Source organism: Ranitomeya imitator, chromosome 2 (assembly GCF_032444005.1).
Source record: "Ranitomeya imitator isolate aRanImi1 chromosome 2, aRanImi1.pri, whole genome shotgun sequence".
NCBI lineage: Eukaryota > Metazoa > Chordata > Amphibia > Anura > Dendrobatidae > Ranitomeya > Ranitomeya imitator.
This window is the reverse complement of record NC_091283.1, coordinates 376,861,542-377,005,720: the sequence shown is the minus strand read 5'-3', so window position 1 is coordinate 377,005,720 and position 144,179 is coordinate 376,861,542. Positions and strand designations below refer to the sequence as shown.

General features: G+C 46.7%; 1 protein-coding gene across 3 annotated transcripts; it reads left to right on the top strand.

The window, feature by feature from the left end:
- Positions 1-36,949: 36,949 nt before the first annotated feature.
- LOC138664027 (zinc finger protein 585A-like) lies at positions 36,950-98,033 on the top strand. 3 transcript variants are annotated; one of them, XM_069750434.1, is made up of 12 exons: positions 36,950-37,013; positions 78,063-78,348; positions 78,661-78,810; positions 78,940-79,119; positions 79,202-79,325; positions 79,409-79,506; positions 80,238-80,387; positions 80,517-80,696; positions 80,779-80,902; positions 80,986-81,083; positions 81,282-81,372; positions 95,719-98,033. In XM_069750434.1, the coding sequence occupies exons 3-12, from the start codon at positions 78,733-78,735 to the stop codon at positions 97,902-97,904; spliced, it is 3,309 nt and encodes a 1,102-aa protein (XP_069606535.1). In that variant the 5' UTR covers positions 36,950-37,013; positions 78,063-78,348; positions 78,661-78,732; the 3' UTR covers positions 97,905-98,033. The 3 variants fall into 3 exon arrangements, with proteins under 3 accessions (XP_069606535.1, XP_069606534.1, XP_069606536.1); XM_069750433.1 differs by having other exon boundaries at positions 95,716-98,033; XM_069750435.1 differs by lacking the exons at positions 36,950-37,013; positions 78,063-78,348; positions 78,661-78,810; ... (1 more) ...; positions 79,202-79,325; positions 79,409-79,506 and adding an exon at positions 79,743-79,923 and having other exon boundaries at positions 95,716-98,033.
- The last annotated feature ends 46,146 nt before the right edge of the window (positions 98,034-144,179 follow it).

Below are 144,179 nucleotides of genomic sequence, written 5' to 3'. Positions count from 1 at the left end.
ATTGGTAGGCAATGAGGAGGAGGAAGAACAGGAGCTACTTTCATGTGCTATAGATGGTACTACAAACACATCTGTATTAGCTTCCGTTCACCGGGGATGACCTGAGGACAGGGAGGAGGAGGACAGCATAGTCAGTCATCCTGTTGGTGAGGACACGGAAGTCTTGCCTGTTAGCAGTCTGGCACGCATGGCTGACTTTATGTTGCGCTGCTTTTCACGTGACCCTCGGATTATCAAAATTTTGGGTGACACTCATTACTGGTTGGTGACACTTCTAGACCCACGCTGCAAAAATACCTTTCAATCTCTTCTGCCTGAGGCAGAGAGGTGTACTAAAATTTTGCAGTACCACAGGGCCCTTGTAGCGGAATTACTTAGAAAATTCCCATGTGAGAACGCTGGCAGCAGACGTCAGAGTTTGTTGTACAACCAAGGACTCCAAGCAAGAAAGAGACAGAAGTACAATCCAGCTCAGGCAGGGGACCAATGGCCAAGTTGTGGGACAGTTTTCTCAGACACTCCCATCGTTGCGGCACAGAGGCAAGGGGTGCTGTCACAAGAAGTGCAATGTTTGGGAAGATGGTGAGGGAGTACCTTGCAGATCGTACAAACGTCCTCCGTGATTATTCTGTGCCTTTGAATTATTGGGTATCCAAGCTGGACACATGGCATGAACTGGCTCTCTACGCCTTGGTGGTCCTGGCCTGCCCTGCTGCTAGCATTCTGTCAGAGAGGGTTTTTCAGTGCCGCTGGTGGAATTATAACAGATAAGCTCATCCGCCTGTCAATTGAAAATGCTGACAGGCTGACTGTTATAAACATGAACAAGGCCTGGATTGGGAAAGACTTCTGTACACCACCAAGTGAAAACAGCGAAACATAACTTCAAATACATTCTCTCTTTTGGAGAGGCGTATTCTCATGCACCTCTTCACAACCCCACATGGGTATACGCTTCCAGATTGGGTCTGTTTGTTCTTATCTTCCTCCTTATCCTCATCCTCCTCATCCAGAACCAATATATCACCAGGGTGAAAGTGATCTGTACGGTGCATTTTGGCCAAGGGTGCTGTGATGGCACTCTTTTATTTTTTAAAAAAAGGACAACACATTGGGGAACTGGGCATGACATTACATTGGGCCTACTTCTTAACTCGGTCGCCTGCAATCTGTCCTGTACCTGCCAGTAGATCACCAGGGTGAACGTGCTCTGTACGGTGCATTTTGGCCAAGGGGCTGTGATGGCACACTTTTATTTTTTTTAAAAAGGATCCCACATTGGGGAAATGGGCATACCATTCCATTGGGCCGACTTCTTAACTCGGTCTCCTGCAATCTAAAATGTTCCTGCCACTAGATCACCAGGGTAAACGTGCTCATTACTGTTATAGGCCGTTGATATTTGGGCTAGGGGCATGCGATGGCACTAGTGTATTTTTAAAAAAGGTATCCCCATTGGGGAATTGTTTGGCAGATCATGCACTGCATTACAAGTCTCAGGGACCCACACCACTACATTGGCCCTAATTCTTAACTCTGTCTCCTGCAATATCTCTTCCTTATCTATGACGACATGACTTGGGTGAACATGCTTTGTATTGTTATAGGCCCGTGAAGTTTGGGCAAGGGTGGCTGTGATGGCAATAGTATATTTTTTTAAATCGGTACCCCCCATTGGTGAAGCCACATCCTTGATGGCAAACACTTCACATTTGTGTACCTTAAAGAGCTCACTGGAAAAGCTCCTTTTTGTGTTGCTTGGTTGCTCAAATTGGACACAATACACTTCATATAAATTTGATAATGCAATGATGTTAGTTTGGCTCAGTAGTTTATTGCAAATATTTATTTGTCCACTATATTAGATTCTCTCCTTGAGAGCCATAACTTTGGCTGCCTCAAATGTACAAATGGCGAATATACAAATGGCGATTGATATACTGTACACCGAATGCATTCAGACAATCACATAGCTGCATGTCTTGTAAAACATTTACAGATGTTACAGACAATGCTCATAGTGACACAATCTTGATAAATGTTTGTTTTCTCACTTCAGAAACAGTTTGAAGCCTCTATATGTTTGCTGTTTGTCATTGTAAAACATTAAGGTTTACTGAACTTCTGCCTCTGGTGGTTTGATCTAAATCCTTGTGGCTTTTGTTTTCTAGTGGTTTATGGCCCCTCGTCTGATGACTCCATGATATCTCAGTTTCATCCAACCTTGAAAGCTGGCTACTTGAAGGTCTGGGTGAAACTAGAGTTACTACATAGTGTAAATCACTATATAAGACCAGAGAAACATGACTAAGACAGATGCCAAAACTGGGGTACCTGTACATGTACAGTGTGCTCATACCTGCATAATTGGGGAGGCCCATGCAGTGTAGGTAATCTCCCAGGGGCTCTCTGTCTTGGTGTTGCTTCTCGGATATTCCAGACGGATGATATTTAAAAGCCTCTTGGTGATGATCTAAGTAGACTGTATGAAGTTAATCTTCATATATACATAATCAGTATATTTATGTAATCCTTATATGTAATTATTAACCTTTGTATGTTATTGTTAACATATACAAAAATGTACGCACTCACACTATTCAATCTTAATATTCCTTGAATTTTGTAGTTTGCAATGAAATTGCTTGGTATTGCAAGGATTAGACTTTTTTAAAGCCGTATCTGAACCTTAGTGTTAAAAACATGGCAAACACAATTGCCAAATTCTCCTGTAAATAATTCTGCAAAGAGGGAACCATCATACCATAAAAAATACGAGTGGATTTTCATGGGCCCATCCAGTATGTGGGTTCCAAGGCCTAATGGGGTGCATATGACTGACTATGCAGCAGGGCTGGCCTTGCCGCCAATGTGTAAAACAAAGGAGTACGGAGCACAAAATGCATATTGTGAAGTGGATTTCCCTAGGCCCATTCGGTATGTGGGGTCTAAGGCTTATTGGGGTGCATATGAATTGGTAGCAGGGCAGGCCTTGAATTCAATGCAACACTTTTTCAGGAGTCCCCCCTGGACATCTTATGACAGGGGTATAGTGGTGCGTCGTAATTCTTGGCAGCCCATCCACTCACAGCATAGGCTACAACAGCTTAGGAGACCCACTGTTTCACAATGGCCCTTTAAGAAGATTAATGCCGCCTGATGCACCAGTAAAAATAGGCTCTGTGACTTTAAGAGTCCCTCCTTCCTAAATGAAACAAGATGGGTCTGCTTATGTGTCACACACCACATGGCCAGCTAGGGGTGTTACATGTTACAATGACATTTTCCAGTGAATGCATTTGTAGTGGTTGATAGCAATGTTAAAGTTGAAAAACGCTTCAAAAACGCTGCGTCTGAACTAGGCCTAAGTGGGGGAGGAAATTTTCGGTTTGGGGTTTTAATATTTGGCCTTACAGGCAAGTCATTAACCTGCAAAGGATGTACCTTGACATATTTCCCAGCAAAACCCGTTTTGGTTTCGCTTTAATGTGTCTTTTGTGGCAGCGGGAAAAATAGCATGAATCTCGGAAAATATGATTAAAGCTGTGAACTAGGAGTCAGGAATGCTTCCAGGGGCGATCCCCATGATGTTCCTGTGTCATTTGAGCAGTATTTCCATCATTTTCAGATGTTTTTAGACCATAAAAGGACCCCCGGGGGATCGCGGTAAAAATACTCAGGTCTCCCATAGACTTACATTGGGTTCGTTGTTCTGGCCGAGTACCCGAGTATTCCAATCTGCTCGACCCGAGCAACGAGCACCCGAGCATTTTAGTGCTCACCCATCACTATTCAGAAATTATTATTTTGTGGAATAACCATGATTTTTAATCACAGCTTTCATGCATCTTGGCAGCTTTCCAGCAGCACTGCTTCTGGCGCAAAAATGTAAGCAGTTCTTGTTTGATGGCTTGTGATTATCCATCATCCTCTTGATTACATTCCAGAGGTTTTCCAATGGGGTTCAGGTCTGGAGAGTGGGCTGCCCATGTCAGGGTTTTGATGTGGTGGTTTCTGAATTTTTGCCAGAGCTGTATATATTACAATTGCCACTGCACAAAAGCAATCAGCAAGAGTCGATGTTCAAGAATTAGCGCTTCTAATAGATGCTGCATTTCTCGTGCAGCTGAGGACTAGTCTTATTAGTGTTGGTAGGAGCCAATTTCCATGGACCTTCACAGCTTTTTAATATCAGCCATTAGCTGTCTGTTTTGCCTTAGCTGGTTATTAAAAATGGAGGGGGCCCCAATTAATTTTTTGGGTGTCCACCCATTTTTTAATAACCAGCAAAGAAAAAGCAGACAGCTGTTCACTGATTAATAGGCTGAAAAGGTTAATGTTTATTGGGCCCTTCCCAGCATAATGAGACCAGTTCACAGCCAATGTGGTCTCGAACTTTCATGCTGTAAAATGGGGGTAGTAACAAAAAGGGGGTAAGCAGGACAATAGCCCTGAAAACAAATGTGGATAGTAAGATCAATTAAAATAACAGAGCATAAAAAGCAATAATAATAATCTTGAAAAAAGAGGCATAGGTCCAAAACGTAGGAGGAGGTGTAGTAGGTGGATGAGCTTGAGGCGAATGTGGCGATGAAGGTGGAAGAGGCAGGGGATGAGGTATCCAACAGGTTTTTTTTTTTTGGGGGGGGGGGGGTTGGTTCTTATTAATTTTTTTTTTTAGGGACAGCACTTAAAAGAACATAGTATAAAATAAAAAAGAACAACGTAGATACAGTAGTCGGATGTCCTAGTGGAGGAGGAGGTGGTGTAGGTGGACCAGCAGTAGGTGGACATTGCAGTGTAAGTGGAAGAGGCAGGGCTGATGGTATCCAACATTATTTTTGTGGATTTTATTTCTCTTCCTTTTTGGTAAGGCCCCAAAGTAAAACAAATGGCAAATAAAATATATCAATGTCTGGGTGCAGATGGTACATTTGTCTGGTCAGCCAAAGGTACAGACAAGTCCTGTGGACTCCAGTCCTGGTTTCTTTTAACCCCTTCCCGACCTTTGACGCAGCGTATGCGTCATGAAAACCTGTGCCATTCCGACCTGTGACGCAGCATATGCGTCATGGCCGGATTGGGCTCCTCCAGGCCGGGTGAAAGGGTTAACTGTAATTTCACCCGGCCTGCAGGGACAGGAGGAGTTGTACTTTAGCCCAGGGGGGTGGCTTCACCCCTCCCCCCCCCCCCCCCGTGGCTACGATCGCTCTGATTGGCTGTTGAAAGTGACATTTCACTTTCAATCAGAGCGATAGTAATATTTCACCAATGAAAATTGGTGAAATATTACAATCCAGTCATGGCCGATGCTGCAATAGCATCAGCCATAGCTGTAGATCGTGATCTGACCCCCCCACCGCCACAGATCGCCCCCCCCTCCAGTCCTCCGTCCTGTCATTTCATGTCCTCCGCTCCCCTCCGTCCTCCTGACCTGTTATGGTTAGGGGTGTGTTGGGATTAGGGTTAGGGGTGTGTTGGGGTTGGGGCTGTGGTTAGGGGTGTGTTGTGGTTAGGGGTGTGTTGGGGTTAGGGTTGTGATTAGGGTTATGGCTAGAGTTGAGATTAGGGTTAGGGGTGTGTTGGGGTTAGGGTTGTGGTTAGGGGTGTGTTGGGGTTAGGGTTCTGATTAGGGTTATGGCTACAGTTGGGATTAGGGTTAGGGGTGTGTTGGGGTTAGTGTTGGAGTTAGAATTGAGGGGTTTCCACTGTTTAGGCACATCAGGGGTCTCCAAACGCAACATGGCGCCACCATTGATTCCAGTCAATCTTGCATTCAAAAAGTCAAATGGTGCTCCCTCCCTTCCGAGCCCCAACGTGCACCCAAACAGTGGTTTACCCCAACATATGGGGTACCAGCATACTCAGGACAAACTGGGCAACAATTATTGGGGTCCAAATTCTCCTGTTAACCTTGTGAAAATAAAAAATTGCTTGCTAAAACATAATTTTTGAGGAAAGAAAAATAATTTTTTATTTTCACGGCTCTGCGTTGTAAACTTCTGTGAAGCACTTGGGGGTTCAAAGTGCTCACCACATAACTAGATAAGTTCCTTGGGGGGTCTAGTTTCCCAAATGTGGTCACTTGTGGGGGTTTCAACTGTTTAGGTACATCAGGGGCTCTGCAAATGCAACGTGACGCCCGCAAACCATTCCATCAAAGTCTGCATTTCAAAAGTCACTACTTCCCTTCCGAGCCCCGACGTGTGCCCAAACAGTGGTTTACCCCCACATATTGGATATCAGTGTACTCAGGAAAAACTCAGCAACAACTATTGGGGTCCAATTTCTCCTGTTACCCTTGTGAAAATAAAAAAATGCTTGCTAAAACATAATTTTTGAGAAAAGTAACATGATTTTTTATTTTCTTGGCTGTGAGTTGTAAACTTCTGTGAAGCACTTGGGGGTTCAAAGTGCTCACCACATATCTAGATAAGTTCCTTGGGGGGTCTAGTTTCCAAAGAGGGGTCACTTGTGGGGGGTTTCTACTGTTTAGGCCCATCAGGGGCTCTGCAAACGCAACGTGACGCCCGCAAACCTTTCCATCAAAGTTTGCATTTCAAAAGTCACTACTTCCCTTCCGAGCCCCGACGTGTGCCCAAACAGTGGTTTACCCCCACATATTGGATATCAGTGTACTCAGGACAAACTCAGCAACAACTATTGGGGTCCAATTTCTCCATTTACCCTTGTGAAAATAAAAAATTGCTTGCTAAAGCATCATTTTTGAGAAAAGAAACATGATTTTTTATTTTCACGGCTGTGCGTTGTGAACTTCTGTGAAGTACTTGGGGGTTCAAAGTGGTCACCACATATCTAGATAAGTTCCTTGGGGGTCTAGTTTCCAAAGAGGGGTCACTTGTGGGGGGTTTCTACTGTTTAGGCCCATCAGGGGCTCTGCAAACGCAACGTGACGCCCGCAAACCTTTCCATCAAAGTTTGCATTTCAAAAGTCACTACTTCCCTTCCGAGCCCCGACGTGTGCCCAACCAGTGGTTTATCCCCACATATTGGGTATCAGTGTACTCAGGACAAACTCAGCAACAACTATTTGGGTCCAATTTCTCCATTTACTCTTGTGAAAATAAAAAATTGCTTGCTAAAGCATCATTTTTGAGAAAAGAAACATGATTTTTTATTTTCACGGCTGTGCGTTGTAAACTTCTGTGAAGTACTTGGGGGTTCAAAGTGCTCACCACATATCTACATAAGTTCCTTGGGGGTCTAGTTTCCAAAGAGGGGTCACTTGTGAGGGGTTTCTTCTGTTTAGGCCCATCAGGGGCTCTGCAAGCGCAACATGACGCCCGCAGACCATTCCATCAAAGTCTGCATTTCAAAAGTCACTACTTCACTTCCAAGCCCCGACGTGTGCCCAAACAGTGGTTCCCCCCCACATATGGGGTATCAGCGTACTCAGGACAAACTGGACAACAACTTTTCGGGTCCAATTTCTCCTCTTACTCTTGTGAAAATAAAAAATTGAGGGCTAAAAAATAATTTTTGAGGAAAGAAAAATGATTTTTTATTTTCACGGCTCTGCGTGAAGCACTTGAGGGTTTAAAGTGGTCACCACACATCTAGATTAGTTCCTTGGGAGGTCTAGTTTCCAAAATAGGGTCACATGTGGGGAAGCTTCAATGTTTAGGCACACAGGGGCTCTCCAAACGCGACATGGTGTCAGCAAACGATTGGAGCTAATTTTTCATTCAAAAAGTCAAATGGCGCTCCTTCCCTTCTGAGCCCTACCGTGTGCCCAAACAGTGGTTTACCCCCACATGTGAGGTATCAGTGTACTCAGGAGAAATTGCCCAATACATTTTAGGATCCATTTTATCCTGTTTCCCATGTGGAAATGAACAAATTGAGGCTAAAAGAAATTTTTTGTGAAAAAAAAAGTACTTTTTCATTTTTACGGATCAATTTGTAAAGCACCTGGGAGTTTAAAGTGCTCACTATGCATCTAGATAAGTTCCTTGGGGGGTCTAGTTTCCAAAATGGGGTCACATGTGGGGAAGATCCAATGTTTAGGCACACAGGGGCTCTCCAAACGCGACATGGTGTCCGCTAATGATTGGAGCTAATTTTTCATTCAAAAGTCAAATGGCGCTCCTTCCCTTCCGAGCCTTGCCGTATGCACAAACAGTGGTTTGTGACCACATATGAGGTATCGGTGTACTCAGGAGAAATTGCCCAACACATTTTAGTATCCATTTTATCCGGTTACCCATTTGAAAACGAAAAAATTGAGGCTAAAAGAAATTTTTTGTGAAAAAAAAGTACTTGTGGGGGAGCTCTGTTGTGAATTCTGTGGCTGAATTCACTCCTGTGGTCACAAGTGGTACTGCAGCTTCTGAGCTTCCTCCCTCAGGTGTTCTGGTGAGCTCATTAACTGATTCATTACTTAACTCCGCCTGATGCTGCTATACTTGCTCCTTGTCAGTGTTTCAGTGTTGGATCTGAGCTTCTCCTGATTGTTCCTGTGACCTGCTGCTCTGTATAGCTAAGTGCTTTTTGCTTTTTTGTTGCTTTTTTTCTGTCCAGCTTGTCTTTTGTTTTGCTGGAAGCTCTGAGACGCAAAGGGTGTACCGCCGTGCCGTTAGTTCGGCACGGTGGGTTTTTTTTTGCCCCCTTTGCGTGGTTTTGCTTTAGGGTTTTTTGTAGACTGCAAAGTTCGCTTTACTGTCCTCGCTCTGTCCTAGAATATCGGGCCCCACTTTGCTGAATCTATTTCATCCCTACGCTTTGTCTTTTCATCTTACTCACAGTCATTATATGTGGGGGGCTGCCTTTTCCTTTGGGGAATTTCTCTGGGGCAAGTCAGGCCTATTTTTCTATCTTCAGGCTAGCTAGTTTCTTAGGCTGTGCCGAGTTGCCTAGGTAGTTGTTAGGCGCAATCCACAGCCGCTTTTAGTTGTGTTTAGGATAGGATCAGGTGTGCAGTCTACAGAGTTTCCACGTCTCAGAGCTCGTTCTTGTATTTTTGGGTATTTGTCAGATCACTGTGTGCGCTCTGATCGCTAAGCACACTGTGTTTCTGGATTGCCTTCATAACACCTGTCATTAGCAAACATAACAGTACAAGGAGCCTAACTAATGATTCTCAATAGAGGGAAAGAAAAAGTTCTGACATCATTTTTTTTTTTTTCTGCTCTGTGTTTACTTTTTTTCTTTTTCCCCTAGACATTTGGGTGATTCTGGACACAGGTGTAGACATGGATATTCAGGGTCTGTGCTCTTCAATGGATAATCTCGTTATAAATGTACAAAAAATTCAAGATACTATTGATCAGAAATCTATGTTAGAACCAAGAATTCCTATTCCTGATTTGTTTTTTGGAGATAGAACTAAGTTTCTAAGTTTCAAAAATAATGGTAAGCTATTTCTGGCCTTGAAACCTCATTCTTCTGGTAATCCTATTCAACAGGTTTTGATTATTATTTCTTTTTTGCGCGGCGACCCTCAAGACTGGGCATTTTCTCTTGCGCCAGGAGACCCTGCATTGAGTAGTGTCGATGCGTTTTTCCTGGCGCTCGGATTGCTGTACGATGAGCCTAATTCAGTGGATCAGGCTGAGAAAAATTTGCTGGCTTTGTGCCAGGGTCAGGATGATATAGAAGTATATTGTCAGAAATTTAGGAAATGGTCAGTACTCACTCAGTGGAATGAATCTGCGCTGGCAGCTTTGTTCAGAAAGGGTCTCTCTGAGGCTCTTAAGGATGTCATGGTGGGATTTCCTATGCCTGCTGGTTTGAATGAGTCTTTGTCTTTGGCCATTCAGATCGGTCGACGCTTGCGCGAGCGTAAATCTGTGCACCATTTGGCGGTACTGCCTGAGGTTAAACCTGAGCCTATGCAGTGCGATAGGACTATGACTAGAGTTGAACGGCAGGAATACAGACGTCTGAATGGTCTGTGTTTCTACTGTGGTGATTCCACTCATGCTATTTCTGATTGTCCTAAGCGCACTAAGCGGTCCGCTAGGTCTGCCGTCATTGGTACTGTACAGTCCAAATTCCTTCTGTCCATTACCTTGATATGCTCTTTGTCGTCGTTTTCTGTCATGGCGTTTGTGGATTCGGGCGCTGCCCTGAATCTGATGGATTTGGATTATGCTAAACGTTGTGGGTTTTTCTTGGAGCCTTTGCGGTGTCCTATTCCATTGAGAGGAATTGATGCTACACCTTTGGCCAAGAATAAACCTCAATACTGGGCCCAGCTGACCATGTGCATGGCTCCTGCACATCAGGAAGTTATTCGCTTTCTGGTGTTGCATAATCTGCATGATGTGGTCGTGTTGGGGTTGCCATGGCTACAAACCCATAATCCAGTATTGGATTGGAATTCCATGTCGGTATCCAGCTGGGGTTGTCAGGGGGTACATGGTGATGTTCCATTTTTGTCGATTTCGTCATCCACCCCTTCTGAGGTCCCAGAGTTCTTGTCTGATTATCAGGATGTATTTGAAGAGCCCAAGTCCGATGCTCTACCTCCGCATAGGGATTGTGATTGTGCTATCAATTTGATTCCTGGTAGTAAATTCCCTAAAGGTCGATTATTTAATTTATCCGTGCCCGAACACGCCGCTATGCGCAGTTATGTGAAGGAATCCCTGGAGAAGGGACATATTCGCCCATCGTCATCACCACTGGGAGCAGGGTTCTTCTTTGTAGCCAAGAAGGATGGTTCGCTGAGACCGTGTATTGATTACCGCCTTCTTAATAAGATCACTGTTAAATTTCAGTATCCCTTGCCATTGTTATCTGACTTGTTTGCTCGGATTAAGGGGGCTAGTTGGTTCACTAAGATAGATCTTCGTGGTGCGTATAATCTGGTGAGAATCAGGCAAGGAGATGAATGGAAAACTGCATTCAATACGCCCGAGGGTCATTTTGAGTATCTAGTGATGCCGTTCGGACTTGCCAATGCTCCATCTGTGTTTCAGTCTTTAATGCATGACATCTTCCGTGAGTATCTGGATAAATTCCTGATTGTTTACTTGGATGACATTTTGATCTTCTCAGATGATTGGGAGTCTCATGTGAAGCAGGTCAGAATGGTTTTTCAGGTCCTGCGTGCTAACTCTTTGTTTGTGAAGGGATCAAAGTGTCTCTTCGGTGTGCAGAAAGTTTCATTTTTGGGGTTCATCTTTACCCCTTCTACTATCGAGATGGATCCAGTTAAGGTCCAAGCCATCCAGGATTGGATTCAGCCGACATCTCTGAAAAGTCTGCAAAAGTTCCTGGGCTTTGCTAATTTTTATCGTCGCTTCATCTGTAATTTTTCTAGCATTGCCAAACCATTGACCGATTTGACCAAGAAGGGTGCTGATTTGGTTAATTGGTCTTCTGCTGCTGTGGAAGCTTTTCAGGAGTTGAAGCGTCGTTTTTGTTCTGCCCCTGTGTTGTGTCAGCCAGATGTTTCTCTTCCGTTCCAGGTCGAGGTTGATGCTTCTGAGATTGGAGCAGGGGCGGTTTTGTCACAGAGAGGTTCTGATTGCTCAGTGATGAAACCATGTGCTTTCTTTTCCAGGAAGTTTTCGCCCGCTGAGCGTAATTATGATGTGGGCAATCGAGAGTTGCTGGCCATGAAGTGGGCATTCGAGGAGTGGCGTCATTGGCTTGAAGGAGCTAAGCATCACGTGGTGGTATTGACTGATCATAAGAACTTGACTTATCTCGAGTCTGCCAAGCGCTTGAATCCTAGACAGGCCCGTTGGTCGTTATTTTTTGCCCGCTTCGACTTTGTGATTTCGTACCTTCCGGGCTCTAAAAATGTGAAGGCGGATGCTCTGTCTAGGAGTTTTGTGCCCGACTCTCCGGGTTTATCTGAGCCAGCAGGTATCCTCAAGGAAGGAGTCATTGTGTCTGCCATCTCCCCTGATTTGCGGCGGGTGCTGCAAAAATTTCAGGCGAATAAACCTGATCGTTGTCCAGCAGAGAAACTGTTCGTCCCTGATAGGTGGACTAATAAACTTATCTCTGAACTTCATTGTTCGGTGTTGGCTGGTCATCCTGGAATCTTTGGTACCAGAGAGTTAGTGGCTAGATCCTTCTGGTGGCCATCTCTGTCACGGGATGTACGTACTTTTGTGCAGTCCTGTGGGATTTGTGCTAGGGCTAAGCCCTGCTGTTCTCGTGCCAGTGGGTTGCTTTTGCCCTTGCCGGTCCCAAAGAGGCCTTGGACACATATTTCGATGGATTTCATTTCTGACCTTCCCGTTTCTCAAAAGATGTCAGTCATTTGGGTGGTCTGTGATCGCTTTTCTAAAATGGTCCATCTGGTGCCCTTGGCTAAATTGCCTTCCTCCTCTGAATTGGTACCTTTGTTCTTTCAGCATGTGGTTCGGTTGCATGGCATTCCTGAGAATATTGTTTCTGACAGAGGTTCCCAGTTTGTTTCAAGGTTTTGGCGAGCCTTTTGTGGTAGGATGGGCATTGACCTATCCTTTTCCTCGGCTTTCCATCCTCAGACTAATGGCCAGACCGAACGAACCAATCAGACCTTGGAAACATATCTGAGATGTTTTGTTTCTGCAGACCAGGATGATTGGGTGTCCTTTTTGCCGTTGGCTGAGTTCGCCCTTAATAATCGGGCCAGCTCGGCTACCTTGGTTTCTCCATTTTTTTGCAATTCTGGGTTCCATCCTCGTTTCTCTTCAGGACAGGTTGAGTCTTCTGACTGTCCTGGTGTGGATTCTGTGGTGGATAGGTTGCAGCAGATCTGGACTCAGGTAGTGGACAATTTGATCTTGTCCCAGGAGAAAGCTCAACTTTTCGCTAATCGCAGACGCCGTGTGGGTCCCCGACTTCGTGTTGGGGATCTGGTTTGGTTATCTTCTCGTCATATTCCTATGAAGGTTTCCTCTCCTAAATTTAAACCTCGTTTTATTGGTCCGTATAGGATTTCTGAGGTTCTCAATCCTGTGTCTTTTCGTTTGACCCTCCCAGACTCCTTTTCCATACATAATGTATTCCATAGGTCGTTGTTGCGGAGATACGTGGCACCTATGGTTCCATCTGTTGAGCCTCCTGCCCCGGTTTTGGTGGAGGGGGAATTGGAGTATATTGTGGTGAAGATTTTGGATTCTCGTGTTTCTAGACGGAAACTCCAGTATCTGGTTAAATGGAAGGGTTATGCTCAGGAAGATAATTCCTGGGTTTTTGCCTCTGATGTTCATGCTTCCGATCTTGTTCGTGCCTTTCATGCGGCTCATCCTGGTCGGCCTGGGGGCTCTGGTGAGGGTTCGGTGACCCCTCCTCAAGGGGGGGGGGTACTGTTGTGAATTCTGTGGCTGAATTCACTCCTGTGGTCACAAGTGGTACTGCAGCTTCTGAGCTTCCTCCCTCAGGTGTTCTGGTGAGCTCGTTAACTGATTCATTACTTAACTCCGCCTGATGCTGCTATCCTTGCTCCTTGTCAATGTTTCAGTGTTGGATCTGAGCTTCTCCTGATTGTTCCTGTGACCTGCTGCTCTGTATAGCTAAGTGCTTTTTGCTTTTTTGTTGCTTTTTTTCTGTCCAGCTTGTCTTTTGTTTTGCTGGAAGCTCTGAGACGCAAAGGGTGTACCGCCGTGCCGTTAGTTCGGCACGGTGGGTTTTTTTTTGCCCCCTTTGCGTGGTTTTGCTTTAGGGTTTTTTGTAGACTGCAAAGTTCGCTTTACTGTCCTCGCTCTGTCCTAGAATATCGGGCCCCACTTTGCTGAATCTATTTCATCCCTACGTTTTGTCTTTTCATCTTACTCACAGTCATTATATGTGGGGGGCTGCCTTTTCCTTTGGGGAATTTCTCTGGGGCAAGTCAGGCCTATTTTTCTATCTTCAGGCTAGCTAGTTTCTTAGGCTGTGCCGAGTTGCCTAGGTAGTTGTTAGGCGCAATCCACAGCCGCTTTTAGTTGTGTTTAGGATAGGATCAGGTGTGCAGTCTACAGAGTTTCCACGTCTCAGAGCTCGTTCTTGTATTTTTGGGTATTTGTCAGATCACTGTGTGCGCTCTGATCGCTAAGCACACTGTGTTTCTGGATTGCCTTCATAACACCTGTCATTAGCAAACATAACAGAGCTCTAATGTTTAGGCACACAGGGGCTCTCCAAACGCGACATGGTGTCCGCTAAAGATTGGAGCCAATTTTTAATTGAAAAAGTCAAATGGCGCTCCTTCCCTTCCGAGCCCTGTCATGCGCCCAAACAGTAGTTCCCTGTTATGACCTGGTGGTCAGGACAATAATGGACCTGGTGGTTAAGAGCACATGGAATGACCTGATAGTTACTGATAATAAGTACGAGCTCTGGGACGTGGGAACTCTGCTGACCGCAATCCCTAAACCTATCAAACACACTAGAAATAGCCGTGGATTGCGCCTAACGCTCCCTATGCAACTCGGCACAGCCTAAGAAACTAGCTAGCCCTGAAGATAGAAAAATAAAGCCTACCTTGCCTCAGAGAAATTCCCCAAAGGAAAAGGCAGCCCCCCACATATAATGACTGTGAGTAAAGATGAAAATACAAATACAGAGATGAAAGAGATTTAGCAAAGTGAGGCCCGACTTACAGAACAGACCGAGGATAGGAAAGGTTACTTTGCGGCCAGCACAAAAACCTACAAAAAGACCACGCAGAGGGCGCAAAAAGACCATCCGCACCGACTCACGGTGCGGAGGCGCTCCCTCTGCGTCCCAGAGCTTCCAGCAAGCAAGACAACAAATTAAATAGCAAGCTGGACAGAAAAATAGCAAACCAAAGAAATACAAGCTGGAACTTAGCTTCTGATAGGAAGACAGGTCACAAGAACGATCCAGGAGTGAACTAGACCAATACTGGAACATTGACAGGTGGCATGGAGCAAAGATCTAAGTGGAGTTAAATAGAGCAGCAGCTAACGAATTAACCTCGTCACCTGTGAAACTCAGAAACACCCACCAGAGGAAGTCCATGGACAGAACCAGCCGAAGTACCATTCATGACCACAGGAGGGAGCCCGACAACAGAATTCACAACAGTACCCCCCCCTTGAGGAGGGGTCATCGAACCCTCACCAGAGCCCCCAGGCCGGCCAGGATGAGCCAAATGAAAGGCACGAACCAGATCGGCAGCATGAACATCAGAGGCAAAAACCCAGGAATTATCTTCCTGACCATAACCCTTCCACTTGACCAGGTACTGGAGTTTCCGTCTCGAAACACGAGAATCCAAAATCTTCTCCATCACATACTCCAACTCCCCCTCAACTAACACCGGGGCAGGAGGATCAAGGGATGGAACCACAGGCGCCACGTATCTCCGCAATAACGACCTATGGAACACATTATGGATGGCAAAAGAAGCAGGAAGGGCCAAACGAAATGACACAGGATTGATAACCTCAGAAATCTTATACGGACCAATGAAACGAGGCTTAAACTTAGGAGAGGAAACCTTCATAGGAACATAACGAGACGACAACCAAACCAAATCCCCAACACGAAGTCGGGGACCCACACAGCGCCGGCGGTTAGCGAAACGTTGAGCCTTCTCCTGGGACAATGTCAAATTGTCCAACACATGAGTCCAAATCTGCTGCAACCTATCCACCACAGTATCTACACCAGGACAGTCTGAAGACTCAACCTGCCCTGAAGAGAAACGAGGATGGAAACCAGAATTGCAGAAAAACGGCGAAACCAAAGTAGCCGAGCTGGCCCGATTATTAAGGGCGAACTCAGCCAACGGCAAAAAGGACACCCAATCATCCTGATCAGCAGAAACAAAGCATCTCAGATATGTTTCCAAAGTTTGATTAGTTCGTTCGGTTTGGCCATTTGTCTGAGGATGGAAAGCCGAGGAAAAAGACAAATCAATGCCCATCCTAGCACAAAAGGATCGCCAAAACCTTGAAACAAACTGGGAACCTCTGTCAGAAACGATGTTCTCCGGGATACCATGTAAACGAACCACATGCTGGAAAAATAATGGCACCAAATCAGAGGAGGAAGGCAATTTAGACAAAGGTACCAAATGGACCATCTTAGAACCACAGGGATGGAACCACAGGCGCCACGTATCTCCGCAATAACGACCTATGGAACACATTATGGATGGCAAAAGAAGCAGGAAGGGCCAAACGAAATGACACAGGATTGATAACCTCAGAAATCTTATACGGACCAATGAAACGAGGCTTAAACTTAGGAGAGGAAACCTTCATAGGAACATAACGAGACGACAACCAAACCAAATCCCCAACACGAAGTCGGGGACCCACACAGCGCCGGCGGTTAGCGAAACGTTGAGCCTTCTCCTGGGACAATGTCAAATTGTCCAACACATGAGTCCAAATCTGCTGCAACCTATCCACCACAGTATCTACACCAGGACAGTCTGAAGACTCAACCTGCCCTGAAGAGAAACGAGGATGGAAACCAGAATTGCAGAAAAACGGCGAAACCAAAGTAGCCGAGCTGGCCCGATTATTAAGGGCGAACTCAGCCAACGGCAAAAAGGACACCCAATCATCCTGATCAGCAGAAACAAAGCATCTCAGATATGTTTCCAAAGTTTGATTAGTTCGTTCGGTTTGGCCATTTGTCTGAGGATGGAAAGCCGAGGAAAAAGACAAATCAATGCCCATCCTAGCACAAAAGGATCGCCAAAACCTTGAAACAAACTGGGAACCTCTGTCAGAAACGATGTTCTCCGGGATACCATGTAAACGAACCACATGCTGGAAAAATAATGGCACCAAATCAGAGGAGGAAGGCAATTTAGACAAAGGTACCAAATGGACCATCTTAGAAAAGCGATCACAAACCACCCAAATGACCGACATCTTTTGAGAGACAGGGAGATCCGAAATAAAATCCATAGAAATATGCGTTCAGGGCCTCTTCGGGACCGGCAAGGGCAAAAGCAACCCACTGGCACGAGAACAGCAGGGCTTAGCCCGAGCACAAGTCCCACAGGACTGCACAAAAGAACGCACATCCCGCGACAAAGACGGCCACCAGAAGGATCTAGCCACCAAATCTCTGGTACCAAATATTCCAGGATGCCCAGCCAACACTGAACAATGAATCTCAGAGATAACTCTACTAGTCCATCTATCAGGGACAAACAGTTTCTCCGCTGGGCAACGGTCAGGTCTATCAGCCTGAAATTTTTGCAGCACCCGCCGCAAATCAGGGGAGATGGCAGACAAAATTACCCCCTCTTTGAGAATACCCGCCGGCTCAGGAACACCTGGAGAGTCAGGCACAAAACTCCTTGACAGGGCATCAGCCTTCACATTCTTAGAGCCCGGAAGGTACGAAACCACAAAATCAAAACGGGAGAAAAATAACGACCATTGAGCTTGTCTCGGATTCAACCGTTTGGCAGACTCAAGATAAGTCAAATTCTTGTGATCTGTCAAGACCACCACGCGATGCTTGGCTCCTTCCAGCCAATGACGCCACTCCTCGAATGCCCACTTCATGGCCAACAATTCACGATTACCAACATCATAGTTACGCTCAGCAGGCGAAAACTTTCTAGAAAAGAAAGCACATGGCTTCATCACCGAGCCATCAGAACTTCTCTGCGACAAAACAGCCCCTGCTCCAATCTCAGAAGCATCAACCTCAACCTGAAACGGAAGCGAAACATCTGGCTGGCACAACACAGGGGCAGAAGAAAAACAACGCTTCAACTCCTGAAAAGCCTCTACAGCCGCAGAAGACCAATTGACCACATCAGCACCCTTCTTGGTCAAATCAGTCAACGGTTTAGCAACAGTAGAAAAATTAGCGATGAAGCGCCGATAAAAATTAGCAAAGCCCAGGAACTTTTGCAGGCTCTTCACAGATGTCGGCTGAGTCCAATCGTAAATGGCCTGGACTTTAACAGGGTCCATCTCGATAGTAGAAGGGGAAAAAATGAACCCCAAAAATGAAACCATCTGAACTCCAAAGAGACACTTTGACCCCTTCACAAACAAGGAATTCGCACGAAGGATCTGGAACACCATTCTGACCTGCTTCACATGAGACTCCCAATCATCCGAAAAGACCAAAATATCATCCAAATACACAATCAGGAATTTATCCAGGTACTCTCGGAAGATGTCATGCATAAAGGACTGAAATACTGATGGAGCATTGGAAAGCCCGAATGGCATAACCAGGTACTCAAAATGGCCCTCGGGCGTATTAAATGCTGTTTTCCATTCATCGCCTTGTTTAATACGCACAAGATTATACGCCCCTTGAAGATCTATCTTGGTGAACCAACTAGCCCCTTTAATACGAGCAAACAAATCAGACAGCAACGGCAAAGGATACTGAAATTTGACTGTAATTTTATTAAGAAGGCGGTAATCAATACAAGGTCTCAAAGGACCATCCTTCTTGGCCACAAAAAAGAACCCTGCTCCTAACGGTGATGACGACGGGCGAATATGGCCGTTCTCCAAGGATTCCTTTATATAACTCCGCATAGCGGCGTGTTCTGGCACAGATAAATTGAACAATCGGCCCTTAGGAAACTTACTACCAGGAATCAAATTAATTGCACAATCGCAATCCCTATGAGGAGGTAGGGCACTGGCTTTGGGCTCATCAAATACATCCCGATAATCCGACAAAAACTCTGGAACTTCAGAAGGAGTGGAAGACGAAATAGACAAAAATGGAACATCACCATGTACCCCCTGGCAACCCCAGCTGGACACAGACATAGATTTCCAGTCCAATACTGGATTATGAACCTGTAGCCATGGCAACCCCAAAACGACCACATCATGCAGATTATGCAACACCAGAAAGCGGATATCCTCCTGATGTGCAGGAGCCATGCAGATGGTCAATTGGGTCCAATACTGAGGCTTATTCTTGGCCAAAGGCGTAGCATCAATTCCTCTCAATGGAATAGGATACTGCAAGGGCTCCAAGAAAAAACCACAGCGCCTAGCATACTCCAAGTCCATCAAATTCAGGGCAGTGCCTGAATCCACAAATGCCATAACAGAATAGGATGACAAAGAGCAAATCAGAGTAACAGGCAAAAGAAATTTAGACCGTAACGTACCAATGGTGGCAGACCTAGCGAACCGCTTAATGTTCTTAGGACAATCGGAGATAGCATGAGTGGAATCACCACAGTAAAAACATAGCCCATTCCGACGTCTGTGTTCTTGCCGTTCAGCTCTGGTCAAAGTCCTATCACATTGCATAGGCTCAGGCCCATGCTCAGATAGTACCGCCAAATGGTGCACAGCTTTACGCTCACGCAAGCGTCGATCGATCTGAATGGCCAAGGACATAGACTCATTCAGACCAGCAGGCATGGGAAACCCCACCATGACATCCTTAAGGGCTTCAGAGAGACCCTTTCTGAAGATTGCTGCCAGGGCACATTCATTCCACTGAGTGAGCACAGACCACTTTCTAAACTTCTGACAATATATCTCCGCTTCATCCTGACCCTGACACAGAGCCAGCAAGATTTTCTCTGCCTGATCCACTGAATTAGGTTCGTTATAAAGCAATCCAAGCGCCAGGAAAAACGCATCAACATCACGCAATGCCGGATCTCCTGGCGCAAGGGAAAATGCCCAGTCTTGAGGGTCACCACGTAACAAAGAAATAATGATCTTTACTTGTTGAACAGGGTCACCTGAGGAGCGAGGTTTCAAGGCAAGAGCACACGGAATGACCTGATAGTTACTGATAATAAGGACGAGCTCTGGGACGTGGGAACTCTGCTGACCGCAATCCCTAAACCTATCAAACACACTAGAAATAGCCGTGGATTGCGCCTAACGCTCCCTATGCAACTCGGCACAGCCTAAGAAACTAGCTAGCCCTGAAGATAGAAAAATAAAGCCTACCTTGCCTCAGAGAAATTCCCCAAAGGAAAAGGCAGCCCCCCACATATAATGACTGTGAGTAAAGATGAAAATACAAACACAGAGATGAAAGAGATTTAGCAAAGTGAGGCCTGACTTACTGAACAGACCGAGGATAGGAAAGGTTACTTTGCGGCCAGCACAAAAACCTACAAAAAGACCACGCAGAGGGCGCAAAAAGACCATCCGCACCGACTCACGGTGCGGAGGCGCTCCCTCTGCGTCCCAGAGCCTCCAGCAAGCAAGACAACAAATTAAATAGCAAGCTGGACAGAAAAATAGCAAACCAAAGAAATACAAGCTGAAACTTAGCTTCTGATAGGAAGACAGGTCACACGAACGATCCAGGAGCGAACTAGACCAATACTGGAACATTGACAGGTGGCATGGAGCAAAGATCTAAGTGGAGTTAAATAGAGCAGCAGCTAACGAATTAACCTCGTCACCTGTGAAACTCAGAAACACCCACCAGAGGAAGTCCATGGACAGAACCAGCCGAAGTACCATTCATGACTACAGGAGGGAGCCCGACAACAGAATTCACAACAGTTCCCCCTCATATATGGGGTATCGGCGTACTCAGGACAAATTGTACAATAACTTTTAGTGTCCAGTTTCTCTTTTTACCCTTGGGAAAATAAAAAAAATTGTTGCTAAAACATCATTTTTGTGACTAAAAAGTTAAATGTTCATTTTTTCCTTCCATGTTGCTTCTGCTGCTGTGAAGCACCTGAAGGGTTAATAAACTTCTTGAATGTGGTTTTGAGCACCTTGAGGGGTGCAGTTTTTAGAATGGTGTCACTTTTGGGTATTTTCAGCCATATAGACCCCTCAAATTGACTTCAAATGTGAGGTGGTCCCTAAAAAAAATGGTTTTGTAAATTTTGCTGTAAAAATGAGAAATCGCTGGTCAAATTTTAACCCTTATAACTTCCTAGGAAAAAAGAATTTTGGTTCCAAAATTGTGCTGATGTAAAGTAGACATGTGGGTAGTGTTATTTATTAACTATTTTGTGTCACATAACTCTCTCGTTTAACAGAATAAAAATTCAAAATTTGAAAATTGCCAAATTTTCAAAATTCTAGCCAAATTTCCATTTTTTTCACAAATAAACGCAAAAATTATCGACCTAAATTTACCACTAGCATGGAGCCCAATATGTCACGAAAAAACAATCTCAGAACCGCTAGGATTCGTTGAAGCCTTCCTGAGTTATTACCTCATAAAGCGACACTGGTCAGAATTATAAAGAACGGCCAGGTCTTTAAGGTCAAAATAGGCTGGGTCATGAAGGGGTTAATGAATATGAGAGTGCCCATGTTGGCTTTGGACAGGTGGATGCGCCTATGTGTGATAATATCCCCTGCAGTGATAAACACACACTCCAACATTACACTTGCCACGGGGTATGCCAGCACTTCCAAGTCAAAAAGTACAAGCCTAGGCCATGTGTCCAGTTTGGAAACCAAGAAGTTAAATGGGCAGAGCCATCACTTATGAGACGTATGAACATGGACTCTTCCACCATGTTGTTATAACGCTGGCACCTGGTTGTATAGACCGTATCAGATGGTGGTGCTGGATGCTGTGTCATGCTGATGAATATTTTTTCACATTTTAGCCAACCTAACCTTCCCTTCCGAGGTGCTGCCCCAGCTGCGTTGGCGACTTCCTCCTCCTCTGCCTTGTGTTTCTTCTGGCAGGTGGGAATGCCGTCAGTAGTGCCCCTACCAGCATGTGCTTGTATTCACACATTTTGCCATGCCACCACAGTGACGGAAGTAATAATGGTACTTTGTCTTTGCAGCAGGGTGGCCACCCAGTAATCAGTAGGGGTATGATCTGGGCAACCCTGTGTGATCGTTGCGCAGGCACAGCAGACTGTATTGGATCATCCTGCCCTCTGTCTGTTGGAGTCCCTCAAGGCTCTGTCCTGGGGCCCCTACTTTTTTCCATCTATACCCTTGGCCTAGGACAACTCAAAGTCCCATGGCTTCCAGTATCACCTGTGTGCTGATGACACTCAGATCTACCTCTCTCGCCCAGATGTCACCTCTCTGCTGTCCAGAATCCTGAAGTGTCTAGTAGCCATATCCTTCTTCACCTCTCGCTTCCTAAAACTCAATGTAGACAATACCGAACTCATCATCTTTCCTCCATCTCGCGTATCCCCCCTACCTGATCTATCTATTTTGGTAAGCGGCATCACGCTCTCTCGTACACCTGAAATCCGCTGCGTCGCGGTAACTCTCGACTCTGCCCTGTCCATCAAACCGCACGTCCAAACTCTTGCCAACTCCTGTCGCCTCCAACTCAAACATATTGCCAGAATCCGTCCCTTCCTCTGCCCTCAATCTACTAAAACGCTTGTGCATGCCCTCATCATCTCTCGCCTCGACTACTGCAACATCCTCCTCTGTGGCCTCCCCACTAACTCTCTTGCACCACTCCAGTCTGTCCTCAACTCTGCTGCCCGGCAAATCCACCTCTCTCCTCCCCTCCGCAAACCCCTCCACTGGCTCCCAATTCCCCAACGAATCCAGTTCAAACTACTAACACTAATCTACAAAGCCATCCACAACCCGTCCCCTCCCTATATCTCTGAACTAATCTCCCAATATCTTCCCTCACTTAATCTTTGATCCTACCAAGACCTCCTACTCTCCTCCACACTTATTCATTCCTCACACAACCGCCTCCAAGATTTCTCCCGAATATCCCCCATCCTCTGGAATTCAACGCCTCAACACATCCGATTATCCACTACCCTCGGATCCTTCAGACGGAACCTGAAAACCCATCTCTTCAGGAAAGCCTACAGCCTGCAATAACCATTCTGCCGCCTCACCACCACCAGAGCTGCTGCACCCCCGACCTTCTCTCCCTTCCCCATTATCCCATAGAATGTAAATCCGCAAGGACAGGGTCCTCTCCCCTCTGCACCGGTCTGTCATTGTAAATGATATCTATAACCCGGTATGTAACCCCTTTCTCATGTACAGCACCATGGAATTAATGATGCTATATAAATAATAATAATTCATGCCAGGCTGCCCAGAGGCAAAGACAAACTGTCCTCTGTGGGAGGTGTATGGTCTATGTCCTCCCTGCCATGCTCCAGTGATGCCCGTGAGCTACTTTCAGTGCCACCCTGTTGTGTTCACGACATGGTGCAGTGTTGTTCCACTGAGCAATTCGCCCGTGCGTGCTGCAGCTGAAACTCCAGTATTGCTTCTGCTCACACAGCCTCTACAGCGTATTCAACTTTTGAGTTCCACCTTGTTGATATGTCACAAATGAGGCGCTGAGCGAGAAGGCAGAAGTGACGCTGCAGCGCAGAACGTCGAGCAGCTGCAGGGTGTGAACGCCATAATCGTGCACAGACGACCTCTCACATATGGGTAATTTTTAAGAAAGATTTGCACCACTAAACTTGACACATGTGCCAGGCAAGGGATGTGGTCAAACCAGCTAGGCCTAGAGCTGCTACAAGATTTCGCCCGTTATCGCACACCACCAGGCCTGGATTTAGGTCCAGCGGCACCAACCACTCATCAGTCTTGTTTTTGCCTTGTCCACAGCTCTTGTGCAGTATGGAACTTGTCCCCCAAAATGATGAGTTTGAGAACAGCCTACTGTCTTTTCCCCCTGGCTGTGTTGAAGTTGCTGGTGCAAGTCTTACTGCTAGGTGATGGAGTAAGCGGAGTAGGAGGCCACATGGGCAGAGGAATGACCAACCATAGATGTAGGACATGTGCTAGAACGCCTTCCTCCTGTCCCAGCCTCCTCATTTACCCAGTGTGCAGATAGGGAGAAGTGACGTCCCTGCCCATGCTTACTGGTCTACGTATCGGTACTTATCTGGACCTTGCCACTGATGGCGTTGCACAGTGCACACCTGATTTTGGTTGCATCATGTGTGTGCTGGGCAGGGATGGCCAACTTGAAACATTAGTGTTGGATGGGAACCACATACTTCGCAACAGCCACCACCATCATTTTTTTTTTAAATTGCTTTTCTCCATCAGCTGGAATGGCAGCGATCCAAAGGCCAGGAATTGGTAAATGCTTTTATTCAGGACCAGGGCCTGTGGGCAGGTAGTGGGGTATTTCCTCTTTATGGGGTTTGGGTGATGGAGAGATGAACACTTCCATGGGACAGGGTGGAGATGCTTGGTGACACTGCTGGTGGTGGTGCTGTCACATCTTGTCTTTGCGGGTAGGCTGTTGTTCGTGAGCTGGATGAAGAGGTCAAGACCGCAGCAGAAGAGGGAGCAGGAGGAAAGCTCACATCTGTCATGTTTTTTAAGGTGTCCACTCTACTGCAGCTCGTACTTAGAACTCAGATGCAGGTGGTGCTCAGGTTAAGAAAATGTTAAAAAAAAAAAAAAAAATCAGAAGAGACTGGTTCCTGACTTTGGACTGATACTGCTTGGCCGATTTGCAAGGGGGTGAGGTGGTAGAAAGATGCCCACGGTCCTCAGGTGAAAACTCTGCGCTTTCAGCAGTGGACCCAGTGGAAGGAACTGCAGGCGCTCTCAGCCATCCAATCTAACACCGTCTGCACATGTTCTTGCCTCACTATCCATCCAGCTGTGCTCGTGCCTAGGATATGGTGCACAACATCCCGTGGACTGCATGCACCAGAGGAACGTGTTTCATGTAGACACGTAACGGGCACAGATCAACCATGTCACCTCCACCACGACCTTCATTTGATGCTCTCCTCATGTTCCCCCCCAACAATAATTCCCAGTAGAGAAGAGGCTGAATTAGGGCACTCTGAACCATGCTTCATTACTCGCAGCGTGCATCAGGTTATTACAGCATGCTGCACAAGGGTGGTAAATGAACAGGATACGGTAACTGTCTACATTTTTCTTTAAAAAAAAAACAGTAAAATATTAAAATTTGAGAATCATCAGTGGTCGATAACCTTTTAAAGGAGAAGTGTAACAATGATTGTAGCCGGCGTCTCCTCCGGTCTCTATCAGGCTCAGTAGAGGAGGACGCCGACAGCAGTGGATACAGAAAGCGCTCCCACACTCATCCAGGAGAACGGGATGATTTGTTCCCACTTCTCATTGCTGAGCTCGCCCAGGTTTTTTCATCTTACAGGACCAATTTCCAGTTTTCCATATTACAGAATTGTATCTTTATAAATGTCGCACTGATGGGCCGTATGGCATCCTATGTTTTCTGCTCACACCCATCTGATCTCAGTCACATTGCAGCTGAATACAGATCTGCCCGGCCTGATAGAAGAACATTGCTCCGAGGGCAGCCGACATTTACAGGATTGCCCTCATCTGATTTTTATGCTAACAAAAGTGAGATAAAATGTGAAGAGTCACATATTATACAGAACTGGCCATAAGTAAGACAAGTGATGCAGAACTATCAATATGGGAGGGGGAAACAGTTGTGGCCAGAAATATTGCAGCAGTTCATAGATGAGGAGGGTGAGGTTTTATTGTCCTGTGATTTAGGTCTGATCCAGGAGGTCTGAGGAGAACATTACTTAATTGATGGAGCAAGACAAATCCATGCAACACATTCATTCCAGCTCTGTCACAGGTCGTCAGAATTTTGTAAACCATTAGTACAAAAAAATAAAAATGTGAATATTGCCTAACATTACAGAGATACATTATTCTTCTGGAAAATGTCACAGCCTGTCCCATCAGTGGTGGCAGCAGCAGTCAGACCCTCCGCAAAAATCAGCTTATGCCTTATAAAGAAAAAACAATTATGGATTTATAAAAAACACAACATACAGCTAGTCCGGCTGTATGGGCTACATGGAAGTGCGGGTCCGGTCTACTGGTGAGGACGTCCCTACAGATAGTTTCCCCAATAACCTGCAATGTGTAAACTCAGCCTGATACAGATCCAACTGCGTTACTCTCCACTAATGTCACCCCGCGCTTAAGAATTATAGAAATGAAAAGTCAACTCATAGCTGTCACACTATTTTATTACAAGTCAAATAGTTAGAAATCAAAAATATATGAATAATAAAGAGTTTTAGAAATCAAAACAATGAATTAAATATTAAAGACAGATTAATGACAAAAAAGCAAAACACATTTTGTACCAAAGTCCCCTGTGATTTAGCTTCAAAAATGGAATTGTGGTGCTTAAAGGGAACCTGTCACCCCCAAAATCGAGGGTGAACTAAGCCCACCAGCATCAGGGGCTTATCTACAGCATTCTGTAATGCGTTCTGTAATGCTGTAGAAAAGCCCCCGATGTATCCTAAAAGATGAGAAAAAGAGGTTAGATTATACTCACCCAGGGACAGTCCCAGTCCTGTCCAATGGGCATCGCGGTCCGGTGCCTCCTATCTTCATCAGATGACGTCCTCTTCTTGTCTTCACGCTGTGGATCCAGCGCAAAGTACTGCAGTGCACAGGCCCCAGGCCTCTCTGACCTTTCCCAGCGCACCGCAGCGTGAAGACAAGAAGAGGACGTCATCCTATCAAGATGGGAGGCCCCGGACCGCGACGCCCATCAGATCGGACTGCCTGCGTGAGTATATTATAACCTCTTTTTCTCATCTTTTAGGATACATCGGGGGCTTATCTACAGCATTACAGAATGCAATACAGAATGCTGGAGATAAGCCCCTGATGCTGGTGGGCTAAGCTCGTCCTCGATTTTGGGGGTGACAGGTTCCCTTTAACATAAAATTCCTCTCTCAGTGAATACACTAAGGAGAGGAGCGAAGAGGCAGAGGAGAGGAGCGGACAGGGCAGTGAGACAGAGGACAGGAGCGGACCGGATGAGGCGGGGAGGCAGAGGAGCGGAGCGGAGCGGAGCGGAGCGGACGGGGAGGCAGAGGAGCGGAGCGGAGCGGAGCGGACGGGGAGGCAGAGGAGCGGAGCGGAGCGGACGGGGAGGCAGAGGAGAGGAGCGGAGCGGACGGGGAGGCAGAGGAGAGGAGCGGAGCGGACGGGGAGGCAGAGGAGAGGAGCGGAGCGGACGGGGAGGCAGAGGAGAGGAGCGGAGCGGACGGGGAGGCAGAGGAGAGGAGCGGAGCGGACGGGGAGGCAGAGGAGAGGAGCGGAGCGGACGGGGAGGCAGAGGAGAGGAGCGGAGCGGACGGGGAGGCAGAGGAGAGGAGCGGAGCGGACGGGGAGGCAGAGGAGAGGAGCGGAGCGGAGGGGGAGGCAGAGGACAGGAGCGGAGCGGAGGGGGAGGCAGAGGAGAGGAGCGGAGCGGAGGGGGAGGCAGAGGAGAGGAGCGGAGCGGACGGGGAGGCAGAGGAGAGGAGCGGAGCGGACGGGGAGGCAGAGGAGAGGAGCGGAGCGGACGGGGAGGCAGAGGAGAGGAGCGGAGCGGACGGGGAGGCAGAGGAGAGGAGCGGAGCGGACGGGGAGGCAGAGGAGAGGAGCGGAGCGGACGGGGAGGCAGAGGAGAGGAGCGGAGCGGACGGGGAGGCAGAGGAGAGGAGCGGAGCGGAGGGGGAGGCAGAGGAGAGGAGCGGAGCGGAGGGGGAGGCAGAGGAGAGGAGCGGAGCGGAGGGGGAGGCAGAGGAGAGGAGAGGAGCGGAGGGGGAGGCAGAGGAGAGGAGCGGAGCGGAGGGGGAGGCAGAGGAGAGGAGCGGAGCGGAGGGGGAGGCAGAGGAGAGGAGCGGAGCGGACGGGGAGGCAGAGGAGAGGAGCGGAGCGGACGGGGAGGCAGAGGAGAGGAGCGGAGCGGACGGGGAGGCAGAGGAGAGGAGCGGAGCGGACGGGGAGGCAGAGGAGAGGAGCGGAGCGGACGGGGAGGCAGAGGAGAGGAGCGGAGCGGACGGGGAGGCAGAGGAGAGGAGCGGAGCGGACGGGGAGGCAGAGGAGAGGAGCGGAGCGGACGGGGAGGCAGAGGAGAGGAGCGGAGCGGACGGGGAGGCAGAGGAGAGGAGCGGAGCGGACGGGGAGGCAGAGGAGAGGAGCGGAGCGGACGGGGAGGCAGAGGAGAGGAGCGGAGCGGACGGGGAGGCAGAGGAGAGGAGCGGAGCGGACGGGGAGGCAGAGGAGAGGAGCGGAGCGGACGGGGAGGCAGAGGAGAGGAGCGGAGCGGACGGGGAGGCAGAGGAGAGGAGCGGAGCGGACGGGGAGGCAGAGGAGAGGAGCGGAGCGGACGGGGAGGCAGAGGAGAGGAGCGGAGCGGACGGGGAGGCAGAGGAGAGGAGCGGAGCGGACGGGGAGGCAGAGGAGAGGAGCGGAGCGGACGGGGAGGCAGAGGAGAGGAGCGGAGCGGACGGGGAGGCAGAGGAGAGGAGCGGAGCGGACGGGGAGGCAGAGGAGAGGAGCGGAGCGGACGGGGAGGCAGAGGAGAGGAGCGGAGCGGACGGGGAGGCAGAGGAGAGGAGCGGAGCGGACGGGGAGGCAGAGGAGAGGAGCGGAGCGGACGGGGAGGCAGAGGAGAGGAGCGGAGCGGACGGGGAGGCAGAGGAGAGGAGCGGAGCGGACGGGGAGGCAGAGGAGAGGAGCGGAGCGGACGGGGAGGCAGAGGAGAGGAGCGGAGCGGACGGGGAGGCAGAGGAGAGGAGCGGAGCGGACGGGGAGGCAGAGGAGAGGAGCGGAGCGGACGGGGAGGCAGAGGAGAGGAGCGGAGCGGACGGGGAGGCAGAGGAGAGGAGCGGAGCGGACGGGGAGGCAGAGGAGAGGAGCGGAGCGGACGGGGAGGCAGAGGAGAGGAGCGGAGCGGACGGGGAGGCAGAGGAGAGGAGCGGAGCGGACGGGGAGGCAGAGGAGAGGAGCGGAGCGGACGGGGAGGCAGAGGAGAGGAGCGGAGCGGACGGGGAGGCAGAGGAGAGGAGCGGAGCGGACGGGGAGGCAGAGGAGAGGAGCGGAGCGGACGGGGAGGCAGAGGAGAGGAGCGGAGCGGACGGGGAGGCAGAGGAGAGGAGCGGAGCGGACGGGGAGGCAGAGGAGAGGAGCGGAGCGGACGGGGAGGCAGAGGAGAGGAGCGGAGCGGACGGGGAGGCAGAGGAGAGGAGCGGAGCGGACGGGGAGGCAGAGGAGAGGAGCGGAGCGGACGGGGAGGCAGAGGAGAGGAGCGGAGCGGACGGGGAGGCAGAGGAGAGGAGCGGAGCGGACGGGGAGGCAGAGGAGAGGAGCGGAGCGGACGGGGAGGCAGAGGAGAGGAGCGGAGCGGACGGGGAGGCAGAGGAGAGGAGCGGAGCGGACGGGGAGGCAGAGGAGAGGAGCGGAGCGGACGGGGAGGCAGAGGAGAGGAGCGGAGCGGACGGGGAGGCAGAGGAGAGGAGCGGAGCGGACGGGGAGGCAGAGGAGAGGAGCGGAGCGGACGGGGAGGCAGAGGAGAGGAGCGGAGCGGACGGGGAGGCAGAGGAGAGGAGCGGAGCGGACGGGGAGGCAGAGGAGAGGAGCGGAGCGGACGGGGAGGCAGAGGAGAGGAGCGGAGCGGACGGGGAGGCAGAGGAGAGGAGCGGAGCGGACGGGGAGGCAGAGGAGAGGAGCGGAGCGGACGGGGAGGCAGAGGAGAGGAGCGGAGCGGACGGGGAGGCAGAGGAGAGGAGCGGACCGGACGGGGAGGCAGAGGAGAGGAGCGGACCGGACGGGGAGGCAGAGGAGAGGAGCGGACCGGACGGGGAGGCAGAGGAGAGGAGCGGACCGGACGGGGAGGCAGAGGAGAGGAGAGGAGCGGACGGGGAGGCAGAGGAGAGGAGCGGACCGGACGGGGAGGCAGAGGAGAGGAGCGGACCGGACGGGGAGGCAGAGGAGAGGAGCGGACCGGACGGGGAGGCAGAGGAGAGGAGCGGACCGGACGGGGAGGCAGAGGAGAGGAGCGGACCGGACGGGGAGGCAGAGGAGAGGAGCGGACCGGACGGGGAGGCAGAGGAGAGGAGCGGACCGGACGGGGAGGCAGAGGAGAGGAGCGGACCGGACGGGGAGGCAGAGGAGAGGAGCGGACCGGACGGGGAGGCAGAGGAGAGGAGCGGACCGAACGGGGAGGCAGAGGAGAGGAGCGGACCGGACGGGGAGGCAGAGGAGAGGAGCGGACCGGACGGGGAGGCAGAGGAGAGGAGCGGACCGGACGGGGAGGCAGAGGAGAGGAGCGGACCGGACGGGGAGGCAGAGGAGAGGAGCGGACCGGACGGGGAGGCAGAGGAGAGGAGCGGACCGGACGGGGAGGCAGAGGAGAGGAGCGGACCGGACGGGGAGGCAGAGGAGAGGAGCGGACCGGACGGGGAGGCAGAGGAGAGGAGCGGACCGGACGGGGAGGCAGAGGAGAGGAGCGGACCGGACGGGGAGGCAGAGGAGAGGAGCGGACCGGACGGGGAGGCAGAGGAGAGGAGCGGACCGGACGGGGAGGCAGAGGAGAGGAGCGGACCGGACGGGGAGGCAGAGGAGAGGAGCGGACCGGACGGGGAGGCAGAGGAGAGGAGCGGACCGGACGGGGAGGCAGAGGAGAGGAGCGGACCGGACGGGGAGGCAGAGGAGAGGAGCGGACCGGACGGGGAGGCAGAGGAGAGGAGCGGACCGGACGGGGAGGCAGAGGAGAGGAGCGGACCGGACGGGGAGGCAGAGGAGAGGAGCGGACCGGACGGGGAGGCAGAGGAGAGGAGCGGACCGGACGGGGAGGCAGAGGAGAGGAGCGGACCGGACGGGGAGGCAGAGGAGAGGAGCGGACCGGACGGGGAGGCAGAGGAGAGGAGCGGACCGGACGGGGAGGCAGAGGAGAGGAGCGGACCGGACGGGGAGGCAGAGGAGAGGAGCGGACCGGACGGGGAGGCAGAGGAGAGGAGCGGACCGGACGGGGAGGCAGAGGAGAGGAGCGGACCGGACGGGGAGGCAGAGGAGAGGAGCGGACCGGACGGGGAGGCAGAGGAGAGGAGCGGACCGGACGGGGAGGCAGAGGAGAGGAGCGGACCGGACGGGGAGGCAGAGGAGAGGAGCGGACCGGACGGGGAGGCAGAGGAGAGGAGCGGACCGGACGGGGAGGCAGAGGAGAGGAGCGGACCGGACGGGGAGGCAGAGGAGAGGAGCGGACCGGACGGGGAGGCAGAGGAGCGGACCGGACGGGGAGGCAGAGGAGCGGACCGGACGGGGAGGCAGAGGAGCGGACCGGACGGGGAGGCAGAGGAGCGGACCGGACGGGGAGGCAGAGGAGCGGACCGGACGGGGAGGCAGAGGAGCGGACCGGACGGGGAGGCAGAGGAGCGGACCGGACGGGGAGGCAGAGGAGCGGACCGGACGGGGAGGCAGAGGAGCGGACCGGACGGGGAGGCAGAGGAGCGGACCGGACGGGGAGGCAGAGGAGCGGACCGGACGGGGAGGCAGAGGAGCGGACCGGACGGGGAGGCAGAGGAGCGGACCGGACGGGGAGGCAGAGGAGCGGACCGGACGGGGAGGCAGAGGAGCGGACCGGACGGGGAGGCAGAGGAGCGGACCGGACGGGGAGGCAGAGGAGCGGACCGGACGGGGAGGCAGAGGAGCGGACCGGACGGGGAGGCAGAGGAGCGGACCGGACGGGGAGGCAGAGGAGCGGACCGGACGGGGAGGCAGAGGAGCGGACCGGACGGGGAGGCAGAGGAGCGGACCGGACGGGGAGGCAGAGGAGCGGACCGGACGGGGAGGCAGAGGAGCGGACCGGACGGGGAGGCAGAGGGGCGGACCGGACGGGGAGGCAGAGGGGCGGACCGGACGGGGAGGCAGAGGAGCGGACCGGACGGGGAGGCAGAGGAGCGGACCGGACGGGGTGGGGAGGCAGACCTTAGCAATACAATATAAATGGAGAGGAAAGGAGGTTTTTGTAGGAATTATTGTCATCTATCAGCAGTGTCATCACTTTGGGTCCTCACTTGGATTGTGGGGGCACAAGCATTCCACTTGGTGAAGAGAAGTCCAGTGATGAGATGACATCTGCAGGGAGGTCACTGCTCTGGAGGACACAGGATGGGGAAAAACCACAATACCTAAAATAAAAGAAAAAAATCATGGAGAAAGCTGGATACCAGTAATGGCTGACACCAGTGGCCACCAGGGTAATACTGACAGCACAGAATAAAGCCCGGGATCTGGAGACATTATTATCACGCAGTGTTGCTCCCAGAGGTCATAGGTCAGTCATCAATCTGACATCATGTGTGCCCAATAATATTAATGAGAAAACGTTTTATGTAAAACCACCCCCAAAAAAAACACAACAGGACCGACTCCTCACCATCAGGCAGAGATTCTCATGTTAAGTAATATCAATCCCTCAGATCTCCATCATCCTTCATCCCCTGTTCGCCCCCTCACACGTAGCACTATACATCCCTGCGTCCCCACCGCAAGTAACATAGTAACATAGTTAGTAAGGCCGAAAAAAGACATTTGTCCATCCAGTTCAGCCTATATTCCATCATAATAAATCCCCAGATCTACGTCCTTCTACAGAACCTAATAATTGTATGATACAATATTGTTCTGCTCCAGGAAGACATCCAGGCCTCTCTTGAACCCCTCGACTGAGTTCGCCATCACCACCTCCTCAGGCAAGCAATTCCAGATTCTCACTGCCCTAACAGTAAAGAATCCTCTTCTATGTTGGTGGAAAAACCTTCTCTCCTCCAGACGCAAAGAATGCCCCCTTGTGCCCGTCACCTTCCTTGGTATAAACAGATCCTCAGCGAGATATTTGTATTGTCCCCTTATATACTTATACATGGTTATTAGATCGCCCCTCAGTCGTCTTTTTTCTAGACTAAATAATCCTAATTTCGCTAATCTATCTGGGTATTGTAGTTCTCCCATCCCCTTTATTAATTTTGTTGCCCTCCTTTGTACTCTCTCTAGTTCCATTATATCCTTCCTGAGCACCGGTGCCCAAAACTGGACACAGTACTCCATGTGCGGTCTAACTAGGGATTTGTACAGAGGCAGTATAATGCTCTCATCATGTGTATCCAGACCTCTTTTAATGCACCCCATGATCCTGTTTGCCTTGGCAGCTGCTGCCTGGCACTGGCTGCTCCAGGTAAGTTTATCATTAACTAGGATCCCCAAGTCCTTCTCCCTGTCAGATTTACCCAGTGGTTTCCCGTTCAGTGTGTAATGGTGATATTGATTCCCTCTTCCCATGTGTATAACCTTACATTTATCATTGTTAAACATCATTTGCCACCTTTCAGCCCAAGTTTCCAACTTATCCAGATCCATCTGTAGCAGAATACTATCTTCTCTTGTATTAACTGCTTTACATAGTTTTGTATCATCTGCAAATATCGATATTTTACTGTGTAAACCTTCTACCAGATCATTAATGAATATGTTGAAGAGAACAGGTCCCAATACTGACCCCTGCGGTACCCCACTGGTCACAGCGACCCAGTTAGAGACTATACCATTTATAACCACCCTCTGCTTTCTATCACTAAGCCAGTTACTAACCCATTTACACACATTTTCCCCCAGACCAAGCATTCTCATTTTGTGTACCAACCTCTTGTGCGGCACGGTATCAAACGCTTTGGAAAAATCGAGATATACCACGTCCAATGACTCACCGTGGTCCAGCCTATAGCTTACCTCTTCATAAAAACTGATTAGATTGGTTTGACAGGAGCGATTTCTCATAAACCCATGCTGATATGGAGTTAAACAGTTATTCTCATTGAGATAATCCAGAATAACATCCCTCAGAAACCCTTCAAATATTTTACCAACAATAGAGGTTAGACTTACTGGCCTATAATTTCCAGGTTCACTTTTACAGCCCTTTTTGAATATTGGCACCACATTTGCTATGCGCCAGTCCTGCGGAACAGACCCTGTCGCTATAGAGTCACTAAAAATAAGAAATAATGGTTTATCTATTACATTACTTAGTTCTCTTAGTACTCGTGGGTGTATGCCATCCGGACCCGGAGATTTATCTATTTTAATCTTATTTAGCCGGTTTCGCACCTCTTCTTGGGTTAGATTGGTGACCCTTAATATAGGGTTTTCATTGTTTCTTGGGATTTCACCTAGCATTTCATTTTCCACCGTGAATACCGTGGAGAAGAAGGTGTTTAATATGTTAGCTTTTTCCTCGTCATCTACAACCATTCTTTCCTCACTATTTTTTAAGGGGCCTACATTTTCAGTTTTTATTCTTTTACTATTGATATAGTTGAAGAACAGTTTGGGATTAGTTTTACTCTCCTTAGCAATGTGCTTCTCTGTTTCCTTTTTGGCAGCTTTAATTAGTTTTTTAGATAAAGTATTTTTCTCCCTATAGTTTTTTAGAGCTTCAATGGTGCCATCCTGCTTTAGTAGTGCAAATGCTTTCTTTTTACTGTTAATTGCCTGTCTTACTTCTTTGTTTAGCCACATTGGGTTTTTCCTATTTCTAGTCCTTTTATTCCCACAAGGTATAAACCGCTTACACTGCCTATTTAGGATGTTCTTAAACATTTCCCATTTATTATCTGTATTCTTATTTCTGAGGATATTGTCCCAGTCTACCAGATTAAGGGCATCTCTAAGCTGGTCAAACTTTGCCTTCCTAAAGTTCAGTGTTTTTGTGACTCCCTGACAAGTCCCCCTAGTGAAAGACAGGTGAAACTGCACAATATTGTGGTCGCTATTTCCTAGATGCCCGACCACCTGCAGATTTGTTATTCTGTCAGGTCTATTAGATAGTATTAGGTCTAAAAGTGCTGCTCCTCTGGTTGGATTCTGCACCAATTGTGAAAGATAATTTTTCTTGGTTATTAGCAGAAACCTGTTGCCTTTATGGGTTTCACAGGTTTCTGTTTCCCAGTTAATATCCGGGTAGTTAAAGTCCCCCATAACCAGGACCTCATTATGGGTTGCAGCTTCATCTATCTGCTTTAGAAGTAGACTTTCCATGGTTTCTGTTATATTTGGGGGTTTGTAACAGACCCCAATGAGAATTTTGTTACCATTTTTCCCTCCATGAATTTCAACCCATATGGACTCGACATCCTCATTCCCTTCGCTAATATCCTCCCTTAAAGTGGACTTTAGACAAGACTTTACATAGAGACAAACCCCTCCTCCTCTCCGATTTTTACGATCCTTTCTAAACAGACTGTAACCCTGTAAGTTAACTGCCCAGTCATAGCTTTCATCTAACCATGTCTCGGTTATTCCCACTATGTCAAAGTTACCTGTAGATATTTCTGCTTCTAGTTCTTCCATCTTGTTTGTCAGGCTTCTGGCGTTTGCGAGCATGCAGTTTAGAGGATTTTGTTTTGTTCCAATCTCCTCACTGTGGATTGTTTTAGAAATGTTCTTACCTCCCTTCTGAGTATGTTTTCCTGGGTCGTCTTTGTTCAAGTCTAATGTTTTTCTTCCCGTCCCCTCTTCTTCTAGTTTAACGCCCTCCTGATGAGTGTAGCGAGTCTTCTGGCGAATGTGTGTTTCCCTGGTTTGTTGAGGTGTAGTCCGTCTCTGGCGAGGAGTCCATCATACAAGTAATTCACACCGTGGTCCAGGAATCCGAATCCTTGTTGTCTGCACCATCGTCTTAGCCAGTTGTTTGCATCAAGGATCCTGTTCCATCTCCTGGTGCCATGCCCGTCTACTGGAAGGATAGAAGAAAAAACTACCTGTGCATCCAGTTCCTTTACTTTCTTCCCCAACTCTTCAAAGCTTGCAGATTGTCGGTAGGTCCTTCCTTGCCGTGTCATTGGTGCCAACATGTATCAGAAGAAATGGGTGGACGTCCTTGGAGCTGAAGAGCTTTGGTATCCTATCGGTCACATCCTTGATCATCGCACCTGGAAGGCAGCATACTTCTCTTGCAGTTATGTCCGGTCTGCAGATAGCTGCTTCTGTGCCTCTCAGTAGTGAGTCTCCCACCACCACCACTCTTCGTTGCTTCTTGGCTGTACTTTTTGCTGTCACTTGTTGCTGTGTGCCCTTTTCTTTTTTGCTTGCTGGTATTGCTTCATTCTTAGGTGTGCCATCTTCATCCTCTACAAAGATTTGATATCGGTTCTTCAGTTGTGTGGTTGGTGATTTCTCCATGGCCTTCTTGCTTCTTTTGGTCACATGCTTCCACTCATCTGCTTTTGGAGGTTCTCTGACACTTTTTTCACCTTCTGTGACCAGTAGAGATGCTTCTGTTCTGTCTAGAAAGTCTTCATTCTCTTTGATGAGTTTCAAAGTTGCTATTCTTTCTTCCAGACCCCGCACCTTTTCTTCTAAAAGGGCCACTAGTCTACACTTCTGACAGGTGAAATTGGATTCTTCTTCTGGTCGATCTGTGAACATGTAGCACATGCTGCAGCTCACCATGTAGGTTGTCACATCTGCCATGTTGCTCCTAGATCCTGCTGACTTGCTGTGTGTTTTCCTTCTTGTGTAATCTACTCAGCCAAGCTCTCTTGCAATAATGTCCTACAGGCAACCCAACGATCTTCTAGCTTAGGGAGACTTCGCTTCTCCCAGAAGGCACCTGGAATATGCAAATTAGCCTCCTGAAGCTTGAATCCCTGGTTTGGTGATGCTTTCGAAGCAGCTGGTCCCGGCTGTACCCAACGATCTTCTAGCTTAGGGAGACTTCGCTTCTCCCAGAAGGCACCTGGAATATGCAAATTAGCCTCCTGAAGCTTGAATCCTGGTTTGTGTGACATCACACACTGACCTGCACAGTACGTGACAACAGCCCCCCACACCATGCAGAGCCATGCGAGTAACATCAGCCCCATTCTGCAGGTAGACCCCCCTGCACACAGATCCCCCACGCATACAACATGACCCCCTTCCCACAGAGACCCCCAGCATGCAGTCACCCTACCCCAGGCAGGCCCCTCCAGCACGCAGTCCCAGGCAAGCAACGTCACCCCCTTCCCCAGGCAGGCCCCTCCAGAGTGCAGTCCCATGCAAGCATCACCAGACTACCAGCACGCAGTCCCATGCAAGCAACATCTCCGCTTCTCCCCAGGCAGACCCCCCTCCAGCATGCACATGCAGCCCCATGCAAGCATCACCCCATTCTCCCCAGACAGACTCCCACTTACCTGATATGTGACTATGGAGAATGACCCAAAAATACCCCAAATCCGCCCTGACATATTCCACATCCTCCTCCTGTCTGCTCTATGGAGGAAGAGGCTCCGCCCCCTCCGGTCACATGGGCACGACGTCATCACAGGTCCTGTGCGCACAGAACAGCCATATATGTGGTGTGCGGCTCTGCAGGTGGAGGTAGGTGCTGGAGATTCCCCATTACTGGGCGCGGGGACATTAACCCCTTCTGCACGGAGACTCTTTTGGGGTTGTTGTTGCCACTTTATAAGAATCATAACGTTGTTGTTCTGTTTCCTATAATAGATACATACGAGCCAACTATGGCGGACAGGAAGTGAGGGAGCGGATTGTTCTTTCTTGGCCTCACACAGTGTAATGCCCCCATGGTTGTGGCTAAATCCCAGTCGGCTAAGGCAGAGGTCCCCAACTCCAGTCCTCAAGGCCCACCAACAGGTCTTGTTTTCAGGATTTCCTTTGCATTGCACAGGTGATGCAATTATTACCTGGGCAAGACTAAGGAAATCCTGAAAACATGACATGTTGGTGGGCCTTGGGGACTGGAGTTGGGGACCCCTGGGCTAAGGGACCAGGTCCTTCTGTGCACTGGGATTTCGCTTTCTCACACAGTCGCTATTTCCTGGTTGCAGAGGGACCAGGTCCTTTAGTGACTTGGATTTATCCTGCTCTATATAAGAATGCTAAATCCCAGTAGATAGAAGGCCCCTTACTGTATATAGATATATATGAATACTGTGATGTGATTTTTTTTGAGCTGCAGACTAAATATGACATCTGATCACACATTTATTTATATGTGACAATTATACACAAGAATTTTCCCCTTAATCCCAATGTGTACAATATTCTGCGCCAATCTCATCCGCGTCCCGTTTTATTTACTGGTGATCATTTTTGGAGATCACACGACCACAGATTTTTTTCCATGCATGCACCTAGGAGTGTTTTAACCCTCAGGCGATTTTTCCGTTTTTTTTTTTTTAAATTTTTCCTGCCCATAACTTATTTTTCCATCCACATCGCCGTTGGGATTTTTTTTATTTTGGCGGGACGTTCTTATTGATGCCATTTTGGCGCGGATACCATGTTTTGATCACCTCTTATTTCATTTTATTGCAATGTTGCGGCGACAAAAAAAAACGTAATTATGGCGATTTGAGGTTTTTTTTTTCGTTATGCCGTTTACTGATCAGATTATTTTACACTTTGATTGGTCAGACCTTTCTCAACACGACAAGTCCAAATTGGTGTATTTTTTTTTAACCCCTTTCTGACATCGGACGTGCTATCCCGTCCATGTGGGGTGGGCCCCTATGACCATGGACGGGATAGTACGTCCAGCGCGATCGGCGGCGCTCACGGGGGGAGCGCCGCCGATCGCGGCCGGGTGTCAGCTGCCTATCGCAGCTGACATCCGACACTATGTGCCAGGAGCGGTCACGGACCGCCCCCGGCACATTAACCCCTGGCACACCGCGATCAAAGATGATCGCGATGTGCCGGCGGTGCAGGGAAGCACCGTTCAGGGAGGGGGCTCCCTGTGGGCTTCCCTGAGCCCCCCGCAGCAACGCGATGTGATCGCGTTGCTGCGAGGGTCTTACCTCCCTCCCTCCCTGCTCGAGCCCCGGATCCAAGATGGCCGCGGATCCAGGTCCTGCAGGGAGGGAGGTGGCTTCACAGAGCCTGCTCAGAGCAGGCACTGTGAAGCAGCCTGCACTCCTATCAGATCGGTGATCTGACAGAGTGCTGTGCAAACTGTCAGATCACCGATCTGTGATGTACCCCCCTGGGACAAAGTAAAAAAGTTAAAAAAAAAAATTTCAAATGTGTAAAAAAAAATAAAAAAAAATATTCCAAAATAATGAAAAAAAAAAAAATATTATTCCCATAAATACATTTCTTTATCTAAATAATAAAAAAAAACAAAACAATAAAAGTACACATATTTAGTATCGCCGCGTCCGTAACGACCCGACCTATAAACCTGGCCCACTAGTTAACCCCTTCAGTAAACACCGTAAGGAAAAAAAAAAAAAAACGAGGCAAAAAACAACGCTTTATTATCATACCGCCGAACAAAAAGTGGAATAACACGCGATCAAAAAGACAGATATAAATAACCATGGTACCGCTGAAAACGTCATCTTGTCCCGCAAAAAACGAGCCGCCATACAGCATCATCAGCAAAAAAATTAAAAAGTTATAGTCCTGAGAATAAAGCGATGCCAAAATAATTATTTTTTCTATAAAATAGTTTTTATCATATAAAAGCGCCAAAACATAAAAAAATGATATAAATGAGGTGTCGCTGTAATCGTACTGACCCGAAGAATAAAACTGCTTTATCAATTTTACCAAACGCGGAACGGTATAAACGCCTCCCCCAAAAGAAATTCATGAATAGCTGATTTTTGGTCATTCTGCCTCACAAAAATCGGAATAAAAAGCGATCAAAAAATGTCACGTGCCCGAAAATGTTACCAATAAAAACGTCAACTCGTCCCGTAAAAAACTAGACCTCACATGACTCTGTGGACCAAAATATAGAAAAATTATAGCTCTCAAAATGTGGTAACGCAAAAAATATTTTTTGCAATAAAAAGCGTCTTTCAGTGTGTAACGGCTGCCAATCATAAAAATCCACTAAAAAACCCGCTATAAAAGTAAATAAAACCCCCATTCATCACCCCCTTAGTTAGCGAAAAATTAAAAAAATGTATTTATTTCCATTTTCCCATTAGGACTAGGGTTAGAGTTAGGGTTAGGGCTAGGGTTAGGGCTAGGGTTAGGGCTAGGGTTAGGGCTAGGGCTAGGGTTAGGGCTAGGGTTAGGATTAGGGCTAGGGCTTCAGTTTGGGTTGGGGCTAAAGTTACAGTTAGGGTTTAGATTACATTTACGGTTGGGAATAGGGTTGGGATTAGGGTTAGGGGTGTGTCTGGGTTAGAGGTGTGGTTAGGGTTACTGTTGGGATTAGGGTTAGGGGTGTGTTTGGATTAGGGTTTCAGTTATAATTGTGGGGTTTCCACTGTTTAGGCACATCAGGGGCTCTCCAAACGCGACATGGCGTCCGATCTCAATTCCAGCCAATTCTGCGTTGAAAAAGTAAAACAGTGCTTCTTCCCTTCCGAGCTCTCCCGTGTGCCCAAACAGGGGTTTACCCCAACATATGGGGTATCAGCGTACTCAGAACAAATTGGACAACAACTTTTGGGGTCCAATTTCTCCTGTTACCCTTGGGAAAATACAAAACTCGGGGCTAAAACATATTTTTTGTGGGAAAAAAAAAGATTTTTTATTTTCACGGCTCTGCGTTATAAACTGTAGTGAAACACTTGGGGGTTCAAAGTTCTCACAACACATCTAGATTAGTTCCCTGGGGGGTCTAGTTTCCAATATGGGGTCACTTGTGGGGGGTTTCTACTGTTTAGGTACATTAGGGGTTCTGCAAACGCAATGTGACGTCTGCAGACCATTCCATCTAAGTCTGCATTCCAAATGGCGCTCCTTCCCTTCCGAGCTCTGCCATGCGCTCAAACGGTGGTTTCCCCCAACATACGGGGTATCAGCGTACTCAGGACAAATTGGACAACAACTTTTGGGGTCGAATTTCTCCTCTTACCCTCGGGAAAATACAAAACTGGGGGCTAAAAAATAATTTTGGGGGGAAAGATTTTTTTTTTTAATTTTCACGGCTCTGCGTTACAAACTGTAGTGAAACACTTGGGGGTTCAAAGCTATCACAACACATCTAGATGAGTTCCTTAGGGGGTCTAGTTTCCAAAATGGTGTCACTTGTGGGAGGTTTCTACTGTTTAGGTACATTAGGGGCTCTGCAAATGCAATGTGACACCTGCAGACCATTCCATCTAAGTCCTCATTCCAAATGGAGCTCCTTCCCTTCCGAGCCCTCCCATGCGCCCAAACAGTGGTTCCCCCCCACATATGGGGTATCAGCGCACTCAGGACAAATTGGACAACAAATTGTGGGGTCGAATTTCTCCTGTTACCCTTGGGAAAATACAAAACTGGGGGCTAAAAAATAATTTTTGTGGGAAAAAAGTTTTGTTTTATTTTTACGGCTCTCCATTATAAACTTCTGTGAAGCCCTTGGTGGGTCAAAGTGCTCAGCACACATCTAGATAAGTTCCTAAGGGGGTCTACTTTCCAAAATGGTGTCACTTGTGGGGGGTTTCTACTGTTTAGGTACATTAGGGGCTCTGCAAACGCAATGTGACACCTGCAGACCATTCCATCTAAGTCTGCATTCAAATGGCACTCCTTCCCTTCTGAGCCCTCCCATGTGCCCAAACAGTGGTTCCCCCCACATATGGTGTATCATCGCACTCAGGACAAATTGGGCAACACATTTTGGGGTCCAATTTCTCCTGTTACCCTCAGGAAAATACAAAACTGGGGGCTAAAAAAATAATTTTTGTGGGAAAAAAATGTTGTTTTATTTTTACGGCTCTGCATTATAAACTTCTGTGAAGCACTTGGTGGGTCAAAGTGCTCACCACACCTCTAGATAAGTTCCTTAGGGGGTCTACTTTCCAAAATGGTGTCATTTGTGGGGGGTTTCAATGTTTAGGCACATCAGTGGCTCTTCAAACGCAACATGGCGTTCTATCTCAATTCCTGTCAATTTGGCTTTGAAAAAACAAACGGCGCTCCTTCCCTTCCGAGCTCTCCCATCCGCCCAAACAGTGGTTTACCCCCACATATGGGGTATCAGCGTACTCAGAACAAATTGTACAACAACTTTTGGGGTCCAATTTCTTCTCTTACCCTTGGGAAAATAAAAAATTGGGGGCGAAAAGATAATTTTTGTGAAAAAATATGATTTTTTATTTTTACGGTTCTACATTATAAACTTCTGTGAAGCACTTGGTGGGTCAAAGTGCTCACCACACCTCTAGATAAGTTCCTTAGGGGGTCTACTTTCCAAAATGGTGTCACTTGTGGGGGGTTTCAATGTTTAGGCACATCAGTGGCTCTTCAAACGCAACATGGCGTCCCATCTCAATTCCTGTCAATTTTGCATTGAAAAGTCAAACGGCGCTCCTTCCCTTCCGAGCTCTCCCATCCGCCCAAACAGTGGTTTACCCCCACATATGGGCTATCAGCGTACTCAGGACAAATTGTACAACAACTTTTGGGGTCCAATTTCTTCTCTTACCCTTGGGAAAATAAAAAATTGGGGGCGAAAAGATAATTTTTGTGAAAAAATATGATTTTTTATTTTTACGGTTCTACATTATAAACTTCTGTGAAGCACTTGGTGGGTCAAAGTGCTCACCACACCTCTAGATAAGTTCCTTAGGGGGTCTACTTTCCAAAATGGTGTCACTTGTGGGGGGTTTCAATATTTAGCCACATCAGGGGCTCTCCAAACGAAACATGGCGTCCCATCTCAATTCCAGTCAATTTTGCATTGAAAAGTCAAATGGCACTCCTTCGCTTCCGAGCTCTGCCATGCGCCCAAACAGTGGTTTACCCCCACATGTGGGGTATTGGCATACTCAGGACAAATTGTACAACAATGTTTGGGGTCCATTTTCTCCTGTTACCCTTGGTAAAATAAAACAAATTGGAGCTGAATTAAATTTTTTGTGAAAAAAAAGTTAAATGTTCATTTTTATTTAAACATTCAAAAAATTCCTGTGAAGCACCAGAAGGGTTAATAAACTTCTTGAATATGGTTTTGAGCACCTTGAGGGGTGTAGTTTTTAGAATGGTGTCACTTTTGGGTATTTTCTATCATATAGACCCCTCAAAATGACTTCAAATGAGATGTGGTCCCTAAAATAAAATGGTGTTGTAGAAATGAGAAATTGCTGGTCAACTTTTAACTCTTATAACTCCCTAACAAAAAAAAATTTTGGTTCCAAAATTGTGCTGATGTAAAGTAGACATGTGGGAAATGTTACTTATTAAGTATTTTGTGTGACATATCTCTGTGATTTAATTGTACAAAAATTCAAAGTTGGAAAATTGCGAAATTTTCATAATTTTCGCCAAATTTCCGTTTTTTTCACAAATAAACGCAGGTACTATCAAAGAATTTTTACCATTGTCATGAAGTACAATATGTCACGAGAAAACAATGTCAGAATCACCAGGATCCATTGAAGCGTTCCAGAGTTATAACCTCATAAAGGGACAGTGGTCAGAATTGTAAAAATTGGCCCGGTCATTAACGTGCAAACCACCCTTGGGGGTAAAGGGGTTAATTGAGCAAAAGCAATATTTTTTTTCTTATATTTCTATGATATATGACGTAACTGCATCATGCGTTGTGAAGGGGTTAATACTATAATTATTGGCCAAATGGACCAGGTCCTTCTGCCAGCTTGAATTTAGCCTGCTCTCTGTGAGAAAGCTAAATCACGGTCGGCTAAGGCCTCTTTCACACTTCAGTTATTTGGCGTCAGTCTAAAACCGCCATTTTCCTCAAATAACGGATCCGTCATTTTTTTTTGACGGATCCGTTATTTTCCCATAGACTTGCATTAGTGACGGATTGTGACGGATGGTCGTCCGTTCCATCCGCCATGCGACGGATCCGTCGAAATTTGGCGGACGTTTTCTGAAAATAGACGGACATTGGAACGTTTTTTGTCAACGCCGAAATGGCGGATCGCGACAGATCCGTCGCGTCCGCCATTCCATAGAATGGGCGCCTATGGGCGACGGATCCGCCGCAACCGTTTTTTCGGCGGATCCGTCGCCCCAATCCGTTTTTTCAATTGCGCATGCTCCAAAAAGTAGATACTTCTCCCAGACAACCCCCAAGTAACGGATCCGTCAAAAAAACGGATCCGTTAGAACCGTTTTCGCAACAATTGTGACGGATCCGTCAATCCGTCACTATGTCGGTAGTGACTGACGCCAAAAGACTGAAGTGTGAAAGAGGCCTAAAGGACCAGGTCCCTGTGAGTGTTTTAATACTAGACCTAGCAGGCTAAAGGACCAGATCCTTCTGCCAACTTGGATTTAGCCTGCTCTCTGTGAGAAAGCTACATCCCATTTGGCTAAGGCCTCTTTAACACTTCCTTTTCTCGCAATCCGTCATTTTGGGCAAAAATGGATCCTGCAAATGTGCTCACAGGATGCGTTTTTTTACCATAAACTTGTATTAGCGACGGATCGCGACGGATTGCCACACGTCGCGTCCGTCGTGCTACGGATCCGTCGTGTTTTGGCGGACCGTCGTCACAAAAAAAGTTCAATGTAACGTGTTTTTGTACGTCGCGTCCGCCATTTTCGACCGCGCATGTGCGGCCGAAACTCCGCCCCCTCCTCCCCAGACTGCAGAATGGGCAGCGGATGCGTCAAAAAACTGCATCCGCTGCCCACGTCGTGCAAAACTTTCACAACGTCTGTCGGTACGTCGGCCCGACGCATTGCGACGAAAGATGATCTACTAGATCTAGCAGGCTAAAGGACCAGGTCCTTCTGCCAACTTGAATTTAGCCTGCTCACTGTAAGAAAGCTAAATCCAAGTGGGATAAAGGACCAGGCCCCTTGAAGTGGTTTAATACCAGACTTAGGCTAGGGTCACATTGCGTTATGTGACCGCGATTAACGGACTATGTTACACCGCGGCATAACGCGGTGTAACGTAGTGCGTTAACGCCGCCATAGCCTGTAATGGCGAACGCAGCGCTAGCGCACGCCCACATTCATTTGAGTGACGGACTTCGAACAATGCAGCGTTCGCGGTCCATTCCTCGCTAGCGCAGATTGGGGATCTGCGCTAGCGGGATCGGCTAATGCGATCCCTTTTGGGACATTGCGTTAGCGCAGTCCATAGCGCTATGCGCTAAACGGACTGCCCTATCGCAATGTGACCCTAGCCTTAGTAAGCTAAAACACCAGGTCCTTCTGCCCACTTAAATTTAGCTTGCTGTATGTAACAAATTTTAGTGGGCAACGCAGTCCAACAGTGATTCACCATCTGATGCACTGTAATGATTCCACTGGTTCACTGTCGGACTTCCGTACTGTAGTGCCCCTGTGTCACGCAGGGGGCAGTCCGGCAGTCCAACCTACTACAATGTTTCCGCCAGGTTATGCATATTGCCGGTCACTGTGCTCCTTGAGTTTACCTCAAGTGACAGTTGACAGCTCAGAGGGTTCTGTGATAACCACAAACTGTAATCTCCAGTGACCTCACAGGTGGTGGCTTCCATGCCACCCTTAGGCCGGCGTCATACTCGGCGTAAGACAATACGGTCCGTAATTTACGGCTGTAATACGCAGAAAAGTCCCCAAAATAGTGGTCCGTATCTCCTCCGTAGGCAGGGTGTGTCAGCGTATTTTGCGCATGGCATCCTCCGTATGTAATCCGTATGGCATCCATACTGCGAGATTTTCTCGCAGGCTTGCAAAACCGACATATGGACATACAATGGATCCATGTGCTCAAAAAATCGTAACAACTTATATACTGTCTATATCAGTAGACACATACCGTATATACTCGAGTATAAGCCGACCCCCCTAATTTTGCCACAAAAAACTGGGAAAACTTATTGACTCGAGTATAAGCCTAGGGTGGAAATGCAGCATTTACCGGTGAATTTCAAAAATAAAAATAGATCATTATTTCCCCATAGCTGTGCCATACAGTGCTCTGCACCGTTCATATTTCCCCATAGCTGTGCCCCATATACAGTGCTCTGCACCGTTCATTGTGCCCCATAGCTGTGCCATATACAGTGCTCTGCACCGTTCATTGTGCCCCATAGATGTGCCATATACGGTGCTCTGCACCGTTCACTGTGCCCCATAGCTGTGCCCCATATACGGTGCTCTGCACCGTTCACTGTGCCCCATAGATGTGCCATATACGGTGCTCTGCACCATTCATTGTGCCCCATAGATGTGCCATATACGGTGCTCTGCACCGTTCACTGTGCCCCATAGATGTGCCATATACGGTGCTCTGCACCGTTCATTGTGCCCCATAGATGTGCCATATACGGTGCTCTGCACCGTTCACTGTGCCCCATAGATGTGCCATATACGGTGCTCTGCACCGTTCATTGTGCCCCATAGATGTGCCATATACGGTGCTCTGCACTGTTCACTGTGCCCCATAGATGTGCCATATACGGTGCTCTGCACCGTTCATTGTGCCCCATAGATGTGCCATATACGGTGCTCTGCACCGTTCACTGTGCCCCATAGATGTGCCATATACGGTGCTCTGCACTGTTCACTGTGCCCCATAGATGTGCCATATACGGTGCTCTGCACCGTTCACTGTGCCCCATAGATGTGCCATATACGGTGCTCTGCACCGTTCACTGTGCCCCATAGATGTGCCATATACGGTGCTCTGCACCGTTCATTGTGCCCCATAGATGTGCCATATACGGTGCTCTACACCGTTCACTGTGCCCCATAGATGTGCCATATACGGTGCTCTGCACCGTTCACTGTGCCCCATAGATGTGCCATATACGGTGCTCTGCACCGTTCACTGTGCCCCATAGATGTGCCATATACGGTGCTCTGCACCGTTCACTGTGCCCCATAGATGTACCATATACGATGCTCTGCACCGTTCACTGTGCCCCATAGATGTGCCATATACGATGCTCTGCACCGTTCACTGTGCCCCATAGATGTGCCATATACGATGCTCTGCACCGTTCATTGTGCCCCCTAGCTGTGCCTTATACGGTGCTCTGCACCGTTCACTGTGCCCCATAGATGTGCCATATACGATGCTCTGCACCGTTCACTGTGCCCCATAGATGTGCCATATACGATGCTCTGCACCGTTCATTGTGCCCCCTAGCTGTGCCTTATACGGTGCTCTGCACCGTTCACTGTGCCCCATAGATGTGCCATATACGGTGCTCTGCACCGTTCACTGTGCCCCATAGATGTGCCATATACGATGCTCTGCACCGTTCATTGTGCCCCCTAGCTGTGCCTTATACGGTGCTCTGCACCGTTCACTGTGCCCCATAGATGTGCCATATACAGTGCTCTGCACCGTTCACTGTGCCCCATAGATGTGCCATATACGGTGCTCTGCACCGTTCACTGTGCCCCATAGATGTGCCATATACGATGCTCTGCACCGTTCATTGTGCCCCCTAGCTGTGCCTTATACGGTGCTCTGCACCGTTCACTGTGCCCCATAGATGTGCCATATACAGTGCTCTGCACCGTTCACTGTGCCCCATAGATGTGCCATATACGGTGCTCTGCACCGTTCACTGTGCCCCATAGATGTGCCATATACGGTGCTCTGCACCGTTCACTGTGCCCCATAGATGTGCCATATACGATGCTCTGCACCGTTCATTGTGCCCCCTAGCTGTGCCTTATACGGTGCTCTGCACCGTTCACTGTGCCCCATAGATGTGCCATATACAGTGCTCTGCACCGTTCACTGTGCCCCATAGATGTGCCATATACGGTGCTCTGCACCGTTCACTGTGCCCCATAGATGTGCCATATACGATGCTCTGCACCGTTCATTGTGCCCCCTAGCTGTGCCTTATACGGTGCTCTGCACCGTTCACTGTGCCCCATAGATGTGCCATATACAGTGCTCTGCACCGTTCACTGTGCCCCATAGATGTGCCATATACAGTGCTCTGCACCGTTCACTGTGCCCCATAGATGTGCCATATACGGTGCTCTGCACCGTTCACTGTGCCCCATAGATGTGCCATATACGATGCTCTGCACCGTTCATTGTGCCCCCTAGCTGTGCCTTATACGGTGCTCTGCACCGTTCACTGTGCCCCATAGATGTGCCATATACAGTGCTCTGCACCGTTCATTGTGCCCCATAGATGCTCCACATTAATCTGTGCCGCCGCTGCTGCTGCTGCAATAAAAAAAAAAAAACACATACTCACCTCCCTTGATTGCAGCTCCCGGCGTCTCGTTCCGGCGCCTCCATCTTCCCGGCGTCTCCGCTCTGACTGATCAGGCAGAGGGCGCCGCGCACACTATATGCGTCATCGCGCCCTCTGCCTGAACAGTCAGAGCGCAGACGCCGGGAAGATGGAGGCGCCGGCCGGGAAGATGGAGCGACGCTCGGCGGCTGGAACGAGGACAGGTGAATATGCTATACTTACCTGGTCCTGGCGATCCTCGCGCTGTCCCTCTGCCTGGTCTTCGGTGCCGTAGCCTCTTCCTCTATCAGCGGTCACCGGCACCGCTGATTAGAGGAATGAATAGGCGGCTCCACCCCTATGGGAGGTGGAGCCGCTTATTCATTTCTGTAATGAGCGGTCCCACGTGACTGCTGAAGAGGGGAAGAAGCTGCAGCACAGAAGCCCGTGGGACGGCAGGGACAGCGCGAGGATCGCTGGGACTAGGTAAGTATGCCTCAGCGCCCTCACCCCCTCACCCGCCGACCCTGCCACCCACCTTGACTCGAGTATAAGCCGAGAGGGGCACTTTCAGCCCAAAATTTTGGGCTGAAAAATCTCGGCTTATACTCGAGTATATACGGTATATGTATATATATTAATATTTCATCCAGCGCGAGATAGCAAAAGCCGGCAATTGAATTACCGGCTTTAAAGCTATCTCCTTCCTAAACCCGACATGATATGAGACATGGTTTACATTCAATGAATGAACAAAACGCACCAACCCATTTCCTCAAGTTACCAATGGGCCACACTCCAAGCTCAATAGAAACATATTGACCATAAGGTAATAAACCCTAGTCACGAAGTGTATACTTTAAGACAAAATCTTTATTTAACATACATAAAACAACATATAAATATTAAAACAGTGCCTCACAATCAGATGAAATACTACACCAAGGTGAACAGCGAACATCACAGGTATACAATCTTAAAGGGACACTGTCACCTGAATTTGGAGGGAACAATCTTCAGCCATGGAGGCGGGGTTTTTGGGTGTTTGATTCACCCTTTCCTTACCCGCTGGCTGCATGCTGGCTGCAATATTGGATTGAAGTTCATTCTCTGTCTTCCATAGTACACGCCTGCGCAAGGCAAACAATTTTTTCCGCGATTTTACCCTTTAATTTGATAGAGCCCCCAAATTTTACACCAAGACACTTCTTACATTACTAAAGAGGAATATGTAATAAATAGTGTTGAGCGATACCGTCCGATACTTGAAAGTATCGGTATCGGATAGTATCGGCCGATACCCGAAAAATATCGGATATCGCCGATACCGATATCCGATACCAATACAAGTCAATGGGACATCAAGTATCGGAAGGTATTCTCATGGTTTCCAGGGTCTGAAGGAGAGGAAACTCTCCTTCAGGCCCTGGGATCCATAGGGATGTGTAAAATAAAGAATTAAAATAAAAAATATTGATATGCTCACCTCTCCGGCGGCCCCTGGACATCATGCTGCTAACCGGGAGGCTTCTTTGTTTAAAATGCGCGCCTTTAGGACCTGGGAATGACGTCCCGGGTTCTGATTGGTCGCGTGCCGCCCATGTGACCGGCACGCGACCAATCAGAAGCCGCGACGTCATTCGCAGGTCCTCAATTCCTAGAATTAGGAGTTTTTGTGAATGAGAATGACGTCGCAGCTTCTGATTGGTCGCGTGCCGGTCACATGGGCGGCACGCGACCAATCAGAACCCGGGACGTCATTCCCAGGTCCTAAAGGCGCGCATTTTAAACAAAGAAGCCTCCCGGTTAGCAGCATGATGTCCAGGGGCCGCCGGAGAGGTGAGCATACCAATATTTTTTATTTTAATTCTTTATTTTACACATCCCTATTGATCCGATACCGATACCCGATATCACAAAAGTATCGGATCTCGGTATCGGAATTCTGATACCGCAAGTATCGGCCGATACCCGATACTTGCGGTATCGGAATGCTCAACACTAGTAATAAAAGAAGAGATATGAGATGGTTTACTGTATGTAACCATGTCTCATATCAAGTCGGGTTGGGGAAGGAGATAGGAAAAGCCGGCAATTGAATTACCGGCTTTTCTGCTATCTAGCGCTGCATGAAATATTTATGTATATATATATATATATATATATATATATATATATATATATATATATATATATATATATATATATATATATATATACATATATATATATATGTCTCACTGACATACTGCCCCTATTGGACAAACAATCAGTAGATTTGGTTTCCAGTACCATCTCTATGCTGACGACACCCAATTATACACTTCTTCTCCTGATATCACACCGACCTTTTTAGAAAACACCAGTGATTGTCTTACCGCTGTCTCTAACATCATGTCCTCCCTCTATCTGAAACTTAACCTGTCAAAAACTGAACTCCTCGTGTTCTCTCCCTCTACTAACCTACCTTTGCCTGACATTGCTATCTCCGTGTGCGGTTCCACCATTACTCCAAAGCAACATGCCCGCTGCCTTGGGGTCATCCTTGATTCTGACCTTTCATTCACCCCCCACATCCGATCATTGGCTCGCTCTTCTTACCTGCATCTCAAGAACATTTCTAGAATTCGCCCTTTTCTTACTTTCGACTCTGCAAAAACTCTTACTGTTTCACTTATTCATTCTCGTCTGGACTATTGTAACTCTCTACTAATCGGCCTCCCTCTTACCAAACTTTATTCGGACTCCCATGACAGCACACGAGAGAGGGGATCCGCCCTTAAGGAACAGGAAACCTACAGATACAAAAGGGCGGCACCTCTCCCCATGCATCAGTTGGTTTCCTGTTCCTGAAGGGACTGGATGCCTATAGAATCTACAGGAGTCCAGGCCGGCCGGACCGATTCTGGTGGCGAGGGGGTCTCCCACTTCGGCCGGTGCGGGTACCTGATGTAGTCACGGTGGCCCTGGCAGGGCGGCACGGCGGTGACTAGGCAGCGAGGAGCGGTCGCCAGGGGGTGTCCGGTCTCCGGGGCCAGCGTCTGGTAAGTCGCCCTTCCCGTGGGCTGTGGGTCTCTCTGGACAGGGGGGGGCGCGGCGGCATCTAGGGGGCGCCGATCGGATCGTAGCTGGCCGGCCTCGGCGTTCCACAAGGGCTGCAGCGCTGACAGGAAGCGCTGAAAGCTGTGGTGACGTCGGGGGGCGGAGCCGGCGACGTCTTCCGGATCGGTGAGCTCCTGCGCATGCGCGGGGGCTCCAAGATGGCGGCGCCCACCGGAGATCATGCCGCAATCCCTCCGGAGTAACGATTGATTCCCCACAGCTGCGGGAGGGCGGGAAAATTAAACAAGCAAGCTGGGCAGGATGCGCTGACCGAAGGAGGGGCTTTATAAGGCGGCTCCAGCAGCATGTTCCCGGGTTCTGGCTCCAATTTACTGAAAATGGATTCAGATCAGGATCAGCAGGTTGTGCTGCTGGAACAAGCATCCCAGAAACCCAAGGAGAAGGAACATGAAAAGAGGAGCGATGGTTCGGGCCACAGAAGCTCCTCCAGACAGGGGTCTGGAGGGTCAGCCAAAAAGGATCCCCCTCGTGCTTCGGTATTTCTGGGTGTGAGCAGCCACTGGTAAGTGATCTTCGAGAAAGTTCACTTAGTGACTAGTCTCCCCTCATATGTCTTATGCAGGGAAGGAAAAACGTCAGTAAGGCGAAGCATAGGGAATGTGCCATCTGCGGGGTTCCCTTGCCTGACTCACACCCTAAAAAACTATGTGACCCCTGTATCCAGCAGACGGTGAGGTTCTGGAAGGAGGGGAGGGGGTATAGCATGTAGATCTTACACTCTAGTCTACCTTACTTATCCCCGTAGGTAGCCGAAGAATCCTCCTCTATTACGGCCAGTCTCAAGGAGATGATTAGAATGGAGGTTAAAGAGTCCTTTAAAAACCTTTCACAGTCAGGAGGTTCTAGGCAGAGAACTGAATCTGATTCATCTATGGAAAAGGACAAGTCCGAAGAATCAGACAATTCAGCAGCATCATCCTCCTCTTCGGAAGAAGACGCTGCTCGGTTTTGCCTACCCCTAGAAAGGATAGACAAATTGGTAAAGGCGGTCAGAGGCACAATGGGAATATCGGAACCCAAGCCTCAACTATCCAAAGAACAAATGATGTTCAGTGGATTGGAGCAAAAGAGGCGCAGAGTGTTTCCTTTAAATGAGAAAATACAAGATCTTATTAATAGGGAGTGGAGAAAACCGGAGAGAAAAGGCTCCTTACCACCTGCGCAAAAACGTCGATACCCTTTTGATGACCCAGCAGTAGGTAACTGGGAGAAAGCACCAAAGCTGGATGCAGCAATTGCCAAGGTAGCTAAACGATCTTCTCTCCCATTTGAAGATATGGGAACACTTAAAGACCCCCTGGATAGGAAAGTGGATACCTTCCTGAAGGGAACCTGGGAGATGGCAGCTGGCTCCTTAAGACCTGCGGTAGCTTCAACCTGCACGGCAAGGTCAATGATGGTCTGGCTGGACCAGTTGGAGACCCAATTAAAACAAGGGGCCTCTAGAGATTCCATTCTCTCAGCATTACCTGTAATCCAGGAGGGGGCGGCTTTTTTATCGGACGCCTCAATTGACTCCGTAAAGTTGGCAGCTAGAGCAGCAGGACTTTCTAATGCTGCAAGGAGAGCCCTATGGCTGAAATGCTGGCCGGGGGATATGCAGGCAAAAGCGAAGCTCTGCGCTATCCCTTGTAAAGGCGAGTATTTATTTGGGCCTACCCTGGATGAACTCCTGGAGAAAGCAGGAGATGATAAGAAAAAGTTTCCCAACCTGTTCAATCCATACCGTCGTCCCTTCAACAAAAGAAGGTTCAACCGGGGAGGAAAGCGAGCCTTTTCACCAGGGAGAGATCGTCCCAGATGGGAGGATAGGCGAAAGCGAGGTACAGGTCTCATGTTTCGCCGTAACCAGACGGAAAATAAAAAACAAGACCAATGACTGGCAATTCCAGTGGGAGGGAGACTATTGCGTTTCTCGGCAGAGTGGTCGAAAATCACAAACCGCGTTTGGATAAAAGACACTGTTTCCCATGGTCTCAAGCTGGAATTTGTTCATATTCCACAGGACAAATTTAGTTTAACACCCTGGCGCTCATCTCCCACTGAACAATTCGCCCTAGAAGAGGAAGTGAGGACTCTTTGTTCCAAAAAAGTTTTGGTAGAAGTGCCGTATTCTCAGGCAGGGAAAGGGTTTTACTCTCCCCTGTTCCTAATCCAGAAGCCTGATAAATCTTACAGGACCATTATAAATCTTAAGGGTCTCAATAAGTTTTTGGTGAAACACACTTTCAAAATGGAGTCCGTCAATTCGGCAATAAAGATGCTTTTCAACAACTGTTTCATGGTAGTAGTGGATTTGAAAGATGCCTACTATCATGTACCCATTCATGCTGATTTCCAACGGTACCTGAGGGTAGCGATACTAATGGGGGGTAGGATTCAACATTTTCAATTCAGAGCACTCCCCTTTGGGATCACCTCGGCACCTAGGGTGTTTACTAAAATAATTGCGGAAGTCATGGCGCATTTAAGAGAGTCAAATATCCTTATAGTCCCCTACTTAGACGATTTCCTCATTGTAGGTAACTCGGTAGATCATTGTCTGTCACAATGGGAGATTGCTAAAACCAAACTAGAACGGTTGGGTTGGATCATAAACTTTGAAAAATCAAAATTACAGCCCCTAAATGTTCAAAAATTCCTGGGGTTAATGTTGAATTCAGTGACACAGCAGTGTCTCCTCCCTATGGAGAAAAAGGACCAAATTCAGAGTTTTGTATTAAGAGCAATCAATACACCTTCCATGACACTTAGACAAGCAATGTCTCTACTTGGGTCACTCACATCTTGCATCCCAGCAGTTAAGTGGGCTCAGTTCCACACCAGGTCCCTACAAAAAGAAGTCCTGTTCCATGACAGAGCCTTAGGAGGCGCATTGAATGGGAAATTGACATTGAGGCCGATAACATTGAATTCCCTTAGATGGTGGCTAGATAAACAAAATTTATCAGCAGGGGTTCCCTGGATGGTAGATGTCACCCACGTGATAACCACGGATGCCAGCTCTTCAGGGTGGGGAGCCTATATGGGGGACATGGTGGTCCAGGGACCCTTCACAACATTTTCATCAAATCAAAGAGAGTTGTTGGCGGTTGAACTGGCTGTTAAAAAATTCCTCGTATATCTGCAGGGCCAGCACGTCAGAATTCTGTCGGACAACAGAGTGGCGGTCGCTTACATAAACCGGCAAGGGGGAACTCGTTCCGAAACTTTAATGCAGATCACGGATCGGTTGTTCCAGGTGGCAGAGCTCAATTTTCTATCTTTGACAGCTCTTCACATCAAGGGAAAAGAAAATGTGGCAGCAGATTTCCTCAGCCGAAATGTGTTAAAACAGGGAGAGTGGTCTCTCAACGAGGACATTTTCAATCTCGTCGTCCGCAGATGGGGTCAACCAGTGGTGGATCTATTCGCCACCAGAAACAACAGAAAAGTAAAACTTTTTTGCTCCCTAAATCCCAGGGAGAATCCCCTGGCGGTAGACGCGTTTCTCATAAAATGGGATTTTCCACTGGCCTATGCTTTCCCACCACTGAACCTGATACCTCTAGTGGTGAGGAAAATCAGGGAGGATCGAGCGAAAGTCATCCTTATCGCCCCCTTTTGGCCCAGAAGAACCTGGTTTGCCTGGCTCAAGACAATGTCTGTAGCGGTCCCCTGGGTACTGCCAGAGATCCCGGACTTGCTTTCTCAGGGACCGATCTCCCATCCACAAGTGGCGGGGCTCCATTTGACGGCATGGAGTTTGAACGGTCACTATTAGTGGGGAAAGGCTTCTCTCCAAACTTGGTGGAGACGCTCCTAAAGAGTAGAAAGCAAATAACTACGAGAATCTACTCTAGGACTTGGAGAAAGTTCTCGTCTTGTTCAAAGTTTAATGTCCAAGACGGGGTGCCAGTACAACAAATCCTAGAGTTCCTACAGAAGGGGTTCGAGTTAAAACTCTCTCCTAGTACCCTTAGGGTACAGGTCTCAGCTTTAGGTGCCCTATTTTCCTGTAATATAGCGAATAACTACTGGATAGCGAGGTTTATGAAGGCAGTTAGTAGATCTACACCACTGCATAAAGACAGAACAGTTCCATGGGATTTAAATTTAGTTCTGTCCTCTCTAACTAAACCCCCCTTTGAACCTCTGCAGGAGGCCTCGATCAAAATGTTGACACTTAAGACAGCCTTCCTGATCGCCATAACCTCAGCTCGCAGGATAGGGGATATACAGGCACTTTCCAGAGCTCCTCCATACACTGAAATCTTGTCAGACAGAGTAGTCCTTAGACCAGACCCAGCATATCTGCCAAAGGTGGCGACACGGTTCCATAGATCACAGGAGATAGTTTTGCCGTCCTTTATTCCTAATCCCTCTAATCCTAAAGAGCAGGAGCTTCATACGTTAGACGTCAGGAGATCTCTTCTTCAGTATATTTCAGCTACTGATAATTGGAAGAAAGATGGAGCACTGCTTCTTTCCTTCCAAGGTCCAAGGAAAGGGTTTAGAGTATCAAAATATTTACTGGCTAAATGGATTAGGGAAACTATCTCTCTAGCTTATACAGCAGGTGGGGGGCCAGCTCCGCAGAACCTAAAGGCACATTCCACCCGGGCCATGGCGTCATCCTGGGCAGAAAGATCTGGAGTGTCAGTGGAGCAGATATGTAAGGCGGCCACATGGTCATCCCCTTCCACTTTCTTTAAACACTATCGGTTGGATTTGGGGTCCTCCTCTGATCTTTCCTTTGGGTTAAGGGTGCTACAATCTATAGTCCCTCCCTAAGGTAGCTTACATCTCTGTAAATCTCTCGTGTGCTGTCATGGGAGTCCGAATAAAGCATTAAGCTACTTACTGGTAGCGGCATTTTTCGGAGGCCCATGACAGCACCCTTAGTTCCCTCCCTATTCACGTGGGGGTAGCACTTCCTGATATGTATATAGCGTAATATGTAAATCTCACGTATGGTGTCTTATTACAATAATGGGTTATTTTGTTTCAAATGTATATAATGTATATTTGTGTACCACTAACCGCGGCAGTCCTCTCAGGCTCTGAAATACAACTGATGCATGGGGAGAGGTGCCGCCCTTTTGTATCTGTAGGTTTCCTGTTCCTTAAGGGCGGATCCCCTCTCTCGTGTGCTGTCATGGGCCTCCGAAAAATGCCGCTACCAGTAAGTAGCTTAATGCTTTCCCCGCTCCAATCTGTCCTGAATGCTGCTGCCAGGATCATATTCCTCACCAACCGTTACACCGATGCCTCTACCTTGTGCCAGTCATTACACTGGCTACCCATCCACTCCAGAATCCAGTACAAAACTACTACCCTCATCCACAAAGCACTCCATGGCTCAGCACCACCCTACATCTCCTCCCTGGTATCAGTCTACCACCCTACCCGTGCCCTCCGCTCCACTAATGACCTCAGGTTAGCATCCTCAATAATCAGAACCTCCCACTCCCGTCTCCAAGACTTTTCACGTGCTGCGCCGATTCTTTGGAATGCACTACCTAGGTTAATACGATTAATCCCCAACCCCCACAGTTTTAAGCGTACCCTAAAAACTCATTTGTTCAGACTGGCCTACCGCCTCAATGCATTAACCTAACGATCCCTGTGTGGCCTATTTATAAAAAAAAAAAAAAAAAACAATCAGGTTCTTCGCATCATGTTCTCATTCACTTTATGCAGTTAATAGCCCTCTGTGTCTGTACTGCTACATACTTAGGCAGTTAACTGGTTCATGCAGCTTTACATGAACACCCGAGCCTTACACTATGGCTGGTCCAAATAACTAAAGCAATTGTTACCATCCACCTCTCGTGTCTCCCCTTTTCCTCATAGTTTGTAAGCTTGCGAGCAGGGCCCTCATTCCTCCTGGTATCTGTTTTGAACTGTATTTCTGTTATGCTGTAATGTCTATTGTCTGTACAAGTCCCCTCTATAATTTGTAAAGCGCTGCGGAATATGTTGGCGCTATATAAATAAAAATTATTATTATATTATTATTATATATATCCCTATACTATGTATAGACATTTATTTTAGCTATTCTATTCTAACCTGTCAGTGTGATTTAACTGTACACCGCACTGAATTGCCGGCTTTTCTATAGAACACCGCTGCGTATTTCTCGCAAGTTACACTGTCACACTGTTGGTCCGTGTTTAATCCGTATTTTTCTCGCCCCCATAGACTTTCATTGGCGATTTTTTTTTGCGCAATACGGTGACAAACGCAGCATGCTGCGATTTTCTACGGCCGTAAAAGACCGTATAATACGGATCTATAAAATACGGCAGATAGGAGCTGGGCCATAGAGAATCATTGTACCGTGTGCAATCCGTATTTTCTACACCTCTCATACATCCGTAAAACTCGCTAGTGTGACGCCGGCCTAACTCTCGACTCTGCCCTGTCCATCAAACCGCACGTCCAAACTCTTGCCACCTCCTGTCGCCTCCAACTCAAACATATTGCCAGAATCCGTCCCTTCCTCTGCCCTCAATCTACTAAAACGCTTGTGCATGCCCTCATCATCTCTCGCCTCGACTACTGCAACACCCTCCTCTGTGGCCTCCCTGCTAACTCTCTTGCACCACTCCAGTCTGTCCTCAACTCTGCTGCCCGGCTAATCCACCTCTCTCCTCCCCTCTGCAAATCCCTCCACTGGCTCCCAATTCCCCAACGAATCCAGTTCAAACTACTAACACTGATCTACAAAGCCATCCACAACCTGTCCCCTCCCTATATCTCTGAACTATTCTCCCAATATCTTCCCTCACGTAATCTTCGATCCTCCCAAGACCTCCTACTCTCCTCCACACTTATTCGTTCCTCACACAACCGCCTCCAAGATTTCTCCCCAATATCCCCCATCTTCTGGAATTCAACACCTCAACACGTCTGATTAGCCACTAGTGCCACCACCCTCGGATCCTTTAGACAGAACCTGAAAACCCATCTCTTCAGGAAAGCCTACAGCCTGCAATAACCATTCTGCCGCCTCCCCACCACCAGAGCTGCTGCACCCCCGACCTTCTGTCTCTTCCCCATTATCCCATAGAACATAAATCCGCAAGGACAGGGTCCTCTCCCCTCTGTAATTGTAAATTTGTTCACTGTAAATGATATCTATAACCCTGTATGCAACCCCTTTCTCATGTACAGCACCATGGAATTAATGATGCTATATAAATAATAATAATTCATGCTAGGCTGCCCAGAGGCAAAGACAAACTGTCCTCTGTGGGAGGTGTATGGTCTATGTCCTCCCTGCCATGCTCCAGTGATGCCCGTGAGCTACATTGAGTGCCACCCTGTTGTGTTCATGACATGGTGAAGTGTTGTTCCACAGAACTACTCGCCCGTGCATGCTGCAGCTGAAACTCCAGTATTGCTTCTGCTCACACAGCCTCTACAGCGTATTCAACTTTTGAGTTCCACCTTGTTGATATGTCACAAATGAGGCGCTGAGCGAGAAGGCAGAAGTGACGCTGCAGCGCAGAACGTCGAGCAGCTGCAGGGTGTGAACGCCATAATCGTGCACAGACGACCTCTCACATATGGGTAATTTTTAAGAAAGATTTGCACCACTAAACTTGACACATGTGCCAGGCAAGGGATGTGGTCAAACCAGCTAGGCCTAGAGCTGCTACCAGATTTCGCCCGTTATTGCACACCACCAGGCCTGGATTTAGGTCCAGCAGCACCAACCACTCATCAGTCTCGTTTATTCCTTGTCCACAGCTCTTGCGCAGTATGGAACTTGTCCCCCAAAATGATGAGTTTGAGAACAGCCTACTGTCTTTTCCCCCTGGCTGTGTTGAAGTTGCTGGTGCAAGTCTTACTGCTAGGTGATGGAGTAAGCGGAGTAGGCCACATGGGCAGAGCAATGTCCAACAATAGATGTAGGACATGCGCTAGAACGCCTTCCTCCTCTGTCCCAGCTGCCACATTTAGCCAGTGTGCAGATAGGGAGATGTAACGTCCCTGCCCATACTTACTGGTCCACGTATCAGTAGTTATCTGGACCTTGCCACTGATGGCGTTGCACAGTGCACACCTGATTTTGGTTGCAACATGTGTGTGCTGGGCAGGGATGGCCAACTAGAAACATTAGTGGTGGATGAAAACCACGTACTTCGCAACAGCCACCACCATCATTTTTTAAAAATGTTTTTTCTCCATCAGCTGGAATGGCAATGTTTCAAAGGCCAGGAATTGGTAAATGCTGTTATTCAGGACCAGGGCCTGTGGGCGGGTAGTGGGGTATTTCCTTTTTATGGGGTTTGGGTGATGGAGAGATGAACACTTCCATGGGACAGGGTGGAGATGCTTGGTGACACTGCTGGTGGTGGTGCTGTCACATCTTGTCTTTGCGGGTAGGCTGTTGTTCGTGAGCTGGATGAAGAGGTCAAGACCGCAGCAGAAGAGGGAGCAGGAGGAAAGCTCACATCTGTCATGTTTTTTAAGGTGTCTACTCTACTGCAGCTCGTACTTAGAACTCAGATGCAAGTGGTGCTCAGGTTAAGAAAATGTAAAAAAAAAAAATCAGAAGAGACTGCTTCATGACTTTGTGCTGATACTGCTTGGCCGATTTGCAAGGGGGTGAGGTGGTAGAAAGATGCCCACGGTCCTCAGGTGAAAACTGCGCTTTCAGCAGTGGACCCAGTGGAAGGAACTAGAGGCGCTCTCAGCCATCCAATCAAACACCGTCTGCACATGTTCTTGCCTCACTATCCATCCAGCGGTGCTCGTGCCTAGGATATGGTGCACAACATCCCGTGGACTGCATGCACCAGAGAAACATGTTTCATGTAGACACGTAACGGGCCAGATCATCTGTCACCTCCACCACGACCTTCATTTGATGCTCTCCTCATGTCACTTCCCCAACAATAATTCCCAGTAGAAAAGAGGCTGAATTAGGGCACTCTAAACCATGCTTCATTACTGGCAGAATGCATCAGGTTATTACAGCATGCTGCACAAGGGTGGTAAATAAACAGTATACGGTAATTGTCTAAATTTTTCTATTAAAAAAAAAATTTAATTTTAAAATTTGAGAATCATTAGTGGTTGATACACTTTTAAAGGAGAAGTGTAACAATGATTGTAGCCAGCGTCTTGGGAGTCTCCTCCGGTCTTTATCAGGCTCAGTATAGGAGGAGGCTTACAGCAGTGGATACAGAAAGCGCTCCCACGCTCGTCCAGGAGAACGGGATGATTTGTTCCCACTTCTCATTGGTGTACTAGCCCAGTTTTTATTAATCTTACAGGAGCATTTCCAGTTTTCCATACTACAGAATTGTATCTTTATAAATGTCGCACTGATGGGCCGTATGGCATCCTATGTTTTCTGCTCACACCCATCTGATCTCAGTCACATTGCAGCTGAATACAGATCTGCCCGGCCTGATAGAAGAACATTGCTCCGAGGGCAGCCGACATTTACAGGATTGCCCTCATCTGATTTTTATGCTAACAAAAGCGAGATAAAATGTGAAGAGTCACATATTATACAGAACTGGCCATAAATAAGACAAGTGATGCAGAACTATCAATATGGGAGGGGGAAACAGTTGTGGCCAGAAATATTGCAGCAGTTCATAGATGAGGAGGGTGAGGTTTTATTGTCCTGTGATTTAGGTCTGATCCAGGAGGTCTGAGGAAAACATTCCTTAATTGATGGAGCAAGACAAATCCATGCAACACATTCATTCCAGCTGTGTCACAGGTCGTCAGAATTTTGTAAACCAGTCGTACAAAAAAATAAAAATGTGAATATTGCCTAACATTACAGAGATACATTATTCCTCTGGAAAATATATCACAGCCTGTCCCATCAGTGGTGGCAGCAGCAGTCAGACCCTCCGCAAAAACCAGCTTATGCCTTATAAAGAAAAAACAATTATGGATTTATAAAAAACACAACATACAGCTAGTCCGGCTGTATGGGCTACATGGAAGTGCGGGTCCGGTCTACTGGTGAGGACGTCCCTACAGATAGTTTCCCCAATAACCTGCAATGTGTAAACTCAGCCTGATACAGATCCAACTGCAGTTACCCTCCACTAATATCACCCCGCGCTTAAGAATTATAGAAATGAAAATTCAACTCACAGCTGTCAAACAAGTTTATTACAAGTGAAATAGTTAGAAATAAAAAAAGAGAGATATATAAATATATGCATACATACAAATGAATAATAAAGAGTTTAAGAAATCAAAACAATAAATTAAACATTAAAGACAGATTAATGAGAAAAAAGCAAAACACATTTTGTACCAAAATCCCCTGTGCTTTAGCTGCAAAAATTGTATTGTGGTGCTTAAAGGGAACCTGTCACCCCCAAAATCAAGGGTGAGCTAAGCCCACCAGAATCAGGGCTTATCTACAGCATTCTGTAATGCTGTAGATAAGCCCCCGATGTATCCTAAACAAATGAGAAATAGAGGTTAGATTATACTCGCCCAGGGACAATCCCGATCCTGTCTGATGGGCATCGCGGTCCGGTCCAGCACCTCCTATCTTCACCAGATGACGTCCTCTTCTTGTCTTCACACTGTGGCTCCAGCACAAAGTACTGCAGTGCGCAGGCCTCTCTGACCTTTCCCGGCGCCTGCGCACCGCAGCGTGAAGACAAGAAGAGGACATCATCCTATCAAAATGGGAGGCCCCGGACCGGACCACGACACCCATCAGATCGGACTGCCTGAGTGAGTATAATATAACTTCTTTCTCATCTTTTAGGACACATCAGGGGCTTATCTACAGCAACAGCATGCCGGGGAGACGGCGGGACCCGACGGGGACGGGGAGACGGCGGTACCCGACGGGGACGGGGAGACGGCGGGACCTGACGGGGCCGGGGAGACGGCGGGACCCGACGGGGCCGGGGAGACGGCGGGAGGTTTTGCTTTTTGGGGTTTTTTTTGTAGGAAATATACTCATTTATCTGACATTATCAGACACCCACAGTGTCATCACTTTGGGTCCTCGCATGGATTGTAGGGGCACAAGCATTCCACTTGGTGAAGAGAAGTCCAGTGATGAGATGACATCTGTAGGGAGGTCACTGCTCTGGGGGACACAGGATGGGGAAAAGCCACAATACCTAGAATAAAACAGAAAAAATCATGCAGAAAACTCGATACAAGTAGTGGCTGACACCAGTGGCCACCAGGCTAATACTGAACAGAATAGCGTGCGAGGAGAGAATAAAGCCCGGGATCTGGAGACATTATTATCACGCAGTTTCGCTCCCAGGGGTCATAGGTCAGTCATCAACCTGACGTCATGTGTGCCCAATAATATTAGTGAGAAAGTTTTATGTTAAAAAAAACAAAACAAAAAAAAACAACAGGACCGACTCACCATCAGGCAGAGATTCTCATGTTAAGTAATATCAATCCCTCAGATCTCCATCATTCATCCCCTCCCCTGTTCGCCCCCTCACATGTAGCACTATACTTCCCTACACACCCCCCACCGCAAGTGACATCACACACTGACCTGCACAGCACGTGACAACAGCCCCCCACACCATGCAGACCCATGCGAATAACATCAGCCCCACTCTGCAGGTAGACCCCCCTGCACACAGATCCCCCACGCATGCAACATGACCCCCTTCCCAACAGAGACTCCAGCACACAGCCTCTCTTCCCCAGAGACCCCCAGCACGCTGCCCCCCTTCCCAACAGACACCCAGCCCCGCTCTCAAGGAACATGACCCCCTTCCCACAGAGACCCCCAGCATGCAGTCACCCTTCCCCAGGCAGGCCCCTCCAGCACGCAGTCCCAGGCAAGCAACGTCACCCCCTTCCCCAGGCAGGCCCCTCCAGCACACAGTCCCAGGCAAGCAATGTCACCCCCTTCCCCAGGCAGGCCCCTCCAACGTGCAGTCCCATGCAAGCATCACCCCCATCCCCAGGCAGACCCCTCCAGCGTGCAGTCCCATGCAAGCATCACCCCTTTCCCCAGGCAGACCCCCAGCACGCAGTCTTACGCAAGCATCACCCCCTTCCCCAGACAGACCCCCAGCACGCAGTCTCACGCAAGCAACGTCACCACCTTCCCTAGGTAGCGCCCCCAGCACGCAGTCCCACGCAAGCAACGTCCCCCCTTCTCCAGGCAGACCACCAGCACGCAGTGCCATGCAAGCATCACCAGCTTCCCCAGGCAGACCACCAGCACACAGTCCCGTGCAAGCACCATCTCCCCCGGCAGACCCCCCTTCCAGCATGCACATGCAGCCCCATGAAAGCATCATCCCCTTCTCCCCAGGCAGACTCCCTCCAGCATGCACATGCAGCCCCATGCAAGCATCACTCCCTTCTCTCCAGGCAGACCCCCCTCCACTATGCACATGCAGCCCCATGCAAGCAACATCACCCCTTTCGCCCCAGGCAGCCCCCCCCCCCGTCCAGCATGCACATGCAGCCCCATGCAAGAATCACCCCTTTCTCCCCAGGCAGACCCCCCCCCAGCATGCACATGCAGCCCCATGCAAGCAATATCACCCCTTTCTCCTCAGGCAGACCCCCCTGTCCAGCATGCATATGCAGCCCCATGCAAGCAACATCCCCCCCTCTCCCCAGGCAGACCCCCCTGTCCAGCATGCACATGCAGCCCCATGCAAGCAACATCACCCCTTCTCCCCAGGCAGACCCCCCCTGTCCAGCATGCACATGCAGCCCCATGCAAGCATCACCCATTCTCTCCAGACAGCCCCCTCCACTATACACATGCAGCCCCATGCAAGCAACATTACCCCCTTCTCCCCAGGCAGACCCCCCTCCAGCATGCACATGCGGCCCCATGCAAGCATCACCCCTTTCTCCCCAGGCAGACCCCCGTCCAGCATGCACATACAGCCCCATGCAAGCAACATCACTCCTTTCTCCCCAGGCAGACTCCCACTTACCTGATCTGTGACTATGGAGAACGACCCAAAACACTTCAAATCCTGCACAAAATCCTCGAAATCCCGCCATGACATCCACAGCTTCCTCCTGTCTGCTCTGCTCTATGGAGGAAGAGGCAAATTCTGCACAAAACAGTCAAAATCTAAATCCTGCACGGAATCCCGCCATGACATCCACAGCTTCCTCCTGTCTGCTCTATGGAGGAAGAAGCGCCGCCCCTTCCGGTCACATGGGCATGACGTCAGCAGAGGTCCCTTAGCCGACTTGGATTTAGCCTCTACCATGCCCCCATTATGCCCCTGTAAGCAGGGTTCTGCCCCACACCCAGCTGCCTCGGGCACTTTACCATGAGCTGGTGGGTTGCCTTCTTGGGCTGTGGGGTACTCGGTATCGGGTTTGATCGCACTGAAAGGCGATGTCACGGTGGCTGCGACCCGGTCCGTGGCCCTGGGCACCCATTTAAAAGGGAAAGGTCTTTTAAAGGGAACCTGTCACCCCCTCAAAGCGTTTTTAACTAAAAGGGCCACCTTGTGCAGCACTAATGCTGCATTCTGTCAGGGTGGCTCTTTTAGTTCGGGTCCCTGAAAATGCTGAAATAATCGCTTTTCTAATGTGCCCCTCATACCTGAATTTGTTAGGACAAACATCTATATATCTACCTATCCTATTTGTATTTACTGTATGCAATCCACCTCTTCTATCCTGTCGGCTCCTGCCGTGATTTTACACTACCGCAGCTGGTGAATTACCGGTGTGTGTGTGTATATATATATATATATATATATATATATGTATATATATATATATATATATATATATATATATATATATATATATGTGTGTGTGTGTCACTGACATCTATTCTTGATAACCAACCTTGCTGAAGCTGACAGATGAGGGTTGCAGCCCCCAGCTGTGAGCTTTTCCTGGCTGGTTATCAAAAATACAGAGGAACCCACGCAGTTTATTTTTTTATTATTTACTAGCTGAAGAGCCCGACGTTGCCTGGGCATAGTAAATATCTGTGGTTAGTTATAGCACCTCACTTCTCTTATTTTCCCATCACGCCTCTCATTTTCCCAATCACATCTTTCATTTTCCCCCTCACATCTCTCATTTTCTCCCTCACACCTTTCATTTTCTCCCTCACTCCTCTCATTCCCCCCAACACTTGTCATTTCAACCTCACATCTGTCATTTTCTGATCACTCCACTATTTTTCCTCACTCCTCTCATTTTGCACTCACACCTTTTCATTTTCACCTCACACCTCTCATTTTTACCTCATCACCTCAGTATATACATGTTTGTCATCTCCCTTATATATAGTATACATCTGTATGTCATCTCCTGTATATAGTATATACCTGTATGTCATCTCCCCTGTATATAGTATATACTTCCTGTGTGTCATCTCCCCTATATATAGTATATACCTGAATGTCATCTCCTTCTATATATAGTATATACCTGTATGTCATTTCCTCCTGTATATATTATATACCTGTGTCATCTCCCCTGTATATAGTATATATCTGTGTGTCATCTCCTCCTGTATATAGTATATACCTGCATGTCATCTTCTATATATTGCATATACCTGTATGTCATCTCCTCCTGTATATAGTATATACCTGTGTGTCATCTCCCCTGTATATAGTATATATCTGTGTGTCATCTCCTCCTGTATATAGTATATACCTGCATGTCATCTTCTATATATAGCATATACCTGTATGTCATCTCCTCCTGTATATAGTATATACCTGTATGTCATCTCCTCCTGTATATATATGTACCTGTATGTCATCTCCTCCACTATATAGTATATACCTGTGTGTCATCTCTCCTGTATATAGTATATATCTGTGTGTCATCTCCCCTGTATATAGTATATACCTGTGTGTCATCTCCTCCTGTATTAGACCTCGTTCACACGTTATTTGCTCAGTATTTTTACCTCAGTATTTGTAAGCTAAATTGGCAGCCTGATATATCCCCAGCCAACAGGAAGCCCTCCCCCTGGCAGTATATATTAGCTCACACATACACATAATAGACAGGTCATGTGACTGACAGCTGCCGTATTTCCTATATGGTACATTTGTTGTAGTTTGTCTACTTATTAATCAGATTTTTATTTTTGAAGGATAATACCAGACTTGTGTGTGTTTTAGGGCGAGTTTCGTTTGTCAAGTTGTGTGTGTTGAGTTGCGTGTGACGACATGCATGTAGCGACTTTTGTGAGATGAGTTTTGTGTGGCAACATGCGTGTAGCAACTTTTTGTGTGTCGAGTTGCATATGACAGGTTAGTGTAGCAAGTTGTGTGCAGCAAGTTTTGCGCATGGCGAGTTTTGCGCGTGGCGAGTTTTATGTGTGGTGCCTTTTGAGTATGTGCAAGTTTTGTGTGAGGCAACTTTTGCATGTGTTGCAACTTTTGTGCATGTGGCAATTTTTCCACGTGTGCAAGTTTTGCGTGTGGCGAGTTTTCCATGAGGTGAGTTTTGCACTTGTGGCGAGTTTTGCAATTGCCTAGTTTTTGCATGTGGTGAGTTCTGCGCGTGGCGAGTTTTGAGTGGCGACTTTTGTGTTTCAACTTTTATGTGGCGAGGTTGGTGTATTTGTGGTGAAATGTGTGCTGAGGGTAATATGTGTTCAAGCATGTGGTAGTGTGTGGCGCATTTTGTGTGTGTTCATATCCCCGTGTGTGGTGAGTATCCCATGTCGAGGCCCCACCTTAGCAACTGTACGGTATATACTCTTTGGCGCCATCGCTCTCATTCTTTAAGTCCCCCTTGTTCACATCTGGCAGCTGTCAATTTGCCTCCTACACTTTTCCTTTCATTTTTCCCCATTATGTAGATAGGGGCAAAATTGTTTGGTGAATTAGAAAGCGCGGGGTTAAAATTTCACCTCATAACATAGCCTATGACGCTCTCGGGGTCCAGACGTGTGACTGTGCAAAATTTTGTGGCTGTAGCTGCGACGCCTCCAACACTTTTCCTTTCACTTTTTCCCCCATTATGTGGATAGGGGCAAAATTGTTTGGTGAATTGGAACGCGCGGGGTTAAAATTTCACCTCACAACATAGCCTATGACGCTCTCAGGGTCCAGACGTGTGACTGTGCAAAATTTTATGGCTGTAGCTGCGACGCCTCCAACACTTTTCCTTTCACTTTTTTCCCCATTATGTAGATAGGGGCAAAATTGTTTGGTGAATTGGAACGCGCGGGGTTAAAATTTCGCCTCACAACATAGCCTATGACGCTCTCGGGGTCCAGACGTGTGACTGTGCAAAATTTTGTGGCCGTAGCTGCGACGGTGCAGATGCCAATCCCGGACATACACACATACACACACACACACACACACACACACATTCAGCTTTATATATTAGACTAGCTGAAGAGCCCGGCGTTGCCTGGGCATAGTAAATATCTGTGGTTAGTTATAGCACCTCACTTCTCTTATTTTCCCATCACGCATGGCATCTCCTGTATATAGTATATACCTGTATGTCATCTCCCCTGTATATAGTATATACCTGCTGTGTGTCATCTCCCCTATATATAGTATATACCTGAATGTCATCTCCTTCTATATATAGTATATACCTGTATGTCATCTCCTCCTGTATATAGTATATACCTGTGTCATCTCCTCCTGCATATAGTATATACCTGCATGTCATCTTCTATATATAGCATATACCTGTATGTCATCTCCTCCTGTATATAGTATATACCTGTGTGTCATCTCCCCTGTATACAGTATATATCTGTATATCCACTGTACTACTGTAGTGCCGTGTATCATCACTGCTGTCAGTGTAATACTAACGGCCCCATACACATGAGATAAGAGATGGCTGAACGGTCATTTGGCAGACGGCCATCTCTCCCGACTCCCCCATACACACAAATATTCCAGCTTTCCTGGGGTCTGTATGAGAGAGTCGCCCCCAGACTCCTCTAGCGGAGGATTATCTACAGGAAGAACAAACGGATTATCCTCTGAAATTCAGGATGTCAGATCCTTCTCTGCCCTGACATCATCTGTTAGGAGGCCCCCAAATACATTATATAGTCGCCCAAACCCCCGAAATCAGTGATTTCATGGAACTTTAGTCTAATGTGTATGCAGCGTCGGACTGGAGTAGCTTGGGCCCACCAGAGAACATCATTCTAAGGGCCCACCATGCTTAAAGGGTGCTAGCTGCAGAGTCTTCCTTTAGCTTCCATCTAGTCAAGCACCCTTATCTGCAGCAGATAATTTTGGGTAAACAAGACAAGTGCTGCCGAGAACAATGATATTCTATAAAAACAGAAAGATTTTATTATTTAGACATGTGCCACATACATACGCACACTAGACATGACACATCCGCACCAGTCACACGCTAGACACAGGATACATACAAAGGACACACACCAGTCACACGGTAGACACAGGATACATACAAAGGACACACACCAGTCACACGCTATACATGACACACTCACACAGCATACAAATACCAGTCACACACTAGACACAGGATTAGAGATGAACAATCCCTTGGATGTTCGGGTCCAAGTGAACAGTTAAAAAAAAAAAGTCCAGGTTGGGATACAGAACAGTACCCGGACCCCATTCACTTTAATGGTGGTCCCGAACATCCAGTGTTTAACACTCTGTGAGGTGCAAGACAGCGCGGCAAACACTGCTTCTGATCAGCGGTAAAATCATCCTCGCCAGTCAGACAGCTGATGTTCACATGCTGTCAAATGATGTGAACCCGCAGCTGTTATCAGAGGTATAAAGTTTACCTCCGGTCACTAGCGTTGGGTAACCTCATCGAGGTTAAGGCAGGTCACTGAGGCTGTGTTCCCAGCTGGGCCCCTGAACTACGGTGACCTTGGTGAGATCCCCACTAGCACAGTGACAAAGTACCACGGTGCAGAGGTGAGTTCACAGCAGTTCACTTTGAGTAATTTCTATTGGTGAACTCAGCAATGTACCAAGATGCTTTTTCTCACTCCCCCATTCTCCACACAGACCGTGATCACCCTCTTTTTCCACAAAGCTCATCATCTCCCCTTCTACACACAGCCCCTTATCATCCCTCCTCTGTTGTGAATTCTGTTTTGGAACTCCCTCCTGTGGTCATGAATGGTACTTCAGCGAGTTCTGTCCATGGACTCCCTCTGGTGGCTGTGAGTGGAGCTGCTGGTTCTGAGGTTCCTTCCACAGGTACCCTGGTTAATTCTTAGGCTGGCTGCTCTATTTAACTCCACCCTGATCATTTCTCCATGCCACCTGTCAATGTTCCAGTACTGGTTCAGTTCGCTCTTGGATCTTTCTGGTGACCTGTCTACTCCAGCAGAAGCTAAGTCCCTGCTGGTTTATTTTGTTGTTTTTGTTTTCTTGTCCAGCTTGCTAATATGATTCTGTCTGGCTAGCTGGAAGCTCTGGGAGGCAGAGTGGCACCTCCGCACCATGAGTCAGTGCGGGGGTCTTTTTGCACACTCTGCGTGGTCTTTTGTAGTTTTTTGTGCTGACCGCAAAGTTACCTTTTCTATCCTCTGTCTGTTTAGGTAGTCTGGCCTCCCTTTGCTGAAACCTCTTTCATTCTTGTGTTTGTGACTTTCATCTTATCTCACAGTCAATATTTGTGGGGGGCTGCCTTTTCCTTTGGGGAATTTCTCTGAGGCAAGGTAGGCTTTACTTTCTATCTCTAGGGGTAGCTAGCCCTTAGGCTGTGTCGAGGCGTCTAGGCCTGTCAGGTACGCTCCACGGCTATTTCTAGTGTGTGTGATAGGATTAGGGATTGCGGTCAGCAGAGTTCCCACTTCCCAGAGCTTGTCCTATGAGTTTAACCATCAGGTCTTTCCGGGTGCTCCTAACCACCAGGTCCATAACAGTACAGGTGGCCCAAAGTGTTAATGCATCTCATTAGAGGGATAAGAGAAGTTCTGAGACCATTTTTTTTTTCTCTGCAGTGTGTTTTGTCTTTCTTTTCCCCTTTACCTCTGGGTGGTTCAGGACACAGGTGTAGATATGGACATTCAAGGTCTGTCCTCTTGTGTGGATCATCTCACTACAAGGGTACAAAGCATTCAAGATTTTGTAGTTTGGAATCCAATATTAGAGCCTAGAATTCCAATTCCTGATTTGTTTTCTGGGGATAGATCTAAGTTTCTGAATTTCAAAAATAATTGTAAATTGTTTCTTGCTTTGAAACCCCGCTCCTCTGGTGACCCAGTTCAACAAGTAAAAATCATTATTTCTTTGTTACGTGGTGATCCTCAAGACTGGGCATTTTCCCTTGCCAGGAGATCCTGCATTGCGTGATGTAGATGCGTTTTTTCTGGCGCTTGGATTGCTTTATGATGAACCAAAATTAGTGGATCAGGCAGAGAAAAACTTGCTGGCTCTGTGTCAGGGTCAGGATGAAGCGGAGGTATATTGTCAGAAGTTTAGAAAGTGGTCTGTGCTTACTCAGTGGAATGAGTGTGCCCTGGCGGCAATTTTCAGAAAAGGTCTTTCTGAAGCCCTTAAAGATGCTATGGTGGGATTTCCCACGCCTGCTGGTCTGAATGAGTCTATGTCCTTGGCCATTCAGATCGATCGGCGCTTGCGTGAGCGCAAAGCTGTGCACCATTTGGCGGTATTCTCTGAGCATAGGTCTGAGCCTATGCAGTGTGATAGGACTTTGACCAGAGCTGAACGGCAAGAACACAGACGTCAGAATGGGCTGTGTTTTTACTGTGGTGACTCCACTCATGCTATCTCTGATTGTCCTAAGCGCACTAAGCGGTTCGCTAGGTCTGCCACCATTGGTACGGTACAGCCTAAATTTCTTTTGTCCATTACACTGATTTGCTCTTTGTCGTCCTATTCTGTTATGGCGTTTGTGGATTCGGGCGCTGCCTTGAATTTGATGGACTTGGAGTTTGCCAGGCGCTGTGGTTTTTTCTTGGAGCCCTTGCAGTGTCCTATTCCATTGAGAGGAATTGATGCTACGCCTTTGGCCAAGAATAAACCTCAGTACTGGACTCAATTGACCATGTGCATGGCTCCTGCACATCAGGAGGATATTCGCTTTTTGGTGTTACATAATCTGCATGATGTGGTCGTTTTGGGGTTGCCATGGCTACAGGTCCATAATCCAGTATTGGATTGGAAATCTATGTCTGTGTCCAGCTGGGGTTGTCAAGGGGTACATGGTGATGTTCCATTGCTGTCAATTTCGTCTTCCACTCTTTCAGAAGTTCCTGAGTTTTTGTCGGATTACCGGGATGTATTTGATGAGCCCAAGTCCGGTGCCCTACCTCCTCATAGGGATTGTGATTGGGCCATTAATTTGATTCCTGGTAGTAAGTTTCCTAAGGGCCGACTGTTCAATTTATCTGTGCCAGAACATGCCGCTATGCGGAGTTATATAAAGGAGTCTTTGGAGAAGGGGCATATTCGCCCGTCGTCGTCACCGTTGGGAGCAGGCTTCTTTTTTGTGGCCAAGAAGGATGGTTCTTTGAGACCTTGTATCGATTACCGCCTTCTTAATAAGATCACGGTCAAATTTCAGTACTCTTTGCCGCTACTGTCTGATTTGTTTGCTCGGATTAAGGGGGCTAGTTGGTTCTCCAAGATAGATCTTCGAGGGGCGTATAATCTTGTGCGTATTAAACGGGGCGATGAATGGAAAACAGCATTTAATACGCCCGAGGGCCATTTTGAGTACCTGGTGATGCCATTCGGGCTTTCTAATGCTCCATCTGTGTTTCAGTCCTTTATGCATGACATCTTCCGAGAGTATCTGGATAGATTCATGATTGTATATTTGGATGATATTTTGGTCTTTTCGGATGATTGGGAGTCTCATGTGAAGCAGGTCAGAATGGTGTTCCAGGTCCTTCGTGCTAATTCCTTGTTTGTGAAGGGGTCTAAATGTCTCTTTGGAGTTCCTATGAAGGTTTCCTCTCCTAAGTTTAAGCCTCGTTTCATTGGTCCTTATAAGATTTCTGAAGTTCATAATCCTGTGTCATTTCGTTTGGCCCTTCCAGCTTCTTTTGCCATCCATAATGTGTTCCATAGGTCGTTGTTGCGGAGATACGTGGCGCCTATGGTTCCCTCCACTGACCCTCCTGCCCCGTGTTGGTCGAGGGGGAGTTGGAGTATGTGGTGGAGAAGATTTTAGATTCTCGTATTTCGAGACGGAAACTCCAGTACCTGGTCAAGTGGAAGGGTTATGGTCAGGAAGATAATTCCTGGGTTGTTGCCTCTGATGTTCATGCTGCTGATCTGGTTCGTGCCTTTCATTTGGCTCGTCCTGATCGGCCTGGGGGTTCTGGTGAGGGTTCGGTGACCCCTCCTTAAGGGGGGGTACTGTTGTGAATTCTGTTTTGGAACTCCCTCCTGTGGTCATGAATGGTACTTCGGCGAGTTCTGTCCATGGACTCCCTCTGGTGGCTGTGAGTGGAGCTGCTGGTTCTGAGGTTCCTTCCACAGGTGACCTGGTTAATTCTTAGGCTGGCTGCTCTATTTAACTCCACCCTGATCGTTTCTCCATGCCACCTGTCAATGTTCCAGTACTGGTTCAGTTCGCTCTTGGATCTTTCTGGTGACCTGTCTACTCCAGCAGAAGCTAAGTCCCTGCTGGTTTATTTTGTTGTTTTTATTTTCTTGTCCAGCTTGCTAATATGATTCTGTCTGGCTAGCTGGAAGCTCTGGGAGGCAGAGTGACACCTCCGCACCGTGAGTCGGTGCGGGGGTCTTTTTGCACACTCTGCGTGGTCTTTTGTAGTTTTTTGTGCTGACCGCAAAGTTACCTTTTCTATCCTCTGTCTGTTTAGGTAGTCTGGCCTCCCTTTGCTGAAACCTCTTTCATTCCTGTGTTTGTGACTTTCATCTTATCTCACAGTCAATATTTGTGGGGGGCTGCCTTTTCCTTTGGGGAATTTCTCTGAGGCAAGGTAGGCTTTACTTTCTATCTCTAGGGGTAGCTAGCCCTTAGGCTGTGTCGAGGCGTCTAGGCCTGTCAGGTACGCTCCACGGCTATTTCTAGTGTGTGTGATAGGATTAGGGATTGCGGTCAGCAGAGTTCCCACTTCCCAGAGCTTGTCCTGTGAGTTTAACCATCAGGTCTTTCCGGGTGCTCCTAACCACCAGGTCCATAACAGTACAGGTGGCCCAAAGTGTTTATGCATCTCAATAGAGGGATAGGAGAAGTTCTGAGACCATTTTTTTTTTCTCTGCAGTGTGTTTTGTCTTTCTTTTCCCCTTTACCTCTGGGTGGTTCAGGACACAGGTGTAGATATGGACATTCAAGGTCTGTCCTCTTGTGTGGATCATCTCACTACAAGGGTACAAAGCATTCAAGATTTTGTAGTTCGGAATCCAATATTAGAGCCTAGAATTCCAATTCCTGATTTGTTTTCTGGGGATAGATCTAAGTTTCTGAATTTCAAAAATAATTGTAAATTGTTTCTTGCTTTGAAACCCCGCTCCTCTGGTGACCCAGTTCAACAAGTAAAAATCATTATTTCTTTGTTACGTGGTGATCCTCAAGACTGGGCATTTTCCCTTGCCAGGAGATCCTGCATTGCGTGATGTAGATGCTCCATCTGTTTTTCAGTCCTTCATGCATGATATTTTCCGGACTTATATTGATAAGTTCTTGATTGTATATTTGGACGATATTTAGATTTTTTTCCGATGATTGGGAGTCTCATGTGGAACAGGTCAGGATGGTATTTCAGATCCTTCGTGACAATGCCCTGTTTGTGAAAGGGTCTAAGTGTCTCTTTGGGGTGCAGAAGGTTTCTTTTTTGGGCTTTATTTTTTCTCCATCGTCTATAGAGATGGATCCGTTTAAGGTTCAGGCCATTCATAATTGGATTCAGCCCACATCCGTGAAGAGCCTTCAGACATTTTTGGGTTTTGCAAATTTTTATCGCCGTTTCATTGCTAATCTTTCCAGCATGGTTAAACCCTTGACCGATTTGACGAAGAAAGGCGCTGATGTGGCGAATTGGTCCTCTGCGGCTGTCTCTGCCTTTCAGGAGCTTAAACGTCGATTTACTTCTGCTCCGGTGTTGCGCCAACTGGATGTTTCTCTTCCATTTCAGGTTGAGGTTGACGCTTCTGAGATTGGGGCAGGGGCCGTTTTGTCTGAGGGATCCTGTTGGTTCCTTAATGAAACCGTGTGCCGCCTTTTCCCGTAAGTTTTCGCCTGCTGAACGCAATTATGATGTCGGCAATCGGGAGTTGTTGGCTATGAAGTGGGCGTTTGAGGAGTGGCGACATTGGCTTGAGGGAGCTAAGCACCGTATTGTGGTATTGACCGATCATAAGAATTTGATTTACCTTGAGTCTGCCAAATCCTGCTGAATCCTAGACAGGCTCGATGGTCCTTGTTTTTTTCCCGTTTTGATTTCGTGGTCTCGTACCTTCCGGATTCTAAGAACATTAAGGCTGATGCCCTCTCTAGGAGTTTTTCGCCTGATTCTCCTGAGGCCTTAGAACCGGTCGGTATTCTGAAAGAAGGGGTGGTCCTTTCTGCCATTTCCCCTGATTTACGACGAGTTCTGCAGGAATTTCAGGCTGACAAACCTGACCGCTGTCCTGTGGGGAAACTGTTTGTTCCTGACAGATGGACTAGTAGAGTGATTTCTGAGGTTCACTGTTACGTGTTGGCTGGTCATCCTGGCATTTTTGGTACCAGAGACTTGGTTGGTAGGTCCTTTTGGTGGCCTTCTTTGTCGCGTGATGTGCGTTCTTTTGTGCAGTCCTGTGGGACTTGTGCGCGGGCCAAGCCTTGTTGTTCCCGTGCTAGTGGGTTGATTTTGCCATTGCCGGTCCCTGAGAGGCCCTGGATGCATATTTCTATGGATTTTATTTCCAATCTTCCGGTTTCCCAGAGGATGTCGGTTATCTGGGTTGTTTGTGACCAGTTCTCTAAGATGGTTCATTTGGTGCCTTTGCCTAAATTGCCTTCCTCTTCGGATTTGGTTCCGTTGTTTTTTTCAGCATGTGGTCCGTTTGCATGGTATTCCGGAGAATATTGTGTCCGACAGAGGTTCCCAGTTTGTTTCTAGATTTTGGCGGGCCTTTTGTGCTAGGCTGGGCATTGATTTGTCTTTTTTTTTCTGCGTTTCATCCTCAGACAAATGGCCAGACCGAGCGAACTAATCAGACTTTGGAGACTTATTTGAGATGCTTTGTGTCTGCTGTTCAGGATGATTGGGTGGCTTTCTTGCCATTGGCCGAGTTTGCCCTTAATAATCGGGCTAGTTCGGCTACTTTGGTTTCGCCTTTCTTTTGTAATTTTGGTTTTCATCCTCGTTTTTCTTCTGGGCAGGTTGAGCCTTCTGACTGTCCTGGTGTGGATTCTGTGGTTGACAGGTTGCAGCAGATTTGGGCTCATGTGGTGGACAATTTGGTGCTGTCTCAGGAGGAGGCTCAACGTTTTGCTAACCGTCGTCGGTGTGTTGGTTCCCAGCTTCGGGTTGGGGATCTGGTCTGGTTGTCTTCCCGTCATGTTCCTATGAAGGGTTCTTCTCCTAAGTTTAAGCCTCGGTTTATTGGTCCTTATAGGATTTCTGAGATTATTAATCCGGTGTTTTTTCGACTGGCGCTTCCGGCCTCTTTTGCTATCCATAATGTCTTCCATAGATCTTTATTGCGGAAATATGTTGAGCCCATTGTTCCCTCTGTTGATCCTCCGGCCCCTGTGTTGGTTGATCGGGAGTTGGAATATGTTGTTGAGAAGATTTTGGATTCCCGTTTTTCGAGGCGGAAGCTTCAGTACCTTTTCAAATGGAAGGGCTATGGCCAGGAGGATAATTCTTGGGTTTTTGCCTCTGATGTCAATGCCGCTGATTTGGTTCGTGCCTTTCATCTGGCTCATCCTGATCGGCCTGGGTGCTCTGGTGAGGGTTCGGTGACCCCTCCTCAAGGGGGGGTACTGTTGTGAATTCTGCTTTTGGGCTCCCTCCGGTGGTTGTAGGTGGTAATGCAGTTGTCTCTGGGCTGCAGTCCTGGACAGGTGTATCTACTGATTGCAGTTCTGACTGGAGTATTTAGGTTTGCAGGACTCATTAGTCCTTGCCAGTTGTCAATGTTTCTTGGGAAGGATTTGATCTCTGTCTGTCTTCTCCTGCTTAGCTGCCAATTCAGCAAAGATAAGTGTCTGTTTCTTTTTCTATGGCACACAAGTTGTGTGCTTGTTTTTGATTGTATTCCTGCTCTGAGTTTAGTAGTCTCTGGAGTTGCAGATATACGTTCCACGTCTTTAGTTAGATGGAGGAATTTTTGTATAATCTGCTGTGGATATTTTTGGAAGGGTTTTAATACTGACCGCACAGAACTCTGTCCTATCCTTTCCTATTTTAGCTAGAGCGGCCTCTTGTGCTAAATCCTGTTTTCTGACTGTGTGTGTCTTTCCTCTCCTACTCACAGCCAATATTTGTGGGGGGGATGCCTATCCTTTGGGGTTCTGCTCTGAGGCAAGATAGTATTCCTATTTCCATCTCTAGGGGTATTTAGTCCTCCGGCTGTGACGAGGTGTCTAGGGCTTGTTAGGTACACCCCACAGCAACTTCTAGTTGCGGTGTTAAGATCAGGATTTGCGATCAGTATAGTTACCACCTACTCCAGTGAAAGTTTTCATGCTGCTCCAAGGTCACCGGATCATAACACATCCCCCCTTCTTCACACAGCCCCTCATCATCCCTCCTTCTCCACACAGTCCCCTCATCACCCCCCCCTTTCCCACACAGTCCCTCATCATCCCCCCTTCTTCACACAGTTCCTTATCATCCCTCCTGCACACAGCCCCTCATCATCCCTCCTTCTGCACACAGCCCCTCAGCATCCCTCCTTCTGCACACAGCCCCTTATCATCCCTCTTCTCCACACAGCCTCATCATCCCCCCTTCTCCACAAAGCTCCTCATCATCCCTCCTTCTCCACACAGTCCCCTCATCACCCCCCCTTTTCCATACAGCCCCATCATCATCCCCCTTTTCACACAGCCCCTCATCATGACCCTTTTTCCATGCAGCCAGTCATTATCATCTCCCCTTCTCCACACAGCCCCTCATCATCTTCCCTATACAAGCCCCACTCCAGTTACATCAACCCTTTCCAAAATACATCCTCTCACCGCTCTCACTGAATCCTGGGTCTTCATTCCTATTTGTTCAAGGGTCCATTGTGCAGCCCCTCAGTCCTCTCCTCACACAGTTCCATTGTGCAGCCCCTCGGTCCTCTCCTCACGGGGCTCCATGGTGCAGCCTCTCATTTCATTCCTCTCCAGCAGCCTCAGAACAACGCTGCTTCCTGGTCACTGGTCTGATGGAGGCCCCGCCCCTTCTGGTGACATCATGCCATTGCTCTCAAAAAATCTACTCCGCTGTAGAGGCTGTGTGCTGTACAGTGCAGTTTCACAGCCTGTGGCTCTGTGCTGTGCGTGGTCTGTTATTCCATACCTGGTGCCGGCCGTCTGCACTGCTCAGCAACAAGTGATGTGAGGTGAGCGCTTTCTCATCACCTGCTGCCACTTCTATTGATCTCATTCAGCACACCACAGCTGATAGAGCGTTGAGCGCCGAGATCAGTAGAAGCTACAGCAAATGATGAGGAAGCGCTCACATCACTTGTTGCTGAGCAGTGCAGATGGCTGGCACCGGGTATGGAATAATGAACTCACCGCTGGGTGCACTCAATCCTAATACAGGGCAGAGCACGCACTAATGAATGAGGCAGGACTCAGAGTCTGTTGCTGGTGAGGGGGAGAGCCCACTGGGAGGCGGGCCCACCGGAGGATTCTCCGATCTCCCGGTGGGCCAGTCCGACCCTGTGTGTATGGGGGCGTTAAAAGGTAACTTATTGGACGCTGCCTCTGGCCCGGCCTAAAAGACCTTCATACATTGCAGCCCAGACCCCATTATTAGGCATGTAAGTATCGTAATAACTAGGCCACCCCATACTATCGAGTACTTGGGGGCGGGGGGCATTCAGCCAAACTCTGTCACCTTCTTAGATGCCATGTTTGCTTTTCACAGCAGTAAGTGGTTAAACTGCCAGGGTTTTTGTTGAAGCCTCATCTGTGCTGTCCCTGCGGTGCACATCTATGTTCTGGGGCACAAAATGATTAATTTCTTTTTAATAAATGTTTAACATGTTAAAAATTATAAAATGTGTCTTCTGCTTTTTCCATGTTTTTTTCTTTTTACAAGAATTGTTGGAGCCAATTTTCTTTAGAAACATTTCAATATCTGTTTTTTTCTGCTGTTTTTCTTGTAATATAGGAAAGCCTAAGGCCAGAAATAAACCCCATAAATCACTGTACATGGAGACTTTGGGATCAGATCATTTCTGTCCGCGTTGATTGTGGAAACAAAAAATCTTTTCTAAGATGCCTCAAACTTCTGTGTGTGAATCAGACCTGAGCTCTAACGTGATAGAAGATTACAGTGCGGGGAAGACGGGAAACCTTCATATAGACGGCCGGTGGTGATGGAGTCAGTGACCGACTATGGCCAAATATGTCTCTAGAGCCGTAGTAGAAGATGAAGATGTCGTCCTCATCATGAAGTAGTTATTTCTCATGTCGCGTGTAATGAATATCTCCTGCAGTATTGCTAATGCCGATTCCAGGGTCGGTAAATGAGACGAGAATTAGCGTTATGGAAGATGAGTCTGAGAAACGTATTCAGCTGCCGACTCCGAGGAGGAAACTGCTTGTTGTCTGTGGCCTAAATATATAGGTTTTATTAGTAGATGTAAAGAAGGAAACTAAATACTGTAAAATAATAAATCTCCTCATATGTTTCCCTTATTATCTCCAGTAATTGTATTATTACACAGGATTCTTATGATGTTACATCGGCTCATCTTCTCATTCAGGTCTCTACAATATCGGATCCTCTCAGTGAAGATCTTCTACAAAAGAAAATTTTCCTGATTTACCCATCAAAGATGGATATGGACAGAGACAAGATGGCGGAGAGGATATTACACCTCACCCTGGAGATCCTCTTCCGTCTTACTGGAGAGGTGAGAGATTCTGATGACGTCACATTACATCATTCTCATCTATGGGAATAACAGATGGACAGAACTGGAGAGGTGAGGACTCTGGAAATGTCTGTAGTGAGATTTATTAATGTGTCTCTCCATTACCAGGATTACACAGTGGTGAAGAAGACCTCTAGTGATCGCTGTCAGGACCCTGTGTCTGAGGGATGGGGAAGACCCCTGAGCCCAATCACGAGGCCTCCACCTCACCCCCTGATCCATGAGGACATCAATGACCAGAAGATCCTAGAACTCACCTACAAGATGATTGAGTTGCTGACTGGAGAGGTGACACTGCTGGGAATGCTGGGACATTATACAGTAACACTATGAAGGGATCGGGGGATGATGGTATCATTGTATGTATCAGGTTCCTATAAGGTGTCAGGATGTCGCTGTCTATTTCTCCATGGAGGAGTGGGAGTATTTAGAAGGACACAGAGATCTGTACAAGAACGTCATAATGGAGGTTCCCCAGCCCCTCTCATCTCCAGGTAATAGACAGGACTAAATACACACGGCCTATAATTATCTGTATGTAAAGAATGAATTCACTCCCTGTATGTGTTTCCTGCAGATCTATCCAGTAAGAGGACAACACCAGACAGATGTCCCCGTCCTCTTCTTCCACAGGACTGTAACCAAGAAGATCCCAATGCTCCTCATGATCATCAGGTAGATGGAGAGAAGGTGTCAGGAGATCTTCCCTATGATGTGTGGACGCCGGTGAAGATCTTGTGTTCAGTCTTGTTTTATCCACCAGTATTATATGTTTTATACTTGTGTAATGAGAACGGTGGAGATGGCAGGATTAGAGCTGATCATAGATGGGACTTCTCCATCTGTCGGTGACTTTTATAATATTTGTTCATTTCTGTCCGCGTTGATTGTGGAAACAAAAAATCTTTTCTAAAAGCCTCAAACTTCTGTGTGTGAATCAGACCTGAGCTCTAACGTGATAGAAGATTACAGTGCGGGGAAGACGGGAAACCTTCATATAGACGGCCGGTGGTGATGGAGTCAGTGACCGACTATGGCCAAATATGTCTCTAGAGCCGTAGTAGAAGATGAAGATGTCGTCCTCATCATGAAGTAGTTGTTTCTCATGTCGCGTGTAATGAATATCTCCTGCAGTATTGCTAATGCCGATTCCAGGGTCGGTAAATGAGACGAGAATTAGCATTATGGAAGATGAGTCTATGAGAAACGTATTCAGCTGCCGACTCCGAGGAGGAAACTGCTTGTTGTCTGTGGCCTAAATATATAGGTTTTATTAGTAGATGTAAAGAAGGAAACTAAATACTGTAAAATAATAAATCTCCTCATATGTTTCCCTTATTATCTCCAGTAATTGTATTATTACACAGGATTCTTATGATGTTACATCGGCTCATCTTCTCATTCAGGTCTCTACAATATCGGATCCTCTCAGTGAAGATCTTCTACAAAAGAAAATTTTCCTGATTTACCCATCAAAGATGGATATGGACAGAGACAAGATGGCGGAGAGGATATTACACCTCACCCTGGAGATCCTCTTCCGTCTTACTGGAGAGGTGAGAGATTCTGATGACGTCACATTACATCATTCTCATCTATGGGAATAACAGATGGACAGAATTGGAGAGGTGAGGACTCTGGAAATGTCTGTAGTGAGATTTATTAATGTGTCTCTCCATTACCAGGATTACACAGTGGTGAAGAAGACCTCTAGTGATCGCTGTCAGGACCCTGTGTCTGAGGGATGGGGAAGACCCCTGAGCCCAATCACGAGGCCTCCACCTCACCCCCTGATCCATGAGGACATCAATGACCAGAAGATCCTAGAACTCACCTACAAGATGATTGAGTTGCTGACTGGAGAGGTGACACTGCTGGGAATGCTGGGACATTATACAGTAACACTATGAAGGGATCGGGGGATGATGGTATCATTGTATGTGTCAGGTTCCTATAAGGTGTCAGGATGTCGCTGTCTATTTCTCCATGGAGGAGTGGGAGTATTTAGAAGGACACAGAGATCTGTACAAGAACGTCATAATGGAGGTTCCCCAGCCCCTCACATCTCCAGGTAATAGACAGGACTAAATACACACGGCCTATAATTATCTGTATGTAAAGAATGAATTCACTCCCTGTATGTGTTTCCTGCAGATCTATCCAGTAAGAGGACAACACCAGACAGATGTCCCCGTCCTCTTCTTCCACAGGACTGTAACCAAGAAGATCCCAATGCTCCTCAGGATCATCAGGTAGATGGAGAGAAGGTGTCAGGAGATCTTCCCTATGATGTGTGGACGCCGGTGAAGATCTTGTGTTCAGTCTTGTTTTATCCACCAGTATTATATGTTTTATACTTGTGTAATGAGAACGGTGGAGATGGCAGGATTAGAGCTGATCATAGATGGGACTTCTCCATCTGTCGGTGACTTTTATAATATTTGTTTCAGGGTGAAGATCTGACCCATATTAATAGTACAGAGACATATGTGAGGGGGGATGAGCGGTGTAAAGAGGAGATTCCCACATATGGCTACCCAGGTGAGTAGTAACCACTAAATGCAGAGAAGTCACAGATTCCTCTCCGTCACCGGCTATGGCTGCTTTATCGGTGGTGTAGTCCGGCCATATTACCATAATCACCATTTTGTCTCTAGACCACAACATTCTCCTCCACCCAAAACTGTTCTAATGACTTTGGGCACTGAATGCCCTATTCTATAGAACTTACAGCCTGGTAGATCCACCTACCCCCTGGGTTCAGGAGACGCTGTTACCTGCCCAGATCTGTGAACTATAAAGCCAAATGACAGCGTGCGTAGAATGTGCTGACGAGATAGAAAATCACTTGAAGAAAAATATTCTGATGGGCCTGTAAAAGAAAGCGGAGGGTAATGATGCTGTTGGCTTCCTAGAACCCTGAGATCTTATCGGGTGAATCTCCCTTCTCTCCCTTCTGTGCTGCTGAATGTGATCATATGGTCCCTACAAGACCAGGTCCCGTCTTTCTGGCCAAACTTCACTTTTATGATCGACAACATTAAATGTGCAGTGAAGCCAAGTGTGAATTTCTGCACAATAACAGAGTTTCCCTTTATCCGGACTTTTCAATCTGTATTAAAACCGACTAACTTCCAGGAGGATTGTGATAATCTACATAAACCCATCACACCGGTGCCATGATATATCTCTGAGCTGTGCGTGGCTGATGGCTGTAATATACATTTATAGAAAATGTAAAAAATGGTGGCGCAAAGTGTCACCGCTATTAATAATTCCGGCAGCAATACCAACAAACTTCCACTTTTAAGTTTGTCAAAAATGAATACAAAACAAATAAATATGTATATATACGCAGGTTATATATACAGGTATGCGCTAGGAAAATGACGGGATAATGGTAAAAAGATATAAAATATGATAAAACCAAAGTTACCCTATTTGAGAAAATTTCCCAGTATGAATAGTCTAAATTGCCAGATCGCCGTAAAGTGGCAATGCATTCGCCTAGCAAAGCAAAAAAAGTGCAGCAGCACTTAGGAGCACTTAGGAATAGTTCCTACCTCCGTTGCAGGCTGAAGATCTTGAGTATTCCTCCTGTCAGGGAGATTTTTCGGCGGGTAGAGATGATCTAGACAAGTGGCTGCCCCGGCCGGCGGCAACCCACCATCAGCTGATCTCCGGGTGGAGACGGGATCCTGCAGAGCCGACGCCGCGTGTGATAGCGGTGGTACGTACAAACGGTGCGCAGGACCTGAGTGACGTGATAAGTCACGTGACCGTAACCCCCGGTGATAGAGTGAGTACGAAGTGCAGCTAGGACCAAACAACCGACGCGTTTCGGAGACGCCTGTCTCCTTCCTCAGGGTTGGTCCCTGCACCGTACTCATAGTCCTTATATAGCTGCTTATCCTGTGAACCGGTTGGTTAGAAGCCAAAAAGTTCAGCACCCATATTTAATCCTCTTGGTGCAATAGTGTCCAGAAGAAAAATCCATTTAGTCTCTGCGCGAGACATTGCCTTAATAAAGTCGCCACCTCTCCAATGGTGGTGTACCACCGCAATACCCGTTATTTTCATCCCTTGTACCGTTCCGCCGTGTTGTTCTACAAAATGTTGGGAGAGTGGATGACCCATAAATTTATTTTTAACGTTACGGATGTGCTCATTCATCCTAATTTTTAAGGGTCTTTTTGTTCTCCCCACATAAAATTTTCCGCATGGACATTCTATAGTATAGATTACCCCAGTAGTGGAGCATGTGATACAGTCCCTGATTTGAAATGTCCTTTTTCCTTTTTTGATGTCCGTGTATTTTGATATAGTTGTTTCCTTGCATGCATTGCATTTACGGCATGGAAAAAAGCCTTTTAATTTCGCATGTGTAAGGGAGGACTGTACCAGGGGGATTTTATTCTGAACTGTGGGGGCAATCAAATTTCCTAAATTCTGGCCTTTTTTAAAAACAAAGCGTGGTTGATTGCTAATACTTTTTCCCAATATTTTGTCGTTTTTTAAAAAATGCCAGTGTTTGCTGACTATTTTGCAGAAAAGGTGTGAGTTGGAATTATATTTAGTGATAATAGGGATGGATTCCAGAGTGGTTTTAGGCTTTGGGGCTGGATTGATCAGTTCCTGTCTAGGTTTACTGGTGGCCTTCTTTTTAGATTCCTCCAGCGTTGTTATTTTATAACCTTTTTCCAGGAATTTTTTAGTAAGAGTTTGTGATTCCGCCTCAAAGTCCTGAGGCCTAGAACAATTCCGGTGAATCCTGGTAAACTGACTACCCGGGATAGTCAGCAACCAACCCGGGAGATGGCAGCTATCAAGGGGAATATAACTGTTGGTGTCTGTTGGTTTTACATGTGTGTATTAGCAAATCTTCAATAAAAATCCTTAAGTCTAAAAAGTTAATTTCCATGGTGCTGGTGGTGGAAGTAAAATTTAAAAAATACTGATTTTTAGCGCATACCTGTATATATAACCTGCGTATATGTAATATACATTTATTCCCGCCTGCAGGAGATGTGTTGGCATGGCTCGAGCCCTGGTTTCATGGATTTGAGTTGCCCGCCAGGGCCGTGGGGTACTCAGTACGGGTCTGTTACTTAAAGGGATGTGTTCTCGGTCAGAGGTGACCAATGCTGTTTAAAGGGGTCCTCTGGGGGCAATGGTGCTGCAGCAAAGATGGTGTCACTTCCCACAGGTGAAGCGGTGTCCCCAGGGCTCCCAGTGTATTTGGCAGGGATGGTGAATGCTGCAAATAATTGGAGGACACAGGGTTGCAGTCTTTACCTGGTTTACTGAGATGGTATTCTGCCTGAAAACAGGTGGAAATCCCCTTGACAGGTCAGTTTGGGAGCCTTCCACTATGCGCTGGTCTGTGGTCCCTTGCTTCCTGTAGCTCTCTAACAAGGTCCTCTTTCTTCCCTGTCCAGGGACAGTACCTGCACAGTAGGCAACTTAAGCCGTCTCTTTTGGGTCTCTGTTCACGGTGACTCTGGACTCTGATTGCTGCTGTACCTCAGGTACTATGTGGACAAGCCCTTTTAGTTTCCTGCCCTCCGGTTCTGCCGTGGGGCTTGCAGTCCCCCTCAGCCTCGGGCTCTCGGTACCCGGTTTCTGCGCTCAGCTTAGAGAGGCCCAGTATCAGTCTTTCACTAGCTACTAAGTACCTCTATGCTCCTTCACTGTCTGCTACCAACTGTCAACTGTCTGCTTGTCTACCTAGCAACTGCTTAGAGACGGACTCATCCTCCCGACCAGAGAGAGCAGCTCCCCTCAAGTCGGGTGTAGAGCTCCCCCTTCTGGCCTGGAGTCAGAATGTGTTGCATGAAAGGTTACCTGACAAATGGATTCCTCCTGTCTCCAGGCATGGCATTACCCTCCCCGAGAGGGAAGCAATACCACTGTGGTACCTGAACTCCTGGGGTGCCACAGATTCACTCCACATCATAAATAACATTGTTTTTGATCCTAAGGCCAGGTTCACATTGCGTTCCTGGCGTACGTTAAACGGACTACGTTACACCGCGGCATAACGCGGTGTAACTTGGTCCGTTAACGCCGCCATTGAAAGCAATGTCGGACGCATCGCTAGCGCACATCCACAATGGGCATGCGCTAGGGATGTGCCATCATTTAACGGACCCAGAGACGCGGGCTGCAGCGTTTCCGGGTCCGTCACTGCTAGCGCAGATAGAGCTAGCAGATGCTCTATCTGCGCTAGCGCTCTGCATATACCGGCACTTGCATTACAGCAGCTCGTTAGTGTATGTGCTGAACAGGCTGCTGCTAACGCAGTGTGAACCCGGCCTAAGAAATTCAGATTACTGCCCAACCTCTCCTGAAATGGGGCGCAATATTATTTCCTGTAATCTTCTGGTCAGGATTCATAGGAGCTCCAATGGTCCACCATAAATGAAGGCAACTCTGGTTTACTGCTGTGTAATCTGTATTTGTAGTTTTCAGTTAATGAGATTCTCGTGCTGTGGGCAGGGCTTTATGTGGTGCTCTGGGGTGGGGCTGTGGACGGGGCTTTATGTGGTGCTCTGATTACATATGCATCTGTATTGGCTTAAGACAGGTCGCTGATCCCTCACTGACCTGCCCCCCATTTTTACATAATGCATATAATAGTGTTGATATTTTTCTTGATCAAATATATTGTGGCTATTGGGAGGCTTAGAAAAAAATAAAATAACATCCAGCAAAATGTCACCAACGGTGACTGTCCAGTAGCATCTATCTGTTACTTGTAGATGCTACTGCGCAGGCGCCGCCAGTGACATTTTGCTGAATGTAATTTTTTTCTAAGGCTCACAATAGCCACAATATTATAGGCATTATCAACAATAATATCAACACTATTATATGCATTATGTAAAAATCGGGGGCAGTGAGGGATCAGCGACCTGTAATAGGCCAATGCAAATGCATATGTAATCAGAGCACCGCATAAAGCCCCGCCCACAGCCCCGCCCCAGATCACGAGAATCTCATTAACTGAAAACTACAAATACAGATTAAACAACAACCACAAGAAGGATTTCATCACCAGGTATCGGTGTAATCAGTATGACGGCACCGACCTGACAGTGTCTGTAGTCATTGAGCACAATCCTGCTGACAGGTTCCCTTTAAGACATCTCAGCTCTGCACTATTATACACAGTTCTCTTTAAATGTGTAATATTTCTTCTTGAAACTCATCTGACAGAAAATATTGGAGCTTCCGATAGTTTAGATTGTGAAGTCACCGAGCCCCGTGCTCTAATTCCCCCAGAGAGGTTTCACCACTAGCTGCTCATTTATTACTGATGGAGACTGTTCAGTTTGATCATTTCAGTAGATGTTATTGTCTATAGTCACAGTTTTTGATTACAGTAGTGTCCAAAATCCTCTGATTTAACCTCTTCCCGTGCCCAGTTTTGTGTTCTTAATAAGGCCCCACTAAGTGCCAGAACAACAGAATCCCCCCTGAAGTGACCCCATTTTGGAAATGACACCCCTCTGGGAATTCATCTATAGATGTAGTGACTAGAGTTGAGCGACTTTTACTTTTTTAGGATCGAGTCGGGTTTCGTGAAACCCGACTTTGTCAAAAGTCGGGTTGGGTGAAATCGGCCTATTATCACGAAAAGTCGGAGGCCGACTGAAACACGAAACCCAATGCAAGTCAATGGGGAATCAAAGTCGGCAGTGAGTGGAGGACAGGAAAACATCTACAGTGCCCATTTTAATGCCAAAAACATCAATTCGTATTACTGAAGCTTGTCGATCTCAATTTACTTTATAATAATAGTTAGGCATTGAAAACTGGGGGTCATTTGGCTAAAGTTGTGAGGGGTAGGGCTGGCTCAAGATTTTCGTGGGCTCAGGAAACGCGGAATACGTCACAGCGGTGGAGCAGGGAGAGGTAAGTATTTCAACTTTGCAAGTGCTGTGATCCTGAGCAAGCAGGTGGTGGGGGCCCACTCGTTGGCACTGGCACAGGGCCCCTCTTAATACGGCGGTGTGTTTGACAGCGGGCGGCGCCTCCCACTGCCAGAGACACTTTTGCGTGCTATGTGGGACCCTGTGCCAGTGACGTCACCAACGAGTATGCCCCCCCACCTGATGAAGGAACCTGCACTTTCATCTGCACCTTCCTCTTTGTCCCCGTGTAAGGTGGTATAGTATGTGGGAAGGGGAAACTGACTTTCAGCAGGGTCAGATTCTGACTGTGTAGCGTGCACGGGGAATGTAGTGGTCTGGGTCAATGTACCAGCAGACTCATCTAGCAGTGGCTGGCCAATGGGCAGGATGAGGAGGAAACACAGATATAGGCCCAAATAAGAAACTGGCTAAATGCAGTTCAAAATTGGTAACAGGACTAAACAGGTGGCATTGCTTTGTTCAGTGGATGACAACTGTAATGAGTGGCGCAGACACAGTTTGTAGGCCCACAATACAAAAGTATGCAAAAAGCAGTTCAAAATTGGTAACAGGACTAAACAGGCGGCATAGCTTTGTTCAGTGGAGGAAAACTGTAATGAGTGGCTGACACAGTTAGTAGGCCCGAATAATAAAGTGGGCTAAATGTCTGCCAGAAAATTGTTCATAAATAAACAGATGGCATAGCTAGGTACAGGGGTGGGCTCCTCTGCTGAGTAGCAGACAGTGGTAGCTGGCGCAAAGTGTTAACTTAAGTATCGCAAGTGGTAAAGTACTGTTCGAGCTGGGGGGGAACACTCTTGTGGGCGGCGGTACTGGCACAGGCTGGGGGGGAACACTCTCGTGGGCGGCGGTACTGGCACAGGGCCCCTCATATTACGACGGTGTGTCTGACGTTGGTTATGCACCACCACCATCAGAGACACTTCATTGTCCTATGAGGGACCCTGTGCCAGTGCCGTCACCCAAGAGTGGGCACACCCACCTGTCCAGGCATACGGCACTCGCACGGGTGCTTGCGCCAAGTGGTGACCACGGCCCTGTGGGGGGAGTCAGCCCATTTAGGGAGGTATAAAAATGGCCTATGGAGGACATTCAGCAGCTGCAAATGGAGGAATTGGAGCAGTCAGTAAAAGGAGGCCAAAAGCAAGACATTTTTCAGGCAAGCTAGGTGTCAGCAGGGGATGGTGGGGCTAAATAATTTGAAATCCATAATTGGTTCATTTTAATGAAGGTTAGATTATCAACATTTCGGGTAGCCAGACGTGTCCTTTTTTCGGTCAGTATTGAACCAGCAGCACTGAATTCTCTTTCTGATAGCACACTAGCTGCTGGGCAAGCGAGCTCCTGTAATGCATATTCTGCCAATTCAGGCCAGGTGTCTATTTTAGATGCCCAGTAATCAAAGAGGAATGACCTGTGAGGGAGAACATCGATAAGGGAGGAAAAATAGTTAGTAACCATACTGGACAAATGCTGTCTCCTGTCGTGTCTGCGGTCATTGCGAAATCACTCCACAACCTGGTCAGAAAACCCCTCTGTCCAACGCCACTTCTGATTTGTGCACCTCTAACACCTCTGCCATGTTCCCCCCTACAGCTTGTGTGAGAACCATCACCGCCGCTGTGTGCTGGAAATGCCTGAACCAAACGGTCTACAAGAGTTGCTTGTTTGGTAGCCAATATTTGCTCTAGGTTCTCATGTGGCATGATATTTTGTAATTTTCCTTTGTATCATGGATCCAGGAGGCAGGCCAACCAGTAATCGTCATCGGTCATCATTTTGATAATGCGGGGGTCCCTTTTTAGGATACGCAAGGCATACTCAGCCATGTGGGCCAATGTTCCAGGTGTCAATTCACTGCTTGTGCTGGGTTGAGGAGCACTTTCTTGCAAATCAACATCACTTGTGTCCCACAAAAACTCTGTACCTGACCTTGCAACGCCACCAGTTTCTATTGCCCCCTGAGAAGCATCCTCCCATAAATATTCATCCCCATCATCCTCCTCCTCTTCGTCCGTCACCTCGTCCAGGAAAGTTCCCGGAGCAGACAATGGCTGACTGTCATCAAGGCTTCCCTCCTCCTTGGCTGCAGACGCCAGCTCCTTAATATGCGTCAAACTTTGCATCAGCAGACGCATTAGTGGGATGCTCATGCTTATGATGGCGTCGTCTGCACTTACCAGCCATGTGCATTCCTCAAAACACTGAAGGACTTGACAGAGGTCTTGTAGCTTCGGCCACTGCACACCAGACAACTCCATGTCTGCCATCCAAGTGCCTGTCCGTGTATGTGTATCCTCCCACAAATAAATTACAGCACGCCTCTGTTCGCACAGCCTCTGAAGAATGTGCAGTGTGGAGTTCCACATTGTTGCTACGTCGATTATTAGGCTGTGCTGGGGAAGATTCAGCAATCGCTGATGGTTCAGCATACGGCTGGAGTGTACGAGCGACCGGCGGATGTGCGAGCAAAGTTTTCGCACCTTCAGGAGCAGGGTTGGTAACTCCGGATAATTTTTCAGTAAGCACTGCACCACCAGGTTCAAGGTGTGAGCCAGGCAAGCTATGTGTTTAAGTTGTGAAAGGGCTATGGCAGCCATAAAATTCCTTCCGTTATCACTGACTACCTTGCCTGCCTCAAGATGTACACTGCCCAGCCATGACTGAGTTTCTTGCTGCAAGTACTCGGCCAGTACTTCCGCGGCGTGTCTGTTGTCGCCCAAACACTTAATTTCTAACACAGCCGCTGACGCTTACCACTAGCTGTTCCATAGTGGCAAACCTCGTGTGCAACACTGGCAGCTGCGGATGGAGTTGTCGTGCGACTGCGCTCTGTGGACGAGCTTTCGCTTCTAGAGGAGGAGGAGGGGTTGCGAACGCCTACAGCCAACTGTTTCCTAGACCGTGGGCTAGGCAGAACTGTCCCACTATGGCTGTCACCACCACATTAACCCAGTGTGCCGTGATGGACACGTAACGTCCCTGGCCATGCCTACTGTTCCATGCATCTGTTGTGAGGTGCACCTTTCCACTGACTGATTGCCTCAGTGCATGGACAATGCGGTCTTTGACATGCTGGTGGAGGGCTGGGATGGCTTTTCTCGCAAAGAAGGCAGACTGGGTAGGTCATAGCGTGGTACTGCGTACGCCATCAGGTCTTTGAAAGCTTTGCTTTCAACCAACCGGTAGGGCATCATCTCTAACGAGATTAGTCTAGCAATGTGGGCGTTCAAACCCTGTGTACACGGATGAGAGGATGAGTACTTTCTTTTCCTAACAAGAGTCTTTTGTAGGGTGAGCTGGACTGGAGAGCTGCATATGGTGGAACTAGCGGGGGTGGTGGTGGCCATGGCAGATTGATAGAGGGTTGGTGATGGTATTCTTGATGTTGGCCTACATACAGTGTTTCCTACCAAGAACCTTGTGATTCCCTGACAGCTTTGGCCTTGCGATGATACCTCCACATTTGGTGCTGGTGGTGTCCTAACCGGTGGGCTTACAGTGAGGGAAGCAATGTAGCGTTGCTGACTACCTTCATTCTGAGCAGGTGCACCAACGGTACGGGATGTTTGGTAGTTAGTCCAGGCTTGCAAGTGCATGCTGGTTAAATGTGTAAGCATGCACATTGTATTTACATTTTGGACATTCTTCCCTCTGCTAAAGGTCTTGGAGCATTTCTTACAGATAACTTTGCACTGATCATTCGGATCTTGGCTAAAAAATTGCCACACTACACTCTTCTTGCTATGGAATACCTTTTCAGGCATTGCATGCTGTGTTACTTTCACCGGATGGCCACGCTGTCCTAAAACTGTTGACAAACGTTTTTGGCCAGATACGGGCCTGCCAGATGAAAGCTGTTGCAATGTAAATGGCCGCTGCGGATCATCCTCCTCCGCTTCTGAGCTACTGGCAGCGGCACCCTCTTCCCCCAATGGCTGCGGATCTGGGTCAACAACTGGGTCATCTATCACCTCCTCTTCAATGTCATGTGCACCTTCCTCTGTGTCACCGTGTAAGGTTCTATAGCGTTCGGGATGGGGCACCATAGTCTCATCAGGGTCAGATTCTGGCTCAGTTCACTGCGAGGGCAATATAGGGATCTGAGTCAATGGAACAGCATAATAATCTAGCTGTGGCTGTGCATCAGTGCACTCCATGTCCGATTCATCTTGTAATGGGCAGTTAACAATTTCCCTTTCTAACCCAGGCACGGTATGTGTAAAGATCTCCATGGAGTAACCTGTAGTGTCGCCTGACTCATCCTTCACTTTTGGTTTGGGTGAAGGACACAAGGAAGTGACTTGTCCCTGACCGTGAACATCCACTGACGACTCGCTGCTTTTATATTTGGAACTTTCTGAAGAGGAGGCGAAAGAGTTAGAGGCTGAGTCAATAAGGAAAGCCAAAACTTTTTCCTGCTGCTCCGGCTTTAAAAGCGGTTTTCCTACTCCCAGATAAGAGAGCCTTCGAGGCCTTGTGTAGCCAGACGATGACGCTGGCTCAACACCTCGAGCCTTAGGTGCTATTTTGCTTTTCCCACTACCACCAGATGCTCCACCATCAGTACCAGCTGGCAACGACCGCCCACGGCCTCTTCCACCAGACTTCCTCATTTTTTGGGAAGATGTAACCAAAATAACAACCGTTATATGGTACTGTAAAACAAGGTAGAAGGTGTATATAAACTTGTTGAGAATTTAAATCTCCCTTTTTTGGGGGAGACTGAACCAAAACTCAGGCCCTGTGTATATAACAACACAATCTAAGTGGCAGAACGTGGCTGGCTGATATACGACAAACTAACAGAACTGACGTAGATCCACTTTGTGACAATTTGAATCTCCCTTTTTTTTGGGGGGACACTGCACCAAAACTCAGGCCCAGTGTATAACACTATACAATGTAAGTGGCAGAATGTGGCTGGCTGATATACGACAAACTAACAGAACTGACGTAGATCCACTTTGTGACAATTTTAATCTCCCTTTTTTGGGGGGAGACTGCACGAAAACACAGGCCCAGTGTATAACACAACACCATGTAAGTGGCAGAAAGTGGCTAGAAGATATATGAAAAAATACAAGGACTGTAGTACAATTTCAATCTCCCTACAATGATCTCAGGACAAGTATGGCAGCAATAAAAAGGACTGCTGCACAAAAAACTGTGGACAAATAAACAAGATAACTGTGTCTAAAGGAGCAACAGGATTTTTGCTTTTAAAAAAGCAGTTGGTTTGCACAGCGGCGTACAAACAGCAATGCAGCTATCAGGGAGCCTTATAAGGCAGCCTAATAAGCTACAGAGCTGATGCACAAAAAAAACCTCCACTGTCCCTGCAAAGAAAAGGTGGTGTTGGACAGTGGAAATCGCTACAGCACAAGCGGTTTGGGGGTTAATCTTCCCTCCCTAACTATCCCTTCTTCTGATGAAGCTGCAGCAACCTCTCCCTATGCTACGATCGGCAGAAGTAAGATGGCAGTCGGCGTGCATGCCCCTTTATAGCCAGTGTGACGCCGCAGAAAGCAAGCCAATCACTGTAATGCCCTTCTCTAAGATGGTGGGGACCGAGACCTATGTCATCACGCTGCCCACACTCTGCGTCCTCCTTCATTGGCTGAAAAATGGCGCTGAACACGTCATACGAAATGTGACTTTGGCGCAAAGATCGCTGACCTCGTGGCCGATCCCATACTAGGGTCGGGTTTCATGAAACCCGACTTTGCCGAAAGTCGGCGATTTTCGAATTTGTCCGATCCGTTTCGCTCGACCCTAGTAGTGACCATTTCCACTACATGGATGATTTCCAGAAACACGTAGTGGAAGTTTCAGACTGTGTGCACACGTTCAGGATTTTTGTGTTTTTTTCACTATAAAAACACTTAAAAAACGCATACATATGCATCCTGTCATTTATAATGCATTCTACAATTTTTGTGGATACGTTGCGTTTTTTTCCATGAAAAAAAACGCATTGTGGTAAAAAACACAGCATGTTCATTTATTTTGTGGATTTTTTGCGGATTTCCCACCATATTACTGCATTGGGAACCTCCGGAAAAAAGCGCAAAAACCACGAGAAAAACACGAAAAAAAACGCATGTGGATTTCTTGCAGAAAATGTCCTGTTTTGTTCAGGAAATTTCTGCAAGAAATCCTGACGTGTGCAAATAGCCTTAGAGCAAAAATTGCAAAAATGTCATTGTAGTGCCCAATATATTGTGCCCAGCTTGTGTCTCTGGAGTCATCCCCCCACCTCCCCCTACAAATTGTTAAGTCAGCTCTACTCAGATGTGTCTGTCACTAAATAAAATGCTTGAATGTCAAAACAGTCTAAAAATGTGGTTCTTTGTGGAAGATTTTAAATCAGTCATGGAGGCCTAAGGCTGGGAATGATGGGCATTGTGGGCAATAATAGCGGGTATCATGCCTCATTCCTCTCTTGGAACATACACGACATCTTCTCTGGCGGTTCTTTCTTGTTTCAGTTGCTGGAATGAGTGCTTTATTCCAAACCTTGCCCACTCAGATGAATAAATTGCTTGAGGTGCAGTCTTCCTTTGAATTTTACAAGGGACTCATTAATGGAAATGTTTTCTGTTGGGGTGTAAAGCTTTAAGAACTTTTCTGTCAAGTCTGCAATGATGGGTCTGATTTTGAATAGTCTGTCATGTTCTGGGGCATCTCTAGGCAGGCATCGACTGTTGTCGTTAAAATGCCAAAATCTCATAAGCATTTCATAATGGGTCCTAGGAAGAATGGCAGAAAACATTGGGGTGGCTTGAACAGGGCGGTTGGACCAATAGGATCGACTGCTCATTATTTTTTTTTTTTAACAAGCCCCATACCGAATGTAAGTCTTAAAATTTTTTTCATTTCTAGGACATTAGTTGGTGTCCATAATTTTGACCTAGCATAATAGGATCATGGATTCTGGGTGATGAATTGGGACACACATAAATTTGTTTGTAGGATAATATACTCTAGCAAGCTATCGGTCAGAAACAAATTTAAAAAATTTAACTGGTCCAAAATTTTCCACCTCCACATTTATACCAGGAATGGCATTAAAATTAGGGATGAATGGAGTAGCCAAATCCGAAGCCTCCCATCTGGAAAATGCTTCATCAAGAAGCGAAGCCCCTTGGACATTGGTGTGCGCCAATTCACGAGCACTAGGGACAATGCTAGTACTGGGCATTGTTCCCTGAGTTGGAGACATTTCTCCAGAAGCGCTATTTGTCCTTCTTGTTGTACTGGTCCTTGTGTGTGAGGATGGACCAGAATCACTGCTCATTTCTGAGCTATCACTGTCGCTGCTACTAAAACCCTCAAAATCCACATCGCCATCTGACACTGCACTTTCTTCGCTGTCAGAACATAAAAGTGCATAAGCCTCCTCTACACTATAATACTGATTGGCCATTTTACTTGTTTTTTGTTTTTTTGCGGAAATAGAAAACTCTGACGTGAAGTGACGTGACTGACTGATGTGACCAAATTATTGGGGAGACAATTGAGATAAGCCTAATTCTTTAGCCTAACCCTAACTTTAGAATAAACCCTAACTCTAACTTTAGCCTAACAGTAACCCTAACAGCAACCCTAACCCAAACAGTAACCCTAACTTTAGCCTAACAGCAACCCTAACTTTAGACTAACATCAACCCTAACAGTAATCCTAACTTTAGCCCCAACACTAACCCTAACTATAGCACTAACCCTAACCCGCCTTATCTGTTTTTTTTTTACTTTATAACCAGATCGCTGACTGACACAGCTGTTGCCAGCAGCACTTGTAACACTGTTTCTCCTCTAATCTCTCACTGACAGGAGATCTGAGGAGAAACAGCGTTTTTATGAGGCAGATCGCGTGGGAAAGTTCGTTGCTACAACCAACTTTCCTATTGATTTGTTTCACTGGTGTGACGCTGATGTCATCAGGACCTGAACCAATCAGGTCTCGATGAGGTTGGGGGTCACAGGAAGTGTTGTGCGCTGGAATCCCATTGTTATAAGGTACGTGGGGGTCCTGATGAGCACAAATCCCTGCTAGCGTCCATGTTTATCTACCGTTGGCGGTCACAAAGCGGTTAAGTTAAGGGTGTTATCATTTCTGTCCAGGCCTATTTCCTGAGTTTTATATATTTATTTTTTTCATTCTGTGGAAGCATGGTTGAAATGCAATGTCTGACTTTCATTTGTTCATTTTCATAGATTTTTGATTTATTATTACTTTAGTCAGATTCAAGTTATTTCTGTGACCATTGTGGGTTTTTCTGTCATTAAACGAGATGTACCAACAATTTTGACAACGTGTGCAGGAGATATGAATATTTTGACTCCACAGCCACTTTCTGGAAATTAGCACGAAGTGGATGTTGGAGAGTGAAAATTACACATTTGTCATTTTATTACCCAGCACATAGTGCCCAGATTGTGCTCCAGGAGACACACCATAAATTAAGTGGATTCTTCTCGCTATAATATTGCTAAATACAGGGATCCTAAATGTTGTTTGAGCACATTGCAAAACTCAGAAGTGAAAGCGGATTTTGCTGGATTGGTTTATAGAAACTCTGCTGCTTTGCAACAGCCTTTGAGCCTCTAATAGTGTGGGAACCTGTTTTTCCACTGACAAATAATGCACCTGAGTGGGGACTTGTTTTTTGTGAGATGAGAATTGGTATTATTTTTGCCTACATAACATTGATTAGTTTCATTTTATTCAATATTTGGAAGTCAGAATGAACAAACAGTTGAACACCATGCACTACTGGCTCATCCAACAAGGTCTTCTATTAGACTGTGAACTGTCATTGTTTTGGTAAATAATTAAAGTTTTTTACATAGCTTGCCATTTTTATGGACAGTTTAAGTAGAAATGTTCAAAAATATAAAACTCAAGAATATTTTATTAAAACAATTGTTTTTATTATCTTAGCAGATGACTGTACCAGGAAATCAGAGGGACAGCTGACATCTTCAATTTTTAAATCTAATGATCTTGAGATCCTACAAGATACAACTGAAGTGATTGCTGTTACTCCAGATATATCATCATCCATTCACAGCAAAGATCTGTCATCACAGGTCCCATCTTCTGATTCATTACCGACTACTAAGGAAAATCAAAGTCACAAAAGAGGCATTAAAAAACAAACTGCTCCTAAAGCAAAGAAGTCATTTTCATGTTCAGAATGTGGGAAATGTTTTAACCAGAAATGGCATCTTCTTAAGCACCAAAGAACTCACACAGGGAAGAAGTCTTTTTCCTGTTCAGAATGTGGGAAATGTTTTAACCAGAAATGGCATCTTGTAAGACACCAAAGAACTCACACAGGAGATAAACCTTTTTCATGTTCAGAATGTGGGAAATGTTTTTACCAGAAATGGCATCTTGTTAGTCACCAGAGAACTCACACAGGGGAGAAGCCTTTTTCATGTTCAGTTTGTGGGAAATGTTTCACACATAAATCACTCCTTGTTACTCACCATAGAATTCACACAGGGGAGAAGCCTTTTTCCTGTTCAGAATGTGGGAAATGTTTTAAATGGAAATCAGATTTGGTTAATCACTATAGAACTCACACAGGGGAGAAGCCTTTTTCATGTTCAGAATGTGGGAAATGTTATAAATGGAAATCAGATTTGGTTCATCACCATAGAACTCACACAGGTGAGAAGCCTTTTTCCTGTTCAGAATGTGGGAAATGTTTTATCCAGAAATCAGAATTGGTTCGTCACCAGAGAACTCACACAGGGGAGAAGCCTTTTTCATGTTCAGAATGTGGGAAATGTTTCACCTACAAAGGGAATCTTGATGAACACCAAAGAACTCACACAGGAGATAAGCCTTTTTCATGTTCAGAATGTGGGAAGTGTTTTAGCCACAAATCATATTTTGTTAGACACCAAAGAACTCACACAGGAGATAAACCTTTTTCATGTTCAGAATGTGGGAAATGTTTTTACCAGAAATGGCATCTTGTTAGTCACCAGAGAACTCACACAGGGGAGAAGCCTTTTTCATGTTCAGAATGTGGGAAATGTTTTACCTACAAATGGAATCTTGATGAACACCAAAGAACTCACACAGTAGAGAAGCCCTTTTCATGTTCAGAATGTGGGAAGTGTTTTAGCAACAAATCATATTTTGTTAGCCACCAAAGAACTCACACAGGAGATAAACCTTTTTCCTGCTCAGAATGTGGGAAATGTTTTAACCGGAAATGGCATCTTGTTAGTCACCAGAGAACTCACACAGGGGAGAACCCTTTTTCATGTTCAGAATGTGGGAAATGTTTTATCTACAAAGGGAATCTTAATGAACACCAAAGAACTCACACAGGAGAGAAGCCTTTTTCATGTTCAGAATGTGGGAAGTGTTTTAGCAACAAATCATATTTTGTTAGACACCAAAGAACTCACACAGGAGATAAACCTTTTTCCTGCTCAGAATGTGGGAAATGTTTTACCCGGAAAGGGAATCTTGTTAGTCATCAGAGAACTCACACAGGGGAGAAGCCTTTTTCCTGTTCAGAATGTGGGAAATGTTTTAAATGGAAATCAGATTTGGTTAATCACCATAGAACTCACACAGAGGAGAAGCCTTTTTCATGTTCAGAATGTGGGAAGTGTTTTAGCAACAAATCATATTTTGTTAGCCACCAAAGAACTCACACAGGAGATAAACCTTTTTCCTGCTCAGAATGTGGGAAATGTTTTAACCGGAAATGGCATCTTGTTAGTCACCAGAGAACTCACACAGGGGAGAACCCTTTTTCATGTTCAGAATGTGGGAAATGTTTTACCTACAAAGGGAATCTTAATGAACACCAAAGAACTCACACAGGAGAGAAGCCTTTTTCATGTTCAGAATGTGGGAAGTGTTTTAGCAACAAATCATATTTTGTTAGACACCAAAGAACTCACACAGGAGATAAACCTTTTTCCTGCTCAGAATGTGGGAAATGTTTTACCCGGAAAGGGAATCTTGTTAGTCATCAGAGAACTCACACAGGGGAGAAGCCTTTTTCCTGTTCAGATTGTGGGAAATATTTTAACCAGAAAGCGCTTCTTGTTAGACATCAGTGCAGTCACACAGAGGAGAAACCTTTTACATTTTCCTGATGTGGGAAATATTTTACTTGGAAATCAACTGTTAATAAACATCAGAGACGTCACATAGGGGAGACGCCTTTTTTATGTTCATAATGTTGAAATAGTTTTAACCACAATTGAATTAAATGGGTTGTCTCTTTTCATTCCTCATGTTTGCTGACAAAAGGATAAAACTAAACTTTATTAATTCCAAATGTAAAACTATACCCATAATTCACACCCCGAAGGATAGTCAGTAGGTGACTAATAGAAAAAATATGTACCCCACAGTTCAGTATATAGGGTGAAGTGACTCACCAAAGGCGACTCATCAGGAGACTATTTAATATTGACCTATATTCAAGCAATACTAGACAAAAAAACTAAAATCATGTATCATGTTATCCGAAACAATCAGAAAACTAGCCACATATTGGCAGATATATATATATATATATATATATTCTCCGTGAACTGATTCCTCATGTTTGGCCTCATTAACATAAAACACTCATACTTTACTGGCGGCCGGCTCTACTTCAGCCGTGTCAAGACTCACTGTCCCAGGGCTTATGTGAGGTTGTTACATCACACGAGCCCTGCACCTGATCAGCGGCAGCTTCACTGTTCATTCCTTCAGACGTTTTGAACATGAACAGGCAGCCAGGGCCGCGGCTGCTCTCTGACTGCTTCATGAGGCTTGATTTGTCCAAAGGTGGGGACAGTGACATCAGCGCTGATTGGGAAAAAGTGCTCACATGATGTAAAAACCTCAAAAGAGCCCCAAGAATACAAGCGCCAACACCACTGAGAAATGAATTACAGGAAAATCGTATTTTGTTGACCTTCCAAAAATAACACAGATGGGGAGAACCTATATAATTGCCAAATTGGACAAAAACATGATGCGCGCAGCGTGCATTCAAGGTGAGAATATTATATGGGAGTTTTATAGGATAAACCAAATACCAACAGAAAATAAACGACCCAAAACAAACATTTATCAGTAAAAATAACTCCTCTGTTTTAGGCAAAGTATAAAAGAATTGCGCCATCTTCCGATACCCATCGCATCTCCATTTTTCATGATCTTGGGTTGGGTGAAGGCTTATTTTTTGCGTGCCGAGCTGACGTTTTTAATGATACTATTTTGGTGCAGATACATTCTTTTGACCGCCCGTTATTGCATTTTAATGCAATGTTGTGACAAAAAAACAATTGTGGCAATTTGACTTTTTTTCTCGCTACGCAATTGGGTTAATTCCTATTTTATATTGATAGATCAAGCAATTCTGAATATGGTGATACCAGATATGTGGATGTTTCATTTTTTTTTCTTGTTTTATTTTGAATGGGGTGAAAGGGGGTGATTTGAACTTTTAGATTTTTTTTTATTTTTTTATATATTTTTTAAACATTTTTTGTTTACTTTTGGCATTGTGAAGACATACAGTATTGTATCTTAATTAACCAGATGACTATTTTTAGCAAATTAATAATAATAGAATGTTATATGTATGTTGGCTGTCAAATTAAGTGTTGATTTCTGGTTGGTCAAGAAAACAGGCTTTTGTTTGTGTAGGCAGGTAATATTGACTTTTATTGTGGCCTATCCTTGATTACTAGTGATGTTTGCTGATATGCTAATTATGCATTGTGTTATTGCGCCAGGTTGGTGACTTCTAAAGCAGAGAGGTAAAAACTATGCAAATAGTTTAAATAATCAAGTAAAGGTACCGTCACACTCAGCAACTTTGCAACGAGAATGACAACAATCTGTGACGTTGCAGCGTCCTGGATAGCGATCTCGTTGTGTTTGACACGCAGCAGCGATCTGGATCCCGCGGTTATATCGCTGGTCGCAGCTAGAAGTCCAGAACTTTATTTGGTCGCTAGATCGGCGTGTATCGTCATGTTTGACATCAAAAGCAACGACGCCAGCAACGTTTTTACATGGAGCGAGAACGATAAGTGAGTCGCCGTTACATCACTGGATCGCTCCTGCATCGTTCTGGAGTTGCTGTGTTTGACGTCTCTACAGCGACCTAACAACGACGCTCCAGCGATCTAGTTTAGGTCGGATCATTGTCTATATCGCTGCAGCTTCGCTTAGTGTAACAGTACCTTAATGCTATTTGATCTCATCTCCATTCTTACCCTTTATGTAAATATTGAATGAGGGACACTTGTTAAGTCTAAAAATGGGTTACATACCTCTGTATAAAGAGACTCTGAGAGAGAAACAGCAAGAGAGATTCTGCCAAGACGTCCATACATCTCAAAAGGACCAGAGACAGGAGAGCAACCATTTTACATGGTTACCTCCTCTCTGTTTGCGTGCCACAGGTGAGGTAGCGACCCTGGAAGATCTGTAGTCACAGCTGCTATTCTGGAAAGTCAGCGGAAAGGTGAGACTCTGTAATGTGCACCATCTTGGGTACTGTGCTGGGACTGTTCTATATGTTATCTGCCTGCTTTGTGGTTCAATAAAGCTTTGCCACACTGTTTTACCCTCCCCCATGTTGCCTGAGTAGCATTTTGCCCATGTTAAAAGGAGATTGGGAGTATGGCGAGACGATGCCTGGTCCATGCGTTTTCGGCTAGTGGGCTGCCCTCATAGCAATCCGGTAGTGAGAACCATAGACTTCTGCTGGAGACCTCTGGTTAATGTTGGAAAGGGGTTAAAGGGGATTGTTTTTACAAAGACAGAAGCGGTAATCAATGATATATACATACATATATGTATATTTGTGTGCGTATGAAGCCATGCCCACTCCACATAGCCCCACCCTCTCCGGATAGCCACAGTCACTCCACACGCAAAGCCCCATAGAGTAAATATCTAATCTAATAAATATATACACTGCTCAAAAAAATAAAGGGAATACTTAAATCCCATATCCTAGATATCACTGAATAAAATATTGCAGTTGTAAATCTTTAATAATTCCACATTCCACTATGTAATGAATATAGTATATTATATATACTGTAGTGGAATGTGTTGAGAACAGTAAAACCTAAAAAATTATCAATGTAAATCACAACTAATATCCCATGGAGTTCTGGAGTTGGAACGATGCTCAAAATCAAAGAGGAAAATCATATTGCAGGCTGATCCAACTTCAGTGGAAATGCCTCAAGACAAGGAAATGATGCTCAGTAGTGTGTGTGTGGCCCCCATGTGCCTGTATGACCTCCCTACAATGCCTGGGCATGCTCCTGATGAGGCGGCGGATGGTCTCCTGAGAGATCTCTTCCCAGACCTGGATTAAAGCATCCGCCAACTCCTGGACAGTCTGTGGTGCAACATGACGGTGGATGGAGCAAGACATGATGTCCCAGATGTGTTCAATCGGATTCAGGTTTAGAGAACAGGCGGGCCAGTCCATAGCTTTTATGCCTTCATCTTGCAGGAACTGCTGACACACTCAAGCCACATGAGGTCTGGCATTGTCCTGCATTAGGCGGAACCTAGGGCCAACCGAACCAGCATATGGTCTCACAAGGGGTCTGAGGATCTCATCTCTGTACCTAATTGCAGTCAGGCTGCCTCTGGCGAGCACATGGAGGGCTGTGTGGCCCTCCAAAGAAATGCCACCCCACATCATTACTGACCTACTGCCAAACCGGTCATACTGAAGGATATTGCAAACAGCAGATCGCTCTCCACAGTGTCTCCAGACTCTGTCATGTTGTCACATGTGCTCATTGTGAACCTGCTTTCATCTGTGAAGAGCACAGGGCGCCAGTGGCAAATTTGCCAATCCTGGTGTTCTGTGGCAAATGCCAAACGTCCTGTATAGTGTTGGGCTGTGAGTACAACCCCCATCTGTGGACGTCGGGCACTCAGACCATCCTCATGGAGTCAGTTTCTAACCGTTTGTACAGACACATGCACATTTGTGGCCTGCTGGAGGTCATTTTGCAGGACTCTGGCAGTGCTCCTCCTGTTCCTCCTTGCACAAAGGCTGAGGTAGTGGTCCTGCTGCTGGGTTGTTTCCCTCCTATGGCACCCTTCACGTCTCCTGGTGTACTGACCTGTCTCCTAATAGCGCCTCTAGCCTCTGGACACTACGCTGACAGACACAGCAAACCTTGCCACAGCTCGCATTGATGTGCCATCCTGGATGAGTTGCACTACTTGAGCCCATTGTGTGGGTTGTAGAGTCCGTCTTATGCTACCACGAGTATGAAAGCACAACCAACATTTAAAAGTGACCAAAACATCAGACAGAAAGCATTGGAACTGAGATGTGGTCTGTGGTCCCCACCGGCAGAACCACTCCTTTAGTGAGGGTGTCTTGATAATTGACAATAATTTCCATCTGTTATCTATTCCATTTGCGCAACAGCATGTGAAATTGATTGTCAATCAGTGTTGCTTCCTAAGTGGACAGTTAGATTTCACAGAAGTTTGATTTGCTTGGAGTTATATTCTGTTGTTTAAGTGTTCTCTTTATTTTTTGAGCAGTGTATATATGTGTGTGTGTATATATATATATATATATATGTATAATGTAATCTAATAAATATATATATACAATATCTAATGTATATACTTCATAGGCACATCATTTTGACCACAACGGCTTACACTACCGATGTTGCCCATAGCAACCAATCACTAAGCATCTTTCATTTCACCAGAGCTGTTTAGGAGATGAAAGCTGAGCTGTGATTGGCTGCTATGAGCAACAGTTTTCCTTGTAGACAGTTGTGGTAACTGAGGCCTATTATTCTTCTCATTTCTATGGTGTTATCGTCCTTCTGTAAAGCTGGAAATAACACACTTTATTACCATGGCAACACAGACCCCCCTCTGCCACAGACAGCAGGGGGCCCAGAATCAGGAACTTCTTTGTCTGGCATGAAGCATCTCATTAACTTCAACCACAGATTAAAGAAAGAAACACAAGACGGATTTCTCCAACCCAGGAACCATTTTACTCGGTGTAACAGCTCCACCCTGACAATGCCGGGTTCACTGTATACCTATTTATACAGCTACAACTAATGCCGCTCTAAATTTGAAGAAAATCTGGCACTCCTTAATGCATTAAAATGAAAGATATTTGTTGAAAATATGAGAGTCCCAAAATTATGTAACGTTTCGGTCCAAAATTGGACCTTCTTCAGACTGGGATACATATAATGAAAGAAAACAAAAAAGAATCTACAATCAGTTATAACACGTCACTGATATTTGGTAACAGTTAATACAGAAGTAGAACATCGTGGCTGAATATTATAATGAATCAAGACATGATGACACTGGATAGCTCACAATGCTATACAATAACTACATTACCAAAGTTGTACATTATTGTATTATTGGGACGATCATATTTTCAATAAATGTCTTTTTTCTTTTTATGCATTAAGGAGTGCCAGATTTTTCTTCATATTTATTACTAGGATCGGTATCCTTTTTCTGTGCACCCAAATTTTAGAACGGAGTGATGTGTTTTGTGATTGAATATATTTTTACCATATACACGAGCCCCCGTTTTTTCACTGATTAATGTACCAAGAGATGTCTGCAATCATCTTTTCTTATAATGAGACAGATGTGGCCAATATTGTCTCACAAGTTCCCGCATCTAGCGAATTTTTACACATTTCCAGCAGTGAATTTAAATCACGTGATCTGGAGAGAGAATCTCGTCATCTTCTAGGCCTGGAGCTTCACAGTGCAACGATTGCTGAATATATTAGAACACCATGGATTCCAAGAGGCCTCCGAGTATCGCTATATCCTACCTTGTTTCAGGATAACACTGATTTTTATTATAGATTTGAACAGGTGTTAAATGAATGTTCACTAGACATAATGACATTAATTCTGGAATATCTCAATAAGGAAATTAAAAATGGTCAAGAAAAGATCTCCAATATTGAAGCACAATTGAAAGACACTTTAAGGATGAATTTGACTCCATGAAATCCCGCACTAAAGAGAATTAGGACATTTTTAAACAAGAAACTGAAAAAAGTAAACGTCAAAAAAAAGTTTTCGTGACACACAAGACTATTTGCAAAAAAGAGTTTATAGATGGCAAAACCCCACTTTCTCCGAAATTATAGGTTCACTGATGGCTCATCAGCTTCTAGTTCAGGCAATGAACGTGCTGGTCCAGGTAGATCATTTTTCTATGCTCTAGCAGGAGATACAACCAAAGAAAGATACGAGGGGGGCAATGCTTTAGAAACCAATTGACATACAATGAAAACCAGGTCACAGGTAATAACTCAAATTTGGCAATGAATATCTCGTCAAAATCACTAGGTGCTTCGCAGTTACGTCTATTACAAAAGGGATTATCTTATTGTCCGCCATTGTTGCTTCGGACAATTCTATCTTATTACAATCAGCAAAACTATTGGAGAAGGTCCTAACACCCCTCATCAAAACTACACCATCTTTCCTTTTGGATACAGGGGAATTTTTACAAACCATTAAGAATCAGAGACAATTCCCGGAGGGAACTCTACTTACCTCTTTTGATGTAAATTATTTGTATACTTCTATACAGCATGAGAAAGGTATCAGAGCAACAAAACAGTTATTGGAACAATCCTCAATTGATACTGAAGTAATTACCTTCTTAATTGACCTACTTAAATTGGTTGTAACAGATTTTTTTTTCTTTTTGAAGACATTTTATCTTCAAATTCAAGGCACAGCTATGGGGTCCAATGTGGCCCCACCATACGCAAACTGCTTTATGGCTTTTTTTTAATCAGATATTTTTTTGGTTATGGAGATGTTAAATCAACTTTTAGATCAGTTAAACAACTTATGGCTCAAACTTACTTTCACCTTGAATGGCCATCAATCAGAAATTATTTTCTTGACACTAAGATCAAACAAGGTACCCAAGGTAATCTAACAGCTGACCTTTACATTAAAGACACAGATATGAATAATTTATTATATCAAATTTGCCATCCGGTGGCAGTAAAAAAAAAACTCCATTCCTACTTCTTAATTTGAAAGTTAGGAGAATTGTTAGTGCTCCTATAAAATGTTCTCAATGGTTGGATGATATTGATTATAGAAGGGTTAATGTTTTGCCTTTAAGTGCTAGAATTTGTTCTTATGATGCAGAAGTCTTGTAGTCTCCGATTCAAGGATTTTATACTTCTTATCTTATATGTTTTAATCGTCAGCAAACAGCATGTTCGGGGTACATGGTAAATAAAGGTCAGCATGACCCGGGGTAAAGGGGGAGTGGTTACATGAGTTCCATTTGCTGTATGTCATGCCGTTGCTGCCGCCGCCTCTGCCCACTGCAGCTCGCCGGGTGCGCGCGCGCGTCGCATTCAGCTCTGCGCGTGCGCACATCTGATTCCTCTGTTGGCGCTCTTTCCTGTCCTCTCCGTCATCCTGGAGGACTGTAACCCGGAAGTAGCTCCCTTGCTGCTATGTAAACTGCTTCCTGCTGCTTCTCTGTGCCTGATGTTCATTTGTGTTTACAAGTGCTTCTGGCCACCTGTGGTCTCTGTGCGTTCCTAGCTCTCTGACTTTGGGTCTCCTCCGCCCTCTGCAGTGCCTGCCTGTTTCCTGTGTTCCTGCCTTGTTCCTTCAGTTCCTTTTCCTCTGCGGTACCTGCCCGGCTCCTATATCTTTTCCTTGCTCCCGTCAGCCTCGGTGTCTCCATATTGTCCTGCCAACCTCCGTGCCTCCGTAGCGTTCCCATCTTCTCCCTTGTCTCAGTAGTTCCTTTCTGTTCCCTCTTTCTCTTTGTGCCTGCTGTGTTCCCTTCTGTTCTTAGTCGACCCTCCAGCTTCCGTGGCGATAGTCCCTCACGGGCCTGCCCCTAACTCTCCCTGTATAGGGGGCGGTCCACCTGGTCAGCTCGTCCGAGAGGGGTTCGTCATCACGGTCCAGTGGGTCCACACTCCGTTTTTCACTGTTTGAATCTGCATGCTCTAATAGGACTGCACTCGGGTGACATCCGAGTGCAGCCAGATTCTTACAGCGTCACAGTAACATCAGGCCATGGACCCCGCTGGAGTCTCCGCCACTCAAAAGGAGTTACTCTTTTTGCGTGAAAACCAGACTAGGATCATGTCATTTTTAAAGAATATGGAGTCTCGCCTAGCGGCTTTACAGCCTTCTGATCCTGGTATTGCTCCGCAGTTGGTTGCCCTTCAGCAGGAGCTAGGTCAACAACGGGACACTCGGTCCCATATTTTGAATTTTATGGCCTCCATTAATGATCGGCTTCTCTCCCTCCAGAATGTGGCCTCTGTTTCCACTCCTGTCTCTGCGCCACATCCCTCGCCCCGACTTGCTAGACCTCCTCGGTATGGTGGGGATTCTAAAGCGTGCCGCGGATTTCTTAATCAATGCCAGTTGCATTTTGAATTGTCTCCGCTACTTTATCCTACCGACTGAGCTAAGGTTGCTTTTATAGTATCCCATTTGGAGGGTGAGGTTTTGGCATGGGTTAATCCTCTCTGGGAGCGTGATGATCCTTTGGTCTCCCAACTCAATCCTTTCCTGGATACCTTCCGTAAGGTTTTTGATGAACCTGGTCGTCTGGTCTCTACCACTGAGTCCCTCTTTAACCTTTACCAGGGTACTCTCTCAGTAGCCCAGTACGCCATCCGTTTCCGGACTCTGTCCTCAGACCTTGGGTGGAATAATGAGGCTTTGGTTGGAGCGTTTTGGCGTGGTTTGTCTTCACGGATTAAGGATGAGTTGGCGGGACAGGACACTCCCACCTCTTTGGATGATCTTATCTCCTTGGCCATACGCATTGATCTGCGCTTTCAGGAGCGCACTCGTGAGCTTGCCAGAGAGAGGAGATCTCTTCACCAGACCACTGTTGCTCGAGGGACTTCTTTTTCTCAAGCAGCCCCGGTGGCTTCTTTATTTTCTCCTGAACCCATGCAGGTCGATCGCCTTAAGTCTTCTGAGCAACGCCGCAAGGAGAGACTCGCACAAGGTCTTTGTTTTTACTGCGGCAATGCCTCTCATCTCTTACGCGCTTGTCCTCAGAAGCCGGGAAACGCATCCGCCTAGGACAGGTAAGAGAGGCCTTCCTAGGTGGTTATGATTCCTCTCCGCCTCTGGTTTTGTCTGTTATTCTACATTTAGGTTCCCGTCACTTTTCTCTGGAGGCTTATGTTGATTCAGGAGCGGCTGGGAACTTTGTTCAGCTCGATGTTGTTAACAGGCTTGGGATACCTGTTAGACCCTTGGAGACTCCTAGACAAATAGCTTCCGTCGATGGTCAGCCTTTGCGGGAGACCGTCAACTTGGTTACGGAGGAAGTCAAACTTCAGATTGGAGCTCTTCATCGTGAGAAACTGGCCTTTTATGTTTTAGCTTGTTTGTCTCATTCTTTCCTTTTGGGTCTTCCTTGGTTGAGAGATCACGAACCCACGCTGGACTGGCGTACTGGAGATGTTCTACGGTGGGGACAGTCTTGTCTGAACAGGTGCCTGCTTCCCGTCAAGCCTGCGTCCTCCTCTCGGTCTGCTTCGGAATCCGTGGGAATTCCTCCAGCCTATTGCACTTTCTCGGACGTCTTTAACAAGGAAGCGGAGATTTTGCCGCCGCACCGCTCTTATGACTGCCCGATAGACCTTGTTCCTGGTTCTACTCCACCTAGGGGTCGTATTTACCCATTGTCTCCTACCGAGACTCAAGCCATGTCCGAATATATTCAAGAGAATCTGGCCAGAGGCTTCATTCGAAAGTCTTCCTCACCTGCAGGAGCTGGGTTCTTCTTCGTTAAAAAGAAGGACGGTTCTCTTCGCCCATGTATAGACTATCGGGGTCTCAACACCATCACGATCAAAAACAAGTACCCACTTCCTCTCATACCAGAACTCTTTGATCGTCTGCGTGGAGCACGAATCTTTACCAAATTGGATCTCAGAGGAGCTTATAATTTGATCCGTATCCGTTCTGGTGACGAGTGGAAGACTGCGTTTAATACCAGAGATGGTCATTATGAATATTTGGTTATGCCATTCGGTTTATGCAATGCACCCGCAGTCTTCCAGGAGTTCATAAATGATGTTTTTCGGGATCTACTTTACACCTGTGTTGTAGTGTACTTGGACGATATCCTTGTGTTCTCTCCAGATCTGTCTACTCACAGAAGAGATGTGCGGCAAGTACTTCAGCGTTTGAGAGAGAATCGGCTGTACGCAAAACTGGAAAAATGTGTCTTCGAACAGTCATCTCTACCCTTCTTGGGTTTCATCATTTCCGACGCTGGTTTGTGTATGGATCCGGGAAAAGTTTCTGCCGTGCTCAACTGGCCGCGTCCTCTTGGAGTGAAAGCAATTCAGCGATTTCTTGGATTTGTTAACTACTATCGGAAGTTTATACCTCACTTTTCCTCTCTTTCAGCTCCAATCTCCTCCATGATTCGGAAGGGTGCCAATCCTCATCTGTGGTCGTCTGAGGCCGAAGAGGCTTTCCGGTCCATCAAGCAAGCCTTTGCCTCAGCTCCTATTCTTCATCGTCCAGTGGCCAATAAACCCTTCATCCTTGAAGTAGATGCTTCTGCAATTGGAGCTGGAGCTGTGCTCTCGCAGAAATCCTCTTCTGGTCGTCTTGTGCCCTGTGGTTTTTTCTCAAAGATCTTCTCCTCAGAAAAAAATTATTCCATCGGTGATAAAGAACTTTTGGCAATCAAGTTGGCATTAGAGGAGTGGCGGTACCTCTTAGAAGGGGCTTTACATCGTTTTATAATCTACAGCGATCACAAGAATCTGGCGTATATTCGTTCTGCGCAAAGACTTATTCCTCGGCAGGCCAGGTGGGCCTTGTTTTTCGCCAGGTTTGACTTCGAACTTCGTTTCTTGCCAGGAAATAAAAACTCCAAAGCCGACGCTCTGTCTAGGTCATTCCAGGTGGTGGATTTGGAGGATGAGCCTGCACACATCATTGATCCTGCCAGAATCATCACAGTTTCTCCAGTCTCTCTCACTTCGTTGCCTCCGGGTAAGACCTTTGTCGCTGAAGGGAACAGGAGACGTGTCTTACTTTGGGGTCACGCCTCCAAACTGGCTGGACATGTTGGTTTCAAAAAAACCTTTCGTTTGATCTCTCGTTTTTACTCGTGGCCAACGTCTAAGGATGTCCAAAGTTTTGTCGCCTCTTGTCCTTCCTGTGCCAAGAATAAGATTCCCAGGCAACTACCTTCTGGGCTTCTACATCCTTTGCCAGTACCTTCCTCTCCGTGGCAACATTTATCTATGGATTTCATCACTGATCTGCCTCATTCTTCTGGTTCCACCGTCATCTTCGTGGTCATGGACCGTTTCTCCAAGATAGCTCATTTCATCGCTCTCCCAGGTTTACCTTCTGCTCCCGAATTGGCAAAGATTTTTGTTCACCATATTTTTCGTCTTCATGGTCTTCCTTTACATATTGTTTCTGACCGAGGTGTTCAATTCACCGCCCGCTTCTGGAGATCCCTCTGCAGATCTATGAACATTTCGCTTGATTTTTCTTCGGCCTACCATCCACAGTCCAATGGCCAGGTGGAACGTACTAATCAGACCTTGGTAACTTATCTCCGTCATTTTTCCAATTCTCATCAGAATGATTGGTCTGACTTACTGCCATGGGCTGAGTTTTCTTACAATAACCATCCCAGCGAAGCCACTAACAAATCTCCATTTTTTATCGTCTGCGGTCAACATCCTGGTCTTCCTCTTCCAGTTCCTCCTGTCTCTTAGTACCAGTGGCTGATCTTCTGTCTAGAGAGTTCTCCAGGGTCTGGCAGGAGACCAAGTCCGCCCTTGAGTTGGCTCAAGTTAGAATGAAGAGACATGCGGACAAAAGACATCTTGATTCTCCTATATTCCATCCTGGGGACAAGGTTTGGGTTTCTTCTAAATTTATCCGTCTCAAAATCCCTTCACATAAGCTGGGTCCTCGCTATATTGGTCCATTCGAAGTTTTGTCTCGTATTAATGACGTTTCTTACAAACTTAAGTTGCCTGCCTCTCTTCGTATTTCTAATTTTTTTCATGTGTCTCTCCTTAAACCTGTAGTTTTTAATCAGTTTCATTCTTCTAACCTTTGTTCTCCTTCACCTGTTTCCGAGGATGATGTCTTTGAAGTTAGGGACATTTTAGCCATGAAAAAACTTAGAGGGAGAACTTTGTTTTTGGTTGACTGGAAGGGTTTTGGTCTTGAGGAGAGGTCCTGGGAGCCTCGAGAGAACATTCGGGCTCCTCGTATTTTGTCTCGGTTTCTTTCTAGTCTTAAAAAGGAGGGGCGTAAAGGTGGGGGTACTGTCATGCCGTTGCTGCCGCCGCCTCTCCCCACTGCAGCTCGCCGGGTGCGCGCGCGCGTCGCATTCAGCTCTGCGCGTGCGCACATCTGATTCCTCTGGCGCTCTTTCCTGTCCTCTCCATCATCCTGGAGGACTGTAACCCGGAAGTAGCTCCCTTGCTGCTATGTAAACTGCTTCCTGCTGCTTCTCTGTGCCTGATGTTCATTTGTGTTTACAAGTGCCTCTGGCCACCTGTGGTCTCTGTGCGTTCTTAGCTCTCTGACTTTGGGTCTCCTCCGCCCTCTGCAGTGCCTGCCTGTTTCCTGTGTTCCTGCCTTGTTCCTTCAGTTCCTTTTCCTCTGCAGTACCTGCCCGGCTCCTATATCTTTTCCTTGCTCCCGTCAGCCTCGGTGTCTCCATATTGTCCTGCCAACCTCCGTGCCTCCGTAGCGTTCCCATCTTCTCCCTTGTCTCAGTAGTTCCTTTCTGTTCCCTCTTTCCCTTTGTGCCTGCTGTGTTCCCTTCTGTTCTTAGTCGACCCTCCAGCTTCCGTGGCGATAGTCCCTCACGGGCCTGCCCCTAACTCTCCCTGTATAGGGGGCAGTCCACCTGGTCAGCTCGTCCGAGAGGGGTTCGTCATCACGGTCCAGTGGGTCCACACTCCGTTTTTCACTGTTTGAATCTGCATGCGCGAATAGGACTGCACTCGGGTGACATCCGAGTGCAGCCAGATTCTTACAGCGTCACACTGTAATTGGTATAAAATACTGCCTCTTGCTCCATTATATCAGATAAAGTGATTTTGCTCACATCATGTGTGCAGTTTCCTTTTTCTCCAAGCGCACTTGTCAATGAAGGGCGTAACCTCCTGATTTGGCCTCACTGGTGATCTGGCGTATCTGACATTGGGTCAGAACGCAATCAGCTATGACCATTTTGGTGCCCGAACATGGGACTGTGGTAACCAGCCTATTCGGAATCCGTATGTGGGAGCTTCCATGGAGTTTGGACATGCAAAACCCAGCTGCAGAAAGGTGAGAAATTGTATTCTTATACTTTGTTTTGCACTTGCAATCTCTCTGGATCTCTCTATATCTCAGGGTAAAAGGCGCAACACACGGTTCAAAGAACCTACATCACCAGTGAGTTTTGTTTTTGTCTGCTTATGTCCGTATGAGAGTTGAATAATAGAGTAATAAGATGATAATTGAGATCCAAGAAGTATCACTTCTCCTTGTGGAGATTGACATGTTAAGCATTTCGAGGTGAGGAGACTTAAAGTCACAATGCTCCTCTGGGAAATATGTAAATTGTCTCTTCAGAGAAGAAGAGGACTAGAACTCTAGTGCCACCTATTGGAAGTAGCAATCCTAACAGTCAATGTCGACCCTTTAACGAGCCTTGTCACATGACTTAGGATAATAGCCAAACCAGAATCTCAATTTGCAGAGACTGTGTTTCGGGGTACTGCCTCTCATCAGTGCAAAGTGGAGATCTGGTTTGGCTGATTGAGAGGCGTCTGACCGGGATCCAAGAAGTATCATTTCTCCTTGCGGAGAGTGACATGTTAAGCATGCCGAGATGAGAAGACAAAAAGCTGCAATGCTCTGGGAGATGATAATTGTTATTGTCAATATACTAACTGGTTGTGTACTGTATAGTACAGAGCTGGGATAGTGCAGTGTTGTTGTTTTGTTCATTTTGGATTGGCAGTACATCATGTGAGGCTGTATTTTGGATAGGGCTGTGGTTTCGGTTGTTTGGCCTTGGTGCTCTTAGAGTGTCAGTGGACACTACTGTAGTTACATAAGTTGTGTTAATTTCAAAGTGCAAAATTGGCAGGCTGTGCGAATCCTTGTATGTATGTCTATGAGAACCTCTGAATAAGATGAGTAACTGAGTATAAGGAATATACATAAATCCCTGATTGATGAGGGGTTCTATTAGGTGTGGTCCTCTGTATGTGACACTCACTTTGAGCTGAATCAGGCGGAGTGATTGAGATAAGGATTTTGATTCATCTTTTTTTTTCTTTTACTTTTCAGTTTTTACTAAAAGAGAATGAGCATGTATGAATGAATCATCATCACATAAGTATCATTACTTATCCAATTGTTGCTGAGGGTCCAGGACGGATGAGTTGTGGATATTTTTAATTTACATTTAATTTACATCTGAGATTCAGTGAAACCTGTGTTATATATGGTTTGACATTGGACAGATTTCTGTATGTGGTTTGGCTAGACGCAGTCAGGATCTGATTATTCAAATTGTGCAGTGATCTGCCCGCATAGCAAAACTGTTTTTGATTCCTAGAGGATGAAGGTTTTGAAGAAATTAAGTCTAAGAACTGCTGCATTCTGTTTCTGTGTGAAGGACACTAAAATTCCAAAATTCTGGTAGGAGGGGTAAATGAAGCCGCTGTGCAATTGCTTGTGAGTTTCACCTTTCTGCATGGAGGGATGATGTAAGCTCTTATCTCCGCTGAGTTTCTGATGGGAGGGGGTATGGAGCTGCGCTCAAGATTCTCTGTATTTCTGTCAGTAGTGTATAATCGGGTCCTTTCGTCAAACTCAATTTGACAGGTGGGCCTGCCCCTATCAAAGTGTGTAACCCCTCCCAGTCCCTGTCAGCCAGCTGTCCCTGTGTCTGGCTGACTTCCCCTTTTGATATAGTTTGATATTGTTACCACAGTATTTTGATCCTGTGATTATTATCCCCGTATTTGTTTTTATATTACATTTTATATGTAAGTGCTGTGAGATTGCATTCTGTAATCAGAACCGTGTATTTTATTCATGTTTTATAACACACCAAGCTGTTTATTTTATATCCTATTAGATTTTTCATTTTATGCGGGGCCTATATGACCCTGTTGCAACAACTGCAAGTATGAAGCGGTGTGTTTTATACGTTTATAAAAAGCAAAGACACAATATTGTAAAAGTTTAAAAAGATTTTATTGTTGTAAAATAAATACATCTCAAAGACATTTCAATACTATAAAAATTCTTACAGAATATAAAAAGTAAAAGCATTAAATAGTACAATGAATATACACCAGCACACTTCTTACAAAATAAATAGTATCACAAGTACAATGATAAATAGCATCACAAGTACAATTAACATACATCATTACACTTCTTACAAAATAATTAATATAGCGTTACAAGGCGAGTACAGCATTTATCCAGTACATTCTTTACATTGTGAGCCACATGGTTTGTAGCATCGGTAGAGCCCTTTTTTTAGGTAGCAGAGTTCCACATGTGGTACCTAATAACGGGGAATGTAAAGATTGAATTGTACGGGATGACGGAGCTAGCTTCTGCAATGTAGATACAGAGCGTGTCTCACTGCTGGAAATTTTTAATTCATCTAAAAGCTGCCTAGTAGTGGGGTTACCCACAACTGTAGACGGTATATTTAGCACGGCCATAGCCTGCATAAATGAATCCCAACCCGGAGGTAAATTTCTGCGGGACAGGGCATGACTCTGCGTTGTGCTACGTACCAAATCCAGTAAGTTAGACCCTGGTATTACAGATCCTTTGAAAATAAATTCAGCTTTATTATTCCAGGCTGTAACATTTTTTTTCTGCAGCAACCTGTTTAGTAAAAATTCAGCATTCTTTTTATATCTTTGGTTTATATGGCTGACAATTTCAGCGATCTCTTGATTTTTATCAGAGTCGGTATTTGGCAATTGTTGCTGACCAGGATCAGAAGTGCTAACGAGATTTAAAGCCGTTACTTCTTTTGAGCTGTGCCTCGTATGTTGTTGTGAATTCTGTGGACAAGCTCCCTCCTGTGGTCATGAGTGGTACTTCGGCTGGTTCTGTCTATGAGCTTCCTCTGGTGGATGTGAGTGGGTCTGCGGCTTCTGAGTTTCCTTCCTCAGGTGACGAGGTTAAGTCGTTAGGTGCTGCTCTATTTAACTCCACCTAGTATTTGTTCCTGGCCTCCAGTCAATGTTCCAGTATTGGTCTTGCTCTCTCCTGGATCGTTCTTGTGGCCTGTCTGCCCTGCATAAGCTAAGTTCTGCTTGTGTTACTTTTGTTTGCTATTTTTTCTGTCCAGCTTGCTATATTGGTTTTTCTTGCTTGCTGGAAGCTCTGGGACGCAGAGGGAGCACCTCCGTGCCGTTAGTCGGTACGGAGGGTCTTTTTGCGCCCTCTGCGTGGTTGTTTGTAGGTTTTTGTGCTGACCGCAAAGCTATCTTTACTATCCTCGGTCTATTCAGTAAGTCGGGCCTCACTTTGCTAAAACCTATTTCATCTCTGTGTTTGTATTTTCATCTTTACTCACAGTCATTATATGTGGGGGGCTGCCTTTTCCTTTGGGGAATTTCTCTGAGGCAAGGTAGGCTTATTTTTCTATCTTCAGGGCTAGCTAGTTTCTCAGGCTGTGCCCGAGGCGCCAAGGTCTGGTCAGGAGCGCTCCACGGCTACCTCTAGTGTGGTGTGATAGGATTAGGGATTGCGGTCAGCAGAGTTCCCACGTCTCAGAGCTCGTCCTATGTTATTAGTAACTATCAGGTCACTTTGGTGCTCTTAACCACCAGGTCCATTGTGTTTCTGAATCACCAGTTCATAACAGTACTGTAGGCCAGGTACAAAGAACTAGGTGGAGTTAAATAGAGCAGCACCTAACGACTTAACCTCGTCACCTGAGGAAGGAAACTCAGAAGCCGCAGCCCCACTCACATCCACCAGAGGAAGCTCATAGACAGAACCAGCCGAAGTACCACTCATGACCACAGGAGGGAGCTTGACCACAGAATTCACAACATTAATGTGCGCTGGCAGCAATTTTCAGAAAGGGTCTCTCTGAAGCCCTTAAGGATGTCATGGTGGGATTTCCTATGCCTGCTGGTCTGAATGAGTCTATGTCTTTGGCCATTCAGATCGATATCGACGCTTACGTGAGCATAAAACTGTGCACCATTTGGCGGTATTATCTGAGTATAAACCTGAACCTATGCAATGTGATAGGACTTTGACCAGAGCTGAACGGCAAGAACACAGACGTCGGAATGGGCTGTGTTTTTACTGTGGTGATTCCACTCATGCTATTTCCGATTGTCCTAAGCGCACTAAGCGGTTCGCTAGGTCTGCCACCATTGGTACGGTACAGTCGAAATTTCTTTTGTCCGTTACTATGATCTGCTCTTTGTCATCCTATTCTGTCATGGCATTTGTGGATTCAGGCGCTGCCCTGAATTTGATGGACTTGGAGTTTGCTAGGTGCTGTGTGTTTTTCTTGGAGCCCTTGCAGTATCCTATTCCATTGAGGGAGCAGGCTTCTTTTTTGTGGCCAAGAAGGATGGTTCGTTGAGACCTTGTATTGATTACCGCCTTCTAAATAAAATCACAATCAAATTTCAGTACCCCTTGCCGCTGCTGTCTGATTTGTTTGCTCGGATTAAGGGGGCTAGTTGGTTCACCAAGATAGATCTTCGTGGTGCGTATAATCTTGTGCGTATTAAACAGGGCGATGAATGGAAAACAGCATTTAATACGCCCGAGGGCCATTTTGAGTACCTGGTTATGCCATTCGGGCTTTCCAATGTTCCATCAGTATTTCAGTCCTTTATGCATGACATCTTCCGAGAGTACCTGGATAAATTCCTGATTGTATACTTGGATGATATTTTGGTCTTCTCGGATGATTGGGAGTCTCACGTGAAGCAGGTTAGAATGGTGTTCCAGGTCCTGCGTGCGAATTCTTTGTTTGTGAAGGGGTCAAAGTGTCTCTTTGGTGTTCAGAAGGTTTCATTTTTGGGTTTCATTTTTTCCCCTTCTACTATCGAGATGGACCCTGTTAAAGTTCAGGCCATTTATGATTGGACTCAGCCGACATCTCTGAAGAGTCTGCAAAAGTTCCTGGGCTTTGCTAATTTTTATCGTCGCTTCATCAATAATTTTTCTAGTATTGCCAAACCGTTGACTGATTTAACCAAGAAGGGTGCTGATGTGGTCAATTGGTCTTCTGCTGCTGTGGAAGCTTTTCAGGAGTTGAAGTGTCGTTTTTCTTCTGCCCCTGTGTTGTGCCAACTAGGGTTGAGCGACCTTGACCTTTTTAGAGTCGAGTCGTGTGTAGCGAAACCCGACTATCTTAGAAGTCGAGTCGAGTGGAATCGGCCGATTATGGCGAAAAGTCGGGTATCGCCCGAAACACGAAACCCAATGCAAGTCAATGGGGGAGCATAGTTGGCAGTGAGTGGAGGCCAGGAAAACACCTACACTGCCCATTTTAATGGCAAAAACATCCATTCTTGTTACAGAAGCTTGTCAATCGTAATTTAGCTTATAATAATTGGAAGGCATTTGAAATTGGGGGTCATTTGGCTAAAGTTGTGGGGGGTAGGGCTGGTTCAAGTAATTAGTGGGCCCAGTAAATCTGGACCACGTCACGGCAGTGGAGCAGGGAGAGGTAAGTATTTCAACTTTGCAAGTGCTGTGATCCTGAGCAAGCAGGGGGGGCCCACTCGTTGGCATTGGCACTGGCACAGGGCCCCTCAAAGTACAGCGGTGTGTTTGCACGGCGGGGGCGCCTCCCACCGGCAGCAACACTTTTGCATACTATGAGAGGCCCTGTGCCAGTGACGTCGCCAACTAGTATTCCTCCCCCCACCTGATGAAGGAACCTGCACTTTCATCTGCACCTTCCTCTTTGTCCCCGTGTAAGGTGGTATGGTATGCGGGAAGAGGAACCTGACTTTCAGCAGGGTCACAATCTTGCTGTGTAGCGTGCACGGGGAATTTTGCGTTATGGGTCAATGTACCAGCAGACTCATCTATCACTGGTTTGGCAATGGGCAGGATGAGGAGGAAACACAGATATAGGCCCAAAGAATAAAGTTGGCTAAATGCAGTTCAAAATTGGTAACACAGGACTAACCAGGGGGCATTGCAGTGGAGGACAACTGGAATGAGAGGCTGACACAGAGAGTAGGCCCAAATCAGTAAGTAGTCAAAATGCAGTTCAAAATTGGCAACCGTAGTAAACAGGCGGCACAGCTTTGTTCAGTGGAGGAGGACAGCAAGGAGTGGCAGACACCGATAGTAGGCCCCAACCCAACTAGTAGGCCAAATGCAGTCTAACATTAACAACTACTTAACGAGAGCCTGAAAATGGAATTTCAGCACAGGAAACCAGGAGAACAGCAAGGAGTGGCAGACACCGATAGTAGGCCCCAAACCAACTAGTACGCCAAATGCAGTTGTTCCATTTAACCACAATTTAATGAGAGCCTGAAGATAGAAGTTCAGGAAAGGCAACCTGGAGAACACCTTGGAGTGTAACACACCATCTCTCTACACCCCATACCCAATTTGTAGGCCTAATGCAGTGTAGTTTTCAACAACTACTAAACGAGAGCCGGAAGATCGAAGCTCAGGAAAGGCAACCTGGAGAACAGCTTGGAGTGGAACACACCATCTCTCTACACCCCATACCCAATTTGTAGGCCTAATGCAGTGTAGTTTCCAACAACTACTAAACGAGAGCCGGAAGATCGAAGCTCAGGAAAGGCAACCTGGAGAAAACCTTGGAGTGGAACACACCATCTCTCTACACCCCATACCCAATTTGTAGGCCTAATGCAGCGTAGTTTCCAACAACTACTAAACGAGAGCATGAAGATCAAAGCAATGGAGAGGAAACCTGGGGAACACCTTGGAGTGGAACACACCATCTCTCTACACCCCATACCCAATTTGTAGGCCTAATGCAGTGTAGTTTCCAACAACTACTAAACGAGAGCCGGAAGATCGAAGCTCAGGAAAGGCAACCTGGAGAACACCTTGGAGTGGAACACACCATCTCTCTACACCCCATACCCAATTTGTAGGCCTAATGCAGTGTAGTTTCCAACAACTACTAAATGAGAGCATGAAGATCGAAGCATTGGCGAGGAAACCTGGGGAACACCTTAGAGTGTAACACATTATCTTTCTACACCCCATACCCAATTTGTAGGCCTAATGCAGTGTAGTTTCCAACAACTACTAAACGAGAGCATGAAGATCGAAGCATTGGCGAGGAAACCTGGGGAACACCTTGGAGTGGAACACACCATCTCTCTACACCCCATACCCAATTTGTAGGCCTAATGCAGTGTAGTTTCCAACAACTACTAAACGAGAGCATGAAGATCGAAGCAATGGAGAGGAAACCTGGGGAACACCTTGGAGTGTAACACACCATCTCTCTACACCCCATACCCAATTTGTTGTCATGATCCCAATGGCAGGGGATCACAAAAGGACAAGCACAAAAAACAAAACAAGCTCTAGGGTGATGGAAACTGAGCTGACTGCGATCCTGAACCTAAACACACAACTAGCTGTAGCCGGGGAACGTGCCTACGATGATTCCTAGACGTCTCGCGCCAGCCGAAGGACTAACTTCCCCTATTAGAAGAAACACAGACCTCTCTTGCCTCCAGAGAAACACCCCACAGAAATAGTAGCCCCCCACACGTAATGACGGTGAAATGAGAGGAAAGCACATACGTAGTTATGAAAACAGATTCAGCAAAATGAGGCCCGCTAAAGCTAGATAGCAGAGGATACAAAAGTGAACTGCGCGGTCAGCGAAAAACCCTACAAAAAACCATCCTGAAATTACTTGAACTCATGTGCCAACTCATGGAACATGAGGAGTAATATCAGCCCACTAGAGCAACCAGCAAAAAGGAATCACATATCTGCAAGCTGGACTAAGACAAGAATTAAGCAAAACGTGGAACAGGAAAATCAAAAACTTAGCTTGTCCTGAAGATTACAGAAGCGGGAAGCAGAGGTAACAAGACACACTGATAACATTGATAGCCGGCGAGGAAATGACAAGAAAGCCAGGTTAAATAGGAAACTCCCATATCCTGATAGAACAGGTGGACACCAGAGACCGCAGAGAACACAAGTCACCCAGTACCATCTGTAACCACCAGAGGGAGCCCAAAAACAGAATCCACAACAGTACCCCCCCCTTGAGGAGGGGTCACCGAACCCTCACGAGAACCACCAGGGCGACCAGGATGAGCCCTATGAAATGCACGGACCAAATCAGCAGCATGAACATCAGAGGCAACCACCCAAGAATTATCCTCCTGACCATAACCCTTCCACTTGACCAAATATTGGAGTTTCCGTCTGGAAACACGAGAATCCAAGATCTTCTCCACAACATACTCCAATTCTCCCTCCACCAGCACCGGAGCAGGAGGTTTAAGCGAAGGAACAACAGGAACCTCATACTTCCGCAACAACGACCGATGGAACACATTATGAATAGCAAACGATGCCGGGAGATCCAAACAAAACGACACAGGGTTAAGAATTTCCAAGATCCTATAGGGACCGATGAACCGAGGCTTGAACTTAGGAGAAGAGACCTTCATAGGAACAAAACGAGAAGACAACCACACCAAGTCCCCAACACGAAGTCGAGGACCCACGCGGCGACGGCGATTAGCAAACTGCTGAGCCCTCTCCTGGGACAACTTCAAATTGTCCACCACATGACTCCAAATCCGATGCAACCTATCCACCACCATGTCCACTCCAGGACAAACAGAAGGCTCCACCTGACCAGAGGAAAAACGAGGATGAAACCCCGAATTACAAAAGAAAGGAGAAACCAAGGTAGCAGAACTAGCCCGATTATTAAGGGCAAATTCGGCAAGCGGCAAAAAGGTAACCCAGTCATCTTGATCAGCAGAAACAAAACACCTTAAATAAGTCTCCAAGGTCTGATTAGTTCGTTCCGTCTGGCCATTCGTCTGAGGATGGAATGCAGACGAAAAGGACAAATCAATGCCCATCTTAGCACAGAACGTCCGCCAAAATCTAGACACAAACTGGGATCCCCTGTCAGAAACGATGTTCTCCGGAATCCCATGCAAACGAACCACGTTCTGAAAAAACAGAGGGACCAACTCAGAGGAGGAAGGTAACTTAGGCAAGGGTACCAGATGAACCATCTTAGAAAAGCGGTCACACACAACCCAGATGACGGACATTTTTTGAGAGACAGGGAGATCCGAAATAAAGTCCATGGAAATGTGCGTCCAAGGCCTCTTCGGGATAGGCAAAGGTGACAACAATCCACTGGCCCGAGAACAGCAAGGCTTAGCCCGAGCGCAAACTTCACAAGACTGCACAAAAGAACGCACATCCCTCGACAAGGAAGGCCACCAAAAAGACCTGGCCACCAAGTCTCTAGTACCAAATATTCCAGGATGACCTGCCAACGCAGAAGAATGGACCTCGGAGATGACTCTACTGGTCCAATTATCCGGAACAAACAGTCTTTCAGGCGGACAACGATCAGGTTTATCCGCCTGAAACTCCTGCAAAGCACGTCGCAAGTCTGGGGAGACAGCCGACAAAATCACCCCATCCCTAAGGATACCAGTGGGCTCAGAATTTCCAGGGGAGTCAGGCACAAAACTCCTAGAAAGAGCATCCGCCTTCACATTCTTTGAACCTGGCAGGTATGAAACCACAAAATCGAAACGGGAGAAAAACAGTGACCAACGAGCCTGTCTAGGATTCAGATGCTTGGCAGACTCAAGGTAAATCAGATTTTTGTGATCAGTCAAGACCACCACACGATGTCTAGCACCCTCAAGCCAATGACGCCACTCCTCAAATGCCCACTTCATGGCCAAAAGCTCCCGATTACCAACATCATAATTCCGCTCAGTGGGCGAAAACTTTCTAGAAAAGAACGCACATGGCTTCATCACTGAGCAATCGGAGCTTCTCTGCGACAAAACCGCCCCGCTCCAATCTCGGAAGCATCAACCTCAACCTGAAAAGGAAGCGAAACATCTGGCTGACGCAACACAGGAGCAGAAGAAAACCGGCGCTTAAGTTCCTGAAAGGCCTCCACAGCCGCAGGAGACCAATCAGCAACATCAGCACCCTTCTTAGTCAAATCCGTCAAAGGCTTAACAACACTAGAAAAATTAGTTATGAAACGACGATAAAAATTAGCAAAGCCCAAGAACTTCTGTAGATTCTTAAGAGATGTAGGCTGCGTCCAGTCACAAATAGCCTGAACCTTGACGGGATCCATCTCAATAGTAGAAGGGGAAAAAATATACCCCAAAAAAGAAATCTTCTGGACTCCAAAGAGACACTTTGAACCTTTTTACAAACAAAGAATTGGCCCGCAGGACCTGAAACACCTTCCTGACCTGCTGAACATGGGACTCCCAGTCATCAGAAAAAAACAAAACATCATCCAAATACACAATCATAAATTTATCCAGATATTCACGGAAAATATCGTGCATAAAGGACTGGAAGACAGAAGGAGCATTAGAAAGTCCAAAAGGCATCACCAAATACTCAAAATGGCCCTCAGGCGTATTAAATGCGGTTTTCCACTCATCACCCTGCTTTATCCGCACAAGATTATACGCACCCTGAAGATCAATCTTAGTGAACCATTTAGCCCCCTTAATGCGAGCGAACAAATCAGTCAACAATGGCAAAGGATACTGATATTTGACTGTAATCTTATTCAAAAGACGGTAATCTATACAAGGCCCCAAGGAACCATCTTTTTTGGCCACGAAAAAAAAACCTGCTCCCAAAGGGGACGAAGATGGACGGATATGTCCCTTTTCCAAGGACTCCTTAACATAATCCCGCATAGCAGTATGCTCTGGCACTGACAGATTGAACAAACGTCCTTTAGGGAATTTACTGCCAGGAATCAAATCTATAGCACAATCGCAATCCCTGTGAGGAGGAAGCGAATTGAGCTTAGGCTCCTCAAAAACATCCCGATAATCAGACAAAAATACAGGAACCTCAGAAGGAGTAGATGAAGCGATAGAAATCGGAGGTGCATCATCATGAACCCCCTGACATCCCCAGCTTAACACAGACATCGCTTTCCAGTCCAAGACTGGGTTATGAGTTTGTAACCATGGCAGACCAAGCACTAAGACATCATGTAAATTATACAGTACCAGGAAGCGAATCACCTCCTGATGAACGGGAGTCATACGCATGGTCACTTGTGTCCAGTACTGAGGTTTGTTCATAGCCAAAGGTGTAGAGTCAATTCCTTTCAAAGGAATAGGGACTTCCAGAGGCTCCAGACTAAACCCACAGCGGTTGGCAAATGACCAATCCATAAGACTCAGGGCAGCGCCTGAATCCACATAGGCATCGACGGAAATGGCTGATAATGAACAAATCAGAGTCACAGACAGAATGAACTTAGACTGTAAAGTACTAATGGCAACAGACTTATCAACCTTTTTTGTGCGTTTAGAGCATGCTGATATAACATGAGCTGAATCACCACAATAAAAACACAACCCATTTTTCCGCCTATAGTTTTGCCGTTCACTTCTGGACTGAATTCTATCACATTGCATTGTCTCAGGTGCCTGTTCAGAAGACATCGCCAAATGGTGCACAGGTTTGCGCTCCCATAAACGCTGATCAATCTGAATAGCCATAGTCATAGACTCATTCAGACCTGTAGGCGCAGGGAACCCCACCATAACATCTTTAATGGCCTCAGAAAGGCCATCTCTGAATCTTGCATCCAGGGCGCACTCATTCCACTGAGTAAGCACCGACCATTTCCGAAATTTCTGACAATATATTTCTGCTTCATCTTGCCCCTGAGAGAGCCAATAAGGCTTTTTCAGCCTGAATCTCTAGGTTAGGTTCCTCATAGAGCAAACCCAATGCCAGAAAAAACGCATCCACATTGAGCAACGCAGGATCCCCTGGTGCCAATGCAAATGCCCAATTCTGAGGGTCACCCCGCAGGAAAGATATAACAATCTTGACTTGCTGAGCAGGGTCTCCAGAAGAGCGAGATTTCAAAGAAAGAAACAACTTGCAATTGTTCCTAAAATTCAGAAAACTAGATCTATCTCCAGAAAAAAACTCTGGGATAGGAATTCTAGGTTCAGACATAGGAGCATGTACAACAAAATCTTGTATATTTTGAACCTTAGCAGCAAGATTATTCAGGCTGGAAGCCAAACTCTGGACGTCCATGATAAACAGCTGAGGTCAGAGCCATTCAAGGATTAAGAGGAGGTAAGACGCAGCCAGGCTGCAATTAAGGCTAGGCAGCAAACTCTGAGGGGGGGGAAAAAAAAAAAAAAAAAAACTTCCTCAGACTATTTTTCCTCCTACTTCAGCCAATACGATTACCACTTTGTGGCCGACTATACTGTCATGATCCCAATGGCAGGGGATCACAAAAGGACAAGCACAAAAAACAAAACTAGCTCTAGGGTGATGGAAACTGAGCTGACTGCGATCCTGAACCTAAACACACAACTAACTGTAGCCGGGGAACGTGCCTACGATGATTCCTAGATGTCTCGCGCCAGCCGAAGGACTAACTTCCCCTATTAGAAGAAACACAGACCTCTCTTGCCTCCAGAGAAACACCCCACATAAATAGCAGCCCCCCACACGTAATGACGGTGAAATGAGAGGAAAGCACATACGTAGTTATGAAAACAGATTCAGCAAAATGAGGCCCGCTAAAGCTAGATAGCAGAGGATACAAAAGTGAACTGCGCGGTCAGCGAAAAACCCTACAAAAAACCATCCTGAAATTACTTGAACTCATGTGCCAACTCATGGAACATGAGGAGTAATATCAGCCCACTAGAGCAACCAGCAAAAAGGAATCACATATCTGCAAGCTGGACTAAGACAAGAATTAAGCAAAACGTGGAACAGGAAAATCAAAAACTTAGCTTGTCCTGAAGATTACAGAAGCGGGAAGCAGAGGTAACAAGACACACTGATAACATTGATAGTCGGCGAGGAAATGACAAGAAAGCCAGGTTAAATAGGAAACTCCCATATCCTGATAGAACAGGTGGACACCAGAGACCGCAGAGAACACAAGTCACCCAGTACCATCTGTAACCACCAGAGGGAGCCCAAAAACAGAATCCACAACATTTGTAGGCCTAATGCAGTGTAGTTTTCAACAACTACTAAACGAGAGCATGAAGATCGAAGCAATGGAGAGGAAACCTGGGGAACACCTTGGAGTGGAACACACCATCTCTCTACACCCCATACCCAATTTGTAGGCCTAATGCAATGTAGTTTCCAACAACTACTAAACGAGAGCATGAAGATCGAAGCATTGGCGAGGAAACCTGGGGAACACCTTGGAGTGGAACACACCATCTCTCTACACCCCATACCCAATTTGTAGGCCTAATGCAGTGTAGTTTCGAACAACTACTAAACGAGAGCATGAAGATCGAAGCAATGGAGAGGAAACCTGGGGAACACCTTGGAGTGTAACACACCATCTCTCTACACCCCATACCCAATTTGTAGGCCTAATGCAGTGTAGTTTCCAGCAACTACTAAACGAGAGCCGGAAGATCGAAGCTCAGGAAAGGCAACCTGGAGAACACCTTGGAGTGGAACACACCATCTCTCTACACCCCATACCCAATTTGTAGGCCTAATGCAGTGTAGTTTCCAACAACTACTTAACGAGAGCCGGAAGATCGAAGCATTGGCGAGGAAACCTGGGGAACACCTTGGAGTGGAACACACCATCTCTCTACACCCCATACCCAATTTGTAGGCCTAATGCAGTGTAGTTTCCAACAACTACTAAACGAGAGCATGAAGATCGAAGCAATGGAGAGGAAACCTGGGGAACACCTTGGAGTGTAACACACCATCTCTCTACACCCCATACCCAATTTGTAGGCCTAATGCAGTGTAGTTTCCAACAACTACTAAACGAAAGCATTAAGATTGAAGCAATGGCGAGGAAACCTGGGGCACACCTTGGGGAGGCAGACACCGTTAGTAGGCCCTACCAAAGTTGTACCCCCAATGCAGTTTTAAAATTCCTAGAGGCTGAAAACAAGACTATTGACGCTCAGCTTTTTTCAAAGGAACACAGCTGAATTGAGTGGCGCAGACAGACACAGGTAGTAGGACTTAAACCAAAAATGTGGCTCACTGCAGCTTAAAAAAGTTACAGGGGTACACAAGCAGCAGTGCTCTGGGCAGTGGAGGACAATTTCAATAGTGGACTGCAGACAGACTTTGTACGCCTACTATTAAAAAAAGGATGCTCTATGCAATTAAAAATAGGTTCCAGGGGTCCACGGGCAGCAGTGGTGTGGTCAGTGGACGAGTATTGGAAGGAGGGACCGCAGACAGGCGTAGTAGGCCTAACATAACAAAATTAGGCTGTAGACACTGTAAAATTGGTTCCAGGGGTACACGGGCAGCAGTGGTGTGGTCAGCGGAGGAAAATTGGAATTAGGGACTGCAGACAGACTTTGTAGGCTGTCCCCTGTGGACCATGCATCCAACACATTAACCCAGTGCGCCGTAATGGACACATAACTTTTTGTGGACATGCCTACTGGTCCATGCGTCTCTTGTCAGGTGCACCTTTCTACTGTTTGATTGCCTGAGTGCTATGACAATGCAGACTTTTTCATGCCGCTGGAGGGCTGGGATGGCTTTTCTCGCAAAAGAAATGTCGACTGGGTAGCTTGAACCGTTGCACAGCGTAGTTCATCTGGGCTTTCTAAATATAAAACAAAGAAAAAAAGGAGGCTACATGCACTTTCAGCTGGGTTCCAGGGGTACACGGCCAGCATTGGTCTGGTCAGTGGAGAACTATTGGGAGGAAGGACCGCAGACAGGCTTCGAAGGCCTAACATAATAACAGATGGCTGTAGGCAATTTTAAATTGGTTCCAGGGGTACACGGGCAGCAGTGGTGTGGTCAGTGGAGGCCTAGTGGAAGGAGTGACCGCAGACAGGCATCGAAGGCCTAACATAATAACAGATGGCTGTAGGCAATTTTAAATTGGTTCCAGGGGTACATGGGCAGCAGTGGTGTGGTCAGTGGAGGCCTAGTGGAAGGAGTGACCGCAGACAGGCATCGAAGGCCTAACATAATACCAGATGGCTGTAGGCAATTTTAATTTGGTTCCATGGGTACACGGGCAGCAGTGGTGTGGTCAGTGGAGGCCTAGTGGAAGGAGTGACCGCAAACAGGCATCGAAGGCCTAACATAATAACAGATGGCTGTAGGCAATTTTAAATTGGTTCCAGGGGAACACGGGCAGCAGTGGCCTGGTCAGTGTAGTAGTAGTAGAAAGAACGGACCGCAGACAGGCTTCGAAGGCCTAACATAAAAAAATTGGGCTGGCTGTAGGCAATTTTAAATTGGTTCCAGGGGTACACGGGCAGCAGTGGTGTGGTCAGTGGAGGCCTAGTGGAAGGAGTGACCGCAGACAGGCATCGAAGGCCTAACATAATAACACATGGCTGTAGGCAATTTTAAATTGGTTTCAGGGGAACACGGGCAGCAGTGGCCTGGTCAGTGTAGTAGTAGTAGAAAGAACGGACCGCAGACAGGCTTCGAAGGCCTAACATAATAAAATTGGGCTGGCTGTAGGCAATTTTAAATTGGTTCCAGGGGTACACGGGCAGCAGTGGTGTGGTCAGTGGAGGCCTAGTGGAAGGAGTGACCGCAGACAGGCATCGAAGGCCTAACATAATAACACATGGCTGTAGGCAATTTTAAATTGGTTCCAGGGGAACACGGGCAGCAGTGGCCTGGTCAGTGTAGTAGTAGTAGAAAGAACGGACCGCAGACAGGCATCGAAGGCCTAAAATAAAAAAATTGGGCTGGCTGTAGGCAATTTTAAATTGGTTCCAGGGGTACACGGGCAGCAGTGGTGTGGTCAGTGGAGGCCTATTGGAAGGAGTGACCGCAAACAGGCATCGAAGGCCTAACATAATAACAGATGGCTGTAGGCAATTTTAAATTGGTTCCAGGGGAACACGGGCAGCAGTGGCCTGGTCAGTGTAGTAGTAGTAGAAAGAACGGACCGCAGACAGGCTTCGAAGGCCTAACATAATAAAATTGGGCTGGCTGTCGGCAATTTTAAATTGGTTCCAGGGGTACACGGGCAGCAGTGGTCTGGTCAGTGGAGGCCTAGTGGAAGGAGGGACCGCAGACAGGCTTCGAAGGCCTAACATAAAAAAATAGGGCTGTTGGCAATTTAAAATTGGTTCCAGTGGTACAAGGGCAGCAGTACAATGGTCAGTGGAGGCCTAGTGGAAGGAGGGACCGCAGACAGGCTTCGAACGCCTAACATAAAAAAATAGGGCTGTTGGCAATTTAAAATTGGTTCCAGTGGTACAAGGGCAGCAGTACCATGGTCAGTGGAGGCCTAGTGGAAGGAGGGACCGCAGACAGGCTTCGAAGGCCTAACATAAAAAAATAGGGCTGTTGGCAATTTAAAATTGGTTCCAGGGGTACACGGGCAGCAGTACAATGGTCAGTGGAGGCCTAGTGGAAGGAGGGACCGCAGACAGGCTTCGAAGGCCTAACATAACAAAAATGTCAATACAATGGTATTGTCAGTGCCAGGCATTGAAGGATGTCAGCGCATAGACTAAACATTGGTGGAGCTGTGAGAGATAATTTTGCAAGTGGTAGAGCACTGTTTGAGCTGGGGGGGGGAACTGTCTTGTGGCCGGCGGTACAGGCCCAGGGCCCCTCATATTACAACGGTGTGTCTGACGTTGGGTGCGCACCACCACCGCCAGAGACACTTTATTGTACTATGAGGGACCCAGTGGCAGTGCCGTCGACCAAAAGCGGGCACACCCACCTCTTCAGACAAACAGCACTCTCACGGGTGCTGGCGCCAAGTGGCGATACCACGGCCCCGTGTGGGGAGTTTGGCCATTTAGTGAGATGTAAACATGTCGTATGCTGGACAATCAGGTGCAGAAAATTACGAGATTGGAAAAGTCATTCAGAATAGTCCACAGGCAAGACCTTTTCATAGAAAAGCTAGGTGTCAGCCGGGCAAGGTGGGGCAAAAGATTTCGAAATCCAGTTGTGGTTCATTTTAATGAAGGTTAGATCATCTACATTTTGGGTAGCCAGACGAGTCCTTTTTTCTGTTAGTATTGAACCTGCAGCACTGAATACTCTTTCTGATAGGACACTAGCTGCCGGGCAAGCAAGCTCCTGCAATGCATATTCTGCCAATTCTGGCCAGGTGTCTAATTTGGATGCCCAGTAATCAAATGGGAATGACGGTTGAGGGAGAACGTCGATAAGGGATGAAAAATAGTTTGTAACCATACTGGACAAATGTTGTCTCCTGTCACTTTGAATTGATGCTGCAGTACCTGTCCTGTCTGCGGTCATAGCAAAATCACTCCACAACCTGGTCAGAAAACCCCTCTGGCCAACGCCACTTCTGATTTCTGCCCCTCTAACACCTCTGGTCTGCTGGCCCCTGCAGCTCGTGTGATAACGATCACGGGCGCTGTGTGCAGGGAATGCCAGAAGCAAACGGTCAACAAGAGTTGATTGTTTGGTTGCTAATATTATTTCCAAGTTGTCATGTGGCATATTTTGCAATTTGCCTTTATAGCGAGGATCAAGGAGGCAGGCCAACCAGTAATCGTCATCGTTCATCATTTTAGTATTGCGTGTGTCCCTTTTGAGGATACGTAAGGCATAATCCGCCATGTGGGCCAAAGTTCCAGTTCTCAAATCTGCGGTTGTTCTTGGTTGAGGGGCAGTTTCAGGCAAATCCACGTCACTTGTGTCCCTCCAAAAACCAGAACCCGGCCTTGCCACGCCAACAATTTCCAGTGGCCCCGGAAAAGCTTCCTCATTAAAAATATAATCATCCCCATCATCCTCCTCGTCCTCCTCCTCTTCGCCCGCTACCTCGTCCTGTACACTGCCCTGGCCAGACAATGGCTGACTGTCATCAAGGCTTTCCTCTTCCTCAGCTGCAGACGCCTGATCCTTTATGTGCGTCAAACTTTGCATCAGCAGACGCATTAGGGGGATGCTCATGCTTATTATGGCGTTGTCTGCACTAACCAGCCGTGTGCATTCCTCAAAACACTGAAGGACTTGACACATGTCTTGAATCTTCGACCACTGCACACCTGACAACTCCATGTCTGCCATCCTACTGCCTGCCCGTGTATGTGTATCCTCCCACAAAAACATAACAGCCCGCCTCTGTTCGCACAGTCTCTGAAGCATGTGCAGTGTTGAGTTCCACCTTGTTGCAACGTCTATGATTAGGCGATGCTGGGGAAGGTTCAAAGAACGCTGATAGGTCTGCATACGGCTGGAGTGTACGGGCGAACGGCGGATATGTGAGCAAAGTCCACGCACTTTGAGGAGCAGGTCGGATAACCCCGGATAACTTTTCAGGAAGCACTGCACCACCAGGTTTAAGGTGTGAGCCAGGCAAGGAATGTGTTTCAGTTGGGAAAGGGAGATGGCAGCCATGAAATTCCTTCCGTTATCACTCACTACCTTGCCTGCCTCAAGATCTACAGTGCCCAGCCACGACTGCGTTTCTTTCTGCAAGAACTCGGACAGAACTTCCGCGGTGTGTCTGTTGTCGCCCAAACACTTCATAGCCAATACAGCCTGCTGACGTTTGCCAGTAGCTGCCCCATAATGGGAGACCTGGTGTGCAACAGTGGCAGCTGCGGATGGAGTGGTTGTGCGACTGCGGTCTGTGGACGAGCTCTCGCTTCTGCAGGAGGACGAGGAGGAGGAGGAGGGGGTGCGAACGGCTCCAGCCAACTGTTTCCTAGACCATGGGCTAGGCAGAACTGTCCCAAACTTGCTGTCCCCTGTGGACCCTGCATCCACAACATTCACCCAGTGTGCCGTGATGGACACGTAACGTCCCTGGCCATGCCTACTGGTCCATGCATCTGTTGTCAGGTGCACCTTTGTGCTCACAGATTGCCTGAGTGCATGGACGATGCGCTCTTTAACATGCTGGTGGAGGGCTGGGATGGCTTTTCTGGAAAAAAAGTGTCGACTGGGTAGCTTGTAGCGTGGTACAGCGTAGTCCATCAGGGCTTTGAAAGCTTCGCTTTCAACTAACCGGTAGGGCATCATCTCTAACGAGATTAGTCTAGCTATGTGGGCGTTCAAACCCTGTGTACGCGGATGCGAGGCTAAGTTCTTCCTTTTTCTAACCATAGTCTCATGTAGGGTGAGCTGGACTGGAGAGCTGGAGATCGTGGAACTAGCGGGGGTGCCGGTGGACATGGCAGACTGAGAGACGGTGGGAGATGGTATTGTTGCCGCCGGTGCCCTAGATGCAGTGTTTCCTACTACGAAACTGGTGATTCCCTGACCCTGACTGCTTTGGCTTGGCAAAGAAACCTGCACACATACTGCAGGTGGTGCGGAAAATGGTGGCCCTACACTGCTGGAAGGGATGTTGCGTTGATGACTAGCTTCATTGGCCGAGGGTGCTACAACCTTAAGGGACGTTTGGTAGTTAGTCCAAGCTTGCAAATGCATGGTGGTTAAATGTCTATGCATGCAACTTGTATTGAGACTTTTCAGATTCTGCCCACTGCTTAAGGTAGTTGAACATTTTTGACAGATGACTTTGCGCTGATCAATTGGATGTTGTTTAAAAAAATGCCAGACTGCACTCTTTCTAGCATCGGATACCTTTTCAGGCATTGCAGACTGAGCTTTAACCGGATTGCCACGCTGTCCTCCAACAGGTTTTGGCTTTGCCATGCGTTTTGGGCAAGATACGGGCCCGGCAGATGGAACCTGTTGCGATGTTGATGCCTGCTGCGGCCCCTCCTCCTCCGCTTCAGAACTGCTGCCGCCTGCACCCTGTTCCCCCAATGGCTGCCAATCGGGGTCAAGAACTGGGTCATCTATTACCTCTTCTTGTAGCTCGTGTGCAACTTCGTCTGTGTCACCGTGTTGGTCGGTGGTATAGCGTTCGTGATGGGGCAACATAGTCTCATCAGGGTCTGATTCTTGATCATTACCCTGCAAGGGCAATGTTGTGGTCTGAGTCAAAGGACCAGCATAGTAGTCTGGCTGTGGCTGTGCATCAGTGCACTCCATGTCAGATTCAACTTGTAATGGGCATGGACTGTTAACTGCTTCACTTTCTAAGCCAGGGATGGTATGTGTAAAGAGCTCCATGGAGTAACCCGTTGTGTCGCCTGCTGCATTCTTCTCTGTTGTTGTTTTTGCTGAAGAGGACAAGGAAGCGACTTGTCCCTGACCGTGAACATCCACTAACGACGCGCTGCTTTTACATTTACCAGTTTCACGAGAGGAGGCAAAAGAGCTAGAGGCTGAGTCAGCAAGATAAGCCAAAACTTGCTCTTGCTGCTCCGGCTTTAAAAGCGGTTTTCCTACTCCCAGAAAAGGGAGCGTTCGAGGCCTTGTGTAGCCAGACGACGAACCTGGCTCCACAGCTCCAGACTTAGGTGCAATATTTTTTTTCCCACGACCACCTGATGCTCCACCACTACCACTACCCTCATTACCAGCTGACAATGAACGCCCCCGGCCACGACCTCTTCCACCAGACTTCCTCATTGTTTTAAAAACGTAACCAAACTAACGGTATTTGTTGCTGTCACACAACTTACACGGTGAGCTATAACTTCAGTATGATTTAGCTACCCCTTTACAGGTGGGTGAGACCACAACGAAAATCAGGCACAATGTTACACACTCTGTTTTTGGTGGCACCAAATGAGAGAGATGCCACACACGCAGGACTGTCACTGAAGCACAAATGCTAATATTAATCTCCCACTGTTTTTTTTTATTTTTGTTTTTTTTTTTCAGGGAGACTTTAGAATCAAAACAAAATAAAATGATTTTTTTCAGGAAGAATTTAGAAACCAAATAACATAAAATTATTTTTCCAATGACAATTTAGAAACCAAATAAAAAAAAAAAAAAAAAAAGGCTTTCTATGCCCCACTGAGTGAGAGATGCCACACACAGGAGTCAGGAGTGGCACACAAGCCCAGAGGCCAATATTTTTCTCCCAATGATTGATGTAGTGATTTTTTCAGATAGATTTTGGAACCCAAATCAAGCAAAAAAAATAATAGGCTTTCTATGGCCCACAATTGGAGAGAGAGAGAGAGATGGCACACCCAGGAGTCAAGACTGGCACACAAGCAGAAAGGGCAATATTAATCTCTCACTGATTTTTTTTTTTTTTTCAGGGAGACTTTAGAAAAAAAAAGTAATAGAATAAAATGATTTTTTCAGGAAGAATTTAGAAACCAAATAAAATAAAATGATTTTTTCAGGGAGAATTTAGAAAACAAATAAAACAAAAAATAGGCTTTCTATGGCCCACTGAGTGAGAGATGACGCACACAGGAGTCAGGAGTGGCACACAAGCCCAGAGGCCAATATTGTTCTCCCAATGATTGATGTAGTGATTTTTTCAGGTAGATTTTGGAACCCAAATCAAGCAAAAAAAATAATAGGCTTTCTATGGCCCACAATTGGAGAGAGAGAGAGAGATGGCACACCCAGGAGTCAAGACTGGCACACAAGCAGAAAGGGCAATATTAATCTCCCACTGATTTTTTATTTTTTTTTTCAGGGAGACTTTAGAAAAAAAAAATAATAAAAAAAAATGATTTTTTCAGTAAGAATTTAGAAACCAAATAAAATAAAATGATTTTTTCAGGGAGAATTTAGAAAACAAAACAAAAAATAGGCTTTCTATGGCCCACTGACTGAGAGATGGCACACACAGGAGTCAGGAGTGGCACACAAGCCCAGAGGCCAATATTAATCTCCCACTTTTTTTTTTTTTTCTCAGGGAAAATTTATAAACCCAATAAAAAAAATTATAAATAGGCTTTCTATGGCCCACTATCTGAGAGAGAGAGATGGCACGCTTAGGACTGGCACACAAGCCCAAAGGCCAATATTAATCTCCCTTTTTTTTTTCAGGGAGAATTTATAAAACCAAAAAAATAAAATAAATAGGCTTTCTATGGCCCACTATTTGTAAGAGAGATGGCACGCTCAGGACTGGCACACAAGCCCAGAGGCCAATATTAATCTCCCACTTTTTTTTTTTTTTCAGGGAAAATTTATAAACCCAATAAAAAAAATAATAAATAGGCTTTCTATGGCCCACTATCTGAGAGAGAGAGAGATGGCACGCTTAGGACTGGCACACAAGCCCAAAGGCCAATATTAATCTCCCTTTTTTTTTTCAGGGAGAATTTATAAAACCAAAAAAAAATAAATAAATAGGCTTTCTATGGCCCACTATTTGTGAGAGAGATGGCACACTTAGGACTGGCACACAAGCCCAAATGCCAATATTAATCTCCCACTGATTGATTTATTGATTTTTTCAGGTAGAATTTAGAACCCAAATAAAGCAAAAAAAAAAAAAAAAGGCTTTCTATGGCCCACTGAGTGAGTGATGATGCACACAGGAGTCAGGAGTGGCACACAAGCCCTGAGGCCAATATTTTTCTCCCACTGATTGATGTAGTGATTTTTTCAGGTAGATTTTGGAACCCAAATCAAGCAAAAAAATAAATAGGCTTTCTATGGCCCACTGACTGAGAGATGGCACACACAGGAGTCAGGAGTGGCACACAAGCCCTGAGGCCAATATTTTTCTCCCACTGATTGATGTAGTGATTTTTTCAGGTAGATTTTAGAACCCAAATCAAGCAAAAAAATAAATAGGCTTTCTATGGCCCACTGAGTGAGAGATGGCACAGACAGGGATGGCACTCTAGCAGAAATGCCAATCTTAATCTCCCACAAAAAAAAAAAAAAAAGGAACTGTCCTTCAATTACTATCTCCCTGCAGTAATCTCAGCCAGGTATGGCAGGCAGCAATAAGGAGTGGACTGATGCACAAATTAAATAAAAAGTGTGGACAAACAAACAAGATAGCTGTGCAGAAAAGAAGGAACAAGAGGATTTGTGCTTTGAAAAAAGCAGTTGGTTTGCACAGCGGCGTACACACAGCAATGCAGCTATCAGGGAGCCTTCTAGGGCAGCCCAATGAGCTACAGCGCTGAGGAAAAAAAAAAAAATGTAGCTTCCACTGTCCCTGCACACCGAAGGTGGTGTTGGACAGTGCAAATCGCTACAGCACAAGCGGTTTGGTGGTTAATGGACCCTGCCTAACGCTATCCCTGCTTCTGACGAAGCGGCAGCAACCTCTCCCTAAGCTCAGATCAGCAGCAGTAACATGGCGGTCGGCGGGAACGCCCCTTTATAGCCCCTGTGACGCCGCAGACAGCAAGCCAATCACTGCAATGCCCTTCTCTGAGATGGTGGGGACCAGGACCTATGTCATCACGCTGCCCACACTCTGCGTTTACCTTCATTGGCTGAGAAATGGCGCTTTTCGCGTCATTGAAACGCGACTTTGGCGCGAAAGTCGTGTACCGCATGGCCGACCCCGCACAGGGGTCGGATCGGGTTTCATGAAACCCGACTTTGCCAAAAGTCGGCGACTTTTGAAAATGAACAACCCGTTTCGCTCAACCCTAGTGCCAACCAGATGTTTCGCTCCCGTTCCAGGTCGAGGTTGATGCTTCTGAGATTGGAGCAGGGGCTGTTTTGTCGCAAAGAAGTTCTGATGGCTCGGTGATGAAACCATCTGCCTTCTTTTCCAGGAAGTTTTCGCCTGCTGAGCGTAATTATGATGTTGGCAATCGAGAGTTGTAGGCCATGAAGTGGGCATTCGAGGAGTGGCGTCATTGGCTTGAAGGAGCGTGGTGGTCTTGACTGATCACAAGAACTTGACTTATCTTGAGTCTGCCAAACGGTTGAATCCTAGACAGGCTCGTTGGTCGCTGTTTTTCTCCCGTTTTGACTTTGTGGTTTCGTACCTTCCGGGCTCTAAAAATGTGAAGGCGGATGCCCTGTCTAGGAGTTTTGTGCCCGACTCTCCGGGTTTGCCTGAGCCGGCGGGTATTCTCAAAGAGGGGGTAATTTTGTCTGCCATCTCCCCTGATTTGCGGCGGGTGCTGCAAAAGTTTCAGGCTAATAGACCTGACCGTTGCCCAGCGGAGAAACTGTTTGCCCCTGATAAATGGACGAGTAGAGTTATCTCTGAGGTTCATTGTTCGGTGTTGGCTGGTCATCCTGGAATCTTTGGTACCAGAGATTTGGTGGCTAGATCCTTTTGGTGGCTGTCTCTGTCTCGGGATGTGCATTCGTTTGTGCAGTCTTGTGGGATTTGTGCTCGGGCTAAACCCTGCTGTTCTCGTGCCAGTGGGTTGCTTTTGCCCTTGCCGGTCCCGAAGAGGCCCTGGACACATATCTCTATGGATTTTATTTCGGATCTCCCCGTCTCTCAAAAGATGTCGGTCATTTGGGTGGTTTGTGATCGCTTCTCTAAGATGGTCCATTTGGTACCCTTGTCTAAATTGCCTTCCTCCTCTGATTTGGTGCCATTGTTTTTCCAGCATGTGGTTCGTTTACATGGCATTCCGGAGAACATCGTTTCTGACAGAGGTTCCCAGTTTGTTTCGAGGTTTTGGCGAGCCTTTTGTGCTAGGATGGGCATTGATTTGTCTTTTTCCTCGGCTTTTCATCCTCAGACAAATGGCCAAACTGAACGAACCAATCAGACCTTGGAAACATATCTGAGATGTTTTGTTTCTGCTGATCAGGATGATTGGGTGTCCTTTTTGCCTTTGGCTGAGTTCACCCTTAATAAACGGGCCAGCTCGGCTACTTTGGTTTCGCCGTTTTTCTGCAATTCTGGTTTCCATCCTCGTTTCTCTTCAGGGCAGGTTGAGTCTTCAGACTGTCCTGGTGTGGATACTGTGGTGGACAGGTTGCAGCAGATTTGGACTCATGTAGTGGACAATTTGACATTGTCCCAGGAGAAGGCTCAACGTTTCGCTAACCGCAGGCGCTGTGTGGGTCCCTGACTTCGTGTTGGGGATTTGGTTTGGTTGTCGTCTCGTTAAATTCCTATGAAAGTTTCCTCTCCGAAATTTAAGCCTCGTTTCATTGGTCCGTATAGGATTTCTGAGGTTCTTAATCCTGTGTCTTTTCGTTTGACCCTTCCAGCTTCTTTTTCCATCCATAATGTATTCCATAGGTCATTGTTGCGGAGATACGTGGCACCTGTGGTTCCATCCGTTGATCCTCCTGCCCCGGTTTTGGTTGAGGGGGAGTTGGAGTATATAGTGGAGAAGATTTTGGATTCTCGTATTTCGAGACGGAAACTCCAGTACCTGATTAAGTGGAAGGGTTATGGTCAGGAAGATAATTCCTGGGTCTTTGCCTCTGATGTTCATGCTGCCGATCTGGTTCGTGCCTTTCATTTGGCTCATCCTGGTCGGCCTGGGGGCTCTGGTGAGGTTTTGGTGACCCCTCCTCAAGGGGGGGGTACTGTTGTGAATTCTGTTGTCATGCTCCCTCCTGTGGTCATGAGTGGTACTTCGGCTGGTTCTGTCTATGAGCTTCCTCTGGTGGATGTGAGTGGGGCTGCGGCTTCTGAGTTTCCTTCCTCAGGTGACGAGGTTAATTCGTTAGGTGCTGCTCTATTTAACTCCAGCTAGTTCTTTGTTCCTGGCCTCCAGTCAATGTTCCAGTATTGGTCTTGCTCTCTCCTGGATCGTTCTTGTGGCCTGTCTGCCCTGCATAAGCTAAGTTCTGCTTGTGTTACTTTTGTTTGCTATTTTTTCTGTCCAGCTTGCTATATTGGTTTTTCTTGCTTGCTGGAAGCTCTGGGACGCAGAGGGAGCACCTCCGGGCCGTTAGTCGGTACAGAGGATCTTTTTGCGCCCTCTGCGTGGTTGTTTGTAGGTTTTTGTGCTGACCGCAAAGCTATCTTTCCTATCCTCGGTCTATTCAGTAAGTCGGGCCTCACTTTGCTAAAACCTATTTCATCTCTGTGTTTGTATTTTCATCTTTACTCACAGTCATTATATGTGGGGGGCTGCCTTTTCCTTTGGGGAATTTCTCTGAGGCAAGGTAGGCTTATTTTTCTATCTTCAGGGCTAGCTAGTTTCTCAGGCTGTGCCCGAGGCGCCTAGGTCTGGTCAGGAGTGCTCCACGGCTACCTCTAGTGTGGTGTGATAGGATTAGGGATCGCGGTCAGCAGAGTTCCCACGTCTCAGAGCTCGTCCTATGTTATTAGTAACTATCAGGTCACTTTGGTGCTCTTAACCACCAGGTCCATTGTGTTTCTGAATCACCAGTTCATAACAGTATGTACCAAGTAGCGTTGTAGCACAGAGCTATACATTTTAATTTTCACATCATCAGGAATGTCAGGACGTTGTAAAATGTCGCTAATTTCACCATCTAGGCGGCGAATAACACTGTCGTGTATGTTATCTTAGTACCGGGTCTTAGTTTGTCTAGCTCCTGTTTGGGGACTAGATACATTTTCTCTGTATGCTACATTATTTTCCGGCGAGCAGGCTTGTTATTATTGGAATTGCAAAAGCTAAAAGAGGGCCGATAAACCCGCCGGCCTGCTTTAGTAGGCGCTTCTTTTTCTTTATGGGCTGAGATCTGTCGGTCAGGGTTCTTATAGCTTTACGCCACTTCTTTAATATACCTTTTTGGCACTCTTTCCGCGGAATTCTGCCTTTTAAGATGTTTAAAGCAATCTCGCCTAAGGCTGTAATTAAATCATTGCTTGCATTGCGCATAATAGACTTTCTGACAGCGGGGGTTGCTTTCACCAGAGTTTTTAAGAGAGCCCAGTTACGCCGGAGTCTCTCAGACATCTTTACATCACAACGCACACAGCGTAGAATGTCTGATTCCACGTAAAATTCACTTTTTAGAATTGTTTTTCTTTTGAACATAGACAGCAGGCAGCGCTGGTGGAAACAACCCAGTCCTTAAGCGAAGATCCTCAGGGGTATTAGCTCTCAAATCTACAAGCAAATACCCATAAGGCTCCCACGTGGCATCCTCAAAAGCTTCTAGGAAAAAACGTGTTTTTGCGGGATACATTTGCCGAGCTAGAGTTAAAATTTGTAATTTATCTCGGGGGTTATTAAAAAGCACCATGTACTTTGTGTTTAAATTTATCATGCGGCTTTTCTTACCCTGACAAAATATGTTTTGTACCAGGTAGAAAATGCTGAGATTTCTGTGGTGCACATACTTGGTAAAGGCTTTTTCTATCTCACAATTTTCACTAGCACTCTCCATGAGATCATCAACAATAGCCAAATTCACCTTCTCCGGTGGGAATAATTTGTCATCTACGCATGTATTCGGCAGACCCTCCACAAATCTGGCATGGGGAAAAGAGGGAGAGATTTCATCATATAGTTTTTGCCAACACGAATAAAACCAAACAATATTATCAGGTTTTTGAGAAAAATTAGTTTCAATATTATATAGCAGTTGTTTTACAAAATAGCTCTTTCCAGAATTAGACGGGCCTGCTAGAATGCATGAGAATGGGTGCTGCAGACGTGTATCCATCACAATACACGACTAATACCCAAAAGGTAATGTTGTGAAATCGTCTAATAGTCGCCGCTTTGTATAAACGCACTTTTGTGTTTTGCGTAATGGCCTTGTCTCAATATCCCAGTACTTTTTATTTCTCACAATGGACGGCTGCTGTACGACAATACGTTTCTGAGTTTCTGTGGCCGAATTGCGTGGGTAGTCCAGAACTAGATCTTTTAGACTGTTGAAATTGAGAGTTACCAACATTTAGTGTTATTCCCTTAACTTTTAAGACAGTTTTACTGGTGTTGAGTTTGTATCCGTAAGTTTTGGGGCCCGCGGATACAAATTCTGTGATGTGTGTACCATCGGGTATTTCACTGGTCAGCTCCCCCAGGTAATCGCCTAAAGGCGGCTGCCACTCACCATCTCTCTGTACAAAAATAACTGAATCTGTGTCTTGATAAAGGCACCTCTCCTGCAGCCGGTCCAGCAGCGAATAGAGCTCTAACCGGGCATATGCTGTTATAAAACATGCTATAAAAATGTTTGTTTTTGTTGAGTGTGTGGTGGCCTTTTGCATATTTCCAGTTAATGGTTGTGGTGTCATCATCAAGGAAATGTAACATCGAAATGTCATAGTAAGGCAGGAACAAATACTTAAAAAGCTCATCTGGATCCCTAACAATGGTGGTACATGATAGATTAGATCTCTGAGCAAACTTTCCCCATAAAGAATTTAAGAAAAACTTGGAGATCTGCCTCTTAGCAGGATTCACAGCTATATTTTCAGGCCGTAATTGGACACCTTCTTTTTCAAGAAAAGAGTCAATGTACTGCCTTTTCTAGGTGTCATCAGTACACCAGCTAGGATAACCAGAGGCTTCCTGCTTATCCCTAAGATGTAATTTAATGTAGGGAGCAAACAGATCATCAGTGGTTTTAGGAAAATGCCATATTTCATAGATGTGCGCGATCCGATACCCTTTTTCTACCGCCATCTCGAGCTCTATAGTGAACCAGGTGCCTGTCAGGGCAAGTTCGTCATCACTATGAGCACAAATATCTGTCTGGGAATTTGCAGCGCATGTGTAGCAAAGGGGAAACATTAATTTTTTGTTGAGTTTTACCGGCAGAACTGGAAAAAATAAATCTCTCTTGGTAGACCTTGACTTTAGCAATGCCAAAGTATTTTTTAATGAATCCAAAATTGTCATAGATGATGTCTGGATGGCCTACAGGATATGTTTTAGTTTTGTTTACAAAGGGGTACAGGCTGGTGAAATCGTAGTAATGTAACGTCTCCCCTTCTTCCAGATGATGACAGAGCTTAATGGCGTTAGTTCGGCTGCCATAAAGCGCATCACGGGGGTCTAAAGGAACGGGGAATTCCATCTGGTGGAGAAATGCTTGAAGGTTAGAATCATTTTCAACCATTTCATTCCACTCATGCTCCCACATCACCCTTACTGTGTACCCGCAGCACTGTAAGTAACGCTTTTTAGCTAAAAAGGTATAATATAATTGTCCGTAAGACGTGTTTGTGACCTTATTCGTGTCGTTTTCATTATAGCACACGGGACACCCGTGGTAAAAACACCCCTGAAATTCAAAGGCTATGTGTTGGCCGCTAACAGGCATAACCATCTAGAAAATATTTCCCGACTTGTTTTTCACCACCTCTCAAAGCGTGCTGTATGTCGATGTTCTCGGAGTGCGCTACATACATGAGCCATTGTATAGTGTGTGACGAGTAGCGCTTTTTTGCCTTGTGATAATTATCACCAGGTAAAATGGCGATTGTCTTTTTTGGAAGAAATTTAAACCGGTACATTGTCATACACATCGAGGCCAGGGTGATGAGCTGAAAAGGATCAACACATCTGCTCACTACAATCATTTGCTTTTGACGCTTACAGTATTTTTTAACATTTTTCTGTGTCATCTGCATAATACGCTCTCTATAGATCTCGCAGGCGTGTCTCAAAATTTCAACATCTTGTTTGCAATAAGATTTTAGCTCAGCCTTGAAGTCAAAAGTTGCATTTACCTGTGTCTCATACCACTCCAGGAACTCTACCTTCTCACCAGGTGACATGTACTCCACCCCATAATATTTTACATCAGGTATGGGGCCTACATAATTTTGGTTTTCTCTGGTATTGAAAAGTGTGGAAAATGTCCTTTGCTGCCTGAAAAGCCCATGGCCTGTGGTAATTTACGGAGTTTCATGGGGATAAAATTTAGAGAGTCTATGAACCTTATAGACAAATCGGGTAGCGCCACACAGAAGAGACGGCCACCTTGGGTTATCAACTGTACTTGTAGTTTTTCACAAATCAGTTCCTTAACAATAAAGTATGAGTCGTATCTTCCACCATTGTGGGCAATAAATGTATGATCTGAAAATTTACCGCTTGTAAAGAACTGTACAAAGTCATGTGTACAGGTATCCCCCTCAAACTCCCAGGTGGGGTGACCATACAGCGTTGTGGCATAAATGTAATTCGGGATGTGCGTGCCTGTCTCCTGCATACATTCAAAATCATAAAAGATAAAACAATGTGACTCATCCTGTGCTACATACTTCCGTATGTAACAAAGATGGGCATCGAATTTATTTATACGGCAGCGACATACAGGACAGCGCAAACCATTACATTTATGCTCAGTCTCGCTATTTCTGAAAACAAAACGGTTGCATTTATCCCAAAATGTTTTAAGCCTGCAGAATGCTAGGTCGCTTACACCCAGTTGTGTGTGATAATCTAAGCAATCGCTCGATCGGCAATAAACCCTGCAAAGAGGACATCTGGGCTGCTGGTCGGCACTGCTTTCTACACAATCCTCTCTCTGACAGGCTTTACAAAAATACTGACAGGAGTGATTGTTCTTGTGATGAAACACTGAATTGCAGAGCTCACAAAAGTAATCAGCACCGATAAAACCCTTCATATTTTTGATACCGTAGTAGTGATTATCATGGAACAATATGAATACTGTTTTACCATTAGCTGTATTGCCGTTCTGAAAGTAGCGCCAATCACCCTGACTATAGTACAGTACTTTAATGGTGACCCCCAAATATTTTTCAAATGCTGGAATATCGCTAAAACTCACTAATTGATCATCAGGGATGCCCAGCACTGTGTGTATGTTTTTAGAGCGGCTCAGTAAAACATCATCAGCGACATCCGTGTCGTCCATCAGGGCGCACACACTAGCAGCCAAACACAGATTTGTTGTGTAATTGTTAAAATCATACAGCCACCGCCTCTTTTGCTTAATGATCTGACTGCTCGCTACAGATTTCAAGCGCCTTTTTACCACCGCGGCGGTTTTTAATGATGGTGACGACTAGCTTTAGCGAATTGGATGATATGCATTCAGCGTTACTTTGAAGTGTGCTGGCAACAGCATTTAAAAAAGATTCAGAATTAAAATCTTCACGGGTTTGTTTTGTAGTGAAAATAGGGTCTAAAGTATCGCCACCTTCAAGCCTTAACTGTACAAAGTCTCCAGGTTCAATGTCCCTGATGATTCTATCCAGTAATGACTGAGTGCTGTCATGAACAATATTCATGCCCTCTACAAATGATCGTACACGCTCCAAATTTACAAATCTAAAAGGATCTGTATGTATATGCCCATTAAAATTGCGGAAGGCCCTTTGATGGTGATGGATGTGTTGTAAAAATACTGTATGATCGGGGCTCCGCACATTACCATCAGCGACAGCGTCAGCGTCTGAGGCTTGTGAATTTTGTGTAGCTGCATGCATGGCATTTGCAGAGTTGTCACGGCTATGTGAATGCAGGTCTGACTCTTGTGACGACAACTGTGGCGTCTGTAGAGGTATTGCAGGACACATGCCACCACGTCGCCTCCTAGCGCATAGCGCACGTTTAGCGCTGACCAACAATTTTAGAGTCCTCTTTATAACTCTAGCCCTATTATGCCTTGCGCAGGCGTGTACTATGGAGGACAGAGAATGAACTTCAATCCAATATTGCAGCCAGCATGCAGCCAGCGGGTAAGGAAAGGGTGAATCAAAAACCCCGCCTCCATGGCTGAAGATTGTTCCCTCCAAATTCAGGTGACAGTGTCCCTTTAAACTATATTATGCAGCACAACTAGATTTGCGACTGCTGCATAAATATGTTTATACTAAGCAAAACATATGTAATACGGATAAGTCTTTCTATATTAATTTTACACCATAAATACTGGTTATACAGTTAAACTATATTATACAGCACAACTAAATTTGTACCTACTGTATAAATATGTCTGTCATGCAAAACATATGTAATAAGTCTTTTCTCTAGTAGCCTTCCACGACAGCCACCAGGAGGTTGTCTCCACACCCTAATGGGGGACAGGAAGCACAAGAGTTTAAAAACCCCTCCCACCTCCCATTAACCAGTGCCTTTCCTGTCTCCCATGGGGCATGGAGAGGTTACTGGTGCGCTGCAGCGGCGGCTCTAGCAGTGTACCTGTTTTTTTTTATGTTTTTGCCGGGCACTAATGGTCGGGCCCCCCGGGGCTTCCTCCTGCGCTGTGCCTCCCATCTCCTCTGGATTCTGGGACCGCGTTCCCGGTCCTCCTGCATCCTCTTCCGGGGACAAAGCTGGCCGGTGAGCCCACCCGGAGCCCTCCCTGAGCTCTCCGGCGTCTCCCCCTCCAGCGCACGCTGTTCGGTGACCCGGAAGTCAGGTGACTCTCCACTTCTGGGTCGGCGCTCCTGTACAGGAGCGACACAGTCCAGCGCTATGGATCACCGAACGGCGTGCGAGGCACGCTGCATCCTCGCATGCCTGCCTGGGACTGCGGAGGGGGAGGGGCGGCTAATTGCCACGCGCTGGTGCAGGCTTATTTTCTATATAGATAAGAACAAATATACACAATAAGTGCATACACACCCGCGCAATGTCCTACGTTGCTTTTAAGTAATCACACTACCGATATGACATTTACCTGCACGTTGAAGTATGTTGGATGATTTTGATAGTGGCACAAATCAAATCAGGGATAATATAAATGAATTAACTAAAAGAAAAAAGTGAGGATATATATTAGATATGGATACTAAAATAATCTGTATAGGAACGCTACTATATTTACACACATTGATAGCGTTGTTCTGCAATCAAGAGCTGGATTGCTCGAATTCAGGGCACTTGTCTGTGTAAAAAATGCAATCTGTACTTAGCATGAGATAGTGCACACTTCCCAGATCATGGGCTGCTTCATGTAGTTCAATGGGTTAATGTGGAATACACAGAGCTTCAGACAGCGCTATAGTGATGACTCAGAAAACAGTCTGGCATGCGGCACAGCTGCTGATCGCTGTTTAGTGCTGGTTCGAAGTATGGAATGCAGGAGTCTCAGTCAGTGCTGAGGAAGCAGTCAAGCAGACGGTAAAGTATATGAAATAGAGCTACTTAGCTGAAAAGTTGCTGCTTCTTCCTTGTTCCTTTCGGTAGCTGTGTGTGGGAGTCTTCAGCACACGCTGTCCCGGCCGGTGACAGGCGTGTGCATAACTCAGAGATGAACGCCGGGAGTAGAGAAAGACCTGCAGGAGGACCTTCGGTATCCGGGTAACTGAGTCACGTGATCATATTTGTTCTTATCTTTTTAGCCTTTCACCCTATAAGTGATATAAGGGTCCACCTGCTGCAGTCCACCCCTGTCAAACGTAACAGCGCCGCTATCCTTCAATATTTTTGTTTATTTTCTATATAAGCTGCGAAGACATCTCA

Excerpts from the sequence above, each read along its gene's own strand:
- LOC138664027 (XM_069750433.1), top strand. The coding sequence starts at position 78,733 with ATGGATATGGACAGAGACAAGATGGCGGAGAGGATATTACACCTCACC. Across the intron at positions 80,903-80,985 it reads CCAGCCCCTCACATCTCCAG|ATCTATCCAGTAAGAGGACA; the intron begins GTAATAGACAGG and ends TGTTTCCTGCAG. Across the intron at positions 81,084-81,281 it reads ATGCTCCTCAGGATCATCAG|GGTGAAGATCTGACCCATAT; the intron begins GTAGATGGAGAG and ends TATTTGTTTCAG.